A 143116-nucleotide genomic window follows, 5' to 3' on the forward strand; every position below is an offset into this window, starting at 1 on the left:
GATGACACCTCAGTCCACATCTCCGGACAACCTCCCCCAGCGGCTTCATGTATATGTTAAACAGCATAGGATAAAAATGTAATAATAATAAGATTTATTTATTTATTTATTTATTTAGAATATTTATATACCGCTCCCCATTGAAAAAAGATGGGTACATATTAACATCTATGATGAAACTATTTAATTGGTCAAATGTTAGAGAAGAGCATCAACAGATATTTTTAATATATCGAATTTGTACCCTGTTCTTCATGACTTACCCACAGAATTTAAATAGATATTTCTACAAAACAACTACTTTTTGTGTGTGAGTGTGGTAAATGTGTGCGTGCATAAAAACATACACTTTTTGCTTGTGAAGTTCTATGTAAATTCTTTGTGTATGTCAGAAACACACAAACACACATTTAGGAACCAATGAGTAGCATCTACCTGTAAGCTAATTTTCTTCCAACTTTTCCTCATGTTTTCCTCTTCTGATAGTACTGGCTGTGAAAGCGAATTCTGTTGATCTAACTCTTTTGCAAAGTTTTTCTCCCACTTGAAGAGGGACTTTGGACTAACCATTTGGCCTCAGTTGACTTATTTTTGCTCTATGCTGACTCAGGAGCCTGTGTTTTCCTCACAAGACAAGAAGTAGATGAAAGTGTCAGCCAACCTTTGAGTTTTCAGAAATGAAGATCAGCCATTGCTTGTCTACGCCAAAATACATTACTAGGCATAATGTGATACCTCCACTGGCCCAGAGTCACCCAGTGAACTTCCATGGCGGAGTGGGGATTAGACCCAGGATCTCCCAACTCCCCGTCCAATTCACTAACCACGAAACCACACTGGCTCTCATTGGTTCTCTCTTGAAAAGCTGCTTTCAAGCACCAGCATACAACCTTCCATTAGTTGTTGAGGGGGGTTGACAGGGGGGTGGTAGTTGGTGCTTTCCCTCATATTCTGCTTTTCTGCCTTCACCACAATAACACTACGAAACTCTTCTGTACTCTTGAGCATTTAATGGCATTTAATGACTTCTGTGTTACACACACACACACATACACACACACACACATTGAACGACTGTACTGTTTCTCTGCTTCTTGTACTTTGTGTCAAATGTGTGGTTTTTCATTGGTTTTTAATATTGCTGTTTCTCCCCCACCCCACTTTTCTATTTCTGATGGCTTAGCTGCCCTGAGGCTTCTGCAATAAGGCAGGACGTAAACCTTTATATCAACAAAGAAACATCCTGGGCTCAGACCATGCTATTTCCATTCAAGCTGTTTGCTATTGCAGACTGATCAGCCCTCATCAGTACATGAGATGGGAAGGAATGATAATGAGACGGCCATGACAGAATTCATCCTGTTAGGCCTCTCGAGTAACCCTCACACAAAGTTGATCCTCTTTGGCCTCTTTCTCCTCATTTACCTCATCACTGCCGTGGGCAACGGCCTTCTCATCCTGCTCGCCGTGGTGGATCCCCGTCTGCACACCCCCATGTACTTCTTCCTCGGCAACTTGTCTTTCCTTGACATCTGCTATACTACCAGCAGCATCCCCCAGATGTTGGCTCACTGCCTGTCAGACAGGCCAACAATGTCCTACGCCCGGTGTTTCGCCCAAATGTATATCCTTCTCTTCTTGGGGATGACTGAGTGCCTCCTTCTGGCGATGATGTCCTATGACCGCTGGGTGGCTGTGTGTAACCCACTGCGCTACATGCTCATCATGAACAGGAAGGTTTGCATTGCCCTAGCCACTTTTTCGTGGGGCTGTTCTTTCCTCCTGATCCTGGTGCCTTCTCTCACCACACAGGCCTCGCTGTGCGGGCATAACATTATCGATCACTTTGTGTGTGAAATCCAGGCCATGCTTACACTGGCCTGCTCGGACACCCGCAGTAACTGGGCTATCATGTCTGCCACCAGCATCTTCACTTTGCTCCTGCCCTTTGGCTTCATCGTGGTCACCTATGGCCGTATTATCATGGCTGTGCTGAAAATGCAATCCACAGAAAACAGGAACAAAGCCTTCTCAACCTGCAGTTCCCACCTCATGGTAGTAGCCGTATTCTATGGGACGGCCATGTCCATGTACCTACAGCCTCAGGCCAAGTCTTCCTCGGATAAAGGCAAGTACATTGCCATATTCTATGCCACCATCACTCCCATGTTGAACCCCCTGATCTACAGCTTAAGGAACAAGGATGTGAAGCAAGCATTCTGGAAGGTGGCTGGGAGGAAAAGGAACCTCTGAGAGCTACCAGGACTTTCATTTCATTTTCAGCATAGTTGTCCTTTTGTTTGAATGCAGTCATCCACCAACTTCATGCCTTCCAGTGATGTTGGAATAATAGTCTCATCATCCTGAACCAGCAGGGGCATACTGGGTGGGGCTGATGGGAGTTGTAGTCCAAAAAATGAGGTCAACAAGATTTTTAATGTGTATTATTATTTTTTTATGGCTCTGCAAGGGTGTTTGCCACCACCACTGTTAGTTTGTTGTTTGAAAAAATTGCAATTTGTCATGGACATTTTGTAGCTTTGTGAAACAGGGAAGCCAGGCCTTTTTTGTTTTGTTCTGAAGGATGTGTGTGTGTGTGTGTGTTTTAACCCCTTTTGGCGAAGCCCTGGGTTCCCTCCAAGCAAGTTGATGCCTCCCTCATCAGCATGGGAGGCACCATTTTGGCTATCTAAGGAGTGGCACGAAGCCCTGAACACTGGAAGTGGAGGGAATGACGATTCAAATCCATGTTCTAAATTCTGTGTCTGGAACAAGTTGTGTAACCCAGGCAGATTTCTTTTGGGTTTGGCTTATTTGGTTAAGGGTGCAGATGCTTTGATGTTATTGCAGGAATTGGGGAGGGGGCGTGTTTCACTGCTTTCTTTGATTCTGATGGACCTGGAAAAGACAGCTTGGGACTCATCAAACACTGAGCAGTTACAACTCCCCCAATCCAAGATCCCACAAGGTTCCGAAGTACAAGCTTGAACGAGACATGTCCTGCTTGTTGCTTGACCATGGGCATCTGATTGGTCACTGCATGAACAGAACACAAAATAGGTGTTTGATGTGCTTCAACATGACTCTTATGTTCTGAGCAGAGATGACTAAAGATTGCACCATCTCCATGGGCATTGTGGAAGTCTCAATGGATGCATCCTCATGCTGGGATTATTAGAAATAGACCCTTTGGAATCACAATAGATTTACTTAGACCAATTCAAATCAATAGGACTCACAAGTGGCTTACATGTCCCATTGTTTTCAGTGGCTCTGTTCTATGTATGACAAAAGCGGTATGCAACTTCTTGAATACAATATGAAATAATCTTGTATTGTCTCAGCCATAGTAAGGAAATGTAACTACTTAAAACAAAAAACAAAAATACAAATGTACAATGTATAGAAGCCATATAAATGACATCCTGGTAGCTTATTAGAATCATTATTCCAATATCCTGCAAACAAAAGCCACTTTCTCATAAATCCCTTGGTATTTCTTCTCCTTTGGTTTCCTGAATAATGAGTAATCTTAGGCATGACCAGAACATGCCATTTCTTTACCATTCTGAAATGAGAGGACCATCACTTTCCCCCCTTATGGCTATAACTTGTATCTTTGTTGCTGTTAATAAGGGGCTGCCTTTGAAGACGGTTCGGAAGCTGCAGCTCGTGCAAAATGCAGCGGCCAGATTGATTTCGGGAACCAGAAGGTTTGACCATATAACACCTGCTCTGGTCCACTTGCACTGGCTGCCTGTATGTTTCCAAGCCCAATTCAAGGTGCTGGTTTTGACCTATAAAGCCTTACACGGCTTGGGACCACAATACCTGACGGAACGCCTCTCCCGACGTGAATATACCCGGTCACTACATTCAACATCTAAGGTGCCTACTCCGGGTGCCTACTCCGAGAGAGGCTCGGAGTGTGGCAACAAGGGATAGGGCAGTCGGTGGCCCCCAGACTGTGGAATGATCTCCCTGATGAGGCTCGCCTGGCACCAACGCTGCTATCTTTCCGGCGCCAGGTTAAGACTTTCCTCTTTGCCCAGGCATATGGCGGCACATCCTAATTACCCACATGTTTAGTTTTTAATCGGTTTTTAATGCTTTATGTGTGTATGTTCTGTGTTTTTGAGTTTTAAATTTTGTATACTTGTTTTCACCTCAATTTTAGAATTTCTGTAAACCGCCCAGAGAGCCCTGGCTATGGGAGCGGTATATAAGTGTAATAAATAAATAAATAAATAAATAAATAAATAAATATTAACGCCAAATCAGATTCTGTTACTATAGTCTTCAAATAACTGTTTTTGGGATGTTCTGGTAAAGCCTTTCCCCCCACAATGATCCTAATAACCAAACCTGACTAATAACTGGACATACCCAAAATATATGGATCAAGTGATGTGGAATGTCATCATGTAGTCCTGTGTAGCACATGACCATAACAAACCACTGTGTTAAATTTCCCTTCAGTAGCTTCAAGCCAATATTTCTAGTTTTTACAGTTGCTTCCTTATCCGTCCCATCAAGAAGGATCACAGTGAACCACTAGGAAATTCAAGCTAGGATTAGGGGCAGTAAGTAACACCAGACTGTCATGAACAAAGGACATATCAGATGGTTGTGATCTAAGTCTTCTGTGCCTCATATTTTACATATGAAGATCCTGTTACATTTCCATAACATCTGTCTAAGAGCTTTATCACACCAGCGTTATACTGTACAATCCCTGCAAATTGCGTGCAAAGGAAACCGAAGTTTTCCAGTTTATAATCTGCTTTTATTGTGAAGTACTCCCATGCATCCTGCTTTAATTGCACTTCTTAACCAAAAGAAGTGCAATATTTTGCTACTAGTTTTTGAGCGTATCATTTGTTGTTTCCCAAGTGGCCACTGGGGCGCAGGAGCAGGATTTGAAGAAAAATTAAATAAATGCTTACATCTGCATAAGCTTTAAAGACAAAGACATCAAAATTGGCACAGTAATAGATATTAAGGAGAACTTTAAGCATACCAAATTTGAATCAGATTAGGTCATCTGTTGATTTTTTTGCATTTCCCCCCTTAAACCCATTTCCTGGTATGCAAAGGATCTAGCCGCAAGGTAGCAACAACAACAACGGCAACAGCTTAGTGCTGTTAGCTTAACGGCAATTAGCTTAGGATAATTCAAGGGAAACAGGTACGTGGGATGAAGCTCTAAGAATCTCAAAGCTTCTCTTACCATCTCTATGTCTACTTTCAGGGCTCATCTACACCAAGCAGGAGATTCCACCAAGTGGTAAGAAAGTGGTATATAAAAGGCAGGAGCCACACTAGTACTTTATAGGGGTATTAAAGTGCACTGCAGGATCTAAACTACTGTTTATAGTGGTACTGAAGTGCACTGACAACTGTTGGGGCTCATTACACATCTACACCAAGCAGGGTATAACACTATGAACGTGGTATGGAAGTGGTACACGGTATGTGTCATGTGCCACAACAGTTGTCAGTGCACTTCAATACTGCTATAAAGCAGTGGTGTGGCTCCTGCCTTTTATATACTGCTTTCATACCACTTTAATAGTGAAATATCCTGCTTGGTGTAGATGAGCTCTAAGTTTATTGACAGTATTGAGATTGGATCTCTACCCAAAGAGCTTTTCTTTTCCTGCTTTTCTGCAACTTAACCTCTAGGTGGCACTGTGTTATAGTGGAGTACAGCAATTACATAAGTAAGAAAAGACTTTTTCTTTCACTTCCAGAAGTAATACAGCCATTTTCCCCACTCTACTAAATAAAAAACAAAAAACAACAACAGGAAAGTGCTCCTAAAAGACAGAGGTGAAACTGGAGGAATATGACATCATCTGAAGAACCCGTAAATAACAATGATCAACAAGCACACAATAAAGCACAAGCACATAAAAAATGCCTTGTGTAGAAAAGCTGTTCATTTATTATATATTCAACTCAGACGGGACAGAAAGCTAGATTTTTAATTAGGCTGTGCTCCCCAGTGAATTGCAGTGAATTGTCTCTCTGAAGTTAAGACGCTAAACCTGGAAAATGATCAAATGAGAGAATGTAGTAATAACAGCTCTAGTGAGTCACTCTTTATTTATTGATTGATTGATCTGAAAGCTACTGCAAATGGGTCCTGTTCCTGATGACATTATGGGAGATGCAGACCTGACTTCAAAAATACATATAATTGTGAGTTTTAATTTCATGGACCAATAGGATAATTTTATATTTATTTTAGAATGCCCAAATGGCACATGCTGTGTCCATGTCTAGCTGATTTGCGTGCCTTTTGGTTTGCACAAGCTTGGGCCATTTCATGAAATGAAGCCCCGATTCTAGAAGAAAGAGTCCTTGGTGCTATGGTGAGTGACCCTCTTTTCTAATTTCGCCTAATAAGAATTGCCATTTTGCCACCAGGCCAACTATGATTTCCTTCCTGACACAACAGAATAAGGGTATGTCACATCACAGTCCAACGGACCATATCATCCAGGCCTCTTGTTTCCAGACATGATCACTGGATGCCACTGAGAAGCTTGATGTTACTCTTATCATCTGTCTCCAGCGTTTGATAATCAGAGCTATGGGAAGATAGGAAACCGACTTATACTGAGTCATTGGTCCATCTAGCTGAGCATTGTCAACATTGACTGGCAAGAGCTCTCCGGGGTTTCAGGCAGGACTCCTTCCTAGCCCTACCTGGAGATACTGTTCTACACTGAGCTATGGACCCTGTCCTCAGATACAGGTAGCATAGTATCAGTATACACTGAAGTCCCATTCTTAGCTACTGTCAAGGATAAAAATCTACTTTGGTTCTAAGGCAGCTCTATTTTATTGAGCATAACACAGCTGTATGGAAAGAGTCCTACAGACAAAGAACTTCTCCCCTGGCAGTGTGGAAAGCCGCATGTGGATGTTGTCTGCTATGGATTATTCACACTGCCGTGGCTACTAGTCAGTGGTACTCCGACTTTCCATGCATTTTTCTAATACCCTACTAAAACTGACCAATGTAGTGGCCACCACTTTGTCTTGTGATAATCACTCCATTAGTTAAGTAGGTGTTGCAGGGAGAGGGAGGGTTCCTTTTCTTTGCATTGGATCCAGATTTAGTCATCCTTAGAGACTGGGAATTAAGTTAGTAATAACGAATTCAAGTCCCGTTGATTTCAGTGAGTCTACTCTAAGTATGATTAAGTCTGGATCTACTCCTATGTCCTAAACCTATTGTTAATCAGTTTCATGGAGTTGGATGCAGATTTAGGCATACTTGGAGTAGAACCATTAATATCAATTGGGCTTAGATTAGCTATGACTAATTTAGGTCCCATTCATTTTAATAGGACTATTCCAAGTTTGACTAAGTCTGGATCCAAGCCACGGAATGTTCTTGGGTTCTAGTGTTTGGATCAAAATGGGAAGGAAGAAGAAGAGGCAGAGGAATATCTATTATAATATACAATTTCCAATACAATTCTTGCCCATGACAAAATATAAATGTCAAGGTCACCTTCTTTTGAAAACTGTAGGATGTATCAGTTATGCTGGAAGAACTTTCTTATGGTCACACAGCCTAACCTACCTCACAAGGTTGTGTGTTAGGAAGAGTTCCGTTAGGAAAGACAGGATTTATTTATTTATTTATTTATTTATTACATTTCTATACCACCCAATAGCCGGAGCTCTCTGGACGGCTCACAAAAATTAAAAACATTCAAAGTATAAAACAACAGTATAAAACCATAATATAAAATACAATATAAAAGCTCAACCAGATAAAAACAGCAGCAATGCAAAATTACAAATTTAAAACACCAAGTTAAAATTTATTTATAGACTGTTAAAATGCTGGGAAAATAAAAAAATGCTGGCATCTAAAAGCATATAATGTAGGTGCCAAGCGAACCTCCTTAGGGAGCTCATCCCACAGCCAGGGTGCCACAGCAGAGAAGGCCCTCCTCCTGGTAGCCACTTGCCTCACTTCCTTTGGCAGGGGCTCGTGGAGAAGGGCCCCTGAGGATGACCTTAGGGTCCAGGCAGGTACATATGGGAGGAGGCGTTCCTTCAGATAACCTGGCCCCAAGCCGTTTAGGGCTTAAAATGTTAATACCAGCACTTTGAATCGGGCCCGGACCTGGACTGGCAGCCAATGAAGCTGGAAAAGGACTGGTGTGATGTGGTCTCGTCGGCCAGTCCCTGTTAGTAAACGTGCTGCCCTGTTTTGTACCAGTTGAAGTTTCCGGACCGTTTTCAAAGGCAGCCCCACATATTGCAGTAGTCCAAATGAGAGGTTATCAGAGCATGGATAACTGTAGCTAGGCTATCTCTGTCCAGATAAGGGTGCAGCTGGTATATCAGCCTAAGCTGATAAAAGGTGCTCTTTGCCACTGAGTTCACCTGTGCCTCAAGTGACAGTTCTGGATCGAAGAGCACCCCCAAACTACAGACCCGATCCTTTAGGGGGAGTGCAACCCTGTCCAGGACAGGGCAAACATCACCTCGCCGGACAGATGAACCACTCGCTAACAGTACCTCCGTCTTGTCTGGATTGAGTCTCAGTTTGTTAGCTCTCATCCAGTCCATTACCGTGCCCAGGCACTGGTTCAGAACAGTCACTGCCTCACCTGGGTTTCATGAAAAGGAAAGGTAGAGCTGGGTATCATCCGCATATTGATGACACTTCAGTCCACATCTCCGGACAACCTCCCCCAGCGGCTTCATGTATATGTTAAACAGCATAGGATAAAAATGTAATAATAATAAGATTTATTTATTTATTTATTTATTTAGAATATTTATATACCGCTCCCCATTGAAAAAAGATGGGTACATATTAACATCTATGATGAAACTATTTAATTGGTCAAATGTTAGAGAAGAGCATCAACAGATATTTTTAATATATCGAATTTGTACCCTGTTCTTCATGACTTACCCACAGAATTTAAATAGATATTTCTACAAAACAACTACTTTTTGTGTGTGAGTGTGGTAAATGTGTGCGTGCATAAAAACATACACTTTTTGCTTGTGAAGTTCTATGTAAATTCTTTGTGTTTGTCAGAAACACACAAACACACATTTAGGAACCAATGAGTAGCATCTACCTGTAAGCTAATTTTCTTCCAACTTTTCCTCATGTTTTCCTCTTCTGATAGTACTGGCTGTGAAAGCGAGTTCTGTTGATCTAACTCTTTTTTCTCCCACTTGAAGAGGGACTTTGGACTAACCAGTATGTAATACGATCCATTTGGCCTCAGTTGACTTATTTTTGCTCTATGCTGACTCAGGAGCCTGTGTTTTCCTCACAAGACAAGAAGTAGATGAAAGTGTCAGCCAACCTTTGAGTTTTCAGAAATGAAGATCAGCCATTGCTTGTCTACGCCAAAATACATTACTAGGCATAATGTGATACCTCCACTGGCCCAGAGTCACCCAGTGAACTTCCATGGCTGAGTGGGGATTAGACCCAGGATCTCCCAACTCCCCGTCCAATTCACTAACCACGAAACCACACTGGCTCTCATTGGTTCTCTCTTGAAAAGCTGCTTTCAAGCACCAGCATACAACCTTCCATTAGTTGTTGAGGGGGGTTGACAGGGGGGTGGTAGTTGGTGCTTTCCCTCATATTCTGCTTTTCTGCCTTCACCACAATAACACTACGAAACTCTTCTGTACTCTTGAGCATTTAATGGCATTTAATGACTTCTGTGTTACACACACACACACACACACACACACACACATTGAACTACTGTACTGTTTCTCTGCTTCTTGTACTTTGTGTCAAATCTGTGGTTTTTCATTGGTTTTTAATATTGCTGTTTCTCCCCCGCCCCACTTTTCTATTTCCGATTGCTTAGCTGCCCTGAGGCTTCTGCAATAAGGCAGGACGTAAACCTTTATATCAACAAAGAAACATCCTGGGCTCAGACCATGCTATTTCCATTCAAGCTGTTTCCTATTGCAGACTGATCAGCCCTCAAGAGTACATGAGATGGGAAGGAATGATAATGAGACGGCCATGACAGAATTCATCCTGTTAGGCCTCTCGAGTAACCCTCACACAAAGCTGACCCTCTTTGGCCTCTTTCTCCTCATTTACCTCATCACTGCCGTGGGCAACGGCCTTCTCATCCTGCTCGCTGTGGTGGATCCCCATCTGCACACCCCCATGTACTTCTTCCTCGGCAACTTGTCTTTCCTTGACATCTGCTATACTACCAGCAGCATCCCCCAGATGTTGGCTCACTGCCTGTCGGACAGGCCAACAATGTCCTACGGCCAATGTTTTGCCCAAATGTATATCTCCCTCTTCTTGGGGATGACCGAGTGCCTCCTTCTGGCGATGATGTCCTATGACCGCTGGGTGGCCGTGTGTAACCCGCTGCGCTACATGCTCATCATGAACAGGAAGGTTTGCATTGCCCTGGCCACTTTTTCGTGGGGCTGTTCTTTCCTCCTGATCTTGGTGCCTTCTCTCACCACACAGGCCTCGCTGTGCGGGCGTAACATTATCGATCACTTTGTGTGTGAAATTCAGGCCGTGCTTACACTTGCCTGCTCGGACACCCGCAGTAACTGGGCTATCATGTCTGCCACCAGCATCTTCACTTTGCTCCTGCCCTTTAGCTTCATCGTGGTCACCTATGGCCGTATTATCGTGGCTGTGCTGAAAATGCAATCCACAGAAAACAGGAACAAAGCCTTCTCAACCTGCAGTTCCCACCTCATGGTAGTAGCCATATTCTATGGGACAGCCATGTCCATATACCTCCAGCCTCCAGCCAAGTCTTCCTCGGATAAAGGCAAGTACATCGCCATATTCTATGCCACCATCACTCCCATGTTGAACCCCCTGATCTACAGCTTAAGGAACAAGGATGTGAAGCAAGCATTCTGGAAGGTGGCTGGGAAGAAAAGGTACCTCTGAGAGCTACCAGGACTTTCATTTCATTTTCAGCCTAGTTGTCCTTTTGTTTGAATGCAGTCATCCACCAACTTCATGCCTTCCAGTGATGTTGGAATAATAGTCTCATCATCCTGATCCAGCAGGGGCATACTGGGTGGGGCTGATGGGAGTTGTAGTCCAAAAAATGAGGTCAACAGGATTTTTAATGTGTATTATTATTATTTTATGGCTCTGCAAGGGTGTTTGCCACCACCACTGTTAGTTTGTTGTTTGAAAAAATTGCAATTTGTCATGGACATTTTGTAGCTTTGTGAAACAGGGAAGCCAGGCCTTGTTTGTTTTGTTTTGAAGTGTGTGTGTGTGTGTGTGTGTGTGTGTGTGTGTGTGTGTGTGTGTGTGTTTTAACCCCTTTGGGGGTATTTCAGCTCTGGCGAAGCCCTGGGTTCCCTCCAAGCAAGTTGATGCCTCCCTCATCAGCATTGGAGGCACCATTTTGGCTGTCTAAGGAGTGGCAAGAAGCCCTGAACACTGGAAGTGGAGGGAATGACGATTCAAATCCATGTTCTAAATTCTGTGTCTGGAACAAGTTGTGTAACCCAGGCAGATTTCTTTTGGGTTTGGCTTATTTGGTTTAGGGTGCAGATGCTTTGATGTTATTGCAGGAAATGGGGAGGGGACGTGTTTCACTGCTTTCTTTGATTCTGATGGACCTGGAAAAGACAGCTTGGGACTTATCAAACACTGAGCAGTTACAGCTCCCCCAATCCAAGATCCCACGAGATTCCGAAGTACAAGCTCGAATGAGATATGTCCTGCTTGTTGCTTGACCATGGGCATCTGATTGGTCAGTGCATGAACAGAACACAAAATAGGTGTTTGATGTGCTTCAACATGACTCTTATGTTCTGAGCAGAGATGACTAAAGATTGCACCATCTCCATGGGCATTGTGGAAGTCTCAATGGATGCATCCTCATGCTGGGATTATTAGAAATAGACCCTTTGGAATCACAATAGATTTACTTAGACCAATTCAAATCAATAGGACTCACAAGTGGCTTACATGTCCCATTGTTTTCAGTGGCTCTGTTCTAAGTATGACAAAAGCGGTATGCAACTTCTTGAATACAATATGAACTAATCTTGTATTGTCTCAGCCATAGTAAGGAAATGTAACTACTTAAAACAAAAAACAAAAATACAAATGTACAATGTATAGAAGCCATATAAATGACATCCTGGTAGCTTATTAGAATCATTATTCCAATATCCTGCAAACAAAAGCCACTATCTCATAAATCCCTTGGTATTTCTTCTCCTTTGGTTTCCTGAATAATGAGTAATCTTAGGCATGACCAGAACATGCCATTTCTTTACCATTCTGAAATGAGAGGACCATCACTTTCCCCCCTTATGGCTATAACTTGTATCTTTGTTGCTGTTAATAAGGGGCTGCCTTTGAAGACGGTTCGGAAGCTGCAGCTCGTGCAAAATGCAGCGGCCAGATTGATTTCGGGAACCAGAAGGTTTGACCATATAACACCTGCTCTGGTCCACTTGCACTGGCTGCCTGTATGTTTCCGAGCCCAATTCAAGGTGCTGGTTTTGACCTATAAAGCCTTACACGGCTTGGGACCACAATACCTGACGGAACGCCTCTCCCGACGTGAATATACCCGGTCGCTACGTTCAACATCTAAGGTCCTCCTCCGGGTGCCTACTCCTAGAGAGGCTCGGAGTGTGGCAACAAGGGATAGGGCAGTCGGTGGCCCCCAGACTGTGGAATGATCTCCCTGATGAGGCTCGCCTGGCACCAGCGCTGCTACCTTTCCGGCGCCAGGTTAAGACTTTCCTCTTTGCCCAGGCATATGACGGCACATCCTAATTACCCACATGTTTAGTTTTTAATCGGTTTTTAATGCTTTATGTGTGTATGTCCTGTGTTTTTGAGTTTCAAATTTTGTATACTTGTTTTTATCTCAATTTTAGAATTTCTGTAAACCGCCCAGAGAGCTCTGGCTATGGGAGTGGTATATAAGTGTAATAAATAAATAAATAAATATTAACGCAAAATCAGATTCTGTTACTATAGTCTTCAAATAACTGTTTTTGGGATGTTCTGGTTATGCCTTTCCCCCCCACAATGATCCTAATAACCAAACCTGACTAATAACTGGACATACCCAAAATATATGGATCAAGTGATGTGGAATGTCACCATGTAGTCCTGTGTAGCACATGACCATAAAAAACCACTGTGTTAAATTTCCCTTCAGTAGCTTCAAGCCAATATTTCTAGTTTTTACAGTTGCTTCCTTATCCGTCCCATCAAGAAGGATCACAGCGAACCACTAGGAAATTCAAGCTAGGATTAGGGGCAGTAAGTAACACCAGACCGTCATGGACAAAGGACATATCAGATGGTTGTGATCCAAGTCTTCTGTGCCTCATGTTTTACATATGAAGATCCTGTTACATTTCCATAACATCTGTCTAAGAGTTTATCACACCAGCGTTATACTGTACAATCCCTGCGAATTGCGTGCAAAGGACACCGAAGTTTTCCAGCTTATAATCTGCTTTTATTGTGAAGTACTCCCATGCACCCTGCTTTAATTGCGCTTCTTAACCAAAAGAAGTGCAATATTTTGCTACTAGTTTTTGAGCGTATCATTTGTTGTTTTCCAAGTGGCCACTGGGGTGCAGGAGCAGGATTTGAAGAAAAAATAAATAAATGCTTACATCTGCATAAGCTTTAAAGATAAAGACATCAAAATTGGCACAGTAATAAATATTCAGGAGAACTTTAAGCATACCAAATTTGAATCAGATTGGGTCATCTGTTGATTTTTTTGCATTTCCCCCCTTAAACCCATTTCCTGGTATGCAAAGGATCTAGCCGCAAGGTAGCAACAACAACAACGGCAACATCTTAGTGCTGTAGGGGATAATTCAAGGGAAACAGGTACGTGGGATGAAGCTCTAAGAATCTCAAAGCTTCTCTTACTCTTCTCCATGAACCACGCACAGTAAAAGCATGTCATACAGCCCTCTTGGGACTCTTCCACTTCAGAATACAAATGGGTGGGTCACAGTTTGAATCCCTCCTCCACATTAAATAAAATAAACCAACTTTCTGGAAGTTTTTTTAAAAAATCAGAGCCTGTTACATTTAAAAATGGCAACTCCCTTGAAGAGGTTTATTCGGCTGCAAGTGCTCACAATGGGTTGAAGTAAGGTGCACGGGGATCATGTGGTGGAAGGTCCGGATTGGTCCAAAGCCCTTCAGACCCTATCTGACCCAATTCAACCCGAATTGTCCCAGAGCTGGCATGCTTCGGTTCTTGTCCAAATCAGCCCATTTTTGACTCAGAATTTTGATCCAGAGCCAAAGTGTTGCATAGCCCTAAATATGACCCACTTCAATAAGCCATTACATTAAAAGTCTTTACAACTACCACTCAAACCTGGTGTCAGGATTGTCATGAATATGCAACTGGCAAGTCTAGGAGCCTTTTCCCCAAATCTTTAGACAACCCAGGCTCTATTGCTCCTCCTCCTCACTGTTGCTGCCTGTTCATATTCCCTGCTGCCTGTCCATCAATGGTAGAATCCAAACACCTTGCCTCGCTGTGCTTTTTTAAATAACTCATTTAACCAGACATTTTACTGCGGCTTCTGCTTAACGATTCTTTTGTGAGATTAAGATCAGATCCTCCACACACTTTTTTTTTTTTTTAGGTTTGTTTCTTCTCTGTGTTTCTATGTGTTCTGCTACATAAGCTCTAGGTGGTGCTGTGGTGTAGTGGAATTGCACAACTACACTATACAACACTAGCATTTCATGATGCCATTCCTCAAAACATAGGACTTTTGCCAACTATGAAAATAATAATTATTATAATAATAATAATACACGAAAAAGGTTGGAATGCACAGGAGATGCCCTGGAGGATAACAACATCACCAAAGCACCTGCAAAGCACCATGAGTGAGGAATCATGAACAAAAATAAATGGCTTGTGTAGAAAATCTCTCTCTCTCTCTCTCTCTCTCTCTCTTTCTCTGGGAGGTGGTTCAGTCTAAGGGAGAGGCAAGTGAATGGGCAGCCGTGAAAGCAAGGAAGAGGTGATGCAGGGAGTGGGGGCCACTGAGAGCATCTTGCCTCAAAAACTGGAGCGAATGCTGCTGCTACTGGAAGGAGACAACATCTGGATGCTAAGAGAAGTAAGTTAATGTCACATGACCACAAACTAGGAATTTACTTTCCCCCCCAGGATTCTGAAAACTGCCCCCTTCACCTCCTTGTTCCTGAGGCTGTAGATCATAGGGTTGACCATTGGAGTAATAACTGAGTAAAAGAGGGAGATCATCTTGTCTTGCTGGGCTGAGTGAGTGGAACGGGGCCTCATGTACATAAAAATGGCTGCCCCATAGAAAAGGGAGACCACCGTGAGGTGTGAAGCACAGGTAGAGAAGGTCTTCCGGCGCCCAGCTGCTGAGCTCATGCGCATGATGGTTGCCACAATGCGGGTGTAGGAGACAAAGACCAGGGAGAGAGGGATAATGAGGACCATTACAGCTACAGCAAAGATGACCAGTTCGTTGATGTACGTATCAGCACAGGACAACTTGAGCACTTGTGGGGCCTCACAAAAGAAATGATCAATGCGGTTGGACTTGCAGAAAGGCACGTGGAAGGTATACACTGTGAGGACCACTGAATGCAGGAAGCCCAGGATCCACGAGGCAGCAGCCATCTTCGCACATGCTCTATGTCCCATCACTAGCATATAGTTCAGGGGGTTGCAGATAGCCACATAGCGGTCATAGGCCATAACAGCCAGCAAGAAGCATTCAGTAACACCAAAGGCAAAGAAGGCATAGTTCTGGGTGGCGCAGGCCAGCAGCGGGATGGTCTGAGTACGGCTCTGGAAATGGACCAGCAGCTGGGGCACCGTGCTAGAGATATAGCAAATGTCAATGACTGCAAGGTTGCGGAGGAAGTAGTACATAGGCGTGTCCAACCGTGAGTCAATGCTGGTGACCCCAATGATAAGACTGTTCCCTGTGAGGGTCACCACATAGATGGCCAGAAAGACTGTGAAAAGAAGGATCCGGCTATGGGGAACGCTGGCAAAGCCCAGTAGGATGAATTCCTTCACTGCTGTTCCATTTCCCATGGCTTTCAGGACTCCAGTGCTATTGAAAACAAGAAATAATAGGATGGAGATACATCAGCATTTCACCTACCTCCGTCTTGAAGAGAAGATGGCATAGTGCATTGGTTAGAGTGTTGGACATAGACAGAGGAGACCTGGATTCAAATTCCCACTCAGACCTGAAGCTCAGTGGACGATCTTGGACCAGTCACTGCCTCTCAGCCTGGCCAGTGATATATAAGACTGGTAGCACCTAAATTCCTTGCGGTTCCAGCTCAGGGGATCATCACAGTAAATTCTACGTGCTGAAATTGTTGTTTTTCTTAAAGTCCTGCAGATTGCATTTATTGCTGGGACAAACTGAGTGGTAGAACTGTGTTGTGACTGGGCTTCTTTGCTGAGTTGGGATCAGTGGGGTTCTGAGGGCAGTTATGACAGTTTTACTATTTTACTTGCATAACAGAAGAGAAATACTTCAAGTGGTGTCAGTGAGATGGTTAAACCTCTCACTTCTACAAGGTGAAGTCCTGTAGGATGATAGTGATTGATTCTGATGAACATTTAATATTTGTTGGCAAAGATTCTGCAATCCTACGTCCACGTTCCTGGGAATATGTCCCACGGAACTCAAGGGAACTGATATCTGAGTAGACGTTATAGGATGATGCTGTTATTATTTGTCTAGTACCTAAAAACACCTTTAAAATAGTAATGTGTACTTAATTCACAGACCTCTTCAATTAAAATTGGACCTCACCGATTAATCACCAAGAAAAGTTCGGAAAAAAGAAAAGAAAAAGAAACTGACTGAAACTTAGGGCTCATCTACACCAAGCAGGATATTCCACTATGAAAGTGGTATGAAAGCGGTATATAAAAAGCAGGAGCCACACGACTGCTTTATAGCGGTATTGAAGTGCATTGACAACTTTTGGAGCCCATTGAGATATACTATATACCACTTTCATACTGCTATATGTTGCTTGGTGTGGTTCCTGCCTTTTATATACCACTTTCATAGCGGAATATCCTGCTTGGTGTAGATGAGCCCTTAATCGCATTATGTGAGGCACCAAACAAGGTGCCTCACTACCTTTAGCTTTTACAATAGGGATGATAGCTAATATGTTCAGACACAATCCCAAAAGTACTGGCATTACAATTATTACATGACAATGTAAAGTAAATTTATATCCAGATGACCTTAGGCATGAATGCTGTCAGATCCAAAAGAATCAATCTTAGAAATGACAGGCACTATTAAAACATAAGAAACTTGCTGACCTCAAAATACATTTTAATAAACCAGAGAGGCTATGCCTAAATATGCATAAAGATTCCCATTGTAAAATGCAAGAAAGATCTGGCCTATCAATACAATGAAATATTTAGGTACACACATACATCCAAAAACAAAATACCTTTGAAATTAAATTTTAAGCCATTAATTTGACAAATAAAGCCAGATTATTATTTTTTAAAAAAAGGCTAAAGTCAACTTATCATGACAGTGAAAATGACTATCCTCACCCAAATCACATTTTTATTTCAAACTTTACCAATCCAATTATCACTAGAAAGATTTCCAGGTGGACAATTATATAAAGGCGACAATCCTATCAATTGCACCTTCGCCTCTCGGAGTCTCCCAAACCCGGAGACTTCTGAGTTTCCGATGCCCTGCTGGGCTGAAGCTGGCAGGGTGCAAGGAGTGGCAGAGGTGATCCTCACCTCTCTGTTCTCCGTCATGGGTGTTTTCACTAGACGGGCTTTTTAGCCTGTCTAGCGAGGATGTTCCAGAGGGGGAGGAAGGGAGACTGGACGAGGCTCGGGATAACTCATATCCTGGCCCTTATGACAGCCAAAGACTGACATTACAACATTGGAATGATAAATGTTCGCCTCCTATAATGCAATGACCGAAGGACCCAACAACGCCAACAACATTTGAACAGGTGGTATATAGGCGCCACTCGAGAATGGGATAAATATAAGTATATTTGGACTGCTTTTCTTGAAGCTTATGCATAATTGTCTTCTTTTTCCAGAATGTCATTTTTGATGGCATATTGATATTTCTATGCATGTAATTTCTTGTTCTCCCCCACCCCTTCTTTTCACCATCTGTTTTTGTGTTGTTAAATTCACAATAAAAAGGAATAAATTATTTTTTAAAAAACCAACCTCATATCCTGGCCTCTTCAGCCTCCTTTTCTCTGCCCACCAAAATGCTCCCTTTCCTTCTCCTCCAAGGTTGCTTTTCCAACATTGGAGAGGCAGCCGGCACAGTTCTCTACACGCTGGCCATGAGGGGGAGGGATCCGGGTTTAGATTTCTGACTTCCCCTTCTTCCGAGGTCAGAGCACTGTGTCCCGCCTTGGAGGGGTTTTCTGAACCATCCAGAGACCATCGGATTGCTCTCAAAATCTTTCTCATACAAAAGGGAAAGAGCTCTAGAATCAATAAAGCACTAGGTATAAATGTATAAAATAGGCAGGTCCAGGTATCCCAAATACAAGATGAAGTATACCAGATAAGGTAACTTACAACAATAATTCACAACAATATAGTAAACTGCTGGACCAGAAGTAGCAGAAACCAGTTTCTCCAATTATACCATTTTTATATTGTATACTCTTCTATGATGCAGACAACTCGTAGGTGAAAGGGGGAAATAACGAGATGAGTAATCTTGGTATCAAATTCAGGCCACATTTATTGAAGATCTGCAAAGGGAAACTGGGCGGGCCCTAAACTACGCCAGCCACTAGCTAGGCATTTATATCGGGCGAAGCATTCTATGTCTGGAGAGTGGCATCAGATGATTGCCACACCCAGGCCATACCCCTTTTAGGGATGGTAGACCGACCCATGCCACTCACCCCACCTCTCAGGTGGCCTTATCCCCCCACTGGGGCCACACGACCCTCAGCAGAAGACCTCAGGTATCATCTGTCACCAAACAACAGTGCCACAGAATGATCCCCGTCCCTTTCTTCTAAGCGTGCCCGCCCTGCTAGCCTGAGCCAAATGCGACCAAATTAACCAGAATCAGAATACTGTATTTCCTGAGACAGTCTCTCCCTTCTTACAGTGTGAAGTAAGTGAAAAGACACACAGCCCAGGCCAATCAGACGATGTGCCAAAAATTCCTACTCGGACCCAAAAAGGGCGACCAGGTAAAAGCCACACTGCATACAGGGAGGGAGGGAGCCACACTTAGAAGAGCCTGAAGGGCTGGGTGCCGCTGACTGATATAAGCACAGTCACCCAACCCCCGGCTGAGTGGCGCCAAATATCCCCCAATGGGAAGGGAGCACATCTCTCTTCCCTCTGACTGCAACTACCTCCCCGCGGCCAGTGCCAGGACGTGGTGGAAGGGCATTTCTGTCAATACAAAGAATGGGAAGCAAAAGAACTAAAGGAGTAGCACATATGTCAGAGGAACAACTCAAGGACAAGATGAAACAAAAATAGATTGGATCCAAATACAGCAGCCCATCTTACTTCAAATCCCAGAGCATGTATTCAGGCAATTTACACCTCCTCACAGAGTTTGAGAACCTATTGCTACACTATAAATCATATTGTAAAGGACTTGTTTTAAACATATATAAAATATAATCTTCAAGGTCAGCAGGAAATTGAAGAGGATTGAAAAGCTGTTTGGGGGAAAGATCTAGAGTTCCAGATAGCTGCTGATAAATGGAAAGTACTGTGGAATAAAGTCACTATCCGCTAGAATTCGAGAAAGTACAATTAAGAGCATACATAAATGGTACTTTTCCCCATTGATGTTACGTTGTATTTACAATGCACCAAGCACTTTGTGCTGGAGAGGATGCAACCAATTAAGTTCATTTATTGACAGGTGGCGGAGCTGTGAGAAGGTGAAAAAAATTGGCTGAATGTTTTTGGAGATGGTAGCAAATTAATTGGAGAAGGAAGAGGTTGCAACCCCAACTAGCTCTGCTAATGGTGTTTGAAGGACATACCTTACAGAGAAATGATACTGCTTTTGTTGGCAGCAACACACAAAACCCTATTTGTAGAACATTGGTTTAATTAAGTTTGGAGCATTTCCTTAGCTGAAAAACTAACAAAGTAAATACAGATGATGATGATGATTTATTTATATAGCACCATCAATGTACATGCTGCTGTAAATAGTAAATCAATAAAACAGCAAGGCCCTGCCACATAGGCTTACATTCTAATAAAATCGTAACAAAACAATTAGAAAGGGGGCGCAGGTGCAGGGGACAATAGAACTAACAAGTATAAAAGTAAGATCAAAATCAAGTTCTAAAAGCTTTAGAAGAAAAGAAAAGTTTTCAACTGAGCTTTACCAACTGTAATTGAACTCGTGGTCCGCAAGTGCTCTGGAAGAGAATTCCAGGCATAAGGGGCAGCGAGAGAAAATGGGGAAGCTGAGCAAGAGAAGTAGGAGCCTTTGGGCGGGTTAGAAACATAACATTCGATGAGCGAAGAGGATACACAAAAGGATACACAGAAATGGATTTTTATTTTTATAGGGTTGCTTGTTTGTTTGTTGCAGTAGGATTGTTTTATTGAATTTGCAAACAGGAATTAGAAACTCCCAAACACCAACAGCAGGTTGTGGAAAAACACATCGAATCAATGTTCACCCCTTGCTCAATCATGGGAAGCAATGGCCTCTCACAGTGTACATCACTGTAATAATACCTCCAGTTGTTCCTTGTTTAAAACAAAATAAGGTTGTAGTTTTTAATTTAATGAAAGCTAAGAATTTCAGAGGAATTCTGTACTGATTTGATGTTGGAAGAGACACCATCAGTACAAGTTCATGGAGAATAAAGCAATTAATGGCTCTTCGTTATGGTGCCTATATATTACCTTGAGTATTAATACAATGTGCTTCTCAATACCAGGCACTAGAAAGCATGTGAAGGAGAGTGCTAGCACAAACTCTAATGTCTTGGGGAGGGTGGGGGAGGACGTTAAGGACGTTACCTTGAATCGTGGGGTTTGTCCAAGGACCATCAGTGTCAAAGGCCCCAAAAATGTGGCCCAGGGATAGGAAATACGGAGGTCAACATGACTGTTGTTATAAGGGGAAGTGGAGTGTGTCTGCCTCTTGGGATTCCCAGAAATTCCCACTGTAATGATCTCCCTCCTTATCTTCAAAGGTAAAGGTGCCTCCAGTTCCTATGGGATTGTACCAATTTATGGAAGCCAGCTTCATTAGATCTGAATTGAACGCTATTATAAGATGTGTATTGTACTCTGCAGCCCTGAGCAGGTCTGGTGATGTAATTGATTGAGGCTGCAGCCCTAAACTGACATAATAGCGTACATTCCATTGAATATGGTGGGACTTGTGTGTGTAGCTGCAAACCATTCCCTGCTTGTTTGTTTGTGAATCTAGGTTTATCACAAAAGAGGAAGAGGGAGGGAGGAAGAGGAAAGAGGGGACAGACGGGGGGGGGGACAGGAAGTGTAAGAGGCAAAAGGTGAATAAAGGAGCAGATTGCTTGCTCAAGGCTTTGACCAGAATTCCCCCAAACACCAGCTACCACCACCTTCTTATTTATAGAGAGCAGTAGGTCCCTCCTCTTTATATCCTTAGCATGTTGGGTGAGATATGCCCATTTTCAATTTTCAAATCCACCCAGACCAGAACATCAGTATTTAATAGTATAAACATATATTTATTTAATAGCTCAGAACAAACAACAACTGATTGTTATTAATAATTCAATAAACAAAAAACCTACAGTTTACAAAACAATGTTAAGGATGTACACTTTTCAACCAAACACCAAAAAGCGGGGAAATTGGGAGTTAAGGCTCGCCATCCTTAACGCCACATCCTCCCTAAGGAGGCAGAAAGTACCAGTGAAATTCTCATTCTGCCAAAGCAGATAAACCATGAGGACAGGATGGAGAATAGGGTATGCAGAGGTGACTGTGGGGTTGTGGAAAACTGATGACGAACAACTTAGAGCCACCTACTTCTTTTTTGTTGTTTAGAGCAGCCCTTCCCCAACCTGGTGCCCTCCAAAGGTGTTGGACTGTGATGATGGAGCAGGTAAGAAACCCCCCCCCCACTTACTTGCTCCATCGTCGCTGGGCCCGGGCTTGAACTGATCCCTGGTCCACACGGAAGCTCAATTCAAGCCTGGGCCTGACGACAACGGAGCAGGTAAGAACCCCCTCCTGCCTGGGCTCTTACCTGGACCCGACGCCACCACTGTATGAACTGGGGCAGTGGCTCCAGGCAAGCCCCCCCACCCCACCCCACCTACCTCCTCCATCATCGCTGGGCCCGGGCTTGAACTGAGTGCTCTGGTCCACCAGGAAACAAGCCCGCACCTGCAGACTTGCTTCTGGGTGGACCCGGGGGCTCGATTCAAGCCTGGGCCTGGCCATGACGGAGAAGGTAAGTGCTGGGGGGGCTTGCCTGGAGCCGCTGCCCCCGCAGTTTGTGCAGCGGCGGGTCCAGGTAAGGTGCCAGGCAGGAGGGGGGCTGCCTGGAGCTGCCGCAGTTCATGTAGCGGTGGTGGCGGGTCCAGGTAAGGGTCCAGGCGGGAGGGGGGGTTCTTACCTGCTCCGTCGTCACCTGGCCCAGGCTTCAATAGAGCCCCCGGGTCCACCCAGAAGCAAGGCTGCAGGTGCAGCCTTGCTTCCGGGTGGAACAGGGCACTCAGTTCAAGCCCGGGCCCGGCGACAATGGAGCAGGTAAGTGGGGTGGGGTGAGGTGGGGGCTTGCCTGGAGTTGAAGCCTAGGCCTGCCGCTGATGGACCAGGTAAGTCTACTGGGGGGGCTTACCGGGAGCCACTGCCGCTGCCGCAGTTTGTGTGGCGGCAGTGGCGGACCCAGGAGGGACGGGGGGCGGCTTACCTGCTCCGTCAGCAGCAGGCCCATGTTTAAATTGAGCCCCTGGCTCCACCCGGAAGCAAGGTGGTAGTTGCAGCCTTGCTTCCGGGTAGGGCCAGAGCGCTCAGTTCAACCCCTGGCCCACCCCCGAAGTAGCAGGTAAGTGAAGTTGGGGGGTGGGCTTGCTTGGAGCTGCTGCAGCCGCCACAGTTCATGCGGCAGCGGCAGCGGGCCCAGGAGGGACAGGGGGGCTACCTTCTCCGGCGGCGGTGGGCCTGGGCGCTCAGTTGAAGCCCAGGCCCACCACCACCAGAGAAGGTAAGTGGAGTGGGGGGTGGGCTTGCCTGGAGCTGCCACCGCTGCAGTTCATGCGGCGGCAGCAGCGGGCCCAGGTGGGACGGGGAGGCACCTTACCAGCTCCGGCTGCAGCAGGCCCGGGTTTAAATTGATCCCCTGGCTCCACCCAGAAGCAAGGCCGCAGTTGCAGCCTTGCTTCTGGGTTGGGCCAGGGCGTTCAGTTGAAGCCCAGGCCTGCCACCGACGGACCAGGTAAGTGAAGTTGTGGGGGGCTTGCCTAGAGCCACCATGACTGCTGCAGTTTGTGCGGCGGTGGTGGTGGGCCCAGGCGGGGTTGCGGGCCCAGGCGGGACAGGGGGTGCCTTACCTGCTCCAGCAGTGGCAGGCCTGGGTTTAAATTGAGCCCCCGGCTCCACCCAGAAGCAAGGCTGCAGGTGCGGCCTTGCTTCCGGGTGGACCAGAGCACTCAGTTCAAGCCCGGGCCCAGCGACGACGGAGCAGGTAAGTGGGGTGGGGTGAGGGCTTGCCTGGAGTTGAAGCCTGGGCCCGCCGCCGCCGGACCAGGTAAGTCAACTGGGGGAGGCTTGCCTGGAGCCACCGCCGCCACCACAGTTCATGCGGCGGCAGGCCCAGGAGGGACGGGGGGGGCCTACCTTCTCCGGCGGCGGCGGGCCCAGGCGTGGCGGTGGGGACAGGGCCCGCCGCCGCCAGACAAGGTAGCCGCCCCCATCCCTCCCTCCCCGTCCTTCCCATGCCTAATCAGGTATTAGTTGTCATCATACTGCAACCCTTCTAGACAGGCTGGAATTTCATTCTCCCTGCTACTACAATCATCCTAGTCCCATGGCCAGCTGATAGAAATTCAGCAGAATCAATTGGTCAGGATTCCTCCACCCTTGTAATATATATATCACCACACGACAAGGTTTGCATGAATAAATGTTCCTCTATGAAAGACTCTCTTGAAATAGAAAACTAGGGGTGGGGAGTCAAATTCTTCCTTCTTCTTGGCATGCTAGTCTTCTTTGTGTTGGGTGTGGGGAAGAGAGAATATGGGAGATCATTCTAATAGGCAGCACACCGGCTGGAGTCTGAAGTGATCCAGGAAAGGTTTGAACACTTCATTGGGTTGAATGTATCATCAGCCTACCTCAACCTGATGCCCTCCTAATGTGTTGAACTAAAACTACCATCATCTCCACACAGCATGGCCATGGTGGAAGTTGTAGTCTAGCACATCTGGGGAATTTGGGGAAGACTGGTATAAATTGGGGAAGACTGGTATAAACTGATACAAGCAGTTCCTAGCATCCCATATGATGCCCTGAGATCCCAATGATAATAGGGCAGCAATATTTTAATAGATAAATAAATTCACGTTGGGCTTTCCTGGCATGAGAAAGAAAAAACGTTCCCTCCGGGATCCCTCCCCTTCCTCCAACTTGTGATTCAGCCTAAAAATGGAGTCTGTATAACTTCCATGTATTCCTCAAGTTCGGTAAGTGTCAGCCCTATATTTTGATCCTGGGACGTTTTTTGTATTCCTTTGTGTCCCTTTGAGACTTCAATTCCACGTAAGCATGTTTCAGATGAGGCTGCAATTACCCCCAAAATAGAAAATTATTTGAGAGGGCTAATTCCAAATCCACTCAACAAGCTATTTTTAGCTATTCATGAAATGTGTCTTCGCTAACTTGGTGTACTCCGGACATGTTGGAATACAACTCCCATCATTCCCAACCAGCATGGCCAATGAGAATGATGGGAGTTGCAGACTAAATACATCTGGAGGGCATCAGGTTGGCAAAGGCTGCACTAAACCAACCAACATTCATATTATCTTTCTCTGGAAGAATAGGCTGGGCTGACCTCTGGGTCTAATCAAGGAATGTTGTCTCTCCGGGCAAAATAAACCCTGCTTACATTGGGCTGGGAATTCTCCAAGAGTAACAATTCTCCCATGTGAATCAACCCCAAGGCACCAGGATATGTTTATATTCTGTCACACAGATCTGCAACAGAGACATGGGATATATATCTTTGTGGCAGTTTGGATACAAAATAAGAAGAACTGAAATATGCATGGGATTTATTCCTTTGACACGACTAAGACTATTAGCCATGAACTGAAGGAAATACGAAGGGTGTGTGTGCTTCGTTATAGTGAGACTCACTGGTAAATATATTTTATCTATCAGGGATGATTTAAACTTGATTGCTGAACTGATGACCTAAATGGTCCCTTCCAAGTTATATGAATATATGATAAAAAACACTCCTGTTGTAACTTATTCTTGATTTTCTACTAGTGGGTTATTCTTGATATTTTTTTTAACTTTTTTGTTAATGGGTGACAAGAACCCTAACAATTGTTGAGGTTGTTTAATGAACTTTTTTTTAATGTACAACAATTGCAATATGGCTGGGGGGAAAATAAGGGTGAAATAAAACACATCTTACCATTTTGTCCTAAAGGTCCTGTAGACCAGATAAACTAACCTCTCTTACTTTTTTTTGGTGCCCCTCCCCCAGAACCTTTCGGCTGGCTATGGGCCTGCTTCTCTAGTGACATGCTCCAGTTTGTCAATATTCAAACGTGGCATCCAGAACTGAGGGAAGACTCATGAAGACCTGTGGATTTGTGCTGAACTTCCTGTAAGCTACATAGATCTTCCTGCTCTTGGGTGCAGTTGTAGGAGTTTTCGTTATTTAGCCTTGCATTTGCCAATGTTATAAATGTAGCTTAGTGATAAGAATGCATGCTTTGCATATACAAGTTTCCAGGTTTAAGTCCCGGCATCTTTCATTTAAAATGATCTTTGGTATCAGTAAGGACCTCAGAGAGCTTATCTCTGTCAGAGCAGACAAACGCTAGATGGACCAGTGGTCTTCGGTTCCTGTGTTTATGAAGGCACCATATGAAGTAGGGATGGCTATCAACTTGGACAGCTTTAAAGGAGGATTAGACACATCCACAGAGGCTATCAATCACTACTAGTCATGGTGGCTATATATTAGTATCAGAGACAATATGGCTCTGAATAATACCAATTTCTGGGGAACCTATGTGGAAGGGTGCTATTGCACTCATTACCTAATTGTGAGATTCCTACTGGGATATCTGGTTGCTCACAGTGGCAACAAAATGCTGGACAAGATAGGCCTCTTGGTCTGATCCTGTAGGGTTCTTCTGATGTCCTTCAGGTTGTTGAAGCTATTGTAATTTTGAATCAAGAGTAGAGTGGATATGCATGTCTCCTCCTCCTCCTCCTCCTCCCCCTCCTCCTCCTCCTCCTCCTCCTCCTCCTCCTCCTCTTCTTCTTCTTCTTCTTCTTCTTCTTCTTCTTCTTCTTCTTCTTCTTCTTCTTCGGACAGTCCTCTGTTTGAAGGCATCTTCCACTTGAAGGGCTCTCGAGTCTAAATCTATTTTAAAGATAGAAAAGAAAAGAAACATGGATCAGGGGCCTTGAAGTCACCCATCAATAATTAGCAATTCTGGACAAGATATGTCTCTGTTGCAGATCTGTGTGGCAGAATATAAACATATCCTGGTGCCTTGGTCTGATCCTGTAGGGTTCTTCTGATGTCATTCAGGTTGTTGAAGCTATTATAACTTTGAATCAAGAGTAGAGTGGACATGTGTCCTCCCCCTCCTCCTCCTCTTCCTCCTCCTCCCCCTCCTCCTCCTCTTCCTCCTCCTCCTCCTCCTCCTCCTCTTCTTCCTCTTCTTCTGAGGACAGTCCTCTGTTTGAAGGCATCTTCCACTTGAACGGCTCTCGAGTCTAAATCTATTTTAAAGATAAAAAAGAAAAGAAACATGGATCAGGGGCCTTGAAGTCACCCATCAATAATTAGCACTTAGTCAGTAGACTGAGCAGGCACCCAAATCACCTGGAAGAAAGGATGGCAAAAGAGAAACACACACCAAAACAGCCACATGCTGCCAAAGGACTAGGTAAAGGAATCAAATTGATGCAGAAGGAGCAAGAGACAGAGAGAAGAGGGTGGGAGGGAGGGAGGGCGGAGCAGGAGGAGGACCAGGAGGTAGATAAAGGGAAATTGCAAGCAAATATTACAGGAGCAAGGGGGCTTTGGATCTGAACCATTCCCAGCTATTGGACCCCACTTTCCTTTCTGGTAACAACAACAACAACAACACAAAAAAGGATATAGTCATCAAAATGAGCATATGAAATTTTAGGGCAATGTCTATTCCAAAGTTAACACATGGGAACTGCAACGAAAAGTTGCTGTGTACTTCCCAACCCCTAAGAGAAATGCATTCAAGGATGTACCCTGAGCAATAATATGCAGCCCACCAAAAGGAAATTTTGCCTCTGAATCACTTGTGACGTATTCAGTTCCTATAACCTGTTCTGCACATGTTAGAGTTTAGTGGTGATGATGTGATCATGTCCCATGAGATATGCACCACAAAGGAGAGAAATGCAAAGATTGCAAGATTGGCTGAAATAAACACAATGTTCAGTTGCATGTATTATCCCTCTGGTTTCCGCATCTCCCCCAACCTCTCCCCCATTTCAGATATACAACATTGAGCAGATGGGGAATCAAAATGCAACAACCGAATTCGTCTTCTTGGGCTTCTCCACCTTCCCCAAGCCCCACGCCTTGTTCTTCCTCCTGTTTCTCGCAATGTACATCACCACGCTGCTTGGCAATGGGCTCATCTTGGCCACTGCATGGCTGGATTCCAGCCTCCATACACCCATGTACTATTTCATCGGTCACCTGTCGTTCCTGGATGTCTGCTACATATCGGTCACGCTGCCCCACATCCTCAAGCATCTGCTAGCCAAGATCAAGACTATTTCCGTCCAGGCCTGCCTGGTGCAGCTTTACTTCCTGGTCACTTTTGTGGGGGTTGAGTGTCTCCTCTTGGCCGTGATGGCGTATGACCGCTACGTTGCCATCTGCCATCCCCTTACGTACACCCTCGTCATGAATAAGAAAACGTGTGCCCATCTGGTGGTGGCATCCTGGGGCTGCGGCTTCCTCAACTCAGTCCTGCACACAGCCATGACTGCCCGCCTGCCCTTCTGTGCTTCTCACAGCCTCAACCACTTATTCTGCGATGTCCCCCAGCTCCTCAAGCTGTCTTGCACAGACACGTCCATCAACCAAATCACCCTGCTGGTAGTCACGCTGCTGTTGGGCGTCAGTCCATTTCTCTGCATCGTGGGTTCCTATGTCCACATTGCGGCAGCGGTCTTGAAGATCCGCACCACCCAGGGCCGCCGCAAAGCCTTCTCCACCTGCACTTCTCACCTTGCAGTGGTCACCTTGTTCTACACCACCTGCATGTTCAATTATAACAGGCCGAGCACCAGCCATTCTGTCTACATGGACACTTTGGCATCTGTGCTCTACAATGTGGTGACTCCAATGCTGAACCCAATTATATATTGCCTGAGGAACAAAGACATGCAGGAAGCTCTGAAACATCTGCTCAGCCCCAAAATGCCATCCTCCCTTTAGCTCAGCTTTCCCCAACCTGGTGCCCACCAGATGTTTGCTTGCTTGCTTGATTTTATTATGGTCATAGACCAGTCAAACCAGATGTTTTGGACTCCATCTCCCAGGATTCCTGGCCTTGCTGGATGGGGCTGATGGAAGTTGACATCTGTGATGTCGCATTTATATATGTTATGAATATGTTGTGTAATGATTCTGTATTTTTCCGTTAAGTAGATGTAGAGTGATAGGAGTGATAGGAGGTATGTTGTATTTGCATATATGAGATGATTGGCTGGGTGAGTGGGTGGGTGTGAAATGGTGTGTGAGCTGTGACTGTGGAATTTTGAATGGGGAAGAGATAAGGTCTGGGAAGAAATAGATAGGGCTTGTGAGAAGATAGGTAGTACCTAGGATCTGTGTTTATAGAATTGGAGTGGTGACTGAGTGTACATGGGAGAGAGAGGACACATAAAAGGTTTTAAATTGACGTTACTGTAACTCAATAATTTATGTGCAGAAGGAAATAAAAGTGGTTATTAACTTCTTAATACCTTAATTCTGTATATAATCAATATTTCTCTCCTTTTCATTGTTATTGTTAATTACATTTCTATACTGCCCCATAGCCAAAGCTGTCTGGGCACTTTACAAAGGTTAAAAAACATGAAAAATACAATATGCAAAATTGTTGTCTGAATGCAGAAACCGGGACATTTTCTGTGTGGTGGCTCCCTAAACAACCCAACAATAGGTTCTCCAGCTGGCTAGTTGGAGAATAATAAGCCACACTGCATGGTTAACAAACCACCATGAAGAAAATATCCTGGGGGGATTCCACACGTCGTACTGAGGCCGCTTCTATGCGACCCCAGTGCGACCCCAAAGCGATCGTGTAACTTGCCTGGAGAAGAGACGAGGAAGAGGCGTCCTTGCTGCCGCCACCCACCAACCTCCTCGCCGGCCGGCGAGGAGAGCTCGGCAGAAGAAGGCGGGGTGGAGAGCTTCCGCTCTCCACCCCACCTTCTTCCGCCAAGCTCTCCGACCCGACCAGCAAGGAGGTTGGTGGGTGGCGGCGGCAAGGACGCCTCTTCCTCGTCTCTTCTCCAGGCAAGTTACACGATCGCTTTGGGGTCGCACTGGGGGCGCATGGAAGCGGCCTCAGTACGACGTGTGGAATCCCCCCTGGTTTCAGACAACATGGTTCAACAAACAACCCACGGTTCAACAACAACCTACACTCAACCACTGAGTGGGAGTTAGCATGTTGTGTGAACAGCCTCACTGTGAAGCAGCCTTACCTCTGAATAAATGTGCATATGATGGGCTGCAAGTCACATGAATTTCTTTAGAAAATATATAGAAGACAAAACACAGGAAAAAGAAGTAAAAGCTGTTAAAAAGAGGACATGAAATGACTGTAATGGGAAATGTAAGTCAAGTGAAAGAGAAAGGAGGGGCATTTCTTACATGCCATCCAGCTTTTTCAAGGACAAACCCTGCCGCTGTAGCTCAGCCGTGCATGTTCCTATCCACAACTGCAAAAAGGCTGCACTTTTATTCTGTGCTTTCCCTACTTCACAGGTTTTCTGCATTAAGAGAGAGCCAGTGTGGTGTAATGGCTAGAGTGCTGGATTGAGAGTTGGGAGATCCAAGATCTAGTCCCCACTCTGCCATGGAAGCTCACTGGTGGTGACTTTGGGCCAGTTACAGATTTTTAGGCCAACCTACCTCACAGAGGTGTTGTTGTGAGGAGAAAATGCAGAAAAGGAGTGCCTAGGAGGAAAAAAGGCGGGAAATAAATGTAATAAATGAAATGCAATGAATGAGACTTAGGGGTGCATAGGATGTTTACAGGCGCAGGATGACATGCCCTACCCACTTCTGCTTCTGGCTCCACCCACTGTTACTTTGGCCCCACCTACCACTGACGTGTCCCCACCCACCCCCATACACACACATACAACAAAGTCCCCACAAGAGAATGTGACCCTTGATAGGAAAAAAAAGTTCCCCATCACTGGTCTGGACTATAGGCTTCTTTTCTGGGAGCCAGTACCTGCTGGAGCATTAGAGCTGTAAACATCCATCTTATGCTCAGCCTATATATATGTATAAATAAACCAGATGTTGCCAATACACATACCATAAACCTCCAATACCTCATTTTGCAGAAACAAAAACCTTGATAGGGTGACCATATGACAGGAAAACCTGGATTTGTTAGGATTTTTGGTAACAAATCCAGGAGGGGGAATTGTGAAATTTGAAGAAAAATCTGGATTTTTTTCCATCCTCCCCATCCAAAGGGAAGCTCTACTTTAATGGGAATTAATAAAAAATACTTCCAGCTCCATCACTTCCTCTCCTCTCCCAGAAGTCTTGCTAAAAGGGGACTTCTGGCAGTGACACGTTTGCCATGCCATGCGTCCCACTTTCTCCTGAGCCAGGCAGTGAATCAGACACATTTCTCCATGGCTAGGCAGACACATTTCTCCATGGCTTCTGGGAGAGGCAGGGAAGCAAGCAAGAGAGCAGTGGCTTCTCTACCTCTCCTGGAAGCCTCACAAGACTTCTGGAAGGAGGTGTCAGACATCACGAGATGTCAAACACCTTATCCTGGAAGTCTTGCAAGACGCAAGATTTCTAGCACTGCTGGGACATCAGAAACCCAGACATTATTTAGAAATATTTTTTTAAAAAAAACCCTGGATGTCCCACGGGGGAGCAAAAACCCAGGGAAACCCAGGGAAACTGGATGTACCCTACTCCAGATGTTGTCAGAAAACAGTGCCCACCACCCGCCACCGCTGCTTATGCTGGCTGGGACTCACCTAGGTCTGCAGGCCTAAAGAGCCGATCCCTGCCTTCCAATCCCTCAGGCCTTGAGCCATTCTCTGTGCAACTTGCCTTTTGTGTGAGGACTTTGCCCAAGCTCCTGCTTGCTGCCTTGGATTTTGAAGTCTCTCACTCAGTCAGGAAGCTCAGGTGGTAATTAGGGACTACTCCCTCCCTCTGAGCATAACCAGGGTTGTTGTGAGAAAAAAAGGAGGCAGGGCAGGGCTGGGGGCATAACTATGTATGCTGCTCTGAGGTCCTTGGAGCTGGGGTGAGTTAAAACTAAAATAAATGTCTGTTAACAGTGGGGTTATTTTCGTCACTGTTGATCCACAGGTCTGAATTACGATATGCAAAGCTACACTATGCGAAGAACAACAAAAGCTTGGCTACTTGTTGAACTACAAGCAATAACTGCATACCTGGCCAGAAAATGGGCCACAGGCCTGACTTGGCAGAGAGCAGTATTACCAACTAGGGATGTGCTGCGCTCCGATTAGAATCGGAGAATCAGAAGCGAATTGGCCTGCTCCGCCTTGCCCAGAGGCGGAGTACAAGCGGACCTCGGACCTTTAGAAGCACGGCGAAGAGAAGCACCCATAGGCGGAGCGCTTCTCTTTTTACGGAGCGTTCCGACCGCCATTTTGGAAAATTTCACCCATAGGATTGCATTGCGGAAAAGAATAGGGGATAACTGTGTTGTTTTTTAAGCTATCTTTCTGAAAGTTCGTGTGCTTAGAGAGTCGTGGCTGGGGTCATTTTGAGCCTACTCTCAGCTCTCTGCATGGTGCAGTTCGCTTGCTATAATTTCTTTAAAAAGCGGGTAAAAAAAGCGGGAGAGGTACCTTTTTGAAGTGCTGAGAGGCAGATTCATGATCACATGATCCCAAAGTTGGAGGAGGGGATAGGCAAAACGGGATACTAGTAACTTGGGATACTGGGAAACTTCTCTTTCTTAGTCTGTGAACAGACTTTTCCCAGTGTTTTTTAAAACAGGAGCCCCACCAAAAGCACAAACACAACCTGAAATCATATACTAAGCAAATAAATAACAGATAGGAAACACAGCACTGCTACCCACCCTAACCTTGGTGAACAACTGAATAGATGTGGTGCAAGGGGATGAGGTCCTCTAGGGCATGTGGATGTGCCCCAGTGCACACACTGTGTCTTGCCCTTGGAGGGTCATCAGAGCCCTCCAAAGAGTAACTAGTGGAGAGAGACTAATGCCTCTCATGAGTTGAAGTGTTAATTTGCTTCTTAAAAACTGGTCCCTAGACAGGGCCAGTCAAATTGGCATATCCCCCTCCCCTTGGGCACGTCCACTTTCCTCTTACTGGTAAAAGACAGATATAGCCTTTTTAAAAAAATTCTCGTTGTTGTTTATTTAGCAACACTGCCGCTTTTAACTCTACCCCTCCTTTGTTTATTTATTTATTTATTTATTCCATTTTATATTTACACCCCATAGCCCAAGCTCTCCTGGCTTTTCCTCTTCAGTGAGATCAGGCAGGCTTTCATTGTGGTTCAACTCCTTGTTGTTGCTATTAATATTAATTAGTACTGCTATTAACATTATTGTTGTTTAGTAATGGCTGTGATCACAGTGCAGTCAATCAACTCTGAAGCAAGGATCACAAAGCTTTACTCTTATCCTCCTAGCCTCCTAGTTATGGGATGCAAAAGAAAAGGCTTCTCTCTGTGCTGCTCCCACCTCACAGGGATGGTTTGCATTACTAGCTTTGAAACTATCCTTGGCTCACTTCCTTATGCCCCCAGAAATGTCTGCTGCCTGCCTGCCTTCCCTCCCTCCTCCCCTGCCCACCTCGCAGGGATGGTTTTTGTGTGTCTTGCTTTGACTCAGGGGATAAGTCCTTCTTGCGCTCAGTTAGACTTTTTGAAGTTCCAAATCAATTTTTCAAGTGTGGAAGAAGATTCATATAGGTTTATCTCTACTCCCCAATTCATGGCATGTTGGGATTTCCTTTGAAATGTCCCCATTGAGCTGTCTGCAGCTTTAAATCCCTGAGAAACGGGGGTCTCCGATTTTCAAATATTCCCCAAAAATCAGGGGATGATGGGATTTGCTTGAGTCTTGGCATGCATGTGTATACATACATGAGGTGTCATGGTGCCGAACTTGAGGTTTCTAACATGAAAATTGACATAGTTCTAGCATGGGACTTGATTTGGGGTGAGTTAAAAGGTTAAAGCCATGCCAAAAATCAGGGGATGATGGGATTTGTTTGAAACTTGCTATGAATGTGTATCTAGATGGCAGCTGTAAGGGTGCCCACTTCATATATTTTTTATCTGTCAAAAATGTCAGAGAAAATCCCATGTTTGAAAATGGGGTGTCCGATTTTCAAAAATTCCCCCAAAATCAGGGGAGGCTTGGATTGGCTTGAGGCTTGGCATGCACATGTATCCATGGATAAGCTATCATGGTGCCGAGTTTGAGGTTTCTAACATGAAAATTGACGGAGATATCGAATGGGGTGTGAATTAGGGTTATGGGTGCTGCGTTAGAGGTTAAAGCTTGGATTTGCTTGAGTCTTGGCATGCGTGTGTATCTGTCCATGAGGTGTCATGGTGCCAAACTTGAGGTTTCTAACTTTAACAGAAAAAAAGTTGTAGGGTTTTTTGGATTTCAATGCAAGCCTATGGGGGAAGCGGAGCTCCGATCCGGATCCGGAGCTTCGCAGCGGAGCTTCGCAGACTATAGGCGGAGCGGAGCGGACCGATCCACAATTTGCAGATCTGGAAGAGAAGCGGATCAGGGGGTCTGTGTGTTGGGTTTGCCAGAACTTTTCTCTCTGGGATTCTGTCCGTGCTCAGAAACAAACACACACCATGCAGGTCTTACATAGCAGAGCTAGTTTATTCACTTCAGACTTCTTTTGCAGTTCTGTGCAGTCCAGTTCCATTTTACAAGAGTGAGAAAATATATACAACTATCTACACGGTTCTTATCTACATTACATACAGCTGTGATTAGGCTAACCCAGCCTCAAGGATCTTTGAGTATTTATATCATTAACACCATGATATCTTAGAGAATCTTGGCAAGGTTCCCAGTACAGCTTCTATCTCAAGGTAATTGCTCACAGATAGTCTGTTTGCTTTTGTATTCATCTGAGTAACGAATTGGAGCTTTGTGTTCCCTTTCTGATTGTCTTGGCATAGTTACAGGCCTAGTTTCACTTTCCTCCACAGTTTCTTCCCCTTCCCTCTCTTGCTGAGATTGCTCAGGAATTTTTTCTGTGTCTACGTCTTTCTGTTCTACAGGCAAACTTACATACTGTTTTGTTTCCTGCATCTGTTCATGAAAGACTACATCTCTGCTCACAATTACACTTCTGTGATACGGAGACCACAAATGATAGCCTTTTGTTTGTGTATCATATCCCAACAGTTTACATTACAAACCTCTTTGAGTAAGTTTTTCTGGTCTGTTTTCTTTCTGAACATGAGCAAAACATTTACTTCCAAAAACCCGTACATGTGACACTCTAGGTTTTCTGTTGTAAAACATTTCATATGGGTTTTTTTTCATGTACAGAGTGGTAAAGTCTGTTTAACAAATAATTTGAGGTGGACAAAGCTTCTGCCCAGAACAAGTTAGACAATCCTGACTCTCTTAATAGAGCTCTTAACATGTTCTGTAATGTTCTATTTTTTCTTTCTGCAATCCTATTTTGAAATGGTGAATATGGAGCAGTAAGGTCATGTTGTATACCCTCCTCACTGAGGAATTTTTTAACTTGGTTGCTAAGAAATTCACCTCCCCTGTCCGTTCTTAGATTAGCTATAGGTTCTTTAAATCTATTTTTACTCCACTTAACAAACGCTTTGAACTTTCCAAAAGTTTCACTCTTCTGTTTTAACACATACACAAATCCAAATCTACTGTAATAATCAACAATAGACAAGAAAAATCTGTTTCCTCCTTGACTTGTCTCAAAAGGACCTGCAAGAGCTGCATGAATTAATTCAAAAATTCTTTTTGTTGTTCTCTCACTATGTTTTGGAATGTTTGACTTATGACACTTGGTTTCACTGCATACATTACATTCTACATAGCTAGAACATGGTTTGATTTTCACCCCTTCACACAATTCTGGAATCTTAGAAATTGTTTTATAGTTGGCGTGACCAAACCTTCTATGAGTCAAATGGATGCACTCTTGGTGTGGTTTGCAATTGGCTACTGTTTTTGTTGTGACTTTGCTGGCTACAACTTCATTTTCTGTACAAGTATTAATCACATACAAAGAATCTTTCATTATTCCCTGCACACACACCTTGTTTCCCTGTTTTATAGTACAATTTTCTTCAGTAAAACAAACCTCATACCCCATGTCTGTCAACTGAGACACACTTAGAAGATTTGTTTCCAGTTCTGATACATATAAAACGTTTTGTAGTTCAACTCCCAGACAATCAAAATATACATTACCCACACCACATATCTGGATTTTTGTTCCATTTGCAAGGGTAACACATTTTTGCTCTGGAGTAGAATTTTCCAAGGTAACAAATGAAAGTTTGTCTTTTGCCATACTTATTGAAGCCCCAGAGTCCAAAAACCAAGGATTCATTGTCTCTTTAACTCTTGCTAGAAGACACTTCTTTGTTGACTCAGCTTCATTCGAGTTGTTTTCTTCTCTCCACTTTGCTGTTGGCTGCTTTTTCTTCTTGTTGTTGTTGCAATCCCGCCTTAAGTGTCCTGTGGAACCACAATTAAAGCATTTCCTTGCCTTTAATGCAGACACCACGTCAGAAGATTTATGGCTTTGTTGAAATTCAGCCACAGGAAGTTTAAGGCTCTGTTGTTTTGAAGCTTGTCTTCTTTCATAGGTTTCCAGTAGTTTTCCAGCTACATACTCGAGGGTTAAATTTTCCTCCTCTTGAATTTCCATCATGGTGACAACCGCGTCGTACAATGAATCAAGACTTGACAAAATCACATAGACTTGGTTTATAGTCGTAAACTCCATCCCTCATGCCCTGAGTTGATTGAAGATTTCTCTCATGCTTTTCAAATGGTTTGACATAATAGACTCCCCTGGGGCTTTGCTAGACCTACCAGGTGTTCCGTCGTTGAGGAGCGGTGAAAGCGGATTTTCCCATTCAGCCGTGACGCCTCATGCTCCACACCTGCCTTCGATTTGTGGCGGAAGTTTGTGCCAGTTGTGCTGTTGCCGCCGTGAGCACGGTTGCGCAGCCACACCGGCCTGATTGCCGCAGCTTTTTTTTCGCTCGCTGCATGGTTTGCGCACGTCCGAAAGACCGCAAACTTGCTCAGCTGTCAGCGATGCCGCCGCTGGCCCCGGCGGCGGCAGCGGCGGCAGCAGCGGCAGTGGCAGTGCCAGCTGAAGTGCTGCTGGTGCTGTTGAGGGTCAACATTGATGCGCTCACTTCCTGATGGGGGTCGTGGCGGGTGTCATATGACCCGAGGTCAATCGTCTGCATGGGCACTCTGTGCCTACATCTCCCATCATGCCTCTGAGGTGTCGGCGGCGATGACCGCCTCTGTGCCCTGTGCCCCATCCCAAGGAGCCAACCCACATCTGGCTGCAGCCATGGCAGCAGCCCACAAACAGCTCTGCCCTCTGCCAGCCTGGTACCCACACTAACAGGCAGCGTACAGCACCGCCATTATGCGGCCACGGTAGCTGCCCACCGCAAGGAGTCACCAGCCACTTTTCCGGTCCTCCGGTCCTGCGCAAACTGTCACTGGGGGAATAAAAAAAAACCACTAGAACAGGCGCACATCCCCCACCCATCCCCCACACACCCCAGCAGCACACTAGCCACTTTTCCATTCCTCCGTTCCTGCGCAAACTGTCACTGGGGGAGTAAAAAAAAAAAGCCGCTCCGCCGCGCTGCCCCAGCTGGCGGACTGGGCGCAAATGGCGGAGGCGGCTTGACCGAAGCCACTGTCCACTCCCCCTTAGCACGCCTTTTCCTGCCCAGTGCGGACCGCAGTGACCTCACATCCTCCCACACGTACTCCGAATTACCGCGGGACGGCAGGAAAAGGCGCACTAGAACTCACTTTTTTAAAGTCAGGATAAAGAGGCTTCACCACAGGATAACGGCGGATCCTCGTGAACGTCATCTGGAAGCCTCGACGTGACTGCAGAAGGTAACGCGCGCTAGAGCCTCGTCTAGTAACGCCCCTGGTTTCATCTTCATTCCATACAGCTTCCAGGTTAGAATTATTTTACTGCCTGCCATATCTCTTTGATATACAGCTTGTAATGCATTCCAGCACTCTTTTGATGTATTCAAAAACTGAATGAAGGAAATCTGAGAGTCTTCCACAGCTAATGCAATAACTGCCATTGCTTTTGCATCGTCCTTAAACCATTTAGCATTCTGTGGATCTGCTCTATCTGGTGGATCCTCTGTGACTACATACCGCAGTTCAGCCTGAATCAGGTACATTTGCATTTTGTAAGACCATAATGCATAGTTAGAGTCATTCAGCTTTTCCAACAATTGATGTAAACCAGACATATTAGCTCCTGCCATTCCCTCTGCTTTAGGAATTGGTATTTCACCGTCCTCCTGCTCAGAGTCCTCCTCAGAGGCAACCGATTGAGAGTTTTCCTCACTTTGCAGCACTGGCTTTAGCTTGATGTCTTCCTCCATCAACAGTCTTCTTTTGTTTTAGCAGACTCCTGGTTCTGTTTCTGATTCTGCACCATTCCCAACAGGTTCTGGTTCTTCTGGTTATGCTGACGTAGCTTGCGAAGCTGACGCATCTGGGCTAGACTGGGTAGTCTGGGCAGACTGGGCCCATAACTTTTGTTGGGTTTGCCAGAACTTTTCTCTCTGGGATTCTGTCCGTGCTCAGAAACAAACACACACCATGCAGGTCTTACATAGCAGAGCTAGTTTATTCACTTCAGGCTTCTTTTGCAGTTCTGTGCAGTCCAGTTCCATTTTACAAGAGTGAGAAAATATATACAACTATCTACACAGTTCTTATCTACATTACATACAGCTGTGATTAGGTAACTCAAGGATCTTTGAGTATTCATATCATTAACACCATGATATCTTAGAGATCTTGGCAAGGTTCCCAGTACAGCTTCTATCTCAAGGTAATTGCTCACAGATAGTCTTTTCCTGTTTAACCCTAAGATAGCCATACTTACACAATTTTAATGACTAAGCAAGTATCTTACTTTTCATATACTTAACACAGTGCACACCCCTATTACCAACCCCTGCTCACACATGGCTGCAAGCCAAAGCCAGGGCCACAGATGGGAGAGACAGGGAGCAAAGAGCATAATAGCCTTCATGTTGATTGAAGTTCATTGACCCAGCAGCAAGGATTTCTTCATCTTATCCTGCAGGGACAAAGGGGAAGGGAGAATGAAAACTTCATCTCATTCATAGTTGCTCTTTGCCCTTTACACACAGCAGGGCTTGGAAGGAGCCTGCCGCAAGCGGTGTGCCTGTCGCTTCCAGGGCATTGGGTGAGAATCCACAGCCCAGCCATGCCGGGCCTGTACACAGCTGTGCTTGGGCTCCTGGTCCTCCTGCCCCTTGTGGGGAATTTCTTCTTCCCCTACCTTTGGATGGACCTGGTCTTTCTCTTCTCCGTAATACAGAAGGGATACAGAATTGAGAAGCGTCTCCAACGCAAACCTCCCGTCACCATACTGGACGTCTTCTTGGACAAAGCCCAGAAACACCCGGAGAAGCCCCTGATTCTCTTCGAAGACAAGTCGTTTTCCTACCGAGAAGTCGACCGACGCAGCAGCCAGGTGGCCCGAGTGCTCCAGGGCCACGTGGGGCTGAAAGAAGGGGAAACGGCAGCTGTTTTCTTGAAGAACATCCCAGCCTATCTCTGGGTCTGGCTGGGCTTGGGGAAGATTGGCTGTGCCATGGCCTGCATCAACTACAACATCCGACTGAAGTCTCTCTTGCATGTGCTCAGTTCCTGTGAGGCCAAAGTGTTACTGACCACTCCAGGTGAGGAAATCTGTGTGCAAGTGGGAAATGGTTACACCCAGGCAGGAAAACAAAAGCATGTTTACGCTACAGGCTTAAACCTCTTTGGTCACAGTCCTTCCCAGTGCAAGGAATCATAAAAGTCCATGTTTGGACACATCCCTATGTAACTTCCCCCACTCTCCCTGGAGACGTACCCCAGTCACAAAGCTTGATTTTGCAAATTGCAAACGAGCCTGCCCACTTTAGTGGGTGTTTGCCAAGCTCTTTCTTCCGTGCCAATTCCTTATCGTCTTCATGGGCTGCCTACTTATCTCTAGACTAAATTCACGGAGTTGATGCTGTGGATTCATGGTGGAAGAAAGGGACGAGTGGCATTTCTGCTCTTTTCCTCCCAACAAGTTTCCTCCCATTACATTGATCTCTCTTTTTCTTTTAGCCCCCATACTTGGGGGAGAGGGAAGGGAAGGGAAGTGATTATTATTTTATTTTTATGTCTGCATTTCTTGCATTTATATCCTATATTTCCTCCAAGGAAATGTCTAGGGCTAAGGTGGGGAGATGGACTTGATTGCCATTGAGACCTTTGCAGGTTTACGATCATGGGAGCTCCGTAAGAGCTTTCAGTCAAATACACTTACGGAGCCCTTTTAAGAGCTTCCGAACACACAAAGGTCTCGATGGTAGCTGTGTTTGTGGTGGGATGACCATGAACGCCCTCTTTTACAGACAAAGCCCTCTACCTGAAGGACACTCTTTTTTTTGGAAGGTAGCCTCTATTTGAAGGGTTGCCCTCCAGTGTAACGTCCAGTATCAGAGGCAGTAGTTGCTGGGGAACATGGGTGGGAGGGTGCTGTTGCACCGTGTCCTGCTTGTGGGTCTCTGGTCAACAGCTGGTTGGCCACTGTGTGAACAGAGTGCTGAACTAGATGGACTCTTGGTTTGATCCAGCAGGGCTCTTCTTATGTTCTTATGCCCTCTTCAATTCCAATTTAAAAATAAGGATCCAAAATAATAGTTTTGCCACTTAGGGTTCCTTGCAAGAGGAAAAAAAGGACAATGTTGTTTTTGTTGTTGTTGTGATGCACCTGGAGAGCAGACTGAGCAGACAGGCACACAGGTACCCAGCTCCTAGTCAATCCCACCCCTGCCACCAAGATTGTTAGGGAAAAATCCCCAACCAGAAGGGATGGAACAAGGAAACCAGACAAGTCCAGATGCAGTGACTATTTCTTTATTAACTACACGTGTAGGAGGAACCTCACCCTTGACGGATCAAAAGCAAGATTCTCTACTCCTCATCCACAACCAACGTCTTTTATAACATTCCACGTCCCTCCTGAGGAGCTTATACTCCTCCCTCCTCCCATCCCTTATTGATTGCAGAGTTATACATTTTCCATAAACGAAACTATTTCTAACAGCTAACAGCACATAATATTTTGACAGCTATGCCCTGTTTATGTACCAGATAAGCACACACACACACCATGCAAAGGCAGGCAAAGCTAACTTTGCTGACCTCATGGGTGGGCTTTCGTGATAACAAGCACAAGTCCGCCGACGTGTCTGGGATAATGGCACCATGGATCCAAGATCCAAGCCTCAGAAGCTGTGGTTTTGTAAGCTGCTACATTTGACCAGGCAGATTAGGGCCTAGTTTGTGTGTTAGAAAGTACAGGGCAGCCTTGAGCAACTGCCAACTGCATTTCCGATGACTCTTAAGAAATGGAAAAGGGGAAGGGAGGGGTTTGGTGGCAGAAGCTTGAGTGTTTGCTGTACACTTTTCCCACAGAAAGGGAGTCTTTTGGTGGGGGTCTTTTGACCCACCTTAATAAGTTGTATTGTATTTCTATTTAAATCATAATAATCATTATTTCTAAATTTGAATCTATACATACACATTAGCACATGTAAATTTTATGCAAATGATGTCCTCATTTGTAGTGATGCATTTCCTTCGTTTTGGCGATTCCTAACTGGCCCCGGGCGTATGGGGGACATTAGAGCTGGGGCTCCTCTGTGCATCCACAATCCCCTTCTCCAATTTAACCCTACCAGTGTGTTGGTGAATGAACGCACAGGGCAATACAATCAAGATGTAATCCTGATGCTGCTCACTGTAAACCCCATTAGCAATTATTTAAATGATTTCAACTCACTTTTCCCAAAATGGTTGAGTATTTCTGATAAGAATGGAAGAACTGTGCTGGATCAGACCAAAGGCCTATCTGGCCATCCAGCTGCCTCTGGACCTTCCAGGGCAGGATCTACACTACTGCTTTAAAGCAGTAGTAATATACTACTACTTTTAAGCAAATACTTAAAAGGTTGTCACACAGAGGAGGGCCAGAATCTCTTCTCGATCCTCCCAGAGTGCAGGACACGGAATAACGGGCCAAAGTTAAAGAAGCCAGATTCCAGCTGGACATCAGGAAAAACTTCCTGACTGTTAGAGCAGTGCGACAATGGAATCAGTTACCTAGGGAGGTTGTGGGCTCTCCCATGCTGGAGTCCTTCAAGAGGCAGCTGGACAAGCATCTGTCGGGGATGCTTTAGGGTGGATTCCTGCATTGAGCAGGGGGTTGGACTCGATGGCCTTGTTGGCCCCTTCCAACTCTGCTATTCTATGATTCTATGATAAAGCGCTTTATAACAGTTTTGACAACTTTTGGGGCCCAGGACACACTCCATATACAGTTGTCAAAACTGTTAGAGAGCGCTTTAAAGCAGTAGTGTAGATAATTGCCCAGATAATTCTGGGGAGACCATAAGCAGAAGCTCTCCCTGGAGACATACTGTACTCAGAAAGCTGTTTTGCAAATTGCAAAAAAACTTGCAAACTTAAGCAGGGGTTTACCAAGCAACCTCTTCCATGCCAATTTTGTATCATCTTCATAAATCCATGAGACTGGTGCTAATGGTTTAATGTAAGTTGTAGGACTTTTCCGTCTAAACATAGGCAGGATCTACACTACTGCTTTATAACAGTTTATACCAATATTGACAACTGTTGGGGCCCAGGACACATTCCATATACTGCTTTCAAAGTGTTATAACCTGCTTGGTGTAGATCAGGATTGAAATATGGCAGGTTCTTGTCCCTGACCTTAGGTACGAAAGACGAGCGTAGAAAAACACTGCAGAGGACACCACGTATCAGTATACTGAGGTGCGACTCGAACAGGGTCGGACCCTGATCGGAGCTTGCACACCACTTTTATTCACATAGGGTCAGCTGACAATGGAAAAAAGGGAGTGGAATGAAGGGGGTGGGATGCACAAAGAAAAAGGGGAGTGGAATACATTTACACAACCTGTGTGAGAGGAGTGAGCTAAACAGGATACCTTTACCTAATCCCATCTCCCTTCCCTGCCATTCCACATCTCTCTGGAATGTGTGAGTCAGCTACTTCCTCTAGCAGGGTCTACAGAAAACACAAAGGGCAGCTTAGAGTTCAATTAACCCCTTCATTTCTTACAATCCCCCCTTTGAGACTCACTTCTTCTTTAAAATGATGTGAAGTCTCACTTATCTGTTTTACTTTCACGAGGTATCATGGTGTATTTTCTTCTCGAGTCTCGATCTTGCTGGCTTAGGGCCATGTAGGTAACTCTTATTTGCTTTTGAGTGACTGACTCAGACACATTACGAATCAAAACAGTAAGGCAGGGAATACAGCATGGCAATAAAAGAAACAATAATAACACCATGAGCACTATGGGAACCAGACTGCGAAGCCATCTAATATCAGGCAACCATGACCATAGCCAAGAAAAGATAGAATCACTTCCTTCATTCTTCTAAGGGCCTTCTTGAATCAGCGTTTCCATATGATGGATAGTGCGGTCAATACTTGGTGCATAATCAGAAATATACATACAACAATGGGACTTGATCAAAACACACACACCTCCTTTCGCGGCTAAAATAAAATCGAGGGCTTGGCGATTTTGTAAGGCCACATTCCTAATTTCACTTTGTTCCTTGGCCAACATTTTAACACTAGAAATTGTATCATTGAACAAACTCTCCGTCCAATTGGATAATAGGTGTAAGTCTCTATAATTAAAGGCAACTCCCACTCTTGGAATTATTCTTCTAGCAACCTCCGTCCCTCAATTAAATCTTAAGGGAGAGTTAACTTCCCTTCGATTACGAAGCCTTCTTTTGATTGTGACCTATGATGAATAATTAAAGGGGATAGCATGCACTACCAATCTTTTACTCCCCCCCTTCCCGGTGGAACATGCAGACACATCTAACAATCAGATACATTTAGGGTTTTTGACAATTGCTTAATATCCTGAAAATATGCATTTTTCTCTCATAGATGTTTTTCTTTATACTCAAGAGCATATACCTGGGAAAGAATGGTAAGGAACAACACAATTTTTGCCCACACTCTCATGATTCTACAATTGCGAACTCCCCAAATATAACTGTGAGAAGCACCAATAGTATAAAAAGTATGAGTGCAAATATTCTCTTGTGTACTATTGTCCGTGAGTGTAGATTTTAAGCTTAGCCCTCCCAAGGTGCTTTGAAGTATATGTCTTTTCTTTGCTGGCTTCTTGTGTGGGACCCCTGTCGGCTCCCGGTACTGCGGCAGGGGGACCTACGTTGGTGTCCTCAGGGATGTATGATTTTAATCTAAACAATGTGTCCATTTAGCTGATCCCAGCAATTTTACACAGGCATACATCACCAGTCCAACCACATATGGCCCTTCCCAAGACTCCCCCAAAGTCACTTTATTCCACTTCTTCAGCCACACTCGGTCTCCTGGCTTGTATTGATGCAAGGGGGCGTCTAAGGGAAGTGTCTGGGTCGTCACTGCATATTCTCGAAGCTGTAAGAGACATAACTGAAGGCCAGTTAAATGTTCTCGTAATTGGCTGTCTCCTATCTCCTATGTAACTCCAAATGAATGTGGCCGGGGAATGGGGGGTGGAAATCCAAAAAGCATCTCAAAGGGAGACACCCCCACCCCCTTTCTGGGCATGATTCGAGCTTTTGTCAGGGCTCTTGGTAACGCCTCTACCCAAGACATCTGAAGTTCTATTTGTAATTTTTGCTCTTCAGAGTCCTATTCATTCTCTCAACCTGCCCTGAGGCCTGAGGCCTCCAGGGTGCATGCAGCTTCCACTCAATTTGCAAAGCTTGTGTAAAAGCCTGTGTTACTTTTGAAGTAAAATGAGACCTTAAGTCACTCTCTAAACATTCAGATACTCTATACCTGGGGACAATCTCATTGTAGTTTAACAACTACAATGCGGGCTGTACAGTTTTTACAAGGAAACGCTTCTACCCACCCCGTATGCTGGCAAACAATAACCATAAGATATTTATATCCCTTGGAGGGCGGGAGCTCAGCAAAATCAATTTGCACTCGTTGGAAAGGGTAATATGCAAGCGGCCGACCACTTGGTGGCACTTCTTTTGCAGAAGGTCCAGCCTTCTGACATACTTGACAACTCTGGGTGACCCGCTTCGCTGCCATGGTGATCCCTGGGCAAAACATTTGCCCTTTAACATATTCAATCAGGGCTGTCATTCCCGGGTGCCCCAACTGGGCATGAATCATTACAGCAAGGGGTGTACTAAGGCCTCTGGGATATAAATTCTTCTATCTGGGAGCCCCTTCCATCTTTCTGGGAGGTCCATCACGGTCAGCTCTTTTTCTAGCGGCCTCTTGCGCTGCCTCATCTGCTAGCTGGTTTCCTTTTTGAAGGTATGGATCAGTGCTCTTCCCGTGTGCTTGCACATGCACTATGGAGACTTTTTCTGGAAGCTTGACAGCCAAAAGCAGTTGTTCTAGCAAACTCTGGTGTTGTACAGGCTGTCTATTTGAAGACACAAACCCCCGAGTGGACCAAAGTCTAGCATGGGCGTGGCAAACCCCAAATGCATACAAACTGTCTGTATAAATGTTCACTTCTTGCCCCTCTCCAAGTTCAAGGGCTCTCATTAATGTCATTAACTCAGCTGCTTGAGCTGAATATTTACTGGGCAATTTCTCTAGGTACTTTCGAGCGGGTTTAATCATGATTACAGCACATCCGGTATATCTCTGTCCATCTTTAACAAAGCTGGATCCATCCACAAACATCTCAAGGTCTGGCTTCACAATTCACCTGGTCCCTTCTTCTGCCCCTCTCCTTCCTTCTAAAATGCTGCTATCATCTTCACAGTTCTCTTTTCCTTCGCCCTTTCTTCTTCTTCGTCTCTTCTCTCAAACACCCCCCTTGCTATCTCTAGTAAGGCCAGCAGGGGCAATCTCAGAGCTCCCAGAGTCTTTTGGAGCTTTCTCTGAATATCTGGGGCAGCCTGCCCGATAAATTGCATAGTCATTAAATGCAAATTCTCTGGTAGGCTCATATCAAGGTCCATATTCTTCTTCGAACTCTGTCTTCAGCCTTTCCAAAAAGGCAGCTGGAGTCTCATTCTTCTCCTGCCTGATATCAAGGGCCTTACTGAGATTCGGGGCTTTCCTGGCTGACTTTCGCATTCCTTCTAGTAGCAGAGAAAAATATCTCTGGTGCCTTTCTCTTCCTGCATCACTATTCACGTCCCAACCAGAGTCCTGTGTAGGGAGGGCAGCTGTAATTTCATTTTCAGTGGCCCCAGGCTTCCCGGACAGAAACTGCACTCTTGCTCTTGCCAATATCGTGGACTTAATCTCCGGCAGGCAAGAATTAAGGAGCATTTGGGAGTCATGCCATGTGGGCAGTGGGTACTAGCGAGAGATTCACTCTCCTGACGCGGATGCCATGGGGGCCGTGGGCATGGTATATGGAGGAGGCACAAGATCATCATCTTCTTGCTGAAACACTTCCTTTTTTTTTTTTTTTTTACAGAATGTTTCAATGATTCTTCTTGAGGTTTTATTCTACGGATCACCATGACAGGGTTGCAGGCAAACACCCATTTGGGTGGTGGCTTAGAGGTGACCACAGTCTGCCAAGGAATCGATATAGGGAAATTGATCTAGTCTCCTTGCGTCTGTCACTATAACATGAACAGCGCTAACAAGTGCCGGGGAGAAAGAACCCTCTTTTGGCCAAGAAGGACAGAGAACAGGCCATTCTTTTTCACATAAGTGCTGCAACCTATCCCTCTTCATCTTAACACCATAATCACCACAAAATGCCTTAAAATTCTTCAAACAACATCCTAGAGGCGTTTCCCCTCCTGAACGGGACTGTGCACCACCCATCGTGACGGGGTCCTAGGGTCTGCTCCCAAACACTCTTGCCAATCGCTTTGCTCCTCGCCGGCCCTGATCCGCCTTTCAGCTTGCAATCAGAGAACCGCGGCTAAGAGCTCCACACTCGCTCGGACCGTCGGACCCTGCTCGGAAGGTCTCCTTAGTGTCCTTCAATCAACTCCACACAAGCAGACCCTGCCCTCCCTCTATGTGTCTGGCGTTTCACAGATCACACTCACCGGGTCTCGGTGCACTCCTTCCATTCCCTCGGCCGACCCTTTAGGCGCGTCTGCAGTGGCTCGAGCCTAGCCCGTTTCCGACCAGTGGGTTCTACGGAGCTCCAAAGCGCGGTCCCACGTTGGAGAGACAGCTGAACTCAGCCGGTCGCGACTTCTCTTCCACCGTGCCTTCGCAGCTTTGGACTACCGCAGCCCACTCAGGGACGGATCCGAGTCCACGGCACCAGAAATTGTTAGAAATATGGCAGGTTCTTGTCCCTGACCTTAGGTACGAAAGACGAGCGTAGAAAAACACTGCAGAGGACACCACGTATCAGTATACTGAGGTGCGACTCGAACAGGGTTGGACCCTGATCGGAGCTTGCACACCACTTTTATTCACATAGGGTCAGCTGACAATGGAAAAAAGGGAGTGGAATGAAGGGGGTGGGATGCACAAAGAAAAAGGGGAGTGGAATACATTTACACAACCTGTGTGAGAGGAGTGAGCTAAACAGGATACCTTTACCTAATCCCATCTCCCTTCCCTGCCATTCCACATCTCTCTGGAATGTGTGAGTCAGCTACTTCCTCTAGCAGGGTCTACAGAAAACACAAAGGGCAGCTTAGAGTTCAATTAACCCCTTCATTTCTTACACACCCTGAATGAAGTAAACATTTCAACAAGATGTATTCAAACCAGTGAATCCTGCTCCTGTTTTCACATGTATCTGCATGATGCAAAGTTTATCTTTAAGAAGATCCAGTATGCTAGTGCAAAGCCCACGTCTCCATGGGCAGTAACAGTCCTGCTCTTTCCCTCCTTTTTTGCCCCTCAGTCCCCTCACCACAGAGGGGCTCATGAATGATGAAAATGTGGCTCATGCATAGTGAATTCCCCCTCTGAAATTTGCATGTAGCACGACCTTGTTCACTCCCTGATTGGCCACCTCTGTCCTCTCCCCACTGGTGGGGGGCAGCCTAACTGCACGGCTGCATCTGGAGGCTCGCCTTCATGCCATACTGATTGGTCAAGCAGGGCTATCCATCATCCCGCCTGCCCTGCCTGCTTGGTGCAGAGGAAATTAATTGCTATTAAACCTTGAGCTTTGAACTTCTTGGAATTTTCAAAATGTTCTGTATGTCTGCACTGCTCAAGCTTCAGTTTAAAACGAAAATGAGCAAAATAGGTCTGGTTGATCTCGAGTAATAAGCCTTACCCAACAACATTCTTATATAAGATACTTTAAAAATTAATGTCTCTTCCTAACCATATATTTTGATTTATAACTCTGGTCTTTACCTGTTCTAGGATATAATCATTAACCCAAAAGTGTGTCATTCTATACTTTATTTAGACAGAACTGTCTTCTAGTTTGTGCAATAGAAATAAACCGTACTGTTGTCAGAAATTTTATGGGGCTCTATGTTCTTCTTATTACACCATAAAAGAGGCTTTGATGGAGTCTCTAACCCAGGGGTGAGGAACCTTTTTCAGTCCAAGGCCTGAATTCTAATCTAGGAAAGATATCAGGGGTCACATTCCATCTTTGGGAATAACAAAAGGCAGAGTTTGTGGGAGCAAAATGATATCCTTAGCAAATTTAAACTTACTGAGAAGTAAACAGGTGAAGCCACTGCATGTCTACTCACATGTCTACTCACAAGTAGGGCAAGGATTACCCTCAGAAGTAATCAGGACTGAATCAATCAGCAGCTTCCTTCCCATTTTTGCTACAATGTAATTTCCCTTTAATGATGTTTGGGCATCTATCCTGGAGCCAACATTGGTAGCCTGACAAATTGTTCTGGGGACAGGGAGGAAATGGGAGCATGCTGCCAATTCGTGCAGTGCAAAGCTGCTTTTGCTAGAAACTTTCAGACTCCATGGGCCTGTTCAGACATTCATGGAGGAGTGGGCAGGGGAACCACAGCAAGGGTAGGAGTAATGGAACCATGACAAGCATGCCACCACTCGGTTGCAGAACCATGCTGTGTACCATGGTTCCGATACCCACCCCCCTCCGTGCATCTTTAATCACTCATCCTATTATCCTCCACATGCTGAATGGGCAGCTGGCAGCTGCTCTATTGAGGAAAATGGGGGCAAAATCACTGCCAACCATAGAGATGGGTTGTGGTTGCAAGAGTGTTGCCAGAAGTGGTGGTTACTCTTGCCAGCAGACTCTATAATCACTGCCATTTTTTCCTACTGAAAAGGGCTGAAATACCCACGCGATTCCCACCAGATGACACAGGAATCACCATGGATGCCCACTAATCATCTTGCAGAAGATGGGTAGCAGGCATGGGTAGTCTGCCTACTGTGAGAATGGAATTCTCCCCACACACGACTAGGATGACCATATGAAAAGGAGGACAGGGCTCCTGTATCTTTAATAGTTGCATAGAAAAGGGCATTTCAGAAGGTGCCATTTGTATGTATGCAGCACCCGGTGAAATCCCCTCTTCATCACAACAGTTAAAGCTGTAGGATCCCTGCCCTCTTTTGTATCTGGTCACTCTAGTAGAGCTACACCTTACACACCACATGCTAACCCACTGTGGGTCGTGATTTTCAGCGAACCATGATGGGTTATCTTGTTGTCTGAACAGGCCCCATGTGTCTTCATTGAAAGAGGGTGACTGCAGTTTTACAGTGACTTGACAGATCTAGTTAAGTATGAAATTGCAAATGATGTATCCTAAAAAGCCATTGTCTATAGACAGGCTCTGCACTCTGAACTTATATTAGTGGGTTACTGTTCATAATCAATTCACATCATGCTGTATCATTGAATTTTGGGGGATTTACCTTGGAGTATAAGGCCATAGCTAGACCTAAGGTTTATCCCAGGATTGTCCTGGGGTCAAACCTGTTCATCTAAGTGCCACACAGGGCATCCAGCGCTCAGGCAGTGACGAACCCGGGATGATCCTGGGATAAACCCTAGGTCTAGCTACGGCCTAAGTGGGTTTTCCAAAACGAAGGTTGGGAATTAAGGTCCAATCAAACCTATCTTCTTCCTCCCCTTAAAGATTTGAAATCGGCCATTGAGGATGTCCTGCCTACTCTACAGAAGGAAGGGGTACGGGTTTTCTACCTGAGCGATGACTCCCCAACGGAGGGTGTGGAAGCTTTGCTGGGAAGGATCAAATCCAGCTCAGATGAACCGGTGCCTCTTTCCTGCAGAGGCAATACAACTCCTACATCTTCACCCATTTATGTTTTTACCTCTGGGACCACAGGTGAGGAGGAAGGATTTGTCATTTGTGGGAGGGGGGAGCTAAGAAGATCTGAATAGGAGAAGTTACGATTAGGTATGGAAAACTTCCTCTCTCTTTGTTTCTTTCCCATCACTGGGAAGTTTAGATGATGCCTCTTCAAGAAGGGCCATGGTGAGCACAGGCATTGCAATATCTGGCACTTCCAGCTAAACAAAAAGCTTCATCATATCTACCCGTTTCTTTCGAATTATCCCATAGCGTATGAAAGCCGTTGTTGTCATTGTTGTTAGCTCCATCACACCAACGTTATACATCCACCTCCGCCCTGCTCCAGTATGTTCCCCTGGAGGCCTGGGCCGGACTCCGTGGAGCTTGCTTGGGGGCTTCTGAGGTGGCCGGATGGCTCTGCTCCTTGTCTTCCTGCTCCAGCGCACGCCCCAGGAGGTCTGGGTCTGCTCCGGGCTCCACGGCGCTCACTTGGGGGTTGCCGAGGAGGCAGCCGGGTGACTCTGCTCCTTGTCATCCTTCCGCATGCCCAGTGGCTGCTCAGAGAACAACAAAAGAATCGCACTTTCTGAGGTCCAAAACACATCACTTTTTTTGGGGGGGGGGAAGCACAATCAAAGCAAGACACATTGGAGTACTTCACCGTAACAGCAGATTATAAGGTAGAAAACCTTGGAGCCCTTTGCATGCAATTCGCAGTGATTGCACAGTATAACACTGGTGTGATAGAGCTATCAGAATCTCAGGCCACAACTGGGAACGGCCTTTGCCTGCAACACTGGAGAGACTTTGCTTTTGTCCCGGTCACCAAATGTGGGATCCATCAAGTTTTTAGCTCTCTACTGACAACAGAATAGGGTGTGGGCTGATGGAAAACATGGTAGAAAAGGAACTCTGAGATCTGCTATGTCTGCTCGGAATTATGCAATGATGGAAAAGGTGGAAATTGTTACGACTGTGGATTTGGGTAGTAGCGGTGGACTCTCATTATGGGTGCGGTGGGCAATTTCCCATAGAACTGGTGTTTCCCACAACTCCCAGCCTTGTCTGGTACCACCTTCTCTATCCCATCCCCCATTTCCTCAAGAACTGCTCCTGTTGAGCAGTCCTTGGGTAATTGTTACTTTTCCCCTTTTTTTCTTAACCACTTTCCCCCATGGGCATGTGTTAATTTGAGCATGAAACAGGAGGGGAAATCTTAAATCTTCTCTCCTGAATTGCTGTGGTCCTGAATAGGGGCCACTTGTGCTTACCCCGAGGTAAGTCAATCATGCATACAAACATAGGCCGAGTCTACACCAGCCATTTATTCCACAATAATATCGAAGTCGTCTCTATGGGGCCACATGACGCACAGCGGATCCCGCTGTGCCCTCGGCTCCAAAACTCGCTTATTCCGGGATTTTGATGACTGTTTTTTGTCACGGTTTCCCCCCTCTTTCACTACAGTCCCAAAGCTGGTGTGTCCCCCCCACTTCATGAAGATGTTACTGTTTGGGGGGAGTTCCTGCCAACCCGCTGTCAGGGGAGTGTGCATGGGCCTCCCCGTGTTTCATCACTGAGTGGTTGGGTGTCTGTTTTACACAAACATATTGAGGTGCAGTAGCGCATCTTCGACAGAGTTCCTATCCCCCCATGTGTTGCTATGTGTCTGCACAGGTGCACATCCACGAAGAGTTAAAGACAATCTGTGCCCCATACCCATCTGTCTGGACCTGCCAACTTCTCCCGATACACATTTGAAACTGCCATCATGGGGCCCACATCCTCCCGCAACCGCTCTCCTTTACCTGTGGGAAACTTCAGTTGCATGTGCCCCATGAGCGCCGATCGCGGAAGCAGGGAAAAGGGCTGTAGGTGTAGATTCGCCCCATAGCTGTGCTAGGAAGATGAACATCACTTGTTCCCAATGTGGAGAAGAAGCCAAGGGTATTTCAGTGTTAAAGAAAGGAAATAAACAACACCTCCATCCCCTTCCTCCCAAAAAGTAAGGAAACCCTGCTCCCCACTCCACTCCAAAGACATGGCATATAAAGGTCAATGCAGCTGCTTTGCAAGGCAGGAAAGCGGAAGGGGGAGAATGAAATCACAGAAAGAGTATAGCGGAGATGTGCTGCAAAGGCCTCTGAGATATATGTCAGGAGACAAAGGGGGTGAGCACCTGATTGTCTGTCAGCAACAGTGTGGCATATTTGTGAAGTGATTAAAGAACCTACCATACCTTGTTTTCAGCACAGCTCATTGTGACATGGGATCCAGCCCAGATCCAGCCCGGAGATGCTTTCCAATGCGATTCAGTTTAAAACAGCATTTTCATCAAGTTGGATCTACTGCTCCTGTGGCACACACAGCCAATTGAAGTGGTGTATACAAACGAAGAGAGAAGAACCGCTTTTGCCTGGCAAATTGCATGAGGAACGGCATTAGTTCGGGCCTAAGTGGGTGGAGTCTCACAGCATCAACAAGCTTCTTTTTTTAAAAAAAGTCATTAAACTTATGCACAGGTTCACTCCTCTGAATGAGCGAGATTTGAAACAAAAGGCAAAGCAATTCCTTTCCCCATCTCTCCCAATGCTGCCATGCCGAGTAAACTCAATGGAAGGGAACTGGAATTATTTATGACTAGATATGATCAGCGGACTGTTTTTAGCATGCTGACTTCACGGCTCATTTGGGGAAAAAGAAAAAGAAAACTATCAGTGGAGGGTGAAGCCAAGTCCTCTCCTTGGGTCCATCGTTTGTTGATGCGACTTTCCGTTCCCCCACATCAGGCTGCTCCCATCGGCACCACAGACAGTATCACTCGTTGAGGTCGAAGTTTGAAGTGACAGGAAAATCCATCACAAAAAGACTACCTAAAAATGCAGTTTATGATATGAAAGCCTGTGGTTGCTGTGAACAGCGGGGAAGATCATGTGTCACAAATGTGTGTGAGGTGCAGTAGAACTGGAATAAATCTGCTGGGTAGATGGGGCCCCGGGCTCTTAAACTTACTTGCATGACACTCAGCTTGCTTTGTGTGTGTGTGCAATAGGGTTCATAGTGATATTGAAAACTCTGTGTTCCAAGGATGGCTTTTGTCTGTTTCTGGATGAATCCTTTCCCCCTCCATGCGTCTACTCTTCACTCTAGGGCTAGGATGCTGATTTAGGGGTCCCCCTCAATGGGCGGGCAGAAGTGGCAGGTCCTCCCCATGGCTGCTCCTCCAGCCATCTGAAAGTGCTACACAGAGGGACAAGGGATCCTGCTGAATGGAGTGAGCTATGGTGTAGGAGGTAGAGGGGGTTACATCTTTATACATTTCTATATTGCCCCATAGCTGAAGCTGTGGAGGCACCAGCTGCAAGTGGAGCCCTTCTTTCACTGGAAGGTGGATTCTGGATCCAAACTAAGATCTTGGAGTTAATCTGCATGCCTTTCTATACAAGATGTTCCTGCTATGGAGCATGGAAATGTGGGATCAAAGGGGCACTTTTGGCTATAAGGCCTGCCAAGAAAACGTCAACAAAAGCTGGCGTCCCTCCAAGAGTCAGTAATGACTCAGTGCTTGCATGAGATGTTCCTTTCCTTTCAGGGCTCAGAGAACACAGACACACTCCTCTGCTTTGCATTGGTGCTCTGAAACTTATTTGCATGCCACAATGTGCACTTGCCATGCAATGGCTTCCCTCTGTGGTTTAGGTCCCTTGGCTCTGCCTACTGTGAGCCCCTGCCTCCACCTACTGCTACCTGCCCTGCCCTCTGCTGCACCAGCCCCAATGGTATCAGCAGTTACTGATGAGAGGGCAACTCATGTGCCTGCAGATTAGGGTTTCTTGTTTGAGAAAGCCAATTAAGGTTGTTAAATGAGCCTCTTCCTTTTCTCTACCTGCTTCAAGGGTTACCGAAAGCTGCTATCATCAACCAGAAAAAGATGTTCAATGCATCCAACCTGTTTGTCCTGTGTGGAGTCCATTCCAAGGATACCATCTACATTCCACTTCCCTTGTACCACATGGCTGCACTTACTGGGGTTTTAGGATGCTTGGAAGTTGGTATGTATGGAATGCCCATGAGAGCCCAAACACACGCCCGCTGTAGGTGTGCGGTAGGCAGACAGAGACAAGATAACAATACTAATACATCATGCATTTGATAGGTGGGGAGAGAGAACGAGAGGCAGGCCTGGAAGACAACAAGGCCTGATTCTGTGCCATCTAGGGCTCATCTACACCAAGCAGGATATTCCACTATGAAAGCGATATGAGAGCGGTATATAAAAGTCAGAACCCACACTACTGCTTTATAGCAGTATTGAATTGCACTGCAGGACCCACACTACTGCTTTATAGTGGTACTGAAGTGCACTGACAACTGTTGGGGCCCATGACACTTCTACACCAAGCAGGATATAACACTATGAAAGTGGTATGAAAGTAGTATGTGTCAATGGGCCCCAACCGTTGTCAGTGCACTTCAATACCACTATGGCCTTAGCTAGACCTAAGGTTTATCCTGGGATCATCCCTGCCTGCTCCCGGGATATCCTGTGTGTCATTTACATGAACAGGGATGACCCCGGGACAATCCCGGGATAAACCTTAGGTCTAGCTAAGGCCTATAAAGCAGTAGCGTGGCTCCTGCCTTTTATATACCAGAATATCCTGCTTTGTGTAGAAGAGCCCATAGACTCTCCCATCTCACAACAAGGGCCATCTACCACCAGCTGCCACATCCAAATGATCTTGATTACATTTTATATGTTAATATGATTTATTGTGATTTCATGAATATATTTTGATTTTTTAATATAGTATTGGAAGGATTTGTAACTTGAAAGATTGGAAGGTAAATAAATGTAAGAAAGTATATGTGACCACTCACACAAACACAGAATTAAATGTAATTGTTATGTATGTACGTTTGCATAAGGTTTGGTGATAACATTCACATTCTAATCCTTAGACAATATAGATGGCCCCATAACCCAACTACTCCCCGAGGTGAGGAGAAAGGGGGATCGGACTGGATGCCAAATATGACAAAAGGCTGAGGGCTTGTCTACAGGAGGCCTTTATCATGCACTCGTTATTACCTCTTTGTGCACTTATCTGCCGATTTGTTCCCATATCCATGACATTTCTAAAGTATAAAACAGCTTTAGGGTGGAAGTTTCTCTGTGACAAGGGACAGGCAGCAACCCAAGCGCCTAATTTCAGCTGCAATTTTCTACAAACTTTTCTTCCTTACTTACTTTAGCAGAGGTAAATTATTATTAAGGCTGGTAAATGATATGCAAACGTACTTACATGCTTGTAACTCAAAACATGTGGTGTAGGTGGTGAGCAATTTAAGCAAGCAGTCCTTTCTTTGGCCTAAAATGCCTCATCTAAAGAGGCAATGGGGGTAAAACAGAACTTAAAATCGTTACATATCCAGTAAAGAAGAGGGTGGGTTCAGTTCTACTGACCATCTGAAATGTAATTTGTAATTAACTACAATGATCTCATGTATGTTTACTCAAAAGTAAGTCCTACTATGTTCAATGAAATTTTCTCCCACCCAAACCTTTCATCTGATGGCATCTAATTTAGGTTCTAATCCTAAATATTGCACCAGCTGATCGCCCCAAACACTTTGCAGGTGTAGCCCCATGGAGAGTGCTTTGCAATAAACTCTAATGCAGGGGTGGACAACTTTGAGAGCGAACTGGGGACCACTTTTGATACCCCTGTGGACTCCCCTGTGGGCTGCATTCTTGCCACTATGCCACTGAATTTGGTGTCTTGGTGGCAAAAAAAAACTATGGTGGTTTGCCACTGAATTTTGGCAGCAAAATGGTATGAAAGGCTTAAATGGGCGAATTTAGTTTGTTTTAGTCTTGTTTTAGCCTTCTGTGGTGATTGGCTGCCAAAATTGACTGGGCCGTGGCAGGGGCATATGTTGCCCATGGCTACAAATTGCCCACTCCTGCCCTAATGCATTGAATTTAGAAAATTCAAAACTATCAGTGATCACTTTAGCACCATTCCTAACCAACGCTCTCTTGCTCTCTCTCTCTTTCTCTCTCTCTCTCTCTCCTTCTCTCTGCCCTCCTTATATTCATAAGGAGCTACATTTGTCCTGAAGTCAAAGTTTTCTGTTTCCCAGTACTGGGATGATTGCAGACGATACCGTGTCTCTGTGATCCAGTATATCGGAGAAATTATGCGCTACCTGTGCAACGCACCAAAGGTAATTCATGAGAAAGGAGGCCAAATATATGGGGGAAAAACACTGAGTAAGGAATATAGATTGTTCTACTGAATCCGTCTAGGCCTGGTCTCTAGCAAACAACAGTGCCAATGATATGATAGAGACATAGGCTCAGCTCAGACAGGGTCATGGCGTGCTTGCTGGCTGTGCACTTCCTTCTCCCCTGCCCATCACACAGCCCAGTTTCCACCCACACATCCTGTTTAATGGTGGCCGCCGTTTTCTGTGATGTCCATAATAAGAAATTGTTTTAGCACACAAGCTACCCACCCTGGTTTATACACGCCCGTTTGCCTCCAAACAGGACCAACTCAAGGCTTGAGTGGGTGCACGGCAAAGCAGGCATCCTCTCCCCATGGCCATTTCTAAGGCTCCCAAAAGCTGAGTTCACTTTTGGGGTATTGCTGGGTAAAAAATTGCTACCAGGAGGAGTTTTCTTGTTGTTTTAAGAAGGCCCATGGCAGGACAATGGAGACTTTCGCTCCCTCTTTCTCTTTAAACTCAATTTTTTAAAAAGACCAGGGTTGGGGGCAGAATGTAAATCCCCTCCTCCAGAGCACCATGGTTGCAATGCAAATTATTGCTGAAGTCGCTTTCACAAGAGTAAAGAAAACCATGACACATAGCTATGCTATGAGTGATTAGCTAGGGTGACCATATGGAAAGGAGGACGGGGCTCCTGTATCTTTAACAGTTGCATAGAAAAGGGAATTTCAGCAGGGCCCATTTGTATGCATGCAGCACCTGGTGAAATTCTTTCTTCATCACAACAGTTAAAGGTGCAGGTGCCCTCTCCTCCTTTTCATATGGTCACCCTAAATTAGCTGTGTAGCAATACATGTAGTTTGACCCCAAGTTGGATGTTATCTAGGCAGGAATAACCGTGTAAAGGTCCCTCATTGATCAAATGGATTGGCTATGAATAAAGTTTATGCAGCCAAGCAATGATCCCCTTTGTCATGTTTCCTTGCAGAAGGAAAGTGACCGCGACCACAGTGTTCGAATAGCCATCGGTAACGGCATGCGGTCGGAAGTCTGGAAGGAGTTCTTGCGCCGATTTGGACCCATCCAAATCAGAGAGATATATGGATGCACAGAGGGGAATGGTGGGTTTTTAAACTACACGGGGAAAGTTGGAGCCGCGGGAAAGACCAACTTCATCTACAAGGTAATAAGAGTTACACACTGGAAAAGCTCAGGACTTCTATAAATCTGTTGTGAGGATGGAGAGACCATTAGCCTGAAAGGGCTGATCTACACAAAGCAGGATAGTCCGTTATGAAAGCGGTATGAAAGCAGTATATAAAAGGCAGGAGCCATACGTCTGCTTTACAGTGGTATTGAAGTGCACTGACAACTGTTGGGGCCCATTGACACATACCATATACTGCTTTCATACCACTATAGCCTGCTTGGTGTGGCTTCTGCCTTTTATATTATACCACTTTCATAGTGCAATATCCTGCACATAGTGCAATATCCTAAGGTTCTGCTGCAGTTCCTATACAAGAACAACAGCTTCCCAGTAGGTCAGCTATAACAACATTCCAGTTCATGTACAATATGCCTGCCCTCTATTTCTGCCTTGTGGGTTCATGTTTCCACTTTCCATCTGTTCCACTTCAGAAACTGGCCCAGTATGAACTTATTCAATACGACATTGAGAAGGATGAGCCTGTGAGGGATGAGAGAGGGCTTTGCATCCCCGTGGCTTTGGGTAAGCTAACAAAATAAGCATTCAGACCTGGACTGGGCTTTGTGTTGTCATAGTTCTGCCCTACAGGGAGATTCATCGCTTCTAAATATGAAAAATGCTGCTGTGCATCTCTACTTGCAAGGAAGACGAGTAAGTTCCCTCCTCACATGGTGCAGGAGAAGTATGAAAAGATATAAGTGCTTTATGTTAAACATGAAAAAAAAAAACCTTTTCATCAGGGATGGGCAATGTCAGGGCAGGATCTACACGACTGCTTTAAAATGGTTTATATCAGTAGGACAACTGCAGGACACGCTCCCTATACAGTTTTCAAACCATTTTCAAAATGTCATGTTCTGCTTGGTGTAGATGTGGTCCAGGTGGAGGGACTGGACAAAAAATCCTCAGCATCGTCCCCAAACTGCAACCCCAAGGATCCTTTGGGGGAATCCACAACACTTGAACTGACTTTTAATAGCTGAGAGCAACCTGACCTCACTCACAGCAGTACAATAGATGGGACATTACTACATTTTGGTGTGACTGTTATAGGCTCCTATCAGATAGCGCCCATGATGAATGTGCAAGTTCAGATTCGGAATTCATTTTATAGCATTTGTATTTTAGAAAGAATGCCAGGGGTGGGCAACTTGTGGCCACCCATATGTTTTAGGCTACAACTCCCATCATCCCTCACCATTGGCTCTGCTGGCTAGGTCTGATGGGACTTTCAGGCCAAAACATCTGGAGAGCCAGAATTTGCTCACCCCTGAAGTATGTTCAAGGAGTTACATAAAGGAGTTTTACAGCCCTGCAAAAAAGAAAAGAAAAGAAAAGAAAAAGCATTACAAAGCTGTCTTTTCTGCCCAGCGATGCTCTGCAATTCAGAGAGATTTTCTTCCTCATGTTTTATTGAATAGGTTCTCATTATGGATAAACTTGATCCAACCAGTCTACCTATTCAGTCAATTTCCTGAAACGTGGCTCTCCTGGGGCCCCAATCCAGCCGTCGGGTTTCCCCAGATAGCTCCACCCACATTTCCTCAACCACCAATCATTTGGGGGTTTCCTGACTTGTGCAATTTCCCCCTCCACCATTTTGAAAGTTTGAAATGCATCTCCTAAGACTAGTTACTGGCAGTAAGAGCTTTACCTTAAAATATATTGGCAATTTTGGCCCCACCGCCTTTGCCTTCAGTCCTGTGCACCGCTGGAATGAGGTCCCCAGAACATTCTCTGAAGTTGAATTTGGCTGTCAGTGTTTCCCTGGACTAGGGAAAGCAGCTGCTCTTTAGAAATGAACAAGCTTCACCTTCCAGACCTTACACCTGAAATATTATTTAAGTGGCAAACCTGCTCTGGGGCTGCCATTTTCTCTCACTGCTTGTCCAAAAATGGCTGTCAGTGTAGCACTTTAACAAAAGCACCTCAGCTCTTTCAGCTTCTTCACTTAATCACACAACTCTTCATGAATGCTGAATGCCACATTTTATTGACTTGGCCTTGTATCTGTCAGTGTCTCTCCTAGCATTGAGAAACCCGTTCTTCCCTTAGCATTCAGTTGTTGGGGTCTTCACCTTGGAGAGGGACATCCAACTTGCTGTACTGTCCAGCAACAAAACCCATCTGAAATGTGGCATCATCCACACATTATGATGTCATAAGATGATGTAGCCTTAATTATTAGGTATTGTGATTGTGATGGAAGTGAGAGACATGGGAAGTGTACAGACAAGAAGGACGCAGACAAGCTGGAACATGTTCAGAGGAGGGCAACCAGGATGATCAGGGGTCTGGAAACAAAGCCCTATGAAGAGAGACTGAAAGAACTGGACATGTTTAGCCTGGAGAAGAGAAGACTGAGGGGAGACATGAGAGCACTCTTCAGATACTTGAAGGGTTATCACAGAGGAGGGCCAGGATGTCTTCTCGATCATCCCAGAGTGCAGGACACGGAATAATGGGTTCAAGTGACAGGAAGCCAGATACCAGCTGGACATCAGGAAAAACTTCCTGACTGTTAGAGCAGTATGACAATGTAACCAGTTACCAAGGGAGGTTGTGGGCTCTCCCACACTGGAGGCCTTCAAGAGGCAGCTAGACAACCATCTGTCAGGTATGCTTTAGGGTGGATTCCTGCATTGAGCAGGGGGTTGGACTCAATGGCCTTATAAGCCCCTTCCAGCTCTACTATTCTATGATTCTAAGGTGACATCCTGCTTCTCATCCCTGAGTATGAGAGGCCTACAAGCAAGGCATGAAGGCAATGGACCCCTGACCTCTGCAACTAGTAGTACTCAGAGGAATACGTCCTCCCAACCTTAAAGATTCTATGTAGCAAAGCTGTATACTGGGGGCCGGGAACCTCCTTCAGCCTGGGGGCTGAGTTTAATTTCAGAGAAGCTCTTGGGGGCTGGATTCTAGTGGTGGGCAGGGCCAAAGGCAAAAAGGTTGGGACCAACAATACCAAAAATATCAGCATAGTTTAACTCAACTAAGCCTTAGGAGGGGTGTTTTGAATAGTTTAGAATTGAGAAAAATGCACAACAGTTGGGGAACCACAAAAAGTTGAGGGAAAGGGGAGGTTAGCCAAAGGATGTGGACTTTGGAGGGAAACCCATGAGGTCAGATTGGGCCTTAGAGAGGGCCAGATTTGGCCCACAATCCTGGGGTTCCCCATCCTTGCTACATATTGATAGTGAACTCATTATCAGAGTATGGCTCCTTCTCCAGCCAAAATGGCTGCATCCAAGCACAAGGGAGCTATCAGCAGGTGTAGAGGAACCCCAAGACTTGCAGAAGTTGAAAAGAAAATAGAGGGGGAATACCCTAAAAGAGGGGGAAAACAACAATGCACAACAGCACAATGGGAACTGAATGTGGCCAGTGGCTGCAGGATGCTTGCTTGGATTTGGGGAAAGGGGGCACTGGAAAATAGGGTGGAGGTGGTGTGGTTGGCTCCAACCGTAAATGAGGCACACCCGACACTGCAACATTTGTTACAGGTAGGGTTGCCATATTCTGAATCCACAGAACTGGGACAATTGGGGGGGGGACTTTTCTTTTATTTCTCCCCTCTCTCCTTTCCTCTCCTTCACCCCCTCCCCTCCCCCTCCCGCTCACAAAACTCTCTTTCTTCCCCCACAAATAACCCAGCAGCTCTGCCCGGTGCTTACCCTAAAGCTGCGACTGCAACCAGCCAAGCTCACCAAACTATTTTGCATTGCATGGGACCCAGGCAGCCTTTCCTTGCTACTGGTCCTCTTCTATGCAGCCACAGGTGCAGTAAAGTGAGTCATGGTGAGTGACTCAGCTGAGCCTGTGGAGGAGCAGCGGCACTCTGGAAAAGGCGCCAGATTGATGCGTCTTTTTCTCTGCTCTTGCCCCTCCACTGAGCAGGCTCAAGGCACCATTTCGGAGGTTGGAATTTCTCCGGCCGGCTGGACCAGGGGCCCTTCCACACGCCGTAGTGAAGGCGCGTGCATGCGCCCCAACTACGGCCCCAAAACGATAGTGTGTACCAGCCTGAAGAGATGGAGGCGGCTGCGGCGGCTGGGGAATTGGGCGCGTCTGCCGCCGCCGCTGCCGCCCTCCTGCTGCCTGGGTAAGAGCAACCCGGGTCGGAGAGCTCGGCTTCCGCCTCCGCTGAGCTCTCCGACCTGGGTCGCTCTTACCCAGGCAGCAGGAGGCCGGCGGGGGGGGGGCGGGCGGAGGCGGCTGGGGAATCCGCCGCCGCCTCCCCGCCTCAGCCGGGGCTCCGGAAGAGCCGCCAGGAGTAGGCGAGGAAAAGGGAGGAGGCAGCGGTGGCGGTGGTGGCAGGAGGAGGCGCGCCGCTTTCCTCGTGGGCTTTCCCCCCTCCGACCCAGGTCGCTCTTACCCCGGCAACATCTTGGGGCGCGTCTGCTGCTGCCGCTGCTGCCGCCGCCCTCCTGCTGCCGGGGTAAGAGCGACCCGGGTCGGAGGGGGGAAAGCCCGCGAGGGTCGGAGAGCTCGGCGGAGGCGGAAACCGAGCTCTCCGACCCGGGTCTTACCCAGGTAGCAGGAGGGCGGCAGCAGCGGCGACGGCAGACGCGCCCGGATTCCCCAGCCGCTGCCGCCTCCGTCTCTTCAGGCTGGTACACACTATCGATTTGGGGGCGTAGTTGGGGCGCATGCACGCGCCTTCACTACGGCGTGTGGAAGGGCCCCAGGAATCCGAGATTCTTGACTGACCGTCCGGGAAACTATGACATTCCCGGTTTTCCGGGATGTATGGCAACCCTAGTTACAGGTCTAATTTGCTATGACAGGCAAGAGTTGCCAGGCCTCTCCTCCATGCATTCCTCTGAACCCCTTTTAATGCTGTCAAAGCCAATGGCCATCAGGACAATCACATATGGATGGCATGAAGGGGTACTTCTCTTTTGTCTGTTCTGGATCCACTGCCCATGAATTTCATTGGGTGACCCAATGGAGGCCACGGCCCTGCCATATTTATGCTTACTGCTGGGTTCAAGCATGCTCAGATGCTTCATTGGGTTGAGGGATAGTTGCCCTGCGTTAGCACAGCAGAGTCCTAAACGATAGGGTCATGTAGTGGTCCTGTTGGCTGAATGGCTTCTGCCGTTGTAACCTGAAATCAGGGGTGTTAGGTTCTATGGCTTACACTGAGAAAACCGTTCAAAAGATTGAATGGAAACATGCCAATGTAGGGGCTTGTCTTGATGAGGGGAAAGCCCTGGAAGGGATCTGCAGTGGCGCTAAGTCATTTATATGACGCAACAGCCATCGCGGGGCCATCCCAGGGCATTTCCTCCGAAGCTCTGGTTTAAAAAAGTCAGGGACTTACCCCGACTTTTTCCTGTGGAGCAAGGCGACATTGGAGATATGGCCAGCAGATGGCGACCCCTGATTGGTCATCATCTGCCCAGACGGGGGAGGGAGTGGGCCAGCGAGCTGAATGGCTGCCGGAATGACTCAGTGCATCCGCCAGCTTCCGGGAGAAAGAAGAACATGGCAGGATCCAAGTGGGGAAAAACGGAGGGGAGGGATGCGTGGATGGAGGGAGAATGGTGCTGTGGCAGAGAGTGGACCGGAGTGCATGGGGCAGCGGTGGCAGCTCCTCCTCCTTCGCAAACCCCACACTCGCTCCCTGCAGTGGGGACAAGCCTGCAGGAGCACAAGTGTGGAGGTTTGGGGGCTTGTGGCACCAATGTGCCATCATATAGACAGCTCCTAGGAAACATGGATCTCAAGGTGGTCTGTGCAAATTTTGAGGTATTAAAGGCAAGAAATGGCTTATCTATAGGAGTTTCAACTTTGATCAGTTTTGACCAGGAGTGTGATAGGTTTTATCTGGGATTTCAGCCTGATGGACTTACATGGGATTTGCTTTGTAGTAAATATTTTTTTCTGTTTGTACATCTTATTTTGGAAAACAGTTTGATATCTGACATAAGGGAGGAGGTGTAGTATGTGTTTCAGTAGCATCAGCTGCATGATAGATTCAGCTGCACAGGTTCCATGTGTCCATTCCAGAGAACAGACAAATCTCAGATGTAGGTCCACCCCTCTGCTACTGTCAGCCATCCAGTTCCATGGGAGTGGTGAAGCTTGAACTAACCACAGCATAGGATGCCGTACCATATGCGTATTGCCAAAATAGTGCATCTGTTAAGGCTGTGTCCCTCAGCAGTTGCAATTTCTCAGCAGTTTGGAGCTTGAGTGAGTCACATGGGTCTGCTCCCTTGATCTGCACTCTGGAATACTGGGGTTGACTTCAGTGGTGTCATTCCACCAGCAGGCAGGAGCTCTTGGCAGAATGGATTCACACACATCCTTCACCATCCTCCATGCACCTCCCAAATATGCAACACACATGAGTAGCTACAGGAGGGAGGACAGGGAAGTCCCATTCCACAAGTTAGTTTCCCATTGTGCAAGCATTGGTTTCCACTCCTGCAACACTACTAGAACTATCAAAACACCACAACTGGATACTGCCCCCAGTAATGAAAACGGTAGTTCTGGTGGGAGCAGATATAATTGATGCCAGAGAGAGAGGTAGGAAGGTGTGATCTCCCCAGTAACATTGTCCAATCCCCACTTGAAGCATTGGAGATGACAGCCTGGTCCTTGGTCCTTTGCCGGACGATGAGCGTTAGTTGATTCTATTTGATTCGCTTTCCCCTTTCCAGGTGAGACAGGTTTAATGGTGGGCAAGATCACTAGGCTCACCCCATTCGACGGTTATGTAGGAGACCGCAAGAAGACAGAGAAGAAGATTCTTCAGGATGTCTTGAAGAAAGGAGATGCCTACTTCAACAGTGGTGACCTCCTGATACAAGACCACGAAGGCTTTATATACTTCCAGGATCGGGTGGGAGACACTTTCCGGTGAGTCTCACTACACATGAGGCCGCATGCCAGCAATGGGCGGAGCCACTGCCCAAAGTGGGTGGAGCCACTCCACTGCTGGTAGGTGGCTCTCCAATGTGGTTGCCTTGACCATTCTCTGTCACAAACTGAGCTGACTTCTCTCGCATCTTCGGAAAAGATGAGAAGTAAGTGGAGCGTTTGGGGGACGTCACAATGGCTTTCCCACCTTCACTCCCTTCTCCAGGGCGGCGGGGGCTTTGGGTAGTTCAGAGACAAGGAGGGGCTGCATTGGAGGCCTTCACAGTTGGAAGGGGAGGTCAGATGGATTGAACTTGGCCCACTGGCCAGAGGTGCCCAAGACCCTGCTCATAATAACCTGTAGTTCAGCTGTGTCACTCCAGCCCATGCAATTTTCTGCCATAATAAATGTGCTAATCCTTAAGTCAGCCTTCCTCAACCTGGGTTCCCTCAAGATATGTTGGATTACAACCCCAGCACTCCAAAGCTAGTATGGCCTGTTGAAGGGATGGTGGGAATTTTAGTTGGACACCAGGTTGGGGAAAGCTGACTTAAGATGTCCTGTGACCCTCTGAGCTTTTCTACATGAGGCTGTTAATTGGCTGTTAATCTACTTTGGTTTCCTTGCAGAATTGAGATCTGACCACTACATGAGGAGCATTTCCTTTCCTGCTTTTCTGCTATGTAACCTCAAGGTTGGGTGGTTTAGCAGAATAATACACAGGAGGAAATCTCACACTTTCACCATTCAATGCTGCATTTTCTCTGCCCTAAAAAACCTCACGGAAATTGCTGCTTAGACACAGAAGCAAAACTAGAGGATCACAAGGTTGTTTAAAGACCCCGTAAATGGGTCTGTGCACCACCTCTGGCTAAATACCCAAAACCGAGGTGAGGCCTGCTGTTTCGGCCCACCTCACCTCAGTTCTGAGTCGGTTCTGTGTCAGCCTGAGGCACCCCGAGGCCGAAGCAGATCGGTACTGAAGCTTTGGGGTGCCTCAGGCCACTTTGAAGCAGTGCTGGGCCCTCCCTCCTGCTGACCCAGGAAAGGCTGGCTGTGAGTCCATTGAACTCACCTCCCTCTCCCCGCTCATCTGAAGCCGCTGCCGCATCGCCGCTTGCCACATCACCGCCATGACCAGGAAACGCGGTGTCTTCCTGAAGCCAGGTCGTGATTTCAAGATATCGTGGGGTCTCTGTATTTTGTATATCCATGGCTGCAAACTATGGCAGCCATAAAGGGAAAATGGCCCTTTGTGGCCGCTGTAGTTTGCAATCATAGATGTACTAAAATAGAGCCCCCCAATATCCTAAAATTGCGGCCTGGCCAAGGCGGCAATGCGGTGGTGGCAATGCGACACCAGCAGCAATGCGGCAATGGGGCTATGGCAGCGGCAATGGGGTGATGGTGGTGGGGGAGATGGCAGTGAGAATGCAGCAGCGGCACAGTGGGGGCGGCAGCAGTAGGTGAGCAGGTAAGTCCTGGTGGCAGTGGCTCTGGGTTGGGGGGGGCGAGGGAGCGGTGTGGGAGGGAGCAGGGAGTCGGGTGTCCAGTGGACCCCTGCCCAGCCTTGGGGGGGGGATCTACACTATTGCTTTTAAAGCACTTTAAAGCACTTTGAAAACGTTTTGAAAACTGTATATGTAGTATGTCCTGGGCCCCAACAGTTGTCAAAACTGTTATAAAGCGCTTTAAAGCAGTAGTGTAGATCCCCCCTTGCTCCTGGCTTTCCTGGATGTCGGCTGCATGTCTGGCACCCAGGAACCCTCAAGTCCAAATCACCTGGGGGGGATCTCACCACAGCTTCAGCACTGAGGCAGGCAATGCCTGAAGCACCCTGAGTTGAATCGGGGCCGTTTTGCAGGCTCCAAAATGGCCTCCGAGGCAAATTGGGGGGACCATGCACAGCCCTACCCATAAACCACTGTGAGCAGGGAACGAGGAGTGCATAATAAATGCCTTGTGTTGGAAAGTTCCTTCTTGTGTCATCTTACAGGGGGGTGGGGTGATCATGAGGATTACAAGAAGACCTCATATGTGAAGTGCTTTGACCACATGGATGTGGTATGCAAGTGCGGAGTAGTATATTATTACCGAAATGAGGAATTTGCACAAAATGAGGAATAGTCCGGACTAACCCCTCTTGCCATTGCAGCTGGAAAGGGGAGAACGTGGCCACAACAGAGGCTGAGTCGATCCTGGAAACCCTGGACTTTATTCAAGAAGTCAACGTTTATGGGGTGCCCGTGCCAGGTGGGTTTGAGATGCTATTTTAAACAAACAATAGTCCATCCTTGTGTTATTATACATTGGGTCAATCCCAATTTCAGCTGGATCAATTGCGCTGGTGGAAATGCATTTCGTTGTCTCCCCCTTCCCATGGTAGCCCCTCCGGCTCCCTGAAGATGCCTCACAGAGATTCAGGAAACCCTGGTGAAGGGAGTGAGCGGTGGGGGGGGGGGATTTCCCAAAATCAGGTAGGGGGGATCTTCTGTGAGAGGAGCCCTTTGTCTCACAGAAGGTCCCTTGCTCTCAGATTACACTCATTATAATCTGCTCCCCCACAACATGCTCCAAGAAACATCGGTTAGGACAGCCATGTGCACACATTGTTTGTGTAGCTCCCTGAACATCTAGATTCTGTGAACTGATATGGGGATGGAGAGTCCCGAGTTAGATGGGCCTAGAGTTCCCTTCCTGCCGGTGCATGAAAGGTTTTGCCATGTCCTTCGTGTTGCCTTGTTGCATTTTATATTACCGCAGAGTGGCATGTGTGGAATAGAAACTTGATGGCTACAGGAGGGGGTGTACTCAGACAAGACACACACACACAGAGAGAGAGAGAGAGAGAGAGAGAGAGAGAGAGAGAGAGAGAGAGAGAGAGGAAGGCCATGTGGACTAGCCCTGCCTCTTGCTGTACCTGGTGGCCCCACTCTCCTTCCATCCTCATATTTGGTCAGATTGAAGGTGCACACAGAGCCCTCGTCTATACGACTGCGGTAATGCTGCGCCCAGTGGAGTGAGCTGTGGCACAGCTGCATTGATGCTCCTTCCTAGCATCTATATGAGAAGGAGCGCAGTTGAGGGGTTCCAGGCACGGGAACTGCAGCGGCCGCCCAAAGGAGGCGCCTGGGAGCATCCTCGTGCCCTCTGTGTTTGTGTGTGTGTGTGTGTGTGTGTGTGTGTGTGTGTTTTGTTTAGCAGCAAATGTGAAGGATCGCATTTACAGCTAACTGGAAGGGGGGAAGAATGAGGCAGCTGGCTCTCCTCCCTCTGAGCTTGCTCTGGCTGCCCTGTTCCTCTCCCCCCCCCCCCTGGTTGCGAACCTTTGCATCAAAAGATTAAAAATAAAAAAACTGGGGGGTGGAGAGGAACAGGGCAGCCAGAGCAAGCTCAGAGGGAGGAGAGCCAGCTACCTTATTCGTGACCCCAACACGGTGCTGCAGGCAGCAGTGCTTGACTCCATGCTGCCCCATTCCTCTCTCCCCTGATCTTTAAAATGTATTACTGTGGTGCCCGGAGGTCCCTGTCCACCCTCTTCCCCCTTTAATTTTTTTTTCTTAAAATGGCTCTGCAGAGCTGCGGAACCTGGCTCCAAGCTAAAAAAGTCGGAGTAAGTACCCAACTTCTTTAGCGTGGAGCTCTGAGGCTTTGCCCCTGGATCTCTTCGGAATGGCGGCTGCATCATGTAGATCAGTGGTCCCCAACCTTTTTGGCACCAGGGACCGGTTTCGTGGAAGACAATTTTTCCACGGACCTGGAGGGGGGGCGGTTGCCTTTCCTTGCCAGCCGCAGCCACCCTCCCTCCCTCCTCCTCCTCCCACCAAGCATCAGCCCAAGCTGCAACCTGCTCCGCGTTCGGAGTGCCGATGGCGCCGTGTGCCTCCAGCCCATCCACGCGCAAGACCTGCTCCTGCCTGCAAGCGGCAGTGACAGCCAGGGTCATGCCCGCCTGGTCCCTGAGAGGGAGGAGCAGAGCTGCGGCAGCCTCCCCACCCTGCCACCACACCCGGAAGCTGCTCTCCCACAGTGGCTCTGAGAGATGCTGGAGTGGGGGAGGGGGCGGGCATGGCTTTGCTTCGGCTGGGTGGGCGCCCAGCTGAAGCGAAGCCAGGGCGCTGGCGCGGGCGGGCGACTTCGGAACGGCGTGCCTGGAAGTCGCTCTCCCAGAGCAGCTTCCAGCTGGGCGCACTGTTCCGAAGTCCCCCATCCCCACCCCAGCGTCCTGGCTTCGCTTCGGCTGGGCAGGCAGGTAGGAGTGGGTGGGTGAAAGCAGCTCACCTGCGTGGCCCGGTTCCTAACAGCTCACCTGCGCGGCCTGGACTGGGAGTTGGGAACCCCTGATGTAGATCACCTGCCACCACTTCGAAGCTACCCCAGGGAAAAGCACCTGCGTAGATGTCCCCAGAGAGTAACAGAACTCTTCCATGCCAGATGGGACCTCCCGGTTGGCCGAGAACCCCCTTCCCTTTGCACAGAGGAGCTCTATGCATGTACAGCACTATGCACAGGCTGGCCAAAATATGGAGCTCAAAGGATGCCAGACTGCTAGAGATGTCAGGGGCAGAGTTAGTCCATGTGACCCCTCTGAACTCTCTGCCCCTTTACTTCTAAACAAAGCAGTTTTGCAGAGGAGATGCTGAAAACGGAGGGGATGCATGAACAGAGCACTTTTACCTTGCAACCCCACTGCTTTCTACCTGCGGGGTTCCGAATGCCTTTGCCTCACAAATATGCATGTGGGGTTCCTCAGTGGGGGAGGAGAAAAGGAGCTGAGAAGGGATTGGACTTGGGAAAGCAACTGGAGGGAGGGTTAAGGACTCACTTCTCCATTGCAAATCTCCCTCTCCCAAAGTTGCTTTGCCTAGAAATGGAAGCCAATGAGGTTTTTTTGGGGGGATTGGGGGGGGTTTACATGTAATATGTAACTCGACTCTTAATCACCCCAATCTGGTTTGTTCCAGGGCATGAAGGAAAGATTGGGATGGCAGCCATACGGCTGAAGGAGGGGCTCTCCTTTGATGGCAAGAAGCTATATGTACATACCCAGGACTATTTGCCCAATTATGCCATACCTCGTTTCATTCGTATCCGGGTGAGAAACGTCTCTGTTGCAGAATCTCTTTCAGCCCAAAGGGGGCGTTATTTTGGAGAAGTTCTTAGGAGAGACATTTCAGCGTTTTAGAATGGGGTGGGGGGAATGTGAAACAGCTGGAAAACCATCAAATGATCAGTGTGGTGGGGTAGGGGGGAAAGAGCATGGCCATCTGGGCCCCTGCAGCAGATCAGATTCCCCCCTACACACACACACACACACACACACACACACACACCTTACTCTCTGCAATGCCCCTGCCACAGTAACTTGAACAGCTCATAGGACACGTTGAACAGCAATGGAGAATAGAAAAGAGGGAATGAGCAAAACCTAGAAAAAACACCAAATGATCAGTCATCTGGGGTTCCCCAGTGGGCCAGTTTTGGCCTGTGGGGCTTACGTTCTGCACCCCTGCCTTACTCTCTGCGATGCCCCTGCCACAGTAATTTGAATGACTCATACAACAAGTTGAACAGCGATAGAGGATGCCAACACAAATGGGAATGGCGGCAGGGAAAGAAGCAATGGAAGTCTTGAATGTTTCAGTATAGGGTTACATGACCAGGACTAGTATCTATATGAGAGGATGGTGTGGTGGGGATATTCTGGGCTCTGGGGATACATTTCAGGATCCTGGGATAAGTTAAGTGCTCAAATAGCACTTTGATCATGTGTGGAATTTCTTAAGATTCCAACACTACATCTCCCATCCTGAAGGGACATGTTTGTTTCTGAGACACCTTCTGGGAGGAGGCAACTTTCCTTTGTAGTTGCTCCTATCTATAAAACAAGAAACAAGCTCAGTCTGGTTCTGTACAACTGGAGCAGTTGACTCCTTCCCTACTACCATAAATGAGGAGGAGTTGTTTTAGACCAGGGATAGACAACTTTTTTGGGGGGGGGGTAGAAGGGCACGTTAGAGGCTGCAGGACCCTTCAGGGAATGCACAGGTGGGCAGGGTTGGTCGTCGGTGAGGCTAGGAGACACCCTGCTTGACTAAAAAGACTGTGGTGGAGGAGGTGAAGACTTCTTTTCCCGCCCCCCAGCAATCCTGATCAAGTTCATTATTTCTCTGCTACTAATAGTAGACTGGCACAGCAATTTGTTCACCGCCAGCCAAGTGATAGACGATCAGCTGAACAGCGGGGGAAAGTGGGCAGGGCCCCATGAGCTGCACAAAAAGACAGAGAGGCCCAAGGGCTGCATGCAAAGTGTGGGATTCTAGTTTCCCACCTGTGTTTTAGAAGCGTTCTTCTCCCCACCCCACCACCCCGCAAGTATAGCTTTGGCTTCTATGAGGCCTAAATTCATGTTTTAGACACTTAGTGAAGAGGAAAGGTTTAAACGCTCAGGCTTCTTTGTGGTTTTTCACGCAGGAGGCCATGGAGATCACAGTAACTTACAAGCAGAGCAAAAATCAGCTGGTGAAGGAAGCATTTGACCCGGCCACCATCAGTGATCCCCTCTTCTTCCTAGATGACTTGGAAAAATGTTACGTGCCGATGACTCAGCAGATCTACAGCTCCATCACAGAGAAGAAGCTCAAGCTGTGAAAGGGGCTTCAAGCCACACCGTGCGATGGTCTTCTTAACATCGGGTGGCCATATTTTGGAAACCAAAAAGGAGGGGGCCCCAATGTGGCTGGCCCCCAAGGGCCCCCAAAATGGTCAGCCTCCAATGGGGCATGTCCACCCCAAAATGGCCTTGGTCACGCGTCTGATTCTATAGCTCACAATTAAGATAAACCTTTTCTACATAATACCTTAATTTTAAAATCAATGAAATAAAGAACCTCAGCTCCGTGCCCCCTGTCAGCTCAGCTTAGCATCCCCCCTTCACTTCAGGTTGGCACCCCCTGCCAGCTAAGCCAGGCATCCCCCTTCACCTCAGCTGTGCCCCCTGTCACCTCAGCCTGGCATCCCCCCTTCACCTCAGTTTGGCACCCCCTGTCAGCTCAGCCAGGCATCCCTCCTTTACCTCAGGATGGCGCCCCCTGTCAGCTCAGCTTGGCATCCCCCCTTCACCTCAGGTTGGCGCCCCCTGTCAGCTCAGCCAGGCATCCCCCTTCACCTCAGCTGTGCCCCCTGTCACCTCAGCCTGGCATCCCCCCTTCACCTCAGGTTGACGCCCCCTGTCAGCTCAACCAGGCATCCCCCCTTCACCTCAGCCTGGCATCCCCCCTTCACCTCAGGTTGGCGCCCCCTGTCAGCTCAGCCAGGCATCCCCCCTTCACCTCAGCCTGGCATCCCCCCTTCACCTCAGCTTGGCATCCCCTGTCAGCTCAGCCAGGCATCCCTCCTTTACCTCAGGATGGCGCCCCCTGTCAGCTCAGCTTGGCATCCCCCTTCACCTCAGCTGTGCCCCCTGTCAGCTCAGCCAGGCATCCCCCCTTCACCTCAGGTTGGCGCCCCTGTCAGCTCAGCCAGGCATCTCCCCTTCACCTCAGGTTGGCGCCCCCTGTCACCTCAGCCTGGCATCCCCCCTTCACCTCAGGTTGGCGCCCCCTGTCAGCTCAGCCAGGCATCCCTCCTTCACCTCAGGTTGGCGCCCCCTGTCAGCTCAGCCAGGCATCCCCCCTTCACCTCTGGTTGGCGCCCCCTGTCAGCTTAGCTTGGCATCCCAGCAAACAGCATTCTACTGTTCTGGCTAATGGCCAATTTTGGTTGTGTCTTGATTTTATTATCTATAAGGGAATACTGTACTGATTCCAAGAGATATATCTCAATTGATCAAAATAAACTTAAATAAACTGATCAGTGAGATTACACAAGATATAGACAGATGGGCACTGTTAAAGTTGAGACTGTGGGGTAAAATCAACACACTTAAGATGAACCTTATATCTTGAATTCTTTATGTTGTACATGGGATCCCTTTACTCATAACTGGCAAATATTTTCAACAACTTAATGCTTGTTTTGTAAATTCTTCAGGGGTTCTTCCCCACCTCGAATATCTTTGAAATGGATCCAGCTTCCAATTAAAGAAGGTTTTCCATACCTAGCTTTGTATCATTGGGCTTACCTATTGGTTTGAACTAAGTTTTGGTCTTCCTCTGCTTCCTTGGAACTGCCATCATGGTCAGTTCTCGCAACCTTATGGTTAGAACCTCTTCCCAAATGGATAGCACTCAGTTCTTGCCGTATCAGAGTAAGTAACCGCCCTCTACAATTTTGGCTGCTCGAGAGACATGGCGTATAATATCATGTCAATTACAGTTTGATCCATTCTCTCATGCAAAATTGACTATATGGGGAAACACAGATTTAAGAATTGGAAAGAAAGCATTTTTGTGGAGGACATGGATGGAGAAGATGATTTTTACTCTGGATCAATTAATAGACTCAGACGATGAGTTTTTGTCATTTTCAGACTTCTGTGATAAATATAATTTACCTGCTACGGCCAAATGGCAATACTTGCAATTGCAACACTTGCTGGAATCTAGGTTTGGTCCAGCTGCTTTAACAGCTTCAGAGCCTCCAGAACTGTTAGAAACACTTATAACAGCTGAACTGACACATTGATCCATGACATACATACATACATACATACATACATGCATATAGATCAGCAGTAAATAAATATGATACCCATAGTTTAAGACTGGAATGGAATAGAGAATTGAAGTGCCCTATCTTGCCTAACCAATGGATGGTTGCTCTAGCATCTGTATTTGAAGCTTCTATGGATCTCAGGTTACGTCTTATTCAGCAAAATAATAATAATCTGTTTCGGGTTTACTGGTACTCCACAACGCCCTTTTAATAAGGGATTGTCTAACTTGCACAACTGTTGGAGATGTGTTATCTAATGCTTCTTTAATTCATGTGTTTTGGCAATGCCCCATAGTTGCCCCTTTTGGGAGGAGGTTATAATAAGGATGAACTTTGTACTGAAACAGTCTATATTATGGAATAATGTCCATCTCCTAAATTACCTACTGGCTTCTTGGAAGTTAAGACATGGTGTGGATCTACACTTCTGCTTATATCGATTTTTTGAGCCTTTGTAACATTGTAACTTGTATCGCTACCTTGTATACCGTTGCTCAATAGCGTTACTCACCTTTTCTTGTAACGTTGTTCACACTGTTCGTTGCCCCGTGGTCTGTGTTGTTTCTTCTTCTTGTTTCTGTGATCCTTGCAATTCCCAGGCTGTCCTTTCTCTGCACCTCCCACTTCCTTGTTTTTGTATTTTCCACATCTCTCTAGCTAACATTCCTTTATGCGCATGCTCTTAATTTCAAATCTTTGTGGCAGGAGTTCTTCAGAGAGAGTGGTTTGTGGATTGTCGGAGTTGTCTGTCTCTTGAGGAAAGTGTAGGAATGCCTGGTGAATGGAATGTGTTAAACCTTTCTCATTTTTTTAAACATTTTTTCAATGGCATTACATGCAACCTACCTCGAGTAAAAACTTTTTTAAAAAAATATATTAAAGGATGCGCATATGCACATTTCTAATTTAATTTGTTTTTTTAAAAAAATAAATTAAGGATGCGCATATGCGCATCCTTTAATAAAAAAAAATTCAAAAAAGTTGTTACCCAAGGTAGGTTGCATGTAATGCCACAGAAATAATGTTTAAAAATGAGAAAGATTTAACACATCCCGTTCACCAGTTCTAATAGCGGTTACTGAAGGCGAGTAGAGGAAGTTACATCAGACAGGAAGCCTGGTGAGGGATCATGTGACATTAGTTTCGCAATGCGACACAGAAGACATCGTAACAACAGAGCACATTGAAGGAAGTCTAACGACGCAGAAGCATTACAACGAAAGGTAAAATGGTACAAAACCTTTCTGTATAATGTTATAAGGAACACATCACGTGATCACTGACATCATCCAGAGCTCTCTATATCGTTACAGCTACAGTAATGTAGATTTGGCCCAGGTCAGTGCAGATGGATCTTCAGAGCCCTTATAACAGCCAAAAGGCTTATACTATCACATTGGAAGGACAAATCCACACCTCCCATAATGCAATGTGAGGACTTAACAACATTATCAACTTTTGAACGGGGAATACACAGATATCTGGGTCAGCTTTTCTTGAAACCTTTGTATAGCTCTCTCCTTTTTTTTTTTTTAATTGAATGGTACACATGGAAATTCACCCTAATACTATATACTTGATGTATCGGTTTTTTCTTATTTTCACAATGTATTTTCTGTTATATTTTCCCAATATTCACAATAAAAAGGGGGAAAGAAAAGAAAAAGCTTGGCATTCCCCTTCACCTTAGTTTGGCACCCCCTGTCAGCTCAGCCCTCTGTCTATCAAGTGACAATCCCTTAGGATTTTCCTTGTAAGGTGTGTGTGTGTGAGATTAATAGCCCTTGATAACTGGCTATATACATTTTGAGCTTTGCCTAACATACTGTTATACCCTCACACCCCAATTCTCCAAGAAGTGAGAACTTCAGGGGTGTGAGCATTACCCAATAGGGTGACCATATTTTGGAAACCAAAAAGGAGGACAACATGTCCGGCCCCCAAGGGGGTGTGCCCACCAACATGTCCGGCCCCAGGGGATGTGTCCAGCACCAAGGGGTGTGTGTGTGCCCACCCCACATAGCCTTGGTCACATATCTGATTTTACAGCACACATTTAAGACAAATCTGTTCTATATAACATCTTAATGTTAAAAACACTGAAATAAAGAAGTGAGAAATTCAATGTATCTAAAATTAACTTCACTTACTCCTACTTTCATAGCTTTTGCTGTACTTTGAAGCTTTTGCTTTATTCTGTGTGATACATTCTCCCCTTCCCTCAAATATCTTTTCTGACTGTATCCTCACTCTGCTGCAAGCTGCTGCTGCTGCTGCTGCTTCTCTCTCTCTCTCTCTCTCTCTCCGGCGACTCTCGCCAGCTGCCCCCACCTCCTCTCCTTTGGCACCACCACTCAACTCTGATGCACCCTTAAAACACTCTGGTTGGCAAGTCAGCCTCTCAGGGTCAAGCTCTGTTGTACTTTGAAGCTTTTGCTATACAGTATGTGATACAGTCTCCCCTTCCCTCAAATACCTTTTTCTGACTGCAAATCCTTCACTGGATGACCATAGAGTCACCTTTCCTAACATTTATCACTCTTTCCCCGTCACCTTTCTCATATCCATACTCACAGATTCAGCATACTGCTACCAATGAACAAATGAAGCAGTTCACAAGTGCAGAAAAATCTAGCACAACAAACTAGCAACCTAGCATTCAGAAAGAGTATAAAATACTATTACCCTGCAAACATTAACCATGGAACAAAATGGACTAAAGGCTTGTTGCAGTCACTTCTCACTAGCACCTCTTAGCTTATTTCAACTTCTGGTTTATCAATGAGAAACTAATCTAAAAATGTGTCTTTATACCTCTGGTTCTTTAGCCATGTAAACAAGACCATGGTCAGTAGCAATACAAAGAAAGGCCAGAACGGATGCCCATTATCACAATGCTAGACAAGGTTCATTCCCTCTTTTTATTCAAATATCTCCTGAATTTACACTGCCTCATGTTGCAGAGAACAGAAATCCCAATCAGGGCCCTCTAAGAAGAGAGCCGCTCAGTGTGCCTGGAAGCCCCTTTCACAGCTTGAGCTTCTTCTCTGTGATGGAACTGTAAATCTGCTGAGTCATCGGCACATAACATTTTTCTGAGTCATCGAGGAAGAAGAGGGGATCACTGATGATGGCAGGTTTGAATGCTTCCTTCACCAGCTGAGTTTTGCACTGCTTGAAAGTTCCTGTGATCTCCAGGGCCTCCTGTATGAAAAACCACAAAGGACCCTGAGTGTTTACACCTGTCCTCTGCACCAAGTGGCTAAAACATGAGTTTAGGCCTCATAGAAGACAAAGATATCCTTGTTGGGGAAAGGAAGCTCCTAAAACTAGAATCCCACACATTACATACACGCAGCCCTTGGGCCTCTCTCTCCTTTTGTGCTGCTTATGGGGCCCTGCCCACTTTCCCCCCGCTTTTCAGCTGATCATCACCTGGCTGGCAGGGAACAGATCTCTTCCAGTGTTGCTATTAGCAGCAGGGAAAAGCAAACCTGATCAGGATTGTTGGCGCAGTGTGTAAGGAGAGACCTTAACCTCAAGCTCCCCCAGCAATCTCTGTAGGCAAGCAGGACGCCTCCTAGCCTTATCTGTCACCATCCCTGCCCCCCTATGCTTCCGCTGAAGGGTTCTACAGCCACCAAAATGGCCTTCCACCCCCAAAGAGTTGCCTACCCTGACCTAAAACAATTCCTCCCTCATCTGTGGTAGCAGGGTAGGAGTCAACTGCTCCAGTTGTATGGAAGCAAACTGAGCTGATTTTACAGAGATAAGCAATCACAGAGAAAAGTTGCCTCCTCCCAGAAGATGGCTCAGAAACATACGTGTCCCTTCAAGTTAGGAGAAGTAACTTTGGGATCAAAAGGCAGCCCACCCATGTTCAAAGCACAATTTTAGTACTTCACATATCCCAGGATCCTGAAGTATATTCCATTAGCCTTTTTTATTATTATTATTTAAGGATTTTTATGCCGCCATTCAGCCGAAAAAGGCTCTCACGGCGGCTTACAAAAGTATTTCTTGACAGTCCCTGCCCACAGGCTTACAATCTAAAAGACATGACAAAAAAGGAAAGGGGATTGGGAGGGAGGAGGAGGAGGGGGGAAAGGAAAGCAAATTCAGGTACTACAGTTGCAAAGTTCAGCAGTTACAGTTGACAGCAGGAGGGAGGGGGCTCTCAGCTGGAGCTGGACCCAGGCCCGATGGAGAGGTGCCTGGCTGCTGCTTCCTCCCTCACTGGTGGCCTCTGCAGTGACAGTTGGTAGCAGGAGGGAGGGGGCTCTCAGCTGGAGCTGGACCCAGGCCCGATGGAGAGGTGCCTGGCTGCTGCTTCCTCCCTCACTGGTGGCCTCTGCAGTGACAGTTGACAGCAGGAGGGAGGGGGCTCTCAGCTGGAGCTGGACCCAGGCCCGATGGAGAGGTGCCTGGCTGCTGCTTCCTCCCTCACTGGTGGCCTCTGCAGTGACAGTTGACAGCAGGAGGGAGGGGGCTCTCAGCTGGAGCTGGACCCAGGCACGGTGGAGAGGTGCCTGGCTGCTGCTTCCTCCCTCACTGGTACCATACCATCCTCTTGTATAGGTACTAGTCTTGGTCGTGTAACCCTATACTGAAACATTCAAGCCTTCCATAGTTTCTTTCCCTCCCACTGTTCCTGTTTGTGTTGGCATCCTCCATTGCTGTTCAACTTGTTCTATGTGTTGTTCAAGTTACTGTGGCAGGAGCATTGCAGAGAGTAAGGCAGGGGTGCAGAACTTAAGCCCCACAGCCAAATCTGGCCCACTGGGGAACTCCAGATGGCTATGCCTCATTCCCCACCACTGCTGATCATTTCGTGGTTTTCCAGGTTTTGTTCGTTCCCTCTCCCCTATTCTAAAAGGTTGAAATGTCTTTCCTAAAGCTTACTCATTGGTAGTAGAGCTAGGCTGGGGTGGGTGTTGTTGTTGTTTGCATTTTTGGCCCTGGCCCTTTTGCTTTTGAGCCCACCTACCACTGGAATGTGGGCCCGAGGGCTTCTCCAACTGAAATTCAACTCATGGGCTGAAAGAGACTCTGCAACAGAGACATTTCTCACCTGGATACGAATGAAGCGGGGTATGGCGTAACTTGACAAATAATGCTTGGCATGTATATACAGCTTCTTGCCATCAAAGGACAGCCCCTCCTTCAGCCGTATGGCTGCCATCCCAATCTTACCTTCATGCCCTGGAACAAACCAGATTAGGGTGATTAAGAGTTGAGCTACACGTTACATGCATAATGAAGTAAGGGTAGGGAGTTCAGAGGGGTCACAGGAGTTTCTCTAAGTGAGCAGTTTATAGCATGCTGATGACTGGCCACTCACAGAAGTTTGCAGGTCATTTTGATGATGTTGTGAACCTCCTGCACATCTCCTGCTCCTTTCCCTGTTTATTCTGTTGTTGTTGTAGTAGTAGTTGTTGTTTTAAAAAAACCTTGGATATCTGGGTTCTTCTAAAATTTCTCAGGATTTCCTACCATGTGCAGTCTAAGTTGCGCTACAAAACACAGGGTGCTGTCCTATTCAAATTCATGAGCACATAAAGTTTTCCATTACACAGAACATGGTTGCCACTCTCCTGGAGTGTAATGCAGCCCGTTACAATTGTATAAGAGAAGCAGGAAGCAAAGTGCCTATAAGCAAATGTGATTTCCCTTTAATCTAAAGAAGCCCCCAGGCTAACTCTGCCACTGACATATCTAGCAGCTTTGCCTCCTTAAAAAAAAAAATCATTTTCCAAAACAAAATCAACAAAGAGAAAAGAGAAAGAACAAGATAAATAATGAGAAAGAAAAATAGATAAAAACAAATACATTGAATTTTAAATTGAATCATTGACAGAGCATAGCACTCTTGAACACTATTCATATTTTTTTCACTATTACTTTACAGTCCAAGACATACTTGTAATCCATGGCCTGCTTGGAAGCTTTCTTTATATGTCTTCTGTATGTCAAAGTTATGTTTAGTCTCTTTTCCATAATCTGAGGAAGTTCTCAAGCCTATTGACAAATTGAAAGCAAATAAATCACCAGGCCTAGATGGTATCCATCTTAGATTTCTCAAAGAACTCAAATATGAAATTGCAGACCTCAGAAAAATATGCAACACGCCCCTAAGCTCAGCCTCTGTACCAGAGGACTGGAAGATGGCCAATGTAACACCAATTTTCAAAAAGGGATCCGGGAGGAAATCCTGGAAATTACAGGCCAGTTAGCTTGACAGCTGTTCCAGGTAAATTGGTTGAAAGCATTATTTAAGACAAAATTAGTAAGAATATAGAAGGACAGTTCCTGCTGAAGAAGAATCAACACTGCTTCCGCAAAGGCAAGTCCTGTCTCCTTAATCTGCTAGAATGCTGAGAGTTTTTGTTTTCTGTTGGGATCCTTTATAGAGAAAGGTAAAAAGAAGTCCCAAAGGAGCGGGTTGTGACAAAGGGCTCCTCTCACGGAAGGCCCCTTCGGCTGAATTTTGGCAATCCCCCCTCCCCACTACCACAGCTCACCCCATCCAGCAGGTTTTCCCGATTCTCTGTGTAGCATTTTCAGGGGGCTGGAAGGGCTGCCATGGGAAAGAGGAGTTGGGAAAATGCATTTCCACAAGGGCAGTTAATCCAGTTTAAATTTGGATTTCGCCCAATGTATAATATCACAAAGGTGGACTGCTGTTTATTTAAAATGGCATTTCAAGCCCACCTGGCACGGGCACCCCATAAACGTTGACTTCTTGAATAAAGTCCAGGGTTGCCAGGGTCATCTCAACCTCTGTTGTGGCCACATTCTCCCCTTTCCAGCTGCAATGGCAAGAGGGGTTAGTTTGAATTATTCCTCATTTTGTGTCTATTCGCAGTTTTGGTAATAATACACCACTCAGCACTTGGATACCATTTCCATGTGTTCAAAGCACTTCACATACATAGTATTCTTGTAATCCTTACAACAACACCCTCATCCCAGTAAGATGACACACAAAGAGCATTTCTACATGAGGCATTTATTGTGCACTCATCATTCCCTACTTACAATTATTTATAAGTTCTTTCAACAACATCATGGCCCCCCAGTTTTGCTTCTGTGTCTGACCACCACTTTCGGTAGGTGTTCTTTAGAGCAGGGAAAATGTGGCATTTAATTATGAAAGTGAAAGACAGTGTGATTTCCTCTTGCGAATTTGTGCTATTCCACTATACCACAATGCCACCTAGAGGTTACATAGTGGAAAAGCAGGCGAGGAATGCTCCTCATGTAGTGCTCAGATTTCAATTCTGCAACGAAACTAAAAGTAGATGCAGCGAATTAACAGCCGATTAACCTTGTGTAGAAAAGCTCAAAGGGTCTTGTGACACGTTAAAACAGCTTTCCCTAACTGGGTGCCCTCGAGATCTATTGGGCTGCAACTCTCACCATCCCCCAGCCAACCATGCTGGCCTGGGGATGCTGGGGGTTGTAATGCAACACATCTTAAGGACACCAGGTTGGGGGAGGCTGCCTTAAACACTAACAATTTTTTTATTTCAGAAGGTTTCATCGGGCTGGAGTAAAACACTTGAACTCCAGTCCATCATGCGCTGGGACAGGGGAACCTCTGGCCATTGGGCCAAGTTCAATCCATCCAACCTCCCTTTCCATCTGTGAAGGCCTATAATGAGGCTCCTCCTTGTCCCTGAAGCCCCTCTCCTCTCCAAATCCCCCACCACATTGGAGAAGGGATAGAGGTTGGGGGAGCCAACCTCTATCCCAAATGCTCCACTCACTCCTCACCTTTCCCTGAGAGCTGAGTGAAGTCAGCTCAGTATATGTGTGTGTCACAGCGAGAGAATGGTCCAGGCAAGCAAACTGGAGAGCCACCTACCAGCAGTGGAGTGGCTCTGCCCACTTTGGGCTGTGGTTCCACCCATCGCTAGCATGAGGCCTCTGAGGTGCCCCACCCTTGATCAAGAGGTTCCACACTATCTCATATGGTTTGTATACAGACTTTTTAAAAATAAATAAATCACACTATATCTGTTAATCAGCTCACTAATGCCAGGAAGGAACGCCTCCTCCCATATGTACCTGCCCAGACCTTAAGATCATCCATAGGGGTCCTTCTCTGTGAGCCCCTGCCAAAGGAAGTGAGGCAGGTGGCTACTAGGAGGAGGGCTTCTTCTGCTGTGGTACCCTGGCTGTGGAATGAGCTCCCCAGAGAGGTTTGCCTGGTGCCTACACTGTATTCCTTCCATCGCCAGCTGAAGACCTTTATATTTTCTCAGTATTTTAACACCTAATTTAACTTAAATTTAAACTTTGCTGTTTTAATTCTGTATTTTAATCTATATCAGTTTCTGGTGTGTGGTTTTATCCTGGTTGTGCTTTTTATATTGTATTTTGTATTTGTGTTCTTAGACTGTTGGTTGTTTTATTATGCTTTTCACAGTTTTAATTTTTGTGAACTGCCCAGAGAGCTTTGGCTATTGGGCGGTATAAAAATGTAATTAATAAATAAATAAATAAATATTATCCAACAATGGTTTCTCGAATGACCACTCAAGTTGCACTGCCTATATCTCTTTCATTTCATTTCCCTCTGACTAAGAGCATTTCTACATCAGGGGAAATCCTGCAAATTTATTACAGCTTTCTGTTTCTGTTTTCGTCCCACAATCATGATGTGCTCCCTTTACACATACTTCTCTTCCCTCTTTCCCCTTTTACCAGGAGTTCTATATGTTTCATTGATGCAGCCACAAGATGGCACTGTACTCTGCCTATTCCTATATTGGGCTTTCCTCTTTACATGCTGAAACGGAAAAGGGTTCCTCTTGTTACTAGTATTTTTTCTGTTTCAAACTAAGTGGCAGAAATCCTTCCAAAGAATGAGAGAGGCACTGTAGTTTTACAGCATTGTGCAATCAACCCATAAACTTCCATGATTGGCCAGTCATCAGCATGCTATAAATAGCTTGTTTAGAAAAGCCTTAAGTGAGCTCTAGTACCAAAACCTTATGCACCAGTCTTTAAGGCAAGGATGGGGAACCTCCAGCCCATGGGTCTGATAAGGCCTATGAGCATTTCCCTTCCAGCCCAGCAGTCTTCTCCCCTGGCAACTGATCTGAGATATGAGCTTTGCCCTGCAGGGTAGACAAGGTGGGGCCAGGGGAGGAAGCTGCTACTTGATTCACTCCTGCTTCCTTCTGAGCCTTGCCCTTGCTTACTTCTAAATAGACATGCATAGAATTGCTGTTTAGGATGCTATTTGAAAGTGCTGCCAAGTGCTACTTTCCTCCTTACTTCTGAGTAGACATGCAAGTGCTTGTCTTGCTTACTTCTGAGTAGACATTCAGAGGTTTGGTTTATGGGATGTTATTTGAAAATGTTTTTGAGTGATTCCTGCATACTTCTGAGTAGACATGCTTCCTACTATAAAATGGTTATAATGGCATTTCAGGGGTGTGGTTTGATTTTTTTTTCCATTCCCAAGCCATTTTTGCCTTTGTCCCCATCACCAGTGGAATATGGCCCTTGATAGCTCCTCCAAAATGGAATCTTCGCCCTCAGTCCAAAAACTGTTCCCTACCCTTAATAACGCTATATCTGTGGATAGGTATGGATAAGACAGGTATTGTTACACCAATATTAAAGGTGGAGATGGCAGAGGTGAGATTCAAACTGGATGCCTGAGGTCTACCCAACACTAGCTCTCCAGGGGTTGGCCAGTATTTCTGAAGCCTACCCAGTCAAGTTCTAGAATCTATGCCCTACATTACTATTAGTCATAATATCAACAATTGCTGATACATCAGCCATCAGCAACAGATCCTACCCATCACATGTAGTGCGTAATGAGACTCACCGGAAAGTGTCTCCCACCCGATCCTTGAAGTATATAAAGCCTTCATGGTCTTGCATCATAAGGTCACCACTGTTGAAGTAGGCATCTCCTTTCTTCAAGACATCCCTAAGAATCTTCTTTTCTGTTTCCTTGTGGTCTCCTGCGTAACCAAAGAATGGGTTGAGCCTAGTGATCTTGGCCAGCAGTAAACCTGTCTCACCTGGAAAGAGAAAAGGGAACCAAATGGAATCAACTATCGCTCATCCTCCGGCAAAGGACCAGGCTGTCATCTCCAACGCTTCAAGTGGGAATTGGCCAATGCTGCTTGGGACTCGATGGCCTTATAGGTAGGGATGTGCTCCGCTTCTCCTCGGACCAGAGAAGCAGGAGTGGATCGGGGGGCTTCGCCTCCGCTTAAGGCAGAGGCGAAGAGGATCGGGGGAGCCGTAGAGCGTTGCGGAGCGTATTGAGGTGAAGGCGGATCCTTCGCCTCGATCCGGAGCTCTGCAAAAAAGTAAGGGGGGTTTACTTGACCCTGTCGCTGTCGCTGCCACCCGTGTGGCGACGGCAGCAGAGCTAGGTAAGGGGGCAAGGGGGAGGGGGGTCTTACCTGCATCCGTCCGCGGTCCCGCAGCTGCTTCAACGGAGCCCGAGGCCTAGCCTTCCTGTTTGAGTCCTCGGGCTCCGTTGAAGCAGCCGCGGGACCGCGGACGGATGGAGGTAAGGGAGAGGAGGGAGGGGTTTTTTACCTGGCCCTGCTGCCGCCCATGCAGCGACGGTGGCAGAGCCAAGTAAGGGGGAGGGGGTCTTACCTGCGTCCGTTGTGGCCCATCCCAGCTTCACTAGAGCCTGCAGCTCAACCAGGAAGTGTAGGCCGCAACTGGGGCCTACAGTTCCTGGTTGAGCCGCGGGGTCTAGTGAAGCTGGGATGGGCCGCAATGGACACAGGTAAGGGGGAGGAGGGAGGAGGCCTTACCTGGCGCCACTCCCTACCACTGCGGAGATCCGATTCGGAGCTGGAGCTCCGCAGCGGAGCAGAGCGGCCCCTAGGTGGATCGAGGCGGGGCGGAGCAGGCCCAATCCGCAATTTGCGGATCGGGAGCGAAGAGCACACCCCTACTTATACGCCCCTTCCAACTCTACTATTCTATGATTCTATGATCACACCTTCCTACAACTCACCTTGGTATCAATTATATCTGCTACCATCGGAACTACTGTTATCCTTATGGCGACAGTATCCAAACATAGTGTTCTGCTAGCTCTAGTGATGTTGCGCTAGTGGAAACCAATGTTTGCACAATGGGAAACTAATTTGTGGAATGGGACTTTCCTGTACTCCCTCCTCCAGCTCCTCAGGAGGGCTGTAAATATGGGGGTACATGGTGGGGAATCCATTCTGCCAACCTTTCCCTCCTGCTGGAGGAGTGACACCATTGGATCCAACCTCAACTTTCCAGTATGCAAATTTAGGGAGTGGCTGATAATGGCAGAGTGGTGGACCTACATTCCAGATTTGTCTGTTCCATGAAATGGACACATGGAATCTATGCAGCTGTATCTACCTTGCAACTGAAGCTACTAAAACACATCCTACACCTCCTCCTTTATTTAAGATACCAAACTGTTTTCCAAAAAGATGCTGTCCAAACAGAGAAATGTTGATTACAATGCAAATTCCATATATGTCTATGGGATAGAAATCCCAGATCATACCTATCAGGGACATCCAACTTGCTGCACAGGGCTGTAAAACTCATTTATGTAATTCCTTTAACAAACTTCAGGGGTGAGCAAATTCGGGCCGTCCAGATGTTTTGGCCTGAAAGTCTCATCAGACCTAGCCAGCAGAGCCAATGGTGAGGGACAATAGGAGCTGTAGGCCAGAACATCTGGGGGGAGGGCACAAGTTGCCCACCTCTGGCATCCTTTATAAAATACAAATGCTATAAAATCAGTTCCAAATCTGAACTTGCAAATTCATCATGGGTGCAATCTGATAGGTGCCTGTAACAGTTACACTAAAATGTAGTCCCATCCTATCTCTTGTACTGCTGTGAATGAGGTCAGGTTGCTCTCAGCTATTAAAAGTCCATTCAAGTGTTGTGGATTCCCCCAAAGGGTCCTTGGGGTTGTAGTTTGGGGACAATGCTGAGGACTTTTTTTTTTTTTTGGTCCCTACACCTAATGTTACCCATCCCTGATGAAAAGGTTTTTTCATGTTTAACATAAAGCACATGTATCTTTTCATACGTCTCCTGTACTGTGAGCTTCATCATACCTACCCATTTCCCTCAAATTATCCTATAGGTGCATGAACGATGACGTTGTTGTTGCTAGCCCCATCACACCACCTCCACCATGCTCCTGTGAGTGCCCTGGCAGCAGCCTTTTCCCCGGGCAGCAGCGGCAGGGGAGGGGGAGGAAGAGGAAGAAAACTTCGCACCGACAAGAGGATCTCTTTATGGGAATGGTGGGGGTGACAAGGGAGAGACGCTCCCTCGGGGCCCCTCTGCTTTTTCTGTGTGTGTCTTTACCCAAGAGTAAGTACAAACACACACACGCCACACACACTAGCAAAAGCAACTTCAAAAAAGCTTACTATTTCTGTAACTGGCAGGGATAGGATTGAGCTGTTAGTATCTTTACTTGAAAGTAAGTGCCTTTCTGAGTGCCAGAATGCTTTGGCTAGGCAACTCTGCTCTCCTCATCTTCCTGTGCCCCTAGTAGCCACTCGGAGAACAACAAAAGATTTGCTCTTAAAGGGGTCCAAAATACGTCGCTTCTTTTGGTTAAGAAGCGCTATCAAAGCAGGAGGCATCGGAGTCCTTCACAATAAAAGCAGATTATAAAGTAGAAAACATCAGAGTCCTTTGCATGCAATTCACAGTGATTGCACAGTATAACGCTGGTGTGATAGAAGTTTGTGTGAGGAGGGAACTTACTCGTCTTCCTTGCAAGTAGAGATGCACAGGAGCACTTTTCATATTTAGAAGTGATGAATCTCCCTGTGGGGCAGAACTGTGACAACACAAAGCCCAGTCCAGGTCTGAATGCTTATTTTGTTAGCTTACCCAAAGCCACGGGGATGCAAAGCCCTCTCTCATCCCTCACAGGCTCATCCTTCTCAATGTCATATTGAATAAGTTCATACTGCACCAGTTTCTGAAGTGGAACAGATGGAAAGTGGAAACATGAACCCACAAGGCAGAAATAGAGGGCAGGCATATTGTATATGAACTGGAATGTTGTTATAGCTGACCCACTGGGAAGCTGTTGTTCTTGTCTAGGAACTGCAGCAGAACCTTACAAGCTAAAGGTCTCTCTGTCCTCACAACAGCCCTTTGAGGTAGGTTGGACTGCGAGACAGTGATGGGCCAAGGTCACCCAGTAAGCTTTGCAGTTGAGCAAATATTTGAACCACCTTCTCCTTGGTCTAAGCCCAATCCTCTAGCTGCTGTAACTACAGTTGTGCTCCGCCTCGGACCGAGGCCCTGAAGCCAAGCTGAGGTGGGCTGATTCAGCCCGCCTTGGCTCAGTTCTGAGGCGGTTCTGGCGAAGGCGGAGGCAGCCCGAAGCTGAAGCCAATTGGCTCTGAAGCTTCGGGCTGCCTCAGTGCTTTTGGAGCCAGCCCTCGGCGGGTCCCTTACCTGCTGTCATCCGCCACCGGCGGTGCCACCTTGATTCTGGCGGCTTCCAAGGCTGCTGACACAAATGACAGGAAGTAGGCTGCATGTGGCCTACTTCCTGTCATTTGCATCAGCGGCCCCGGAAGCTGCCAGAAGCAAGAAGAAGGTGGTGAAGGCAGACGGTGGAGGCAGAAGGTAAGGAGACTGGGGAAGCCTTTTCTGGGTGCCAGCTGCACAGCCCAGCTGAGCAGCTGGCACCCAGAAAAGTCTGAGTCGCCTTAGTGGGCCCAAATCTTGGCTTTGGCACCTAGGCAGGTCAGGCAACCCCCAAAGCAAACCTGAGCTGAACTGGGTCTGCTTCGGGGGCTCTGAGCCGGCCTTCAAGGCGGATCGGGGGGTGGGTGGGTGCACAGCCCTAGATGTAACTCACTCATTCTGTAACATAGTAGCGCTTTTCTACACGAGGCACTGAGTGTGTACTCATCATTCCCTGTTCATGGCTGGCTGGGGCATGCTGGGAGTTGTAGCACTCTTTTCCTTCTACACATGCATAGAATTGAGCCCTAAGATTTATGGAAGTCCTGAGCCTTTCCAGTGTGTAACTCTCATTACCTTGTAGATGAAGTTGGTCCTTCCCACAGCTCCAACTTTCCCTGTGTAGTTCAAAAACCCAGCATTCCCCTCTGTGGAACCATAGAGCTCTCTGATTTGGATGGGTCCAAATCGGCGCAAGAACTCCTTCCAGACCTCCGACCGCATGCCGTTACCGATCGCTACTCGAACATTGTGGTTGTGGTCACTGTCCTTCTGCAAGGAAACATGAGAAAAGAGATAGCATAGCTATGTTTCATGGCTTTCTTTACTCTTGTGTAAGAGACTCCAGCAATTATTTGGATTGGGACCATGGAGGAGGCAATTTACATTTTCCCCAAACCTGGGGTTTGCCCTGGGGATGGATCCACACTGGCGGCAGGTCATCTATATGACACAGCCGCTATCGCAAAACCATCCACGGGCAAACCCCCGAAGTTCCAATTTTAAAAAGCCGTGTACTTACCGCGATTTTTCCCACTTGGAGCGAGGCGATGACAGCACCTGCCATCTGTCGCCTTGCCTTGAAGCTGCGGCGGTGGTGTTCCCCAGCTGATGGTGACCCTGATTGGTCACTATCAGCTGGATAGAGGAGGGAGTGGGCCAGCGAGTCCAAGAAAAAATACTACTACAGACTCATCCATCTTTTATTGTTTCAATCAATCCTTTATTTACAGTCAATAGACCAGAAAAAGAAAGGTACAGTCATTCCAAGCAAAAGGTTAATAAGATAACCTAAGCATATAAAACATATAGTTAATAATACATTTTAATACATAAAAATCAAGGGTAAAAGGGAGTAAGATCAGAGCAAAAATGGGACATGTGTTAACATTAGACCTTGAACAGAACATAGGAGGAAAATTCAAGCAATCATACATGGTCTGGTGAGAATGGCCAGATTCAGAAACTTGGCAACCGGGGGCTCTTCCACACATCGTACTCAGGGCGCTTCCATCCGTCCCCAGTGCACCCCAAAAACGATCGTGTAGCTTGCCTGTAAAAGAGACGAGGAAGAGGCGTCCTTGCCAGCGCCACCATCCACCTCCCTCCTCGCCGGCCGGGACGGAGAGCTCGGCGGAAGAAGGCGGGGCGCCGAGCTCTCCGTCCCTGCCAGCGAGGAGGGAGGTGGGTGGTGGCAGCAGTGGCAGCAAGGACTCCTCTTCCTCGTCTCTTTTACAGGCAAGTTACACGATCGCTTTGGGGTCGCACTGGGGCCGCATGGAAGCGGCCTCAATACGACGTGTGGAAGAGCCCCCAGACAAAGCCTGTATAATAGGGCGTATCAGCTCTTTTCTGATATCATCATAGAAACTACAAAAAAAAGGACGTGGGTAATGGTTTCTACTTCAGTTTCGTTACAAGGGCAGCATCTTTTGCATAAAGGAATTTTTTAAAATCTACCTTCCATCAACCTGGAAGGGAGGGCATTAAATCTGGCCAAGGTAAATGCCCTCCTATACTTGGGAATAGTCAACCAGCATAAATATAGAGGACTATCTTTATTAGTGTGTCTAGTTAGGCCTAATGAGTATGGGGAGCATGGGCCACAGGCAGCTCCCTGTAGTTCCTGCCGGTCAATATCTGCTAATCGCTGTTTAACAATCGATTTAGCCTTTGCTAGGTCCATTACTAGCAGATGAGGAGGCGAGAGCCCGATAGTGCAGATTTTTTCTTCAATCATTTTTGCCCAGTGGGATTTATCGGGGTCCAGCGGGATCAGTGAGAGTAGAGAGTTGGAAATAGTGGCTAAGTGGCAACGAAGCCAAAAATATATAGTGTAGGTCCACGCTAGACAATTAAGCGAATTAAGTCCTGCTTCCAAATTTAAAACAGCGCCAGAAACACATCTTGGGGCACCAAATATTAACCTTAGAAAGAGGTGTTGGATACTTTCAAAAGATCCTTTGTAATAAGGTAGCCAGATTGGTGACCCAAACAAAGTCTGGGACACCGTTTTGGCTCGAAAAACCCGGATGGTTGCTGGTAGAAATTTTCCACCCTTTGTGTAGTGAAACCGAGCAAGCGCACCAGCTGCCTGCTTGGCCTTGGTCTTTACATGCTTAACATGGGTACTCCAGCTTAGGGTTTCCTGGAACCAGATCCCCAGGTATTTATAGGAGTCAACCTGGGAGATTCTCTTCCCCTCCATAGACCAGATGAATTTTGTCTTCCTTTTACTGAAGACCATCACCTTGGATTTAGAGTTGTTAATTGTTAGGGAATTCTTCTCACAGTAGTCTGCAAAGCCGTCCATTAGACGTTTAAGCCCCAGACGCGTTTGTGATGTCAAGACAGCAGCATCAGCATATAAGAGGAGAGGAACTGGGGTTGGGCCAGTCTTGGGTGGGTGGAATTGTATTGTCGCTAGTGAATTAGGGAGATCTACTAAATAAAGGTTAAATAGGGTAGGTGCCAGAATGCAGCCTTGTCTGACGCCTTGCTCGGAGGCTATGTCATTAGTAAGATGGCCATACTTGCTGTATCGCATCTGGACTAGAGTGTTATGATATAATGATTGGATCAGGAATAGAAGTCTGCTCTAGAAGGAGAGGTGTTTTAATTTCCCCCAAAGGTGGGGCCGGGAAATTGAATCAAATGCGGACTTAAGGTCCATAAAGGCAGCAAAAAGTTTGCCGCCCTTTGGGGCAGTATATTTATATGCCACATGGGCCAGGACTTGGCAGTGGTCAAGAGAAGAACATCCAGATTTAAACCCAATCTGTTTTCTTCCCAGGATATTCTTTTCACTGATCGATGCTTTTAGTTTGTCGTTTAGGAAACTCGCATAGATTTTCCCCACGATAGATAACAGGCTAATAGGGCGGTAGTTGTATGGATCGTCTTTAGGGCCCTTTTTGTGTATTGGAACAATGAATGCTTTCAACCACATCACTGGGATTACTCCAGATTTGTTTATCAAAGAAAAGAGGGATGATAAGAGGGCAGACCACCATCCAATGTTACATTTCAGCATCTCAGGGGGAATGCCATCAGGTCCAGGCACCTTGCCTAACTTTAGCCACATTATTAAATCCTCCACATTCGTATAATCAACATTTGGCCACTCAGGGGTGTTTGGGGGCAGGTTGGGGGCAGAGTTTGGTTTAGCGCAGTTCCCACAAACGACCCGGAAGTGGGACTCCCAAATCTCAGGAGGGATATGACAGTCTCCACTCCCATTGCGATTACTTAAGGCATCTGTCACTATTTGCCAGAAAGAATTCATGTCGTTGGAGACGGTGGCCACTATCAACATTTGCCAGATTTCTTTGTCTGCCTCATTTTTCTTCCGTTGAATAACTTTTTTATAGTTCTTTTTTAAGTTATAATATGATCTGGGTAATCGGGAATCATTGTTCTCTCGGTATGAGCGGTATACCCACTGAATTTTTCTTTTTAGTTGAACACATTCTCAGTCATACCACTTTTTAGACCGAGTTCTTAAGCTTTTTGGTTTAGGAGCGTTGCTATAAAATGCAGAGTACAGCATTTGGGACAGTTCCTCATAGGCAAGCATACCACTTTCAGGAGACTTGGCTACAATAATACGTTTGGAGATGTTTGAGATAAGTGGGGAAGAGCTAAGGGACTTAAACAGAACTTCAGAGTCTTTTAGCCATTTAATCCTTTTAAAGGTTGGTGTAGGATTCATATTAGAGAGGAAAGGATGTTGCACTATTGTCTTTATATTCCCTGGCAGGGTAAGGTAGAGCTCCAGGGGCAAGTGGTCACTGTCAAGTCTCTCAGCTATTTTAAGTTTACAGCCCAGTGTTTCCAATTCCTTATGCGCTAAGACGTAATCAATCGTGCTGGATCCCTTGGAGGAGATGAAGGTGAACTCTCCTTGTTCATCAACAGTACCATGGCCATTTATAATAATTAGGTCGTTCCTTGTGGCAAATTGTAATAAGCATAACCCTGCATTGTTGGTGTAGGGGTCTTTTGAAGCTCGAGAGTTGGCTCTTAAAACTGTTTTGAGTGCAATCAGGCTATCTCTACAGGTAGCTGGGTCTGCCAGATATCTACCTGTCCTAGCATTTAGGTCACCTGCAATGATTGGGTATGCATTCAGCTATTTTGTTATCCAGTCAGAATAAAGACAGTCAAGTTTAAGCCATATGTCTAAAATTTCTTCTTTACGCGCTAGAGGGGTGATGTAAATATTTATCAGTAGTATAGTCATCTTGCAAGTCGTCAGTTCCAGGATCAAGGCGTGTGCTGACGGATCTCTTTGGGGGAGCTTGGTGATCTTAACATTCAAAGCGGTAGAAATCAGAACGCAGAGCCCCTGGCTGGCTCTGCCTTTCGCGCTGGTGGAGTATGCAGGGAGGCTGATAGAAGTATATCCATTCAGATAAATGTCATCCCGACACCAGGTTTCTTGCAGCAGAATGTCAGTGTCAGCCAGATAGACAAGGAAATCGTCATTCTTACATTTAGTGCTCCATCCAGCTATGTTCCAAGAGATAATTTTTAGAGGAGCCGGGGCTTCCTTTTCCTTGAGTCAGTCGAGTTCAGTTATTGTGTTCAAATGGCCTTTCGTATTTTCTTGAATGCAGCCATTGATAGATTTAAGTTGTGGACTCATTAGGGCTCTGCATAGGCACTGGTCATTGTTAGACTTAGGGACTGTACTTGTCGTCGGCTCTGAGTGTTGCGTGTGGAGTGGATTGGATTTAGGGGAGGCTTGAAGTTTACATTTATATGTGGTAGCAGCATCTTTATTGGGATCTGCCATTTGGCCCAGATTGGTCAGGCTGGTTAGCAGGGCCTTTGAGGGGAGTCGGCCAGGTTTTGAAACCAAGATCTTAGGGCTCAACGGTGGACCTTCTTTTCCTAACTGATAATTCCAATCTCTATCTAGAGGCTGCCCTATCGACTGGGGTTTGATAGCCTCATTAGGGGTTGTAGTTGCGTGGTGAAGGGGCTCAAGGAGCATTGACGAGTTTAGCGCTAGAATTTTGTTTTTCAATTGTAACTTGAGTAAACGTAGATATTTCAGTGAGGAGAGTCTGAGTAAGATTTTAAGTTGTTCCTGGATCGGCATAGCTTCATAGCTGTTAATTAGATTAATTTCATCTGTCGATAGGTCCTCATAGAGGTCAAGGACACTGTCATAGTTATTGTTCACTTTGTTCTCAGATGTTTTAGAGGTTTCTTTATTCTTGCTATTTTTGAGTAGAAGTTGGTTACTTGGACCTTGATCCTCAGTTGCTGACAGATCAATCAAATCCTTTACTGGAGACTCCTTACAAGGAGGTCCAGTTAAAGATGATGATCCTATAGGATATGCTGGAGGCAAGTCTTTGAAATATCTATGTATCTGCATGCCATGTCTGCTAAATGTCTCCTTAACCCAGAAAATTTTGGTAACTGTATCGGGGAAGGCAAATGTAACGATAGCACGAGCATTGTTATAATTGTAAAAGACATATTCTACTTTTTGGATAGATGCCGCGTGCAGTTCCAAATGGGTAATAGAGGACAGGATTGCTCTGATGGTATCAGGTCTCCTTTTATCTTCGGATAGTTTGAGATCACTAGGGTTTGGTTTTGTAGTTGGAGCTGCCAGTTTTTATTTGGTATACTAAGTGCTGCCGTTCGAGATGATATCAGAGGTACTGAAATTGGAATTGGGAGGGAGGGCTTACTTGGTAAGTTCCGTGGTGACCATGGGTCTAGGGAGACATCTTCGATTATAGCACACAGAACTTGCTCTTGGGAGCCGAGGTTCTGTGGCAAGTGGGGTCCATTGATGGGGGCTCTGTTAGTCTCAGCTTCAGCTCTCATTGTTGATTCTTTCAGCTTCTTGTCTTTATCCATTGTTTCCAGTATCTTAAACAGCCTGGCAAAGTTTAGTTTAGGTGATGGTCTCGTCCTGCCTGCAGATGTTTTAAATTTTTTTGTTTGTTTTTTTAGTTGCATGAGATTTAACTTTAGCTGTTTTACCTTTAGGGTTTCGTTTATACTTCACAGAGTCGACTATATATTTTAGGTTGGTATGGTTTCTTCTTGTTCTGTTGTCTTTATCATTATCTTTATATTCACTTTTGCTCTTATTGGTGTCTTTAGCTTGAAGTTTAGATTTAGAGAGCTTCCTTACGCTGGAGTTTTTAAGAGTCTCCCTGTTCCTATTGGCTATTGCTGGGGGCCCACTGACGTTAACAGCCTTAATGTCAGAGTTTGAATGATGTTGGGAAGTCTCGCAGTTAGGGTCTCCAGAATTAGGCTGTTCTCCACCAGTAAGTTTGGCGATGGAAAAACTGGTTAGAGTAGTTAGGAGATCTTTGCATTCTGCGAGGAATTTTTTAATAGAGGGTAGGTCTTCAGCCTGATCTAGCAGTAGCCTCCTGTTCCTCTCATGGTGGTTATTGAGTAGATTTATTAGATCTATTTGATTACTGCTCTTTGTTTCACGGGGGATTGAGTAGGGAGAAAGGCAGGAAATTGAAAGAACATTTTCCTTGCACTGTGCATTGGACTGTTTGTCACTTTGGCTCATTAAGTAGTCGGGTAGGCAGACAATGTGCATATTGCTAGATGATGGTGTTTCTTCAGACAGTACTAGTTCAGCAGCTAGGCTGCGGGTACAGTCGTCTTGTTTGTTCTTCTCCGGGATCCTCATTATACACTGAAGGCCAAGAGACCAATCCAATATACTTCCACTATGCTGTGTTGATTCCAGTTTCGAGCTGGATTGTGACTCTAAATTAGGACAAAGAAAGTCTGTAATTTGAAGTTGTTTTGGGGCATTGACGTAAATCTCCATATCATCAGTCACCGGGGTGATCCCCTGTTGTTTACAGCCATCTCTAGTAAGGACCATTTTGTCCGCTATGAGGTTCGATTTGTAGAAAACATCTGCCTTAGATCTCAGAGGCTGTGCAAATAGTGTCAGCCCCCGAGTTGAAAACAGCAGAGTTTGGTAGTACAGTCAATATGAAGAATAGGAGTTTGCAAATAGTCTCTTGTCTCTTGTCTGTTCTCTTGTCTGTTCTTTCAAGTTCCTAGAGCTCAATTAGATATTCATCCCACGTACCTGTTTCCCTTGAATTATCCTCTATGGCACTAAGCTGTTGCCATTGTTGTTGTTGTTGCTACTGGGCGGCTAGATCCTTTGCATACCAGGAAATGGGTTTAAGGGGGGAAATGAAAAAAAATCATAAAAAATCAATGGATGACCCAATCTGATTCAAATTTGGTATGCTTAAAGTTCTCCTTAATATCTATTACTGTGCCAATTTTGGTGACCTTATCTTTAAAGCTTACGCAGATGTAAATATTTGTTTAATTTTTCTTCAAATCCTGCTCCTGTACCCCAGTGGCCACTCGGAAAACAACAAATGTTACACTTGAAAACTAGAAGCAAAATATTGCACTTCTTTTGGTTAAGAAGCACAATTAAAGCAGGATGCATGGGAGTACTTCACAATAAAAGCAGATAATAGACTGGAAAACTTCAGAGTACTTCACAATAAAAGCAGATTATAAAATGGAAAACTTTGGAGTCCTCTGCACACAATTCGCAGTGATTGCACAGTATAATGCTGGTGTGATAAAGCTCATAGTCAGATCAAAAAAATACACAAATGCTATCTTTACAAGCTCCTCGCCTCCCCCCCCCAATCTGCACCTTTCTTTTGGCATGTTGACAAACAACGTGGTGCCTTAGGAGGTGAGCTGGAATATGTGTTTACAACCCCTTCAAATTCACAGGCCAAACAGGAAAAACAAGGCAAATGTCAAAAATTACAAATAAAACAGTTGGTCCTCCTCAAAGGCATGAGGCCTGCAAATGAATAATTGTTAGGCATGCAGCATCAGATTACTTAAATGTTTGTCACAGCAGGGTAGCAGCTCCATGGTTCTCCAGCGTGGCCATGCCAGAGAAACCCATGAACACCCAAAAGGTTAAAAAAAAAGAACTTTAATAAGTGGGGAGAAGCGCAGACGTGTCCCAGCACTCATGCAATAACGTGCAGCGGTGTGCAGGTGCAGCCGAGGCTCCTTCCAGCACTTGCGCTCCTTGTTGTGCGGATCGCTGGAAGGAAGACAAATGCGGGAGATCGAGGGCTCGAGAGTACCAATGCACCCCCGTCTAGACATGGCTCCAGTCTGTTTTTTTAATTAGGGGTTTAAAGAGAGAGAGAGAGAGAAAGAGAGAGAGAGAGAGAGAGAGAAAGACTCCACAGACCTGCCATGGCCTTTCTTAAAACAACAAGAAACCTCCTCCTAGTAGCAATTTTCTACCCAGCAATACCCCAAAAGTGAACTCAGCTTTTGGGAGCCTTAGAAATGGCCATGGGGAGAGGATGCCTGCTTTGCCGTGCACCCACTCAAACCTTGAGTTGGTCCTGTTTGGAGGCAAACGGGCGTGTATAAACCAGGGTGGGTAACTTGTGTGCTAAAACAATTTCTTATTATGGACATCACAGAAAACGGCGGCCACCATTAAACAGGAAGTGTGGGTGGAAACTGGGCCGTGTGATGGGCAGGGGAGAAGGCGGTGCACAGCCAGCAAGCACAGCCATGACCCTGTCTGAGCTGAGCCTATGTCTCTATCATATCATTGGCACTGTTGTTTGCTAGAGACCAGGCCTAGACGGATTCAGTAGAACAATCTATATTCCTTACTCAGTGTTTTGTCCCCATATATTTGGCCTCCTTTCTCATGAATTACCTTTGGTGCGTTGCACAGGTAGCGCATAGTTTCTCCGATATACTGGATCACAGAGACACGGTATCGTCTGCAATCATCCCAGTACTGGGAAACAGAAAACTTTGACTTCAGGACAAATGTAGCTCCTTATGAATATAATGAGATACGGGGGGGGGGGAGTTTTATATACCACTCTCATACCACTTTCATAGTGGAATATCCTGCTTGCTGTAGATGAGCCCTAGATGGCACAGAATTTTTATTTATTTATTTATTTATTACATTTTTATACCGCCCAATAGCCGAAGCTCTCTGGGCAGTTCACAACAAGAATCAGGCTGTGTTGTCTTCCAGGCCTGCCTCTCATTCTCTCTCCCCACCCATCAAATGCACGATGTATTAGTATTGTTACCTAGTCTCTGTCTACCGCACACCTACAGTGGGTGGGTGTTTGGGCCCTCATGGGCATTCCATACATACCAACTTCCACACATCCTAAAATCCCAGCAAATGCAGCCATGTGGTACAAGGGAAGTGGAGCGTACATGGTATCCTTGGAATGGCCCCCACACAGGCCGAACAGGTTGGCTACAAACAACATCTTCTTCTGGTTGATGATAGCAGCTTTTGGTAGCCCTAGAAGGAGGTAGAGAAAAGGAAGAGGCTCATTTAACAACCTTAACTGACTTTTTCAAGCAAGAAACCCTATTGCACACACACACACACAAAGCAAACTGAATCCTGCAAGTAAATTTAAGAGCCTGGGGCCCCATCTACCCAGGGGATTTATTCCAGTTCTGCTGTACCTCACACACATTTGTGACACATGATCTTCCCGGCTGTTCACAGCAACCACCGGCTTTCATATCATAAACTCTCCATTTTTGCATAGTCTTTTTGTGATGGATTTTCCTGTCACTCAAACTTCAGTTTGGTTTGGGAGTTTGAGTGACCTCAACGAGTGATACTGCCTGTGCTGCCGATCGGAGCAGCCTGATGGGGGAAACGGAAAGTTGCATCAACAAACGGTGGACCCAAGGAGAGGACTTGGCTTCACCCTCCACTTTCCCCCACAAATGAGCCGTGAAGTCAGCATGCTAAAAACAGTCCGCTGAACATATCTAGTAATGAATAATTCCCGTTCCCTTCCATTGCGTTTACTCGGCATGGCAGCATCGGGAGGGATGGGGAAAGGAATTGCTTTGCCTTTTGTTTTAAATCTCGCTAATTCAGAGGAGTGAACCTGTGCATAAGTTTAATGACTTTTTAAAAAAAGAAAGAAAAAAGAAGAAGCTTGTTGATGCTGTGAGACTCCACACACTTGAGCCCAAACTAATGCCGTTCGTCATGCAATTTGCTAGGCAAAAGCAGTTCTTTTCTCTTCTTTTGTATACACCACTTTAATTGGCTGTGTGTGCCACAGGAGCAGTAGATCCAACTTGATGAAAATGCTGTTTTAAACTGAATCGCATTGGAAAGCATCTCCGTGTAGATGAGGCACGGGCTGGATCCCACGTCACAATGAGCCATGCTGAAAACAAGGCATAGTGGTTTCTTTAATCACTCACTAATAAGCCACACTGTTGCTGACAGACAATCAGGTGCTCACCAGCTTGCCAGGGTTTGTTTCCCCCTTTGAGCTTCATCCCACGTACCTGTTTCCCTCAAATTATCCCTACGGGATAATTCGTCGTGGCCTATTTGGATGACATTTTGATTTTTTCAAAGGATCTGGAGGAACATCGCGGTCATGTCCGGTCCGTCCTGCAGGCCCTCTGCAAACATAGATTATATGCAAAACTAGAAAAATATGCATTCCATCAGGATACGATGGACTTTTTCTGGGTTACAACATTTCCCCTACCGGGCTCCGAATGAACCCTCAGAAGGTCCTGGCAGTCGTGGACTGGGAGCCACCTGGGGACTTATTGGTTTCGCTAATTTTTATAGGCGCTTCATTAAGGGGTTTTCACGCATTGTCAAAAATGCGTCTGAAAGGGCGCCAAGTTTTGTTGGACCCCTGAAGCACAGGAGGCTTTCGTACACCTGAAATCCGCATTCACAGCAGCCCCCATCCTCGTGCACCCGGATCCGCAGTTCCCCTTCACCGTGGAAGCCGACGCCTCCAGCCTGGCACTCGGAGCTGTCCTGTCCCAACGACAGGGGCCACAGCAGCTCCTTCACCCTTGCATTTTTTACTCACCTCTGTGGAGCGGAACTATGATGTTTGGGACAGGGAGCGTCTGGCCATAAAGGCGGCCTTTGAGGAATGGCGCCATTTGCTCGAGGGGGCTATGCAACCTGTACAGGTTCTCACCGACCAACGAAACCTAGAACATTCTCAGGCCATGAAGTGTCTTCGACCATGCCAGGCGCACTGGGCCTTATTCTTCACAAGGTTTGACTTTCAGGTTACATACCGGCCCGGCTCCAAAAATGGAATGGCAGATGCACTCTCGTGCACTAAGGAGGCCTCGCCTATAGAAGACCCTGACCCGACTCCCATCCTGTCTGAGACCAACTTCCTCTTGGGAGCAGGAGTTCCTGTTCCAGGTCCGGGAGGCCCTGCCCATGCTCTTATGCCCAGACTCAGCAGGGCCCTGGTGAACCACCAGACCCTGCCAGGCAACAGTTGGGGGATGTACAGGCCAGTTGTTTGTACCACCAGGGTCGGCTCTATATCCCAGAGGGACAGTTGCGGCTTTATGTTTTGCATCAGTGCCATGATGCGTGCACCGCAGGACATTGGGGGTACGCAAAGACCTTGAAGTTGCCTCCCGTGCCTTCTGGTGGCTAAGTCTTCAAACAGACTTGAAGAACTACCTCAGTTCGTGTGAGAGCTGCGCCCGAACCAAGGTGCCTCGGCAGAGGCCTCAGGGACTACTGCAACCTCTGCCAACCCCGGCCAAGCTATGCTCAACTATTTCCCTCGATTTTGTGGTCCATCTGCCCTCCTCCAAGGGTCACACAACCATCATGGTCATGTTAGATTCCCTCACAAAGACGGCACATTTCGTTCCAACCCGCAGGGTCCCCAGTGCCTGCCAAACAGCTCAGCTTATCCTCGACCATGTGTTCCGGCTCCATGGCCTCCCCGAGGCAGTCGTGTCTGATCGAGGCACGCAGTTCACGTCAAGGTTCTGGGCAGCGTTCCTCACCCTCCTTGGAGTGGAACGGAGATTGTCCTCAGCCTATCACAGGCAGATGGGTGGGCAGACCGAGCGGGTAAATCAGGTGCTGGAACAATATCTGCGTTGTTTTCTGAGCTATGATCAGGATGACTGGGTGGACCTCTTACCTCTGGCCGAGTTCGCCTATAACAATGCCAGCCATGCCTCTACGGGGCAGAGCCCTTTCTATGTGAACTTTGGGTACCACCCATGGAATCACCCCAGTACACCTGCAGCCTCTCTTGTCCTGTCTGCCGACGACCACGTCTCCCACATCCAGGCTACACAAGTGGAGGTCATGTGGCATCTAGAAAAGGCCAAGGGGACCTACAAGGAGCAGATGGATCGCCGCCGACAGGCAGGTCCGCTGCTTCAACCCAGAGACAAGGTCTGGCTTTCTATGGAGTACCACCGGTCAGGTCGCCCTTCTGCTAAACTGGATTACCGGTACCAAGGACCCTTCAAAGTCCTGCGGCAAATTAATCCCATAGCCTACAAATTGGATCTGCCGCATACTCTCAGAATACATCCAGTGTTCCACATCTCCCAGTTGAAGCCCTATCTGGCAAACCCATTCCCCAGGCGCACCATCCCACCACCACCGCCTGTCCAGGTGGACGACCACGAGGAGTTCCAGGTAACCCAGATCCTGGACTCCAGAAGACACCAGCGCCAGCTGTTCTACCTCGTAGACTGGAAAGGATACGGCCCAGACGAACGATCCTGGGAGCCGGTGGACAATATTCATGCACCCGCTACACTCCGGGCATTTCATCGTGCACATCCGGACAAGCCTGGACCCTAGACAGGGGATGGAACCCCATTCTCAGAGGGAGGGGGTACTGTCAGGATCGGTACTATTGTTGAGTGCTTACACGACCCAGGTCCACGCTCAAAGGGCTGCTCTGCTGCAGAGTGCTAGCAGAACTCAGGCCCTGGCCAACAGCATTTCATGGTGGGTTAATTCAGTGCAGCTGGGAGCAGCTAGAGTCAGGGCTATTTAGGGCCAACATCAGGGCTCCAGCTTTTGCCACAGCAACACCATTTCTGTGGTGCTCAGCTCCTGTTCCTGACACTTTGTTTGTTCCTGATCTTGGACTGCTCTCTGGACTACAATCCTGCTCTTGCCTCTGCCATGCCTTGTTTTTTTGGATCTTGGTCTGTGCCCTGGACCACGACCTTGCTTCTGGCCCTGTCTGTACTTGGGTTTGACCTTGCTTTTTGAACCCTTGTTCTGCCCTGGACTTGCTACTACCGCTGGCCCTGTTGGACTCTGGTCTCCGCCACCTGGTTGCCCCCGGAACCTCACCCCTGCCTCTTGCTCCCGCCATGTCGTGGTTTTACAAGTAAACCGGTCTATCCCAAGACAGCTTATGTGTGTTAGTCTCTGTACACCTTTGCTGTCCCAGGTCCCAGCACCCAGTCTGCGCTCCCAGCCATCCACACTCTGGACTGTTACAGGAGCATGATCAAGGTATGTCCAGGGCCCTTGGTGTCCGGGTGGGAGGCCACTTGCCTGCTGCAAGCCCAGGCCCCGGCCTAGTCTCATGTGAGCTGGCAGGCGGCCCAATGCTGACAGGAACCTGGGGAGAGGGGGACACCTGCTCCCCCTCCCCCCAACCTCCCTGCCCCCTAGGTCTGCCAGATAGCACTGTATCAGCAGCCTCCAAGCAGCCCGTGCCCCGCGATGACATTTAATTAATAAACTGATATGCTACAACGGCGTATGTTACCCCGGATACAGCTTGTTTCAAAGAAATGCTTACAGCTGCGTAAACTTTAAAGATAAAGACACCAAAATTGGCACAGTAATAGATATTAGGGAGATCTTTAAGCGTGCTGAATTTGAATTGAATTGGGTCATCTGTTGATTTTTTTATGGTTTTTTACATTTCCCCCTTAAACTCACTTCCTGGTATGCAAAGGATTGCTGTCGCCCGGTAGCAAAAACAGCAACCATGAAAGCTTGGCACTATGGGGATAATCCAAGGGAAGCAGGTACATGCGATGAAGCTTTAAGTTTCTCCAATGTTGCAGGCAAAGGCCGTTCCCAGTTGTGGCCTGAGATTCTTTTTTTAGCTGGAAGCGCCAGAGATGGCAATGCCTGTGCTCACCATGGCCCTTCTTGAAGAGGCATCATCTAAACTTCCCACTGATGGGAAAGAAACAAAGAGAGGGGGAGATTTCCATACCTAATCACAACTTCTCCCATTCAGGTTTTCTCAGCCCCCATCCCCCTAGGACAAATCCTTCCTCCTCACCTGTGGTCCCAGAGGTAAAAACATAAAGGGATGCAGATGTAGGAGTTGTATTGGCTCTGCAGGAAAGAGGCACTGGTTCAGCTGAGCTGGATTTGATTTTTCCCAGCAAAGCTTCCACGCCCTTCGTTGGGGAGCCATCGCTCAGGTAGAATACCCGTACCCCTTCCTTCTGTAGAGTAGGCAGGACATCCTCAATGGCCAACTTCAAATCTTAAAGGGAGGAAGAAGATAGGTTGGTTGGACCTTAATTCCCAACCTTCGTTTTGGTAAACCCACCTATACTGCATTGTCTATAGACAATGGCTTTTTAGGGCACATCAATTGCATATACATCCCTAACCGGGGGGACATCTACATGCATGCTTTACCACAGGGTAGCTTCGGAGTGGCAGCAGGTGAGTTACATGATGCAGCTGCCACTCCGAAGGGATCCAGGGGCAAAGCACCAAAGCTCCGAGCTAAAAAAGTGGGGGACTTACCTTGACTTTTTTAGCTTGGAGCCAGGCTCCCCACCTCTATGAAGTCTTTTTAAGAAAAAATATATTAAAGGGGGAAGGGGGTGGATGCGGGGGGGAGGAACGGGACAGCCAGAGCGAGCTCAGAGGTAGGAGAGCTGGCTGCCCTCTTCCTCTCCCATCCCCGGTGCTTCCAGCAGCGGCAGCCGGGGAGAGAAGAACAGGGCAGCATGGAGTCATTTTTGATAAATTTCTGATAAATTATAAGAAATACTCAACCATTTTGATCAGTGGGGAGGAAGCAGCAGCCAGGCACCTCTCCATCGTGCCTGGGTCCAGCTCCAGCTTAGAGTCCCCTCCCTCCTGCTGCAACTGTCTCTGCAGAAGCAATCAGTGGGGGAGGAAGCAGCAGCCAGGCACCTCTCCATCGTGCCTGGGTCCAGCTCCAGCTGAGAGCCCCCTCCCTCCTGCTGCCAACTGTCACTGCTGAACTTTGCAACTAAGATTGTAGTGCCTGAATTTGCTTTCCTTTCCCCCCTCCTCCTCCCTCCCAATCCCCTTTCCTTTTGTGTCATGTCTATTAGATTGTAAGCCTGTGGGCAGGGACTGTCAAGAAATACTTTTGTAAGCTGCCGTGAGAGCCTTTTTTGGCTGAATGGCGGCATAACAATGCTTAAAAAAATAAATAAAAGCAAGTTAAAATCATTAAAATAATTGCTAATGGGATTTACAGTGAGCAGCATCAGGATTACATCTTGATTGCATTGCCCTATGCGTTCATTCACCAACACACTAGGAAGGTTAAATTGGAGAAGGGGATTGTGGATGCACAGAGGAGCACCAGCTCTAATGTCCCCCATATGCCAGGGCCCAGTTAGGAATCGCCAAAATAAAGGAAATGCATCACTACAAATGAGGACATCATTTGCATAAAATTTACATGTGCTAATGTATATGTATAGATTCAAATTTAGAAATAATGATTATGCTTTAAATCGAAATACAATACATCTCACCACAGAAGCTTTGTGTTAGGCCCTCTGAAGAGTTTTTGGGGATGGACTCAGAGGAGGAGGAAGCAGAACCTTTACAGGCAGAGGCTAGTGTCACGGCTGCTGAACTGGTGCCAGCTGGGAGTGGGGTGCAGGAACGGAACACCCGCCTGCTAAGGGTGGTGCAACACGGCAGCTTATAGTATGGAACCACAAGCGCCATCAGCCTCTTGAAGCCTGCATTGTTGACGAGGCTGAATGGCTGGTCATCCGATGTCACCATCTCACCGATGCAGGTGGTGATCTGGGTGGGCCTTTGTCATGCCCTGCACAGAGATGGAGTCAGGAGATGAGGAGGAGGTGGCAGAGGCTGGACCTAGTACCGAGAAGCCCAGCTCAGGTAGTGAGGAGGCTGGACTGGCAGAAACTGTGGCAGAGCCTCAGGGAGAAGAGCCAAGGCCAGCTGGAACCTCTGCCAGCTCTGAGGGCTTGATGCCAGCAAAGGCTACGGAGGAGCAGCAGAGGTCTGAGGAGGAGGCGGAGAAGCCTGGTTTCAGCCAGTTGCGGGCGGAGAAGGCAACCAGACGCTGGTCTCACCGCCTCCACCAGAAACACCAGGCAATTAGGGATCAGCTGAGAGGCCATGACTCAGCACTCTGACTAAGGATAAAAGCGCAGCTGTGAGACATGCAAAGTTGTCAGAGATTATCTGAGCATTCTGGCGGAAGCCTTTGCTCTTGGATCTTGTGACCTCGTGCCTTGTTCCTGAATGCCTGGATTTTGATTCCTGTCTTGATTCCCGGACCCCGTGACCATGTCTGCCTACTCTGGATTCCTGCTTCGACCTTGGACCGGTTTGTGACTACGTCTTGCCTGTTGTTGCCCCTGACTCTGGACTGTGTTACTGGTTTGTCGCTGACTGCTGGCTGTGTTTGAACTTGGACTGCATTATCCAATCTCCTCTTTGCCACGCTCCCTTGACTTTGGACTGGACATTGACTACTCTACAAGCCTGCTCCTTGAACTGTTCCTGTTCCTTGACTTTTGCAGTCAAACCCCCGTTTTCCCCTCCTTTCCCTGCACTGTCTAGCTTCTGTAAATAAACACCTTCGTTGCCTAGCTACCGGCTGGTCTTATCCTTCTTTGTCAAGCCATTTGGCGGCTTTCCCGGACAGTGTTGGAAAACGCCATCTTGTGGATCCATACTTCCCCCACCCCATGTCCTCAAGGGTTGCCTGCCTAACCCTCGTGGGGATGGGAGATGGAGAGCTTAGAATGGCCATGGTAGCAGCAGCAGCAGTAGTAGCCTTCTGCTTTCCCCTGGAACCAGTCGCCTTGGAAGTGCCCGCCTCTTTCCCCAGCAAGATCGACTGGTGCTGCCTCTGCAGATGCATCTTCAGGCTGCTGGTTCCATAATGCCCTGTAGCTGAACCCCTGCTTAGGGTGACTTTGAAGTGGCTACAGACAGCAAAGCGGGGATCCACTCCCACCTCATAGTGGTCCCACACAATGCTTGTCTTTCGCTTCCGTGGTGACACCAATTGCCCACCTGAGCTCTCTGGTGTCGCCACAGAAACAGAGGTTACAGCGGAAGAGGGGTTGGATGAGACTGGGGAGAGAGCCTCGGCCTGCTGGTGCTCCTCAGCACCCACATCCTGGAGGACCGCCTCCTCCTCCTCCTCCTGCCCCTCCACTGTGCTGAGGACCTCGTCTATCAGGTCTGGAGACAGGTCCATCAGTGGGCTCGTGGCCTCAAACAATAATGAAGGAGTTGGGGATACTACTAATACTCCTCTAATGGCACTAATGCTGCTGCCGCCTGCCTCTTGCAAAGGGGCACTTTTCCCACCCTCAAAAAGAGAACTCTGGGCACAAGTTGGAGAAGAGGGTGCCTCTGCCTGCTGCTTCTCCTGCTTCTGTTGAGGAGCAGCCAGCCAAGGACTTGCCCGTTTGATTTTCACAGCAGGAGAGGCTGCCTGCTTTCTGGTGCCAGCCTTCCCTTGACCACCACTGCTTTCAGCACACCCAGCCACAGATGTGCACCTGCTCCCTCTTCTCATGATGATTATAATAATAATAATATAATAGTAATAATAATAATATATAGTTGGGGAAATGGGACAAGTGTGTATGCTTTGCCCAAACTGGATTTGAAGAAATGCTCAAACTTTATTTGCTTTTTTGCAATTCACAAGCAGTGCACACAGCACACTCACACCATAACACACACACAGTCCAAAGTAACACACACACACACACAGAGAGAGAGAGAGAGAGAGAGAGAGAGAGAGAGAGAAGAAGAAGAAGAAGAGGAGGAGGAGGAGGAAGAGGAAGAGGAGGAGGAGGAAGAGGAAGAAAGAGAGGATAATTTTTTTGGGTATTTTTTGTATTTTTTTATATAGAAGAAGGAAGATGAAACACAGTCACAGAACAAGGCTTTAAGAGGGGGAAGAGGGGGGGAACCAACCAAACAAACAAACAAACACTCCAAAAATGAAAAATAAAGTTTATATAAAATCAAAGTAAGGGAAAAACACAGAGCAAACTAAGCAAACAGTCAGAAACAAACAAACACACACACACACCAAGCTAAATCCTAATCTCCTCCAACTCCAAACACAGCAGCAACACAGAACTAACTCCTCTCACCACTATACCAAACCCACAAAGAGACAGAAAGGAAAAAGGTCTCAGGGTGGCTCTGCCTTAGTCCCCCCTCCAACATTGGGATTGGAGGATGCTTCATGAGGTGATCACTTCTCATCAGGATTGGGAGTTGAATCTGCCTGTCATCACTTAAAAAAACCTTACCCCCTCCCGCTTTTAACATTCTAAACAAATTAATAGCAAGCAAACCGCAGCATGCAGAGTGCTGAAAATAGGCTCAAAATTATCCCCACCCACAACTCTCTAAGCACAGCAAGTTTCAAATAGATAGCTTGAAAAACAAAAAACTTATCCACTAATCTTTTCTGCAATACAATCCTATGGGCGAATAAATCCAAAATGGCGGGCGGAGCGCTCCGCGAAAAGAGAAGCGATTCACTTATGGTCGCTTCTCTTTGCCATGCTTCTCCAGCCCCCCAATTCGCTTCTCCTCCACCTCAGGCGGGGGCAGATCACCCTGGTTCGCTGCTGCTTCTCCGATTCTAAGCAAAGCGGATCACACCCCTAACAGTTATGGCTTGGATGAAGGCCAATAAACTGAAGCTGAATCCCAATAAGACACAGACCTTGTGGATTGATGTTTCCCAGGTCCAGGAATTGGGTTGCACTCCCTCCAAAGGAGCAGGTCCAAAGTTTGAAGGGGCTCCTGGACCCATCTTGGTCACTGGAGGCCCAGATGAACTCGGTGGCCCGGAGTGCCCATTATCAACTTTGGTTGGTATGCCAACTACACCCATTCCTAGATAGGAATAGCCTTGCCACGGTCATTCATGCACTGGTAACCTCACAATTAGACTACTGTAATGTGCTCTATGTGGGGCTGCCCATGTGTGTGGTTCGGAAGCTGCAGCTAGTGCAGAACACAGCAGCTAGGGTGCTCACGGGGACACCTAGCTCTGCTCATATAAAACTTATATTAAATGAACTGTGCTCGCTGCCTGTTAGCTACTGAGCCACATACAAGATTATGCTGTTAGCCTACAAAGTCCTAAACAACTTGGGACCAGGATACCTAGCAGACCACCTTCCCTTATATACACCCAGACAACAACTACGATCCTCAGAGGAGGCCCTACTGGCCATTCTGAAATGAACAAAATGCTGCCATGAAGAACCTCGGTGGTGGGCCTTCTCTGTGGTGGCATTCACCTTCTAGAGGACCCTCCCTCATGTGGTTCAGGAGGCAGAAAAGATAATATCTTTTAAACATCTCCTGAAGACATACTTTTTTACGCAGGCTTTCCCTGGTCTTTAATGCAGCTAGTTTTACATTGCCTTTTAAACTTTTAATGTTTTAAATGTATACTTGTATTGTATGGTTTTTAATTGTGAACTGCCCAGGGAGCTTCAGCTGAAGGGCAGTATAAAAATGTAATGAATAAATAAATAAAATAAATAAATAAATAACCATTTCCCACTTGCACACAGATTTCCTCACCTGGCGTGGTCAGTAACACTTTGGCCTCACAGGTACTGAGCACATGCAAGAGAGACTTCAGTCGGATGTTGTAGTTGATGCAGGCCATGGCACAGCCAATCTTCCCCAAGCCCAGCCAGACCCAGAGATAGGCTGGGATGTTCTTCAAGAAAACAGCTGCCGTTTCCCCTTCTTTCAGCCCCACGTGGCCCTGGAGCACTTGGGCCACCTGGCTGCTGCGCCGGTCGACTTCTCGGTAGGAAAAGGACTTGTCTTCGAAGAGAATCAGGGGCTTCTCTGGGTGTTTCTGGACTTTGTCCAAGAAGACGTCCAGCATGGTGACGGGAGGTTTGCGTTGGAGACGCTTCTTGATTCCGTATCCCGTTTGTATTATGGAGAAGAGAAAGACCAGGTCCAACCAAAGGTAGGGGAAGAAGATATTCCCCACAAGGGGCAGGAGGACCAGGAGCCCAAGCACAGCTGTGTACAGGCCCGGCATGGCTGGGCTGTGGATTCTCACCCAATGCCCTGGAAGCGACAGGCACACCGCTTGTGGCAGGCTCTCTCCAAGCCCTGCTGCGTGTAAAGGGCAAAGAGCAACTATGAATGAGATGAAGTTTTCAATCCCCCTTCCACTCTGTCCCTGCAGAATTAGATGAGGAAATCCTTGCCACTGGGTCAATGAACTTTAATCCAGGGATGTTGGTTTTTTAGGGTACAGTTGGACACAAAATGTGCAGTTGGGGGTGGGGGACTGCATTTGGAAATCTGATAAAGTGCAGTTGAAAAAAGCACTTCGACTTGACAATGAGCCATCCTGTGAGGCATTGCTGTCTCTTCCTCTTGGCTATTACTGAATGTGAATCTCCCCCCAAGAAGCTTAAAAACAAGTATAAAGTCTGGGTGCCAAAAAGACCGAAAAGGCAAAAGAAACAATGACAGAGTGCAATTATGCACTTGCACTTTTGCCACCAAATTTTGTTCCATCACTTTGTTGTCCAAGTAGGGGAACTTTGAAATTGTTTTGGAAGCCTGGAAAATCGTCCTCTAGCAACACTCTCTTTGGACTATTATCAAGAAACTGGACACTATACAATTCAATGAAAAAAAACCTACGGTTTATAAAACAACGTTAAGGACGTACATTTTTCCACCAAGCACCAAAAAGCGGGGAAATTGGGAGTTAAGGCTCGCCAGCCTTAACGCCACATCCTCCCTAAGGAGGCAGAAAGTACCAGTGAAATTCTCATTCTGCCAAAGCAGATAAACCATGAGGACAGGATGGAGAATAGGATATGCAGAGGTGACTGTGGGGTTGTGGAAAACTGATGACGAACAACTTAGAGCCACCTACTTCTTTTTTTGTTTAGAGCAGCCCTTCCCCAACCTGGTGTCCTCCTTTTTGGTGCTTGGTGGAAAAGTGTACGTCCTTAACGTTGTTTTATATACCGTAGGTTTTTTGTTCATTGAATTTCATGGCTTTTTGTAAAGGATGACGAGAGCTCTGCCCTCTTTTAAATGCAGTCACTGTAGTATAGATCCTGCAGCTTTAACTGTTGTGATGAAGAGGGAACTTCACCAGGTTCTCCATATATACAAATGACACCTGCTGAAATTCCCTTTTCTATGCAACTGTTAAAGATAGAGGAGCCCTGTGCTCCTCTTCATATGGCTAGGGTCACCATATAAAAGGAGGACAGGGCTACTGTATCTTTAACAGTTGTATAGAAAAAGGAATTTCAGCAAGTGTCATTTGTATGCATGCAGAACCTGGTAAAATTCCACCTTCATCCCAACAGTGGAAGGTGCAAAAGATACACTAGAGTGACCACATTTAAAAGAGGGCAGCGCTCCTGCAGCTTTCACTGTTGCGATGAAGAGGGAATTTCACCAGGTACTGCATGCGTACAAATGACACCTGCTGAAATTCCCTTTTCTATGCAAATGTTTAAAATACAGGAGTCCTGTGTTCCTTTTCATATGGTCACTCTACAGGAGCGAGACATGCTAAATCCAGCAGCAGGTTGTGACTCCGAAGTCAGTGGGGTGGTGAATCCGCTCTGGGTTTCAGCCAGAACTCTAAAGGAGCTTTTCAAAGTGCTGCACCTATTTTGGGGATGGGGTTCCACGCCTTGGAGAGCTCCTTTGGAGTTCTGGCTGGCTATAACAGAAACTTGACACGGATTCATTGCCCCACTGACATCGGAGTCACCAGCCCCCACCAGGTGACCATATGAAAAGGAGGACAGGGCTCCCGTATCTTTAACAGTTGCATAGAAAAAGGAATTTCAGCAGGTGTCATTTGTAGGCATGCAGCACCTGGTGAAATTTCCACTTTATCACAACAGTGCAAGCTGCAGGAGCTATACTAGAGTAATCAGATACAAAAGAGGTCAGGGCTTCTGCAGCTTGCACTGTTGTGATGAAGAGGGAATTTCACCAGGTGTCATTTGTATATATGGAGAACCTGGTGAAATTCCCTCTTCATCACAACAGTGCAAGCTGCAGGAGCTATACTAGAGTAATCAGATACAAAAGAGGTCAGGGCTTCTGCAGCTTGCACTGTTGTGATGAAAAGGGAATTTCACCAGGTTCTCCATATATACAAATGACACCTGGTGAAATTCCCCTTTCATCACAACAGTGCAAGCTGCAGGAGCTATACTAGAGTAATCAGATATAAAAGAGGTCAGGGCTTCTGCAGCTTGCACTGTTGTGATGAAAAGGGAATTTCACCAGATTCTCCATATATACAAATGACACCTGGTGAAATTCCCTTTTCATCACAACAGTTTATTTATTTATTTATTTATTTAAGGATTTTTATGCTGCCATTCAGCCAAAAAAGGCTCTCACGGCCGGCTTACAAAAGTATTTCTTGACAGTCCCTGCCCACAGACTTACAATCTAAAAGACATGACACAAAAGGATTGGGGATTGGGAGGGAGGAGGAGGAGGGGGAAAAGGAAAGCAAATTCAGGCACTACAATCTTAGTAGCAAAGTTCAGCAGTTACAGTTGACAGCAGGAGGGAGGGGGCTCTCAGCTGGAGCTGGACCCAGGCACGGTGGAGAGGTGCCTGGCTGCTGCTTCCTCCCTCACTGGTGGCCTCCCCAGAGACAGTTGGTAGCAGGAGGGAGGGGGCTCTCAGCTGGAGCTGGACCCAGGCACGGTGGAGAGGTGCCTGGCTGCTGCTTCCTCTTTCACTGGTGGCCTCTCCAGAGACAGTTGGTAGCAGGAGGGAGGGGGCTCTCAGCTGGAGCTGGACCCAGGCACGGTGGAGAGGTGCCTGGCTGCTGCTTCCTCTTTCACTGGTGGCCTCCCCAGAGACAGTTGGTAGCAGGAGGGAGGGGGCTCTCAGCTGGAGCTGGACCCAGGCATGGTGGAGATGTGCCTGGCTGCTGCTTCCTCCCTCACTGGTGGCCTCTCCAGAGACAGTTGGTAGCAGGAGGGAGGGGGCTCTGAGCTGGAGCTGGACCCAGGCATGGTGGAGAGGTGCCTGGCTGCTGCTTCCTCCCTCACTGGTGGCCTCTGCAGAGACAGTTGGTAGCAGTGCAAGCTGCAGGAGCTATACTAGAGTAATCAGATACAAAAGAGGTCAGGGCTCCTGCAGCTTGCACTGTTGTGATGAAGAGGGGATTTCACCAGGTTCTCCATATATACAAATGACACCTGGTGAAATTCCCTTTTCATCACAACAGTTCAAGCTGCAGGAGCTAAGTAATCAGATACAAAAGAGGTCAGGGCTTCTGCAGCTTGCACTCCCTCGCCCGCCGCACGCTCACTTACCTCCCTTCGCTCACCGCCTGCTCCAGGCTTCGAAGCCAGGACGCTGGGGTTGAAGGCGGAGGCTTTAGAGTAACCCACCCGCGAAAAGACACTGACAATATTTGCTAGAAGAGGCAGCCATTTTCTCTCAATGTTCCAATATAGCTGATATAGTAAGAATGATGGAGACAAGCTGGAGAGGTTCAGAGGAGAGCACCCAGGATGATCAGGGGTTTGGAAACAAAACTCCATGAAGAGACTGAAACAACTGGGCATGTTTAGCCTGGAGAAGAGGAGATTGATGGAACCAGTTACTTAGGGAGGTTGTGGCCTCTCCCACACTAGAGGCCTTCAACAGGCAGCTGGAGAACCATCTGTAACGTATGCTTTAGGGTGGATTCCTGCATTGAGCAGAGGTTGGACTCGATGGCCTTATAGGCCCCTTCCAACTCTACTATTCTATGATTAAAAATGCATTGCTGTGATTCAGGGGGCTATGACAGTTTTGTGCGTGGAAAGGGTAATATTTTCTCTTTTTGCATCCTGTTACTGGAAGCATCACGGGTAGATGAAGAAATACTCTTAAGTCCATAAGGGTGTAATCTTATGCATGTTGAGAGGGGGTGAGGCCTACAACTGCCAGCATGCCCCAACCCGCAAGACTGGCTGAGGAATGCTGAGAGTTGTAGGATTTTTACATTTCTATCTAAAAATGCATAGGATTGCACTACTGGGCCAGGTTCAGATATTATTTAAACCTTATATTCAAGTAAGGAGGTATGATACATGTAAATGTATTGTAAACCACCCAGAGAGCTTTGGCTACGGTGAGGTATATAAATGTAATAATAAATAAATAAATGATTTATTGCTAGTTTGTAAAAAATATGTCATGCCAACTTTTTATCATGGGATGTCAATGGAATAAGTTTCTAGGTGTTCAGCTATACATTGGGGCACTGAATAGCTGCTGAGAATAAGTTTGATACAATTCTGAAAGTTACTGTACCGTTTCCACCCTTATAAATAAACGCACAAAACTGTCATAGCCCCCTGAATCACAGCAATGCATTTTTAATCATAGAATAGTAGAGTTGGAAGGGGCCTATAAGGCCATCGAGTCCAAACCCCACCCCGCACCCCTGGCTCAATGCAGAAATCCACCCTAAAGCATCCCTGACAGACATCCCTGACAATGTCTTAAGAGAAATATTTTTACAGAGATTTATCCATACACACACCCAAACTCCCCCAGTAAGACTTTGAGATTAACACTGCAAAGGCTGGAATCTGTACAATTTTCAAGCGTGCAAGCTAAATACAGTTCTGTAGGCTTGCATCCCAAACCTCTGCCTGTTTTCCTACAGATTTTGATGAGACTTACTCCAAAGTAAGTGCTAAATGATTACACCCCTGTAGCCCATTCCTATCTAGCAGTAAATTCAAAGATTTTGTTCCATGTCAATGTGCACAGCATTACAGTCCTAAATACTAGGCATGTGCTCCGCTCCGATTAGGAGCGGAGAAGCAGTAGCGAATTGGCCTGCTCCGCCTTACCCAGAGGCGGAGTAGAAGCGGACCGCGGACCCCTAGAAGCAAGGCGAAGAGAAGCGGCCATTTTTCGGAGCTCCTAGTTCAGGCGGAGCGCTCCGATCGCCATCTTGAAAACATTTCGCCCATAGGATTGCATTGCGGGAAATAATCGGGGATAACTGGGTTGTTTTTGAAGCTATCGTTCTGAAAATTCTTGTGCTCAGAGAGTCGTGGATGGGGGTCATTTTGAGACCACTCTCACCTCTCTGCGTCGTGCTGGTCGCGTGCTAGAATTTTTTAAAAATCGGGTAAACAAACGGACAGTGCGGGTCAAACGGCGGTTTTCGCCCATAGGATTGCATTGAGGAAAAGAATCGGGGATAACTGGGTTGGTTTTTAAGCTATCGTTCTGAAAATTCTTGTGCACAGAGAGTCGTGGATGTGGGTCATTTTGAGACTACTCTCACCTCTCTGCGTGGTGCGGGTTGCGCGCTAGAATTTTTTTAAAAATCGGTGGGAAAAATACCTTTTTCAAAGGGCTGAGGGGCAGAGTCAGCTCCCGGTCATGATCACATGATCCCAAAGTTGGAGGAGGGCATAGGCAAAACGGGTAACTTGGGATTCTGGGAAACTTCTCTTTCTTCATCTGAACGGACTTTTCCCAGTGTTTTTTAACACAGTAGCCCCACCAAATGCACAAACACAACCTGAAATCATATACTAAGCCAAGAATAAGAGATAGAAACACAGCACTGCTACCCACCCTAACTTTGGGGAACAACTGAAAAGATGTGGTGCAAGGGGATGAGCTCCCCTAGGGCATCTCATCGTGGACGTGCCCCCACTCTCTCCTGAACTGGAAGGCCATCAGAGCCTTCCAAAGAGAGTAACCCGGTGGAGCAATGCCTATCATGAGTCGAAGTGAGCGTTCTACTTCTCTCTTAGTGGTGGAGCGATGCCTATTATGAGTTGAAGTGAGCGTTTACTTCTCAGAGCTCTCGTGGTGAAGCAATGGCTTTCTTGAGTTGAACTGGCAGCTGCTTCCCCCTCCCCCGGGCACGTCCCCCTATTGCTGGTAAAAGACAGATATAGCCTTTTTAAAAAAGTTCTTCTTGTTGTTTATTCAGCAACACTGCTGCTTTTAATTCCACCCCTCCTTTGTTTATTTGTTTATTTATTCCATTTTATATGCATTATTGGCTTATCCTTGGCTCACTTCCTTATGCCCCCAGAAATGCCAGCTGCATGCCTGCCTGCCTTCCCTCGCTCCTCCCCTGCCCACCTCGCAGGGATGTTGTGTGTGTGTGGCTTTGACTCAGGGGAGAAGTCCTTCCTGCGCTCACTTGGAGTTTTGGAAGTTCCAAATTTTGCAGGTTTAAGCCCCGCCAAAAAACAGGGGATGATGGGACTGCCTTGAGTCTCGGCGTGCGTATGTATCCCTGGATAAGCTTTCATGGTGGTGAGTTTGAGATGTTTTTTTAACGTGCAAAATTGACGGAACTATGGAAAGGGGTGTTGGATTTTCATAAATTCCCCAAAAATCAGGGGATGATGGGACTGCCTTGAGTCTCAGCATGCGTATGTATCCCTGGATGAGCTTTCATGGTGGCGAGTTTGAGGTTTCTAATGTGCAAATTGATGGAGCTATGGAAAGGGGTGTGAATGGGGTGCCCGATTTTCAAAAATTCCCCAAAAATCAGGGGATGATGGGATTGCCTTGAAACTTGGTGTCCATGTGGACACATGGATAAGCTATCATGGTGCCGAGTTTGAGGTTTCTAACATGCAAATTGACGGAGCTATCGAAAGGGGGGTTATGGGTGGTGCGTTAGAGGTTAGAGCCGCGCCAAAAATCAGGGGATGATGGGATTGCCTTGAGTCTGGGTGTCCATGTGGACACATGGATAAGCTTTCATGGTGCCGAGTTTGAGGTTTCTAACATGCAAATTGACGGAGCTATGGAAAGGGGTGTGAATGGGGTGCCCGATTTTCAAAAATTCCCCAAAAATCAGGGGATGATGGGATTGCCTTGAAACTTGGCGTGCGTGTGTATATGTCCATGAGGTGTCATGGTGCCAAACATGAGGTTTCTAACTTGAACAGAAAAAAAGTTGTATAATTTTTTAGCTTTCAATGCAACCCTATGGGGGGGGAAAACAGAGCTCCGATCCGGATCCGGAGCTCCGAGCGGAGCGGAGCGGAAGTGGGCGGAGCGGGGGCGGGGCGAAGCGGCCCGCTCCGAAAATCGCGGATCTGCAAGTGAAGCAGAGCGGGGGGTCCGTGCACACCGCTACTAAATACATTCGCAGGACACCCCCCTCCCTTCAAGATCCTTGCAGTATATGACCCCATATACATCTGCATACACATATGCCACTCGTATTCCCCTCCCAGATATCCCTCCCCTCCTCTCCCTCCACACACACACACACACACACACACACACACACACACACTCCCCTGCAGACACGAAGGGTGGGTGGGTCTGTCTATTAGAGCTTTATCACACCAGCACCCATGTACCTGCTTTTGCAGTTGTCTTGCTACTGCTACTGCAGCACAGAGCTACCAGCTTTAGACGCTGTTGTTTTGCAGCAATCCTTTGCAAGCCAGGATGTGAATTTAAGGGGGAAATGGCGATTTTTTTTGCAAATTAAGCACAATTAAAGCAGGATGCATGGGAGTACTTCACAATAAAAGCTGATTTTAAGGTGGAAAACTTCTGAGTCCTTTGCATGCAATTTGCAGTGATTGCAAGGTATAGCGCTGGTGCAATAAAGCTCTTAAGCAGCCAGCCCCCTCCATTCACCCAGCCACCATCCCCCACACACACACACACACCTCAGTCTAACCTTATAGTTGCTGCTTCTTCTGCAAGCTTCTTTCTTTCTTTTTCTTCCTCTCGGCCTAGGCAGAGAGTGGGGGGGGACTCTTCCAGGAAGTCCCAGAACGCGTCCCTCCAGCATTGATGGGGCCTTGTACTTGCTCGCACGATCTTGGAGCCCAAGTACAATGCCCCATCGAGGCAGGGAGGGGGCAGGATGCTTCCAGGAAGTCACAGAACGCGTCCCCCTCCCCCAGCCTCGATGGGACCTTGTAACTGCCCTGCACGATCTTGCAGGTCAAGTACAAGGCCCCATAGAGGTAGGGAGGGGGCGGAGATGCTTCCTGGAAGTGGTGCTTCCTGGTTGCTGCTCTTCGTGCCCGCAGCCAGCCAGAACTTTTCTGACTCTCTCCCACTCACTCCCTTCTCCCCCCTCCCTCCTCGGAACCTTAGGCGCATGCGTGAGCTTATCGGAGTCCCATAGGCTAACATTGGATGCAAATAAATTAATAAAAAATCAACGGAAGCAGATATTGCAAAAAGAAAGGCCATTCCATCAATGTGATGGACAAGGGAACACGATCCCATCAATGGATTGGAAGGTAAGGGTCCCAATTTGGCGCTATTAGTGCGCAAAAAAAGGGTCGCCAAACCGGAAGTGGGCCTGATCAGTTTGAAACAGAGATGCTTCCCCCCCTTTTCCTGCTTTAAACTGCCATCCAGCCCTCAATATTGCACAAAACTTCCTGAAATGCGCAGGGTATGTAAAGCCAGCATTTCTTTCTAGCAGTACTGCGTTTCAGAAAGATTTCTGAAATATTTTTTATTTTAGGCTGCTAGGTTGACCCACCCCCCAGCAACTCCATTTAACATGGCAGAATGCTCGTTTTACTGACCGTCCTTAACTACACTGTACACAACTGTGTGCAGTGTAATATGGTTTGAACAAAGGTGATGGCTTTCTGTCCCACTACATGATTTAACAACTCCTATTTGGAGTTGGGGTCAGCTATCGGAAGGAACGTCTCCTCCCATATGTACCTGCCCGGACCCTCAGGTCATCCTCAGGGGTCCTTCTACATGGGCCCCTGCCAAAGGAAGGGAGGAGGGAGGAGGGCCTTCTCTGCTGTGGCACCCCGGCTGTGGAATGAGCTCCCTAAAGAGGTTCACCTGGCACCTATACTATATTCTTTCAGACGGCAGGTGAAGACCTTTTTATTGTCTCAGCATTTTAACAATCTATAAATTTAATTTTAACTTTGTTTTAAATTTGTATTTCTGCACTGCTACTGATTTTACCCTGGTTGTGATTTTATATTGTATTTTATATCATGTTTTTATACTGTTTGTTTTATACTTTGAATGGTTTAAAATTTTTGTGAACCGCCCAGGGAGCTTTGGCTATTGGGTGGTATAGAAATTCAATAAATACCTCCCTACTCCATCCTTTTCAGATTTACTTCAGAGTAAGTCCTATTGAACTCAAAGGGACTTACTTCTAAGTAGATAAATTTAGAATTATGCTGTAACAAGCAGCAAGTGCCTGGCTCTTGCTGGGATGACAATGCTTTGCATAAGGGAACCATATGGAAAGGAGGACAGCGCTCCTGTATCTTGAGCAGTTGTATAGAAAAGGGAATTTCAACATTTGTCATTTGTATGCATGCAGCACTTGGCAAAATTCCCAGTTCAAGTTGCAGGAGTCCTGCCCTCTTGCCCAGATACTAGAATTGCCCACTTCCTTACAGGCCCCTATTTCTGTAGCTCTGCAGATTAGCAAGTGATTGAGTTCTTATCTCTGTCCTGTGACAATCTTTTGCCTGCTGACTTCTGCAGATTAAGCTACCAGTAAAGAAACTGACCAGGAGGTTTCCTCCAGTGATAGCCGGATAGTCAGAATTAACATCTACACTGATGAGTTCAAGGGGAAACTTTTATTGGACCCTGTTGCTCTTGGCATCAAATGGGAAAGGGTAAATAAACCTTTGTTCCAAGGTTGCTATTTTGTTTTGGTTTTTGCTTAGGAACCTCGCAGTGCACACCACTAGACTCTGAATTATGGTGTGAAGGTATGTGAGGTAGGCCATCACTTTGCTGAAGCTAAGCAGGCCTGGATGGGAGATGTGTGGATAGTGTCATTGCATGGTGGAGTCCCTAGGTGGCACTGGAGCTTCCTGGAGCTGTTCTGTTCTGGGATAGGGTCATGATATACCCTATTTCTTCGATTCTAAGACACACTTTTTTCCCATATAAACATCTCTAAAAATGGGGTGCGTCTTAGAATCGCGGGTGTGTCTTAGGGGTTTTTTTTCTGTTGGTGGTACTGAAATTAGTGTGCGTCTTACAATCGATGGCGTCTTGCAATCGAAGAAATATGGTAGGTTAGTCTCTAGGTGGCATTGGACTTCTTTGTATCTGGATGGAGGCAGGAGTTCCCTGTGTCCAATGGTCTGTTCTTGTTTAAGTCAGACAATAAGGTTCTTGTCTAGCTTCTTGAGAAGTGTGTTCCCTAAGACTTCAATGACTTAGGAAGCTCATGTATGTATGCTGTCTTGAGCTCTACTGGGAAAATTATGCAGGACAGACAAGTATATAAAAGTAATTGGGTGCTTTGATATACCACCCATCCACCTATCCACAAAGTCAAGTGGGGAAGGATGGTGGCTTTGCCCCCTATCATGGTTTCCCTCATTGGAGCTCAGTCATCTCTTCCTCATGGCATGTGGCTGCAATGACCCAGCGTTGGTTAAGGTGGCTCTTGCAGGCTAGAAACACACAAGTTCTTTGCTGCTTCCAGATGCCTGCTCATTTCAGACATGTCCTTTTAAGATAGGGTGGCCACGCACACATTGCCAAAAAAGCGGAGAAAAAAGGACACAGCTTTGCAGAACATTTGCATGTGCTCATTTATATGTATATACAGCTAGAAATACAGACAATTTAGAAATGGTCCCAATGGATCGAGAATCCACCTTATTGTGTGAGAGGAAGGAACCTTCCATGAGAGGTGGGGCTCCGCTCATGTAAGGTCATCCTAGTGAGGGAGACTGATCCAGGGGACCTGTGTACCTACCTGCTCAGTCTGCTGTCCAGGTGTTCACTGCTGATAGGTGATTTGAAAGCAGATTTGCTCTCCCTTCTAATCATTATGAAAGCTCTTTATCTTTAAATGTGACTTGGAGTGAACAGCCCTTCCAATGGAGTGTACAATAGAGACTTAATATTGGTGCTTGACTGAGTCCAGTTCAAAATGCCCCCCTCAGTGATCTAAACATTTCACTATCTCAACCCTTTTCTCTTTGATTGAAGTCCTCTCAGGATGTTGAACTGCCTGGCAAGGCTAAATAAATCTTCTGAACCCAACTTAAATATATTACTTCTCAGGGCTGGTCCTACTAATAAGGAGAGTGAAGCAGCTGCTTCAGGTGGTAGATGTGGGGGTGGGGGTGGCAACAAGGTTTTGGAGGAGAGAACTGGGGGCTACTTGATCAGCCCTGCACCCACTAGTTAGCCTGCTGCCTTCAGCTGTTGTGGAGGATGCTGACCCATCAGCAGTGTTGAAGAAAAATTTAGCTGCCAGTCCAGTCAGCTTTTGTACACAGAACGGGAGGAGGGAATCATCTTGCCCGTTGCCCCAGGGAGCACCCTATATTCTCTGTCCTATCTTGCCACACCCACTGGAAACATATTGCTAGTAGCCTCTGCCCAACACCCATCCACCATATCTTGGGTGGATTGCATTGACTTTGGAGAATGTTCCAAGGTGACAGTGGCTGTTTCCCAGCCTCTCTGGTTGGCTACACAGAGGCCTCCACTTTTGAACCACTTTGTGGGACCATAACCTAGAGGTCACTCCTGAAATTCAGCACCGATTCTACTTCTTCTGTTGTTCTAGCCAAGGGGTTATTATCAGGCCATTTAAAACTAGCTAGAAGAGAATGTGGCATTTCCTCTACATGGGGTAGGTTAGTAGAGCTCAGGGGGTACTGATCGAGGTAGATGAATACCACATTGTGGGAGGGATTTAGAATTCACGTTGTGTGAAAGGAAGGAAGCTTCCATGAGAGGTAGGGCTCTGCTAATGTAAGGTCCTCCACTGAATTTTTGGGGATCCTTCTGCCCATTTTGGGGGGATTCCATGCACATCACAGAACACTGCATTCAGCCAGGGTTCCTTACCCTTTAGGAAGCATATTTGGGGACCTGGAAGAGCTGCCATGGGAAGGAGAGGCCAGGGAAGTTCACTTCCACCAGTGTAGTTGACCCAGCATAAATCTGAATCTAACCCATTGGTTTCTGAGGCTGAGAGCTGATTCACCCTCCTGGCTCATATTAGGCCCCGGACTACGTCTGTATAAACTGTACATATCCATGTGATAGGAAGCAAAAGCATCCTAGTGGGTGGGGAATAGGGAACTCTTGCTACTGCTACCCATATTTGTGTTCCATGATACCCATGGCAGAGCAAACATCTTGTCTGAAAACTGAAGGATGCAGTCTACAGTGAGATAAAACTAGGGGGACCATATTTTGGAAACCAAAAAGGAAGACATAGCTAAAATTAACTTCACTTACTCCTACTTTTGTAGCTTTTGCTGTACTTTGACGTTTTTGTGATACTATGTGTGATACAGTATCCCCTTCCCTCAAATATCTTTTCTGACTGCAAATCCTTCACTAGACTCACCTTTCCTAACGTTTAACACTCTTTCCCCATCACCTTTCTCATATCCATACTCACAGATTCAGCATACTGCTACCAATGAACAAATGAAGCAGTTCACAAGTGCAGAAAACTAGCATTCAGAAAGAGTATAAAATACTATTACCCTGCAAACATTAACCATGGAACAAAATGGACTAAAGGCTTGTTGCAGTCACTTCTCATTAGCACCTCTTAGCTTATTTCAACTTCTGGTTTATCAATGAGAAACTAATCTAAAGATGTGTCATTATACCTCTGGTTCATCATCATCATCATTATTATTATTATTATTTGCATTTTTATACCACCCAATAGCCAAAGCTCCCTGGGCAGTTAGCCGTGTAAACAAGACCATGCTCAGTAATACAAAAAAAGGCCAGAATGGATGACCATTATCACAAAGCTAGACAAGGATCTTTCCCTCCTTTTATCCAAATATCTCCTGCATTTACATGGCCTCAGTGTGCAGAGAACAGAAATCCCAATTAGTCCAGAAGCCAGAGCAGGATTTATTTACCCGAAGACTGCAAAACCTTAGTGAATATTTTTTTTGTTTATATATGACATAAGTGTCTCAGAAAAGTGAGTCTTACAAAATTCCAGTGGTGGGGGGCTGCGTGATGACATCATCAATGTGGCTGCCATGCTATTATGTAGTTGCTACATTTGAATATGCATAACTTCTCACCCGTTTATGTTACAGAGATGGTTTTTTTTCCTGAAATGTTTCATACTTAATGACAAATATTTTTTGTAATTACACAGTTTTGTTAACTCCATTAGTTTTGGAGATAATTTCATTTGAACATATAAAATCAGTGTTCACATTGGTTATGTGTGACATTTAACCATTATTTACTTTAAAACTATACGACTTTTGAAAGAATACTCAATAACAAAAAGTTGCATTTTTAATGAGGATTAAGAAAATGTATATTATTATTATTATTATTATTATTATTATTATTATTATTATTTATTTATTTATTTATTTTATATAGCACCATCAATGTACATGGTGCTGTACAGAGTAAAACAGTAAATAGCAAGACTCTGCCGCATAGGCTTACAATCTAATAAAATCATAGCAAAACAATAAGGAGGGGAAGAGAATGCAAACAGGCACAGGGTAGGGTAAGCAGGCACAGGGTAGGGTAAAACTAACAGTATAAAGTCTGCGCAACATGTATAATAACATGGGGTTTACCCCAACACTTACGGAATTATAACTGATATCTTGTTATACGTCCACGTTCTCAGGATTGTATGATTTTACAGTTTATCGTACAGGGCTTTCATTTCAAAAGCATCCACCATAAATATCTCTCGATCTGATGCACAGATCATTTTGAACATGTTCAACCATGATTTTTACAGTTGAACATGTTCAAATGTTTTTTACAAAATTTCAAACAGGACGAGTATGATGAAATATTTAAAAAGACAATTTATTAGGCTGAATTGTTTTTAACCAATATTTTTTAAAATCTTCAGCAAAAATTTACAATTTACAAAATAAAAACTATGTTCTGTGAGAAGGGTTAACAAATAAATTTCATCAGATGCCCTCTTTGCTTTCATTGGAACTGCTATCATCACTGTCAAAATCACTTTCCTCATCTTCTTTTCACTGTCCTCTTCTGTGGCCATTCCAAGATTTTCAGGGAGTGTTGGACCATCGTACCATTTTATATGGTACCTGCCATTTTCCAAGTACCAGCCGTGTTTACCAGGATGAAAGCCCTGTACGATAAACTGTAAAATCATACAATCCTGAGAACGTGAAAGTATAACAAGATATCAGTCATAATTCCATAAGTGTTGGGGTAAACCCCATGTTATTATACATTTTCTTAATCCTCATTAAAAAATGCAACTTTTTTGTTATTGGGTATTCTTTCAAAAGTCGTATAGTTTTTGAGTAAATCATGGTTAAATGTCACACATAACCAATGTGAACACTGATTTTATATGTTCAAATGAAATAATCTCCAAAACTAATGGAGTTAACAAAAATGTGTAATAACAAAAAATATTTGTCATTAAATTTGAAACATTTCAGGAGAAAAATCATCTCTGTAACGTAAATGGGTGAGAAGTTATGCATATTTAAATGTGACTACATAAAAGCGTGGCAGCCATATTGATGATGTCATCACGCAGCCACCCCACCACTGGAATTTTGTAAGACTCACTTTTCTGAGACACTTATGTCATATATAAACAAAAAAATATTCACTATGCTTTTGCACTCGGTGGGGTAAATAAAACCTTCCTGGCTCTTAGACTAAATCAGGGACCCAAAGAAAACTCAAAAATAAGTCTGAGTAACTATATACAAGAGTGTGACTTTGAGAGTCCGAACTCTGAACAATCTCAAAGGCACCCCATCCTGATATTGTTGTTTTCTCGGAATCTAGGGGATGTGTGTGTGTGGCCTTCACCCTTAAGAGAGGGGGAGGGGAGGCACTCTGCACATGTCCACAAACAGGCTTGACGAAGGGGGGCAAATGCCCAGGCCCTTCAGTACAGACTTCGGATGGAGCACTTGGTGGGTGAGAAGTGCGGGCTGAGGCCGTCCCAGCAAGACTTGGCCAGAGCTGCACGAGTCCACTGAGAGCTCCTTACCTCCCCCTCCTCAGCAACGGTACTTCTCGACACTCTATCAAGGAGCTGCATCAGCAATGAGAGGAGGAAAGCGCCTCTCAGAAGACATGGGCACCTGAGGGCCACTAAAGCCATGTTGGGAGGCATAGTACTGGTGTGTAGAGTGGCTGATTTTAAATAAAGCATGGGTTAGCAAACCAGGTCTCTATGTGTGAACCACGTCACTATCTCTCAATCCTCAATCAGCTCACACCTTCCTGACCTCTCATTAACTGCCTTTGTTCTCCTTCTACCAGGCTTTCTCCAACTGCTGCTCACCCCGCCCACCATTCCATCCTAGCCTCAGCTGTCAGTCTTTGCATCTGTGTCAAAATTTCAATGTATTTCCCCTAAGAGTGTGCATGCAATTTTCCTTGGTTGTGTCACCCATACTTTATCTCATACTTTTTGCTCTGTTGGTATCCCAATGTCATCTTCCCATATTATTTTCAGGCCATCTGACATATTCATGTCTAATTTGTGAATACTTTTTTTGAAACCAATCCTTTTGTGCTAACCGTATGTTCTAATAATATAGCTCCAAATTTTGTCAAGTTTTGGGTCACACTTTGTTTTACTAAGGGATTTGTAATCAAATAATGTTTTAATAAGGGATTTATATTAAAATAATGTCTTTGATGAAGGAGCATCCAATTCATTTGTATTCCCTGAAGCTTTTCTTCTAATTTCCCTACTGTAAGGGGGATTTATAGCAAAAACTTAAAACTCTGTATTTGGTAAGCCTGGGAAGAGGTTGTACACATGTAATGATGCTCATGCATAGAACTCTTTCATATAAGTAGGGACTCTCCCCAATTGGTGTTCACCTCTTGCATGGAGGAGCTATATGTGCATATATCACCTTCTCACACACTGGCCAAACATGTGGATGGAAGGGGTGTGGCCACCAGGTACAGCAAGCTGCAGGGTTAGTCCACACGGCCTCCTCATATAGTCTTTCAATGTGTGCATGTGTCTGTCATCTAAACCCCACTGCCCTCCTGTAGCCATCAAGTTTCTGTTCCACTCATGTGCCAGTTAGGTATCGCTGTGCCCTAATGTATGTTGCAACAAGGCAACATAAAGTGCAGGGCAAAACCTTTAATGCACTGTTAGGAAGAGAACTACGGGCCAATCTAGTCCATCTAAGTTGGGACTATTCATCCCCAAATCAATTCACAGAATCCAGATGACCACACAAACAATGCGTACACATAGCTGTCCTAACCAGCTCTTTCTTGAACATGTTGTGGGGGTACACATTATAATGGGTGGGATCTGAGAGAACGGGACCTTCCACAAGATGAAGGGTGTGATGTTTTACTGTTTTTGATGCCATATATCTATTATAAATGCTGTTTGGATTTCATATGATAAGGTTGGTAAGTGGTTAATTCTGTTGGGAGGGGGAGTGAGTGCATGGAATGTTGGAGTGAATGCTGATTGGCTGTTGGATTCAAGTGTGTGAAAGGGGGGACAGTTGAAAATCAGTTAGTAGTAGAGAGCAGTTAGAGAGTTTAGAGTTGGCAGTGAGAGAGTCAGGGTTTGTCTGCTGAAGGGAGTGGCACCACAACTACATTATCTGCCCTGTAACCGCTAAGTTGGCTTGCTGTGTTCATGTGTGGTGGATGCTGTCCCATCACCAGTGTTGACGAAAGATTCAACTGCCAGTCCAGTCAGCTTTTGTATATGGAATGGGAGGGGGGGCAACCTGTCCTTTGCCTCAGGGAGAAAAATGTATTGGGCTGATCCTGTTGCCACCCTCTCTCTCCTATCCTGCCACACCCTCTAGAAACATTTTGCTAAAAATAACTGTGCCCAACACCCATCCGCCATATCTTGCTCCACCCTTGTCCATATTTAACTACAGCCTTGCTGCAAAGTTTTTGCAAACCATCCCGAGTGTTTTATTTTTAGAACACCCTCCCTAACAATCAGCTGCTTTACACTCCTGGCTATTCTGCCTCAAGGGAACTGGAGCCAGCTCCTCTATCGTGATGAGCAAAGTGGCCTGGGTGGCAGCGGCTGCATTGCAGATTGGGCAACTAGGCACACTTTCCATTCTCACTACTTTTCTTTCTCTTCCTCTGCCACATATCAGAATGTGCTGGTGACTGGTTGCAACTGCAATCAGGACCAGCCCTACCGTTATGGAGAGTGATGCAAATGCCTCAGGTGGCAGATGCTGGGGGAGGCAGCAGCGGCAACCCCCTGGCCATTCCACCTGAATCCCCAGCCACTCCCCAATCGTGGAAGACCTCTGTGTTTGCCACACTGTCTGCCCTGCACCCGCTAAACTAATCTGCTGTTCTCGGATTACCCCATTGCCAGAATTGAACTAAGATTCAACGGCTGGCCCAATTGGCTTCCCTACATGGAAAGGAGGTGGGAGCCATTTTGTCCCTTGCCTCAGGCAGCAAAATGTCATGGGCAGCCCTGATTGCAATCCTATATGCATTGACCTTGGAGAATGCTCTAAGGTGATAGTAGCTGTTTCCCAGCCTCTCTGGTTGGCTACAAAGAGGCCTCCACTTTTGAACCAGTTTCTGGGACCATAACCTGGAGGCCCCTCCTGAAAGTCAGCACCATTTCTAGTTCTTCTGTTGTTCTCCCCCAGGGCAGGGGTGTTCTGGCCATGTAAAACTAGCTTAAAGAAAATGTGTTTTTTTCCTTCTACATGAGGCAGGCTAGTAGAGATCAGGAGATGCCAACTTAGGTGCATGTATAACACACTGGGAATCCAGAATTTGCCCTGTGGGAGAGGAAGAGGCCATCCATGAGAGGAAGGGCTCTGTTAACGTAACATCCTCCACTCAATTTTATGTGATCCTCTCTGTCCAATTTGGGAGGATCTCCTCACACCACAGCTCATCACATTCAGGAGGGTCTCCTGACTCTCTGTGTAGCATTTTCAGGGACTTGGAGGGGCTGCTGTGGGAAGGAGGGAACTGAAAGGTCCACTTCCATGCGTGCCATTGATCCAGCATAAATCTGGATCCAACCCATTGTTTTTGGTGGCTGGGAGAAGTTTCACCTGAATTTAAAAGGCAATGTTTCCATGCATCACCATCAATTGTGAACGACACACAGATGGGTCTCTCTGAAACCCACAAAAGTGGCATCTGGGAAAGGTCAGTCAACCCCTATTTCCTGAAAACAGATTCCAGGTTTCTCACTAGGGCCTCCTGGCTCACATTAGGCCCTGGGCTGCATCTGTATATGCGTACACAACGATTTGCATTTGTGTGATAGGAAGCAAAAGCATCCCAGTGGCTTTGGAGCAGGGAACTCTTGTTACTGCTGCGCACATATATTTTCCATGACATACCTTGAGCAAAGAAGGACACAGTCTACAGTCATTGTGGGGTGGAGGGGATAAAACAAAATACACTGTATATTTAGTACCCCAAACTAACTTGCGCAGATTTCTCAAGGAAAAATACACAAACATCTGTCTTAGGTTGGCAGATCAATCCCTCCCAGCAGAAGCCATAGCTGTTCTTGGGCTCCCTGCGCCACTAGGTCCACGCAGAAGACAATTGTTTGGTGTGCCTGGAAGCCCCTTTCACAGCTTCAGCTTCTTCTCTGTGATGGAGCTGTAGATCTGCTGAGTCATTGGCACGTAATATTTTTCTGAGTCATCTCGGAAGAAGAGGGGATCATTGATGGCAGCAGGGTCGAATCCTTCCTTCACTAGCTGACTTTTGCACTGCTTGAAAGTCCCTGTGATCTCCAGGGCTTCCTGTGTGGAAAACCATAAATGCCACATTAGAGTTAGAGCAGATCAGGCCGGGGGTGGGTGGGGGGGCTGTGTACTCTCCTAAGGAAGTCAGCACCCTCTTACCTTAGGGATAAGAGTGGTGATGTTTATTCTGTGGGTGATGGCCTGCATTTACACCAGACTGCTAAAGGCCAAACCACACTTGCCAGAGGAGAAGCGCTGCTGTTGGCATGCAAGGATCTGTGAGTCTATGGCTTTATCTTGAAGCATATCATCAGCTGGCTTCTAATGGTGGCTGAATTAACTCACCCTCCTCCATAGGCCTTAATGTCCAGAACAGGGCCCAAGCATAGAGGATAAGGCTATCAGTGGCTACTAGTCATGATAGCTATAAGAACACAAGAAGAGCCCCGCTGGATCAGACCAAGAGACCATCTAGTCCAGCACTCTGTATATTATCTACAGCAGCCTTCCCCAGTGTGATGCCTTCCAGATGTTTTGGACTCCAACTCCCAGCCAGCTTGGTCAATGGGAGTCCTAGGTCAAAACCGCTGGAGGACACAAGGCTGAGGAAGGCTGACCTACAGGATCAGAGACAGAATGCCTCTGTATACGGACTGCTGGGGAACACAAGTGGGAAGGTGCTATGTTCTAATTATGGGCTTCGCACAGGCAACTAGTTAGACACTGTGAACAGAATGCTTCGGTCTGATCCATCACAGCTCTCCTGATGATCTTATGGGGCCACTTTACCAGAGCTCAGGTTGCTCAGGATGTAAACCTATTACCATAAAGAAAAACACCAAGGTGCAATACAAGAACCACTTTTTCCCCACTGTGGGGATAACAGCAGCTTTTGGAGGGCAATTTAAATTTGGAAAATGGGGAAGGGCTGAAAATCCCTTACCACAGTACTGATGCTACCCCACCCCAGTGGTTGCTTGAAACCTAAAGCAAATGAACAGATCAGGAGATTGAATTATGGGTCTCCTACCTCATAAGTGGTTTGCCCCACTCACTGTAACTGCTCTGGGTACTCTCCCTGCCTGAGTTCCCATCTTATGTTGCAATGCTTGAACTGCACTAGGTGCTTTGGAAAGAATTTGAGCTCACAAATAAATTTGGCCTCAATGTTTTAAGGATGACCACTGAGCGTGTTTAAGAAAGGCGTACAGAGGGCTGGCACTACCATTAGGCCAACTAGGCAGCCGCCTAGGGCGCAGACCTCAGAGGGGCACAGTACTGCCCTTTAAGGGTCACGGTTTTATACAAATTAGCTGTTTTAAGAAGAAAAAAACGTAATAAAAGGAAAATATAATAGTTCAGAAATTCTTCTTGAACAGCTGAATCGAAGTTGGCAATTTGGGGGGGGGGGTGCGTGCGTGTGGGCAAGTAGCTCACCTTGCCAAGGGTGCAAAATAGTCTGGCACTGGCCCTGGGTGCATGTTCTGCCTCCCCTGTCAAGAAATCCATTTTCCTTCTGTGTCTCAGCAGCCTGAAAAGTCCCATTGCGTGAGGCTGTGCCTGCACATATTCGATGGGTCATCTGTGTGTGCTATCTTAACCCATGCCGGGCTTCAAAGCCATAGCAGCTCCCTCACTAGTTGGAGTGAACGAATTCAGCTGAGTGTTTGTGGGAACTTTCTGACACACACACACATACCCCAAAAGCCTGAGAAAGCTGTTTCAATTATATAATAAAGATCACCTTAGCTTGGCTAAAGCTTTTGAGTATAAAACCTGGGGGCCGGGGGCTACAGCCACAGCTGCCCGTTGTCTTTGTCTTTAGCAGCCTTTGCTTTGGACTCCAAGTATCTCCATTCGGGCCCTGTCCTATTGGAAGCCCCATGCTGAGGTGCGTATAGGCAGGTTTAGGTGTGTTTATTATTTTTGCCTTGAAGTATGGTTTCCAAACATTACTCTGGTTCTTGTGTGTCTTTCATTTCCCTTTCCCATTCTTCAGTCAGTTCACTACCTCTTATAACTGGCGCCTCATGTTAAATTACCTCAGTATTGAGAGTCTTCCACTTGGTTAATGCTACTGTTTTAAGATTTCAGGCCTAAGCTTAGAAATAGTGGGGGGCCAGGAGCAGAGGGCAGATGTGTCACCATGCGCAATCGCCTGCTTCTCAGTACTATCGCCGGCTTCTCCACCACCACTGCCAGCTTCCTCTCTCAAGATCCCTGTTTCAAGCTGGTGATCTCGCAAGAGGACACCAGCAATCTCGTGAATGGATGCCGGCAATAGCAGCGGGGAAGCTGGTGATTGCGCCGAGGAGTGGGCAGTCATGCGTGGCGAGGATACATCTGCCCTCTGCTCCTGGGCCCCGGTAAGTCCAGCCCTCCCAGGCACTGCATGCTGGGGATTGTTGGCTCTCCCGGGGCCTAGGACCGTGCAGGACAATGGTGAATCCCATCCTAAAATGGCAGATCTCGTTCTAAAATGGTGGATCCTGCCATAAAATGGTGGATCTGCCACAAAATGGCCTCCAAGCCTCGGATTCGAATATCTGAAGTTTGAACCTTGCACAGCCCTAGTGTTTTATCTTATATGCCACCTTCAGGGAGTTCTGCCCTCAAAGCCAGCCGACAAGTAATTTTAAATGAAAATAAAATAAAACAAAGTAATGAGAGAGGTGTCTCACCCTGAGGCGGACAAACTGAGGTATGGCATAGCTTGGCATGTAACGCCGGGCATGTGCATACAACTTCTTCCCATCAAAGGAGAGCCCGTCCTTCAGCCTTATGGCTGCCATGCCGATCTTTCCTTCGTGCCCTGGAACAAACCAGAAAGGGGTATTATAAGGGGGGAAATACATATTACACACAAACTAAAAGCCCCAATGGCTGCTTCTTTTAGGCAAAATAGTTTTGGGAGTGGGAGGTTTCCACTGGAGGAGCAGCAGGAGAGGAGGGGATGGATAAGCTCTTTCCTCTCCAGTGGTATTTTCTGGTATACCATCCTGGAATCCACTTTGGCCAATGAAAGGCAGCCTAGACATTTTAAAAATAAATAATCGCCATCCAAGCCCTTTCCCCCTGTGGAGTTCCAGGAGTGAGGTGTGAGGGGCAAACATTCAACCCCATGTAGGAGAAACCATTGGGGGATATTGACCCAGTTTGTATATTATGGCACCAAAACATGAGTTCGTTAACCCACGGTTTGTGGGGATGCACAATAGGGGTGTGCAAAGTGGGTCTTCTCTGCCTCAAAATCCGATCTGGAGCTCCATAGAGGTGATTCTCTGCCTCAATTTCAGAGCGCCCCACTCTCCGCCTTGTCAAATTACCCGTTGAAGAACTGTTCAGTATTCGGGTAACCGGTAGTAACAGAAATGCTTACAGCGCCCTCATTTTTAAAGACAGAGATAAACTTGGCAAAGTGATAGCTCTTAAGGAGGGATTTAGCCCCACCAAGTTTGAAACAGAGGTAGTCCCTGGTTGACCCCAGGATCCCCTGTTGGACGCACAGGGTCTACCTCAACCTAACCCTGGAATAAATGGCAGGTGTAGATTAGGCCATGGTAAGCCACAATGTTTAGCTCAAAATGCTTAATGTATGTTTTACTATGTTGTTGTATTCTTTAAGTTTTGTTCTGTGAGCCACCCAGAGAGCTTTGGCTATTGGAGTATACATAAATGTAATAAATAAATAAAGTTTCAGACCCACCTGGCACCGGTACCCCATATACATTGACTTCCTGAATGAACTCCAGTGTTGCCAGGGTCGTCTCAACCTCTGTAGTGGCCACGTTCTCTCCTTTCCACCTACAACAAGAGAGGAGTTATTACCATTGGGTCATTTTCCTTTTTGGATTTGGTAGAGACAAATGTCCATCCCTTGTTTATAATATACTACTACTTGCAGGCCTCAGGTGGTTCCTGATCATTCTGACTTCTGATGCTGGCCCTAAGTTCATGGCAGATTCAAACCTAAGATGGAGGAGGCCTGGGTAGAGGGTGACCTTACCAGCCGATCGTCCTGATAGTCAAGTTGTAAAGAGAGAGAGAGAGAAAGAAGCCTCATACTCTAGCAGCCCCCTAGCCAATCAGAATGAGGCTGGAGAGGAGAGATAGAATGGGTGGCAGAAAGGCTTACACCAAAGTGCTCCTACAGGGACTGAGCCAAGCAGCAACCAGCCAATAAAAACGTTTTGTGTCAGCTGTGGTCCTGGCTGGAGGTGTGACTGTTTTCCTTTTGTGGCTCAGTCTGAGCCAGAGCCATTTTTCTTGCTGAGTTTTAAAATTTTGTTAGAACTTCCTTCCCGTTTGCTGAGAGGAGCTAGCCAGAACAATCTGGCAGGGGCTACCATGGGAGAGAGATGATGGGGAAGCCCACTTCCATCAACACAGTTGATCCAATGTAAATCTGGATCCAACACAGGGATAAGAACATAATAAGAGCTGTGCTGGATCTGACCAAGGTCCATCTAATCCATCATGCTGGACACACAGTGGCCAACCAGCAGCTGACAGGAAACCCACTGGCTCAGTTCAGACAACATGTTTCTCTACAGCGGTCTTAGAACTCCAACGTTGAGGAATGTGTTGTCTGGAGGGGAAACTCCACCCCACGGTGGAGGTTTTTTTTTTAGAAAACACTCAAAGCTGAATATCCCCACTGTGCAGAGGAGAGTTCCTGCACAACTGTTGTGTTGTGTGTTGCATGGAGGGCTCTGTGGAGTTTTCCATTGCGTTGAGTTGACTTTTCCCACTGGCTTCAGAGTTTCCTGGCAAGAGCGGCGAAAGGAGGGAGTGACGCTCTAGGAGAGCTGCCAGGATTGGGTTTTTGCCGCAATGGCTGATTGGATACCATCAGGAGGACTTGGGGAGGAGAGAGGGTGGAGGAACTGTCAATCAAACATTGCGATGGATTTTACTCAACACAGTAGCCCACGGTCACACAATGGTGGAGTTAGAACATGTTGTGTGTGGAGTACCTCCTAAAAACTCAACTGCTTAGTGGAGTTTTCACACCACATTGACAAACATGTTGTCTGAACTGAGCCACTGTGTTCAGTTGGATGAGAAACCAACTGAACACAGTGGGACTAATTTCTATATAGACAAGCATAGGATTGCTCTGGGTATGTGCTATAGGTACCTCTCATGACACCAGCAGTAGTCACAGCAGCCACCACAGCATCACACTCCTAAAGGGCAAGAAAACAGTTCCCATCCCACTTAGTTGGGTGGGACTCACCGGAAAGTATCTCCCATTCGGTCCTGAAAATATAGAAAGCCTTCGTGGTCTTGCATCATGAGATCACCGCTGTTGAAGAAACAGTCTCCTTTCTCCAGGACATTCTGGAGAATCTTCTTCTCCGACAACTGACGATCTCCTGCGTAGCCAATGAATGGGTTGCGTGCTGTGATCTTGCTCACCAGTAAACCTGTCTCACCTGGGTAGGGAAAGAAGAATCGGAGGAATCAAATGATTAGCCAAGAGCCCGGGGCAAGGGTACCCTCCAATGGCGTGGGTTTTCCAGAAAACATTCTGGGAAAATTTCAGCACCCCTATATCAACGAACCTCTGATTGATCATGTTTGATTTAATATAGTAAGCCAAACTAAACAAGTATGCCTGTTACTATTATGTATTGTATAAAATACATGAAACTTTTTTTTCCAGTAGCCAAAAAAAAAAACACTTGAGCTGGAAATATTTGGTTATTGTTACACGCAGGCATCCCACTTCTGAGAAGTGAGATGTTTCAGAGGTCCCAACACTTACTCTGGTTTCAGATTCCTTAAAGGCAGTTATTGGAGACCTATGGTGCTTCTATGATATAAGGCTTATTTACACCAGGGGTATTGAACCTCAGGGGCCAGATCCTGCTCATGTGGAGTCCAAACCTGGCCCTCCAGGGTGTTGGATCCTGGAATGGATCCTGGTTATGTTTTCCATTGCTTTGTTAATTGCTGAGGATCTGGAAGAACAGAAGACTCAGCAGAAACTTAAAGGTCAACTCTACACCTGGACATTGAGTGTCATAATTGAATAATTGTCTAACTGATTGTCTTCAATTAAGGGTTGCAAGGAGTTGCATCATTGTACAGGTTGTCTATAAAAGTAAATGTGTTTTCATGTTCACTACTACTACTTCCATGTCCCTTACCCAACTTGATGCGAGCTGTATTGACTGACCGTTTGTAAGTATTTGTATCTGTACTGCCATAACTAAATTATATATTTATTTGCCAGTAAAAGGTTTATTTTAACCTACATAAATCTTTGTCTTAATTCACGTCTTTGCTGACTTGGCTGAGAACAGCTGCAATCTCTGCTAGTCTCTGGAAGGCCCAGACAGAGACTTAACACAAAAGGTTATGTGCCAGAAACCCAGTCTGTGCCATAACTAATCAGCTATTAACCATAACTCAACAACAGGGTTCCACAGATGACCATGTCCTCTTGACCACATCACTTGAGAGAAATCATCTGACAACCCCACAAGAGAGAAATCAGAACTCCAGTGACACAAACTCCAGTTCATGCCTGAACATTGCTGTTATGAACTTACCTGTGGCCACTCGGATGCAAAGCCCTTTCTCATCTCTCACGGGCTCATCCTGTCCAACGTCATATCGAATAAGTTCAAACTTTACCATTTTCTGAAGTGGAACAGATAGGAAATGGATGCATCAGTCAAGAGGGCAAAAATTCAAGGCAACTGCATTGTACATGGATCAGGGTGTATTTTTTGAACAACGTCACAGCAGTGGGAGCTGGTGACTTCAATTTCGGTGGGGCTGTGAATCTATTCTGGGTTTCAGTCAGAACACTAAAGGAACTCTCCAAGGTGGCAAACCTCTTTGGGGGATGGGGTTCAGCTCTTGGACAGTTCCTTCAGAGTTCTGGCTGGCTGTGACTGAAACCCAGAGTGGATTCACAGCCCCACCAAAATCAGAGCCACCAGCACCCACTGCCTAAAATACCTGGGAGCTCATTATTCTTGTCTAGGAATTGTAACAAACCTTAAAGGCTTCACACTGGGGCATATCTGCCCAGCTAGACCACATGACAGAGCCGTGGCAGAAACTGCCATAAAGGGTAAAGAAAAAATTTCCTTGCAAATCATCCAAACCATCACATAGAAAAAGCACTTGGCCGTTTCTATAAAACTTGTATCAGTTTAGCTGTCATGGCTTCCTTCCACTCCACCCTCTGCTGAAAGTTCTGGGAATTGTAGTTTGGGAAGTGTTGGGAATTTTCTGTTAAAGATCCGTCTTCTTCCCCCCCCCCTGCTCCCTCCCCCCCCCCCAAAAAAAACAAAGTTCTCAGAGTATCTTTCTTGGGATCTCGGGAAGATGATTAAACTTGTTTAGGGTTGCAACTCTATGAACATTTATTTGGCAGTTCAGTCCCACCAACTTTAGTGAGAGTTTTGAATACGCATGTCTAAATTTATTCCTTTGAAATGTAAATCCTTTCCATTTTAATGTCTATAAATGTATTACATTTCAAGGCACCATGCATAGCCTCCCCTCTTATCTTCATAACAACCCTTTGAAGTAGGTTGAAGTGAGAGACATTGACCAGCCCAAGCTGTCTCTGTAAGCTTTCCAGTTGAGCAGAGATCTGAACCCAGCTCTCCCTGATCCAAATTCTATTCCCTAGCTCAGGGATGTCTGGATTTTGTGAAATCTGTCTCACATGTGCGTTGTGGATTGTGCAGTGTCATTCATTCCAGTGTCCGTTCACAGACAGATTTGATTCCCCCGTTATGTGGAAAAATGCACAACTAATTCCGTAAGAAAGTTTGCAACAATTTACATACTCTGCTTGTACGTAACATTAAGCTTGTTGTCCCCTAGGCCATTCAACTTATGTGAACTTCCCATTCTTTACACAGTTGATCATGGATGTCAGCAGATTCTCAGGCAGTTGCCCTGGACTTCGGAACCTGTTTTGTTCCCCACCACCTTTTCGTTTAAAACAAGATTAAAACACCGTGTTGTCCCAAGTCAGGCTTGCAAATTTATTTAATGATTTGTTGCTGGCAGGGCCAGCAACTGTGACTAAGACCTGCAACACAAGCACTTGTTTCAAGAGCTGAAGATCATTTGCATGCCAGGAACAGCTTCACCTGTAGCATTTCTGTTTGTCCCATGGCCCTTAAAAGCATACAGTGCCAGCCCCAGGTTTTGAAGGGCCCTTAGGCAAGGCACCCTCAATGGGGCCCCTCTCTCAATGAGCCTCCTTTCTTCTCACCACCATTGTCACCAGCTGCTATTGCTCTCCATCCTATTTCTCAACAGGACCGGCCCTACCATGAAGCAGGAGGGTGCGGGTGCAGCAGGCAGCAGAATATGGGAAGAGCAGCACTCTCCCCCTCCAAAGGGTCTGCCACTTCTTGGTTCTGCTGGCCGGCAGCCAACAAGACCAAGAAGCAGCTGCTCGCACACCCATGTGCCTACTGCCTCACCCCGCCTTGCCTCCCATCAGCCTGTGCCCCACCTGTGCACCTCCCAACCCAGCTGGCCCTGCCCATCTGACTGCCAGATGGCTGGCTTACGTTTCTTGGCACGCATATGTAAGCCTGCGTGACCTGGGTTTCATGGTAACAGAAAGAGGGGAATTGAAGGGTGTGGCATTTGGGAGGGGTTGGAAGGAGGAGGGGAAGAGAAGGAGAAAAGGAGGAGAAGGAAAAAGGAAAGGAGGAAGGGTTTCCAGAGATTTTGGGAAGACAAGGAAGAGAAGGCAACGTTGGACAGAATGGCTGTAAGGAGCAGGGAACTGGGCAGCCTGCCACAGTGAACAGCATTTCAGGAGCGGCATAAGAAGTTTACCCGAGCAATGCACAGGGCCCTGCACAAACGGCTAGACAGTTATTTAGGAGTTGAGATAACTCAGGGACTCACAGTGTGTTAATGGTTAAGTTGTTACTAATAAATTCTTAAGTTTTGTAAAAAGAAGGGCTTCTGTGTTTGACTAAGTCTTGGTGCCTCACCCAGATTCCTTACTTACGGTCACACCTGCTTCTCCAGCACCCTACCTTTAAGGTGTTTCCGCCCTCAGGAGCCATGCGGCACATGTGCAAGTTTGGGCAAAGTATTGCGAGAAATCCTGGAAGTTCTGGGACCTCTTCTGACACTTTGATTTTGTTCTGACTTTATACTGCTAGTTTTACCCTACCCTGTGCCTGTTTGGTGCATTCTCTTCCCCTCCTTATTGTTTTATTATGATTTTATTAGAATGTAAGCCTATGCGGCAGGGTCTTGCTATTTACTGTTTTACTCTGTACAGCACCATGTACATTGATGGTGCTATATAAATAAATAAATAAATAATAATAATAATAATAATAACATGCAGCCAAGACATAAACACCTTAAGGGCGCGCCCTGCCTCGCCCCGCTGATGAGACAGGCAGGCATATCTGCACCAGGAAAAGTAAGCTAACTGGCCAGCAGGCATGCAGATCGATTGGAAGGGAGGGAGGTGGCCGCGGGTCCCCACTTCAGGCATCGACCTGCCTTGGGCAGAGCATATTTCTCAACGTTGCTACCGTTTGTTCACTTGCTTGCTTGACAAGCAGACAGCCAGTGAGCAAGTCGGTGGTGGCATCTACTGCTCCTCCTTTTGGGCCAGAGTGAGAGGCAGGGAAACAAGCAAGATACCAATGGTTAAGAGGAGGATCAACTCTAGGAGGTTCTGGTCAATGAGCTCCTACTGGGCTGTAGGCCCTTGACAGGTGCCCAACGACGCCTACCCCCAGCTTCGGGACCAAGCTCTGCACAAAACCTGCATATGTGTGCCATTTTGGAAATCATTTACTTAGGATACAATTAGGTATCACAGGGGGAAAAGCCCTCCAATTAATTTCTCATCCAAATAGGACAATTAATTTGCACACTACCTCAGATATCCCAAGCCAATGATAAAATGTCCCATTCCCCCCCCCCAAGCTTAATTGTTATGCAAGGAAATTTGCAGGCGGGGGGGAGGGTTTGCAGCATGTGAGAAGGGGAAACGTAACACTTCTCTCTCCAGCTTCAATTGCCCTTGAAAACGGCCCCTTCCATTGGCACCGTTGGCAAAAGCCCTTTAAAATTTAACTGGGTGTTCCATAAAGCAGATAGTTAGACATGCATGGTCAACACATCTGGAGACCTTCCAATTCAGCACGTTACCTTGTAGATGGAGTTGGCCCTTCCCACCGCTCCAACTTTCCCTGTGTAGTTTAGGAATCCAAGATTCCCCTCTGTAGCGCCATAGAATTCATAGATCTGGAGGAATCCGAATCGGCGCAGGAACTCCTTCCAGACCTCCACCCGCATGCCATTCCCAACTGCCATTCGCACGCTGTGGTCACGCTCACTGTCCTTCTGCAAGGCAACAGGTCAAGAGAATTGTTACGGAAACAAACTTCATTCATTGCCGCTTGCCTGGTGGGACCCTTTGCAACGTGTTAATTCATCGTGCCCCGATTACATCCTCGTTAGATTACTGCAATGTGCTATATGTGGGTCTGCCTACGAAAACTATTCAAAAACTTCCACTGGCCCAGAGAATACGGCTGAGAGACTGTCAGCATATGTAGACAGGTCAAAGAATTTCACTAGTTACTCATTTATGGCCTGGCACCATTAAGTGGTTCTGGCTTGGAGACAAGCTATGGTTTGCAAAGGACACCAGGTAATGATAAAGAGAATTAGAGCATGCAAGGGGCACATGGGAAGCTGTTTTATACCAGGTCCGGTTAGTCTTACATCTACCCCAATATGGTCTCTGGGGGCTGACAATGGCCGTCCAAGTTCCTGGAGAGCTATCTGAGGATTTTCCCTATCACCTCGTACCTGATACTTCATAGAATCATAGAATCATAGAATAGCAGAGTTGGAAGGGGCCTACAAGGCCATCGAGTCCAACCCCCCGCTCAATGCAGGAATCCACCCTAAAGCATCCCTGACAGAGGGTTGTCCAGCCGCCTCTTTAATGCCTCTAGTGTGGGAAAGCCCACAACCTCCCTAGGTAACTGATTCCATTGTCGTACTGCTCTAACAGTCAGGAAGTTTTTCCTGATGTCCAGCTGGAATCTGGCTTCCTTTAACTTGAGCCCGTTATTCCATGTCCTGCACTCTGGGAGGATCGAGAAGAGATCCTGGCCCTCCTCTGTGTGACAACCTTTTAAGTATTTGAAGAGTGCTATCATGTCTCCCCTCAATCTTCTCTTCTCCAGGCTACTTCTAACTGGAGAAGCTGAGGGCTGACCCTTGAATCTTCTGCATGCAAAGCATGAGTTCCTGCACAGAGCTATGGTTCTTGGGAGCACAGCAGCAGAAAGCCCATTCATGATGTACATAACCCTTTATGACTGAACCGCATGCTCTGATTCTGGCTCAGTTGTAAGGGATTTAGCGCAACCATCCATTTTAATTCTTTGCAACATTTCTCTCTCCATCCCTCTGCCGCACACACACATGACATACTTGACCGCTGCCCATTACCTTAGGTGCATTACACAGGTAGCGCATTATTTCTCCCACATATTGGATCACAGTGACACGATAGCGTCGGCAGTCGTCCCAGAAATGGGAAACGGAGAACTTAGACCTCAAGACGCATGTGGCTCCTTCGGAGAAGCAAGGAGAGGGAGAAGGTGGCTTAGGAGTGGGGTTACTGTGAACACAAGTGTGGTGAAGACAAATGGAAAAACAGAGCCCACGGCAAGTCTGTCAACTGCAAGATGGGCCCAGCAGGGCAGCTAAAATCACAGTGTAAATACCACCACATCAAACACAAGCTCAGCCATCAGATTTGACCCCCCAACCCCATACTTCAGGAACGCTGAACATCATTTCCTGCTAGTTGCCGTTTGCCCTCCCGCCACCCAAGGCGCTGTTTCCTACAAACAGCACCTTTAGAGGCAAAGGGAAACAGGAAACAGGAAACAGGTGCAGGCCCAGCACATAAAGCAGGAGCCCATTTCAGATAGAGACCCCCCCCCAGCTCCTTTTTCTCCAAAGTCAAAATGGCGAGTTTAAGCATGCTTTGTAAACAAGCTGCTTCATATAACCAGGCGTTTGGCCCTAAAGTCACTCTGAAGAACAGATCCATGAAGTATCAAAGCCACATTTTGCTACAATTAGATTCTCAGTCGAAAAATATTAACTGTAAAAATACAACAACAACGGTTTATTGCAGTCAATAGACCATTCCAACAAAAATTACATACAAAAGGACTGAGCATACAATGAGCTATTAAAAAGACAAGTAATCATAGAGGATCTAATAGAAATGGCCAAGTTCAAAAACTTGCTCGGTGATTGATTTGTCTGAGTTCCGAAGTAAAAGGGACATTAAGAATTCAATTGGGTGACCAGGAAAAGATTGGTTTCTCTTCAGATCGTATAAATCTTTCGCCTTTTACTAAACATATATTTAGTGATTACGGGTTGGAACCAGGCTTGGTCATACATATGGGTTTGTTCATTACACTTTTAGACTGCCCAATAACCAGATTTCTGTGCAGGTAAATTAAAGAAAATCCAAAATGGTAAACAATGAGCTCTATCACACCTACTTTTTTTTCCCCTGGCATGCAGCCATAATTTCCACCTCTATTTCGTTAGCATGTCAAGCGCTGGCCACTTTCACATGTGTGCATTGTTGCACTATTTCACCTTGTTTACCTTTTCACCTGTGCCGGCTCATGCTCCCTGGTATCGCCGCCCCACCCCGCCCCTTCTCCTTCCCTCTCCAATTCATTGGTTCTTGTGGTTGGCGGACATTCTGATGGACGTGGGCACCTCCCCCCTGCTCTGGTGTTGTTGTCTAAAGTTTAGCAATTTAGCATTTCATTGGCTGGGCACCTCGTAAAGAGGGGGGGGAAGGGGGGAAGTTGAAATAGGTGGATGATAGAGCAATGAGAGTGGGGCTGGAGCAGAGAAAGTCCGTTCGACCGACTTGGCACACTGGAGGAGAACTGCCCCCACATCTCCTCTTTTGTCAGCAAGGCCGCACCCTTCAACGCACATGCCCCCAAGAAGGGGGCATAGCATGAGAACAGCAATACATGGGGAAAGAAGGGCAGTTTTATCCCACATGGAAAAAAATATTTCACTTTCCCCGCCCCAGAAAAACATGGAAAATGGAGGGGGAAAGGCGAGATGACTGCAGGACAAAGACGACTAGCTTTATCACGCCAGCATTCTACTGTGAAATCACTGCGAATTGCGTGCAAAGGACTCCGAAGTTTTCCAGTTTATAATCTGCTTTGACTGTGAAGTACACCCATGCATCCTGCTTTAATTGTACTATAAAGGGAAAAGAATCGAGGTATTTAGCTACTAGATTTCAAGTGAATTATTTGTTGTTTTCCAAGCAGCCACTGGGGGCGCAGGAGCAGGATTTAAAGAAAAATTAAACAAATGCTTACATCTGCATAAGCTTTAAAGATAAAGACATCAAAATTGGCACAGTAATAGATATTAAGGAGAGCTTTAAGCATACCACATTTGAATTGGATTGGGTCAGCCGTTGATTTTTTATGATTTTTTTACATTTCCCCCTTAAATCCATTTCCTGGTATGCAAAGGATCTAGCCCCTTAAACCCTTTGCAAAGGATCTTAGGAGCGCTGCCACCCGGGGTGTGATTTAGCAACAACAACAATACCAGCTTAGCGCTGTAGGGGTTAATTCAAGGGAAACAGGTACGTGGGATGAAGCTAGACATCATGTGAGGATCGTAGGGCAAAAAGGTAAACAAGGCAGAACAAAACTGCAATAAAATGCTGGTGTGATGGAGCCCAATGTTTAGAAATGCATTTTAGACCCACTGAAATCAATGGGACATGTTAATCATTGGTTTCAGTGGGTCTACTATAAGTATGATGAAGTCTGGATCTACCTCACCCCACCCCGGTCTTTCTCATGTATCTCATATCTAGCTCATATACATATACAGATGCATCGACTGATTCAGTTCACACGTCCCAACTCCCCTGGGTTGTTTAAAACAGGAGTTAGTTGTGAGTGCACAGGGGTTAGTGATCATGCTGCCTCCTGCTCAACTGTTTCCACTTTGCAAAACAATCCCAGGAAGCCCCATGATGGCTGAACATGGACTTTTCTACAGGAGGCATTTATTGTGCAGTTGTTATTCCCTATTCACAGTTGTTTACAGGTTCTTTAGATGACATCATAAGCCTCTAAATTAACTTCTGTGTTTAAAAACCACTTTCGGCAAGTTTTTGTAGAGCAGGGAAAATGCAGCAATGAATTGTAAAAGCAAAAGGAACTCCTTTTTTTTTAACTTGTGTACTTATGCTATTCTGCTGTACCACAGTGCCATCTAGAGGTTATATGGCAGAAAAGCAAGAATGAAAATGCTCTTCGTGTAATGCCTGGATCTCAATTTTGTGGTGAAACCAAAAGTACATACAGTGGATGAACAGCCAATTAACAGCCTCGTGTAGAAACAGTCTATGACTCTTTAAAAAAACCAATCAAACTGTTAAACAAATGTGTTTATATTATAAGACCCATGTTCCCCCTGCTTTGAACATTTCAGACATTCACATTGGTTCAGGAGCTAATGATGAAAGACATAAATTCCCCCCAAATCTATAGATTTCTTTAAAAATACATGAGAGAGGTGGGAGAAGAATTCAGGAGTTGCCAACAACAACAGAATTTGCACACAACACACACAGAGGGGGGGATCATTGTTTATTCACTCTACTCACATCTTGCATTTCAGATTTTGAAATCCAGGTTTGTGGATGCATATCCAAAGTCTGAAGTCTGCATGTGAATTGTACTCCTGAACTTAACACGCAAACACACACACACACACACACACACACATCCCAATTCACTAAAGGCACCCCACTTAACTAAAACACATCCATCCAATCCATCTAATATATTAATATCTTATCACATCTCTGATGGCTGTCACACACCTGTAGGTAGATATCTGTGTTGACTGTCAGGGACATTATATACATACCAACCTCCAAGCACCCTCCAAGGCCAATGAGAAGGGCTGCCGAGTGATACAGCGGGAGCGGGGCGTAGATGACATCCGTGGGACGCACCCCACACAACCTGAGCATGTGGGACACAGTCATCAGCTTCTTCTGGGTGATGGGAGCAGCTTTTGGTAGCCCTAAAGGCAAGTGGAGAAAAGGATCATTAAGTGACTCCCTGACTTTCCTTCCCACAGCCACAAAAACCAATATCCATAGATTCAGTCCCCGAACAGTTAAGGGCAGACATTGCAGATCTGAGAATTCATTTTTCTTCCTCGTTTCAGGTTAACCTACAGCCTGTTCTGCAGTGAGTAGAGAGCTAGAAACACGACACACCCCAGCCCTTTTGGCTGTGTGGCAAAGGGGACAAAAGCAGGCACATATAAGTGAGTGCAGGCTGTAAATACGACTTCAACAGCAGGCCCTGCAATGGCGATTCCATAGTCCTCACTGTCTGTACTGCATTTGCAAGGAAACAGACTGGGAACCATAACAGGCTTAAGTCATATGTGAAAAGTATCTGGCCTATAATGAAACTGCCTTATGCTGTGTTGGACCATTGGTCATGTAATCCACTATGGTCTACTCTGACTGGCAGTGACTTTCCAAAGTCTCAGAGCTCCTCTAAACGAGTAATTTATTGCATGCTCGTGATTGGCCATTCACAGAATTTTTCGGGTCGATTTTATGACATCAACAACCAGGACGTCTCTGACGGAATCCTTTGGAAATCCTGGGATAAAAAGAACCACTTTTAAAGTGGTAATGGCAGGGAAACAGCAGGATCTTCCATCAGTAGATGGCGCTATCTCAATAGAACTAAGATGGAACTGAATGGAGGGGGAGTATTCAATTCAAACCCATTGTCACCCCTCTCCCCCAATGTAATGCAGCCCATAACAATCGCACCAAAGAACCAGGAAGCACAAAAACCCCGGGTAAACAATGTGATTTCCCTTAATGTAGAGATGCTCTCAGGCAGAGGTGTAAGTTCAGAACCAATTTTAGCTGGACTGAACCTGCATACGTGTGAGATACAAGGGTCAGCATGGTGGAGTACCTTGCCAACAGCCCACGGCCCAGCATGACCCCACCGAGTTCCCTCCTTTTGCTCTGGCTCCTGAGTTGCTCCTCTTCACCATTGCAACCCGCTTGTTCACCTGCCTCTTGCTCTGGCCCAAACAATGATGGTTGTGAGAGTGGGGAGGAGCAAATGCTCCTGTCAATCAAGCAAGGGGCAGCAATGATGAGAAAGAGCATGAGGAGCGACAGCAGCTGGTGACAACAGCAATGAGAAGGTGTCCTCACTGAGGGAAGGAGCCCATTGGGGGCATCTTGCCAAAGGCCCTCAGAAACTTGGAGCTGTCAACGTCCATGTGCTTGATCACTAGGCTACAGCCCTTCCTGAATATGAATATATATATATATATATATATATATATATATATATATATATATATATACACACACACACACACACACACACACACACACACACACACACACACATACACACACATCCCTCCTCATAGTGCCCCAGGGTAGGACAGGGAGAAACAAAGAAAGATTTCCAGGAACAACAGCATGTTCCTCTCTTCACTCGCTCAACCAACACCTTGACATTTTTTTCTATCTTCTCACCAGTGGTCCCTGAGGTGAAAATATACATGGATATGGACTGAGCCGTCACATTGGCTCTGCAGGAAAGAGACACCGGTTCCGCTGAGCTGGATTTGATCCGTCCCAGCAAAGCTTCCACGCCCTCCGTTGGGGAGTCATCGCTCAGGTAGAAAACCCGTACCCCTTCCTTCTGTAGAGTAGGCAGGACGTCCTCAATCGCCGACTTCAAATCTTAAAGGAAGGAAAAAGATAGGTTTGAGTGGAAGTTTCTTCATAACCGTAGTTTTGGGAGCTCCAACATGCTGCTGAAATTCCAGTTAAGAAACATGTACTTTGAATATGAATATACAGCCAGTGTTGCTTGGTATAAAGAGCTGTATGTAGAAAACAGTATTTTGGGTAAGTGTGTGCATTTTTTGGAACCCATTCAGTTTAATTTTCATTTGTTGTCATGAATAAAGAATGGCTACCATTTCTGTTGCACAT

General features: G+C 46.4%; 7 protein-coding genes across 7 annotated transcripts in view; 4 read left to right on the forward strand and 3 right to left on the reverse strand.

Moving 5' to 3' along the window:
* The first annotated feature begins 1317 nt into the window (after positions 1-1317).
* On the forward strand, positions 1318-2253 carry LOC134406660 (olfactory receptor 13H1-like). Its single transcript, XM_063138178.1, has one exon. It carries the CDS (start codon positions 1318-1320, stop codon positions 2251-2253), a length of 936 nt encoding a protein of 311 aa, XP_062994248.1.
* Positions 2254-10015: 7762 nt separating this feature from the next.
* Positions 10016-10951, forward strand: LOC134406661 (olfactory receptor 13H1-like). Its single transcript, XM_063138179.1, has one exon. It carries the CDS (start codon positions 10016-10018, stop codon positions 10949-10951), a length of 936 nt encoding a protein of 311 aa, XP_062994249.1.
* A 4231-nt stretch (positions 10952-15182) lies between these two features.
* LOC134406915 (olfactory receptor 10A7-like) lies at positions 15183-16112 on the reverse strand. The gene has a single exon (XM_063138574.1). The coding sequence runs from the start codon at positions 16110-16112 to the stop codon at positions 15183-15185; it is 930 nt and encodes a 309-aa protein (XP_062994644.1).
* Positions 16113-27810: 11698 nt separating this feature from the next.
* Positions 27811-28749, forward strand: LOC134406350 (olfactory receptor 5V1-like). Its single transcript, XM_063137721.1, has one exon. The coding sequence runs from the start codon at positions 27814-27816 to the stop codon at positions 28747-28749; it is 936 nt and encodes a 311-aa protein (XP_062993791.1). The 5' UTR covers positions 27811-27813.
* A 10208-nt stretch (positions 28750-38957) lies between these two features.
* LOC134406086 (long-chain fatty acid transport protein 2-like) lies at positions 38958-72603 on the forward strand. Its single transcript, XM_063137343.1, has 10 exons — positions 38958-39558; positions 50006-50215; positions 54079-54234; positions 56289-56413; positions 57408-57602; positions 58061-58151; positions 64307-64505; positions 66662-66759; positions 69471-69601; positions 70981-72603. The coding sequence occupies exons 1-10, from the start codon at positions 39081-39083 to the stop codon at positions 71155-71157; spliced, it is 1860 nt and encodes a 619-aa protein (XP_062993413.1). The 5' UTR covers positions 38958-39080; the 3' UTR covers positions 71158-72603.
* A 3558-nt stretch (positions 72604-76161) lies between these two features.
* On the reverse strand, positions 76162-107399 carry LOC134406532 (long-chain fatty acid transport protein 2-like). Its single transcript, XM_063138004.1, has 10 exons — positions 106853-107399; positions 101301-101510; positions 96350-96505; positions 95891-96015; positions 87229-87423; positions 86062-86152; positions 83009-83207; positions 79873-79970; positions 78233-78363; positions 76162-76365 (listed from the first exon to the last, which is right to left on the reverse strand). Exons 1-10 carry the CDS (start codon positions 107328-107330, stop codon positions 76189-76191), a joined length of 1860 nt encoding a protein of 619 aa, XP_062994074.1. The 5' UTR covers positions 107331-107399; the 3' UTR covers positions 76162-76188.
* Positions 107400-123485: 16086 nt separating this feature from the next.
* LOC134406530 (long-chain fatty acid transport protein 2-like) overlaps positions 123486-143116 on the reverse strand; it is a 25898-nt gene continuing 6267 nt past the window's right edge. The window contains exons 2-10 of the mRNA XM_063138000.1: positions 142652-142861; positions 140989-141147; positions 137482-137606; positions 136165-136359; positions 132552-132642; positions 131231-131429; positions 129698-129795; positions 128673-128803; positions 123486-126048 (exon numbers count right to left, since the gene is read on the reverse strand). Coding sequence (XP_062994070.1) covers positions 125872-126048; positions 128673-128803; positions 129698-129795; positions 131231-131429; positions 132552-132642; positions 136165-136359; positions 137482-137606; positions 140989-141147; positions 142652-142861 — 1385 coding nt within the window. The 3' untranslated portion in view covers positions 123486-125871. The remainder of the gene's footprint in view (positions 126049-128672; positions 128804-129697; positions 129796-131230; positions 131430-132551; positions 132643-136164; positions 136360-137481; positions 137607-140988; positions 141148-142651; positions 142862-143116) is intronic.

This window comes from Elgaria multicarinata, chromosome 11 (assembly GCF_023053635.1).
Source record: "Elgaria multicarinata webbii isolate HBS135686 ecotype San Diego chromosome 11, rElgMul1.1.pri, whole genome shotgun sequence".
Taxonomy (NCBI): domain Eukaryota; kingdom Metazoa; phylum Chordata; class Lepidosauria; order Squamata; family Anguidae; genus Elgaria; species Elgaria multicarinata.

What these genes read in the sequence shown, in the direction of transcription:
- LOC134406350 (XM_063137721.1), top strand. Translation starts at nt 27,814, where the DNA reads ATGGGGAATCAAAATGCAACAACCGAATTCGTCTTCTTGGGCTTCTCC.
- LOC134406086 (XM_063137343.1), top strand. Translation starts at nt 39,081, where the DNA reads ATGCCGGGCCTGTACACAGCTGTGCTTGGGCTCCTGGTCCTCCTGCCC. An exon ending in TTTAGGATGCTTGGAAGTTG is followed by an intron (nt 54,235 to 56,288) that starts GTATGTATGGAA and finishes TATATTCATAAG; the next exon opens with GAGCTACATTTGTCCTGAAG. An exon ending in TTGCATCCCCGTGGCTTTGG is followed by an intron (nt 58,152 to 64,306) that starts GTAAGCTAACAA and finishes TCCCCTTTCCAG; the next exon opens with GTGAGACAGGTTTAATGGTG.
- LOC134406532 (XM_063138004.1), bottom strand. Translation starts at nt 107,330, where the DNA reads ATGCCGGGCCTGTACACAGCTGTGCTTGGGCTCCTGGTCCTCCTGCCC. An exon ending in TTTAGGATGTGTGGAAGTTG is followed by an intron (nt 96,016 to 96,349) that starts GTATGTATGGAA and finishes TATATTCATAAG; the next exon opens with GAGCTACATTTGTCCTGAAG. An exon ending in CGGGTGGGAGACACTTTCCG is followed by an intron (nt 79,971 to 83,008) that starts GTGAGTCTCATT and finishes TTGCCATTGCAG; the next exon opens with CTGGAAAGGGGAGAATGTGG.
- LOC134406661 (XM_063138179.1), top strand. Translation starts at nt 10,016, where the DNA reads ATGGGAAGGAATGATAATGAGACGGCCATGACAGAATTCATCCTGTTA.
- LOC134406660 (XM_063138178.1), top strand. Translation starts at nt 1,318, where the DNA reads ATGGGAAGGAATGATAATGAGACGGCCATGACAGAATTCATCCTGTTA.
- LOC134406915 (XM_063138574.1), bottom strand. Translation starts at nt 16,112, where the DNA reads ATGGGAAATGGAACAGCAGTGAAGGAATTCATCCTACTGGGCTTTGCC.